The following is a 113,180-nucleotide window of genomic DNA, read 5'->3' on the forward strand; positions in this document are numbered from 1 at the left end:
GTGAATTTTTTAGGTGCTGTGATTTCTGGGAGTGTCCTTGATTGCAGTTAGATCTGAGTGTCTTTATGCCCCCCAAATATTCCAGTGTAGTTTATTAATAACATTTATTAACATCTTAATGATTGAGAAATATTTGAGGGGAACTCAGTTTAGAGCAATATCAAGGAATATGTTGCTTGTACAGGTGAGGGTGAGCTTACCTTAAGCTAATTAATAGAATGGGGGGGGTCAGTTGGTAAAGTTTACATCTTCACTGATGGCTGGTTAGAAAATCATCTGGGATTCATGAAGCTGAGAGGCTATAAAGTTGGTTTGAATTTGTTCTTTCTGTGATCAAGTCATCTGAAGGACAATTTTTGGGTGAACAATGTAATAGCTAACCAGTGACCTTGAGGAAAATCTAGACTTAACATTTTAAAGGCGTAAAACTAATAGCATCAACCTTAAAGGGTTGAATAATAAGGATTTACTAGAATCTGAAAAGTCCCAGGCATGCAGAATCATTCTAAACTTTTTTTTAAAAAGTACTTATTTGGCTGCGCTGGGTCTTCGTTGTGGCATGTGGGATCTAGTTCCCTGAGCAGGGATCAAACCCGGGTCCTCTGCATTGGGAGCACCTAGTCTTAGCCACTGGGCCACCAGGGAAGTCCCTCCAACTTTGGACTAACAGAGAAAGGTCTTGTGAAACAAGACACCAAACCTCATTAGCTCACCTGCAAAGATTAACCAAGCTGGGTAACAGGCTGAGAGAAAAAATGCTTCTAACAGAAACTCACAATACTCAGACTTGTTTTATTATAGTACATGGGCTGGGAATGATGGGAGGGGGTGGATGTTGTGGGCAACCACTGCCCTGATTAGCACCGGATGCCCATCCCAATGGCCATGAATGTGCCAAAGGTGCCGCCACTCTGCATCATGGTTTTCCCGATGCCGCCCATCAGCTCCCGACCCCGCATTCCGATCCTGAGAGGAGGAAACCAAGATGGGGCCAATTGGGAACAAAAATACAGGGAGGAACATTAACTGCCCTTTTCCAATTTGTGTTTATAATGGGCACTGCTGAAGTCTGGCAGGACGTTATCTCTTCCCATATGGGTTGTGTAATGCCAAGGAAAAGGGTCCATTAGGGTCTCTAGGTGGATTCTGATGAATGTATCAACTGACTTCTGTTTCTGGGAGGCAGCAGAAGCAGTATAAAGTACGTGGACAGGGAAACCATTTTTTTGTGCTGGTTTATGATCCAATAAGACATCTGCCTTTTAGACGGTTTCCTAGTGTTAAAACAACGATAGGGATGTCAAACCTGGGTTCAAGAACTAAGAATGCAATTTACAGGCTGTGTCAAGTGTAAAATGAGGAGCACAGCATTCACAGCACTGCTGTGGTAACAGGGCATTTAGCACCGTGACTGACAGTAAGTGCTCAGTAAATGATAATTTACAATCTGGAAAAATGGGAATAGTCTCTTTTACGTGTGAAAATGACAGGGTGTAGAGTTTATCTGCTTAATTTCTACATCCTGTTCCAGTAAATTTAATCAAGTTTGTTTCGCTACGCGCAATTGGAAATAAATATAACAGCAGGAAGACAGTAAGAATAGCCTTTTATTGAGCACTTAATATGTGCCAGATTGTGTGCTAAGTGTGGTCTGATTTGAGCCTTATAACTCTATGATGTAGAGGTTACTGACCTCATTTTACACTTGAAACCCAGGCTCCAACTTGCCTAAGGTTACAAAATGAGTAAGGGGCCAGAGAGTGGTTTGAGTCAGAGCTCATATTCTCAACCATTTAGGCTTCCAACCCGTCCTCCCAGACTGAAGGTTGTTAGGAAATCAGTCTCGCTCGTTAGAGGGCAGCGAGGGAATTGGAAAGAAGCGGCAGGCCGAGTGGTATGGGGCGGGAAAGTCCGGTAGTCCCGCCCAGAGATCACGGCCCATGCCCCTCACCTGAGACAGGAAAAGGTGCCGAAGAGCGCCCCGGCGGCCATGCCCACGGCGCAACCCATCACAAAGCCCATCTTCACGCGGTCGAAGCAGCTTGGTTGTGACTGTCCATAGGGGCCCACGGCCACCGGCATCTGCGGGGTTCGAAGGTTTGGGGAGTGCGGGCCTAGCCGCCAGCCCGAGTCGGGCAGGGGCGGTAGGAGGTGGGGTAGGGAGCGAGCCCGGGGGTTCGGGGAAATCCGGGAAGGAAAAGAAGGGTGTAGCCCGGCTCCATCACCTTCTAAGCGTTCGAGTCCCCGCGCCGCGGTGCCCCCACCTTACCTTGCTCGCGGCCTCGGTCGCTCAGCTCTACGTCTCACACGGAACGCGAGGCGGAGCGCACTCGCGGCCAGAGGAACCGCTTCCGGGGCGCGGCGTAGTATTTCCGGGAGCCTGTAGCTGGGGACAGCAGCCATTTCGGGCGGAGATGATGTTACTGAGAACCTCTTGGAGGCTGGTGGCTGCGGCCGCCCCCGCCGCTCCGTGGCCGAGGGCGAAGGCACCCACTCGGGGGCTGCGCCTGTGCGGTACGATCCGGGGCCCGCTCGCTGCCACCTTCCCGGAGGCGAGGATCTTTCCCCTGGGCGCGGGGACGCACCTGCGTATTCAGGAGCCTCCCTCTTCCGCCCGCTACCCAGACCCTCTGATCCTTCCTCTTGGCTTCCCCCCTCAAACTTTCTCATGCCGGCCCTCCGACCGGTTGACTTCGCCGCGCGTCCCCCTCCCGCACTTCAGATCCTTCCCTGCAGGCCCTCAGAGCCCTTGATGCTCGGCCTTCGGACCTCTCCTGGCCAAACTTTAGAGATGCCAGTCGTCCAGCCAGTAGCCTTTGAAGGAGATCTTACATACCGTCTCCACATTCCTTCTCAGTGGCTTTGCCCTTTCAGAGGTTTCCTCACTCCCAACGATGCAATTTGAATGTTGTCTTAGCACTCCCCTCCAAGAACCCTGTCTCTCTCCCTTACCTCTTTTTACAGTTGGCTCAAGTTTTCTGATGTTTTGTTACCTTTTCCACTGAGATTCGACCTCAGCATCCCTTAAATTTATCTCACCTCTATCCAGCTTTTACCTTCTGCTGTCTTGGATGCCCTGTGTGCAGAGTTGCATACTCTCACGTGGCCACTCGGTTCTATTTGTTGTCAGTTGTAGACCATGCTTCCCAGTCTGCTGTTCCCTCAGATGCAGCCACTGCTCCGGAGGCGGAATCAGTGCTGCGACCTCTGTATATGGATGTGCAAGCTACAACTCCTCTGGTAAGGATCGAGGGGCAGCTTTCCCCAAGCTGTTTTTAGGAATTATATTGTAGAAGTGGTAATGCACAGAAATGGCTGAATCCCTGTAGCAGTAAGAGCCATTGAGAACTGTGTGTTGGGAAAAGCAATGAGCCAGGAGTCAGGAGGCTTAAGTTGTAATCCTCTAAAAATGGCTTTACTACTTACTAGCTATTGATCTTGGACACATCACTCAGTGCAGGCACTCTGGTAGTAGTTAAAAGCATAGGCTCTGGAATTAGCTGGATTGCTACTTACTACGTGAATTTGGGCAAGAATTAAATAGGTTAAAAGACATAAAGTAGCCCTTAGAACAGCGCCTGGCGCATGATAAACACTTGAATATTAATGCACGTTTTCATCAACATGTGGGCTCTGTCATGTCCTGTGCTCTCGTAGATCACATTTCTTGGCAGGAGTGGAAACACCTGCAGACACGGCTATCAGGACAGGGCAATGTTTGTAGATTATCTGAGCAGATGGTAGAATAATCTGATTTAAGATGGGTTGGTAGGGGAGTATATTAGGCTAACATTTGGTTAGTACCTGAGGGGATGGAAGAATGTTTGAGGCCTAATCTAGGCAGGGTCTGAAGGGTTGGGAGTGTGCTGAGGCAGGTTGGGCAGGTCTCAGGGGATGGAGTGGGGCCCGAGTTAACTATGGGCTCAAGGAGACTGATCTGTTCTGTTATACTCAGGACCCTCGGGTGCTTGATGCCATGCTCCCTTACCTAGTCAACTACTATGGGAACCCACATTCCCGGACACATGCTTATGGCTGGGAGAGTGAGGCAGCCATGGAACGTGCTCGCCAGGTTAGTACAGAGGACTCTAGGAGGTTCGGATGTCAGAGGGTCAGTGGCCTGTGGGAGGCATTTCTTTTTTTGTAGCTGTGGGTGGAGGTGAAAATGGCTTGGGGCTCTCTCAGGAAGAGATTCAAAGAACAGGCCTTTGGAGTCCGTCTGAAGGCATTTGATTAGTTCCCACATTTCCTAGCTAAATGACCTTTGGCCAGTTATCTGATTTCTCGAAGCCTCAGTTTCCTCACACTGAAAATGGAGATTGGGAAGGGCCTGGGTTCGATCCCTGGTTGGGGAACTAAGATTCTGCAATCCGCCCAACATGGCCAAAAAAAGAAAGAAAGAAAGAAAAAGAAAATAGAGATTGTAGTAGTTCCTACTTCTTAGGGTTATTGGGTGGATTAAATCAGACAATTCTGGTGATGTGTTTATATATATATATATATATATATATATATATTTATTTATTTATTTATTTTTGGCTGTGTTAGGTCTTCGTTTCTGTGCGAAGGCTTTCTCTAGTTGCGGCGAGCGGGGTCCACTCTTCATCGCAGTGCGCAGGCCTCTCACTGTTGCGGCCTCTCTTGTTGCGGAGCACAGGCTCCAGACGCGCAGGCTCAGTAGTTGTGGCTCACGGGCCTAGTTGCTCCGCAGCATGCGGGATCTTCCCAGACCAGGGCTTGAACCTGTGTCCCCTGCATTGGCAGGCAGATTCTCAACCACTGCACCACCAGAGAAGCCCTGGTGATGTGTTTATTAACCTGATGCGTATACATACTAAGAGCTCAATAAGTGCTTTTTCAAAAACACCGAAGTTATTATTTTGTATTGGGCTGGAAAAGAGCCTGGGATCTGGGATGTAGCTGAATATATCCCCTTGTCTGATTCTAGTGGGTACAGAGCTGCTTCTTGAGCAGTTGATAGAATGCAGTGGAACTCTTCTTGCTCCAGACCTTTGTCTTAGTTGTCTCTGCAGCTGCAGTCCTGCCTAGGGAACTGATGCTACTTATTTTTGTTTCTTGGCTTGCAGCAAGTAGCATCTCTGATTGGGGCTGATCCTCGTGAGATTATCTTCACTAGTGGCGCTACTGAATCCAACAACATAGCAATTAAGGTAAGAGAAGGGAACCAAAGGGCATATCTGGGCTTTCCTGACCTGGGAGGTGGTGTCCTGCCATCATCTAGGCTCATATATATTTCCTAGCCACCCACTTTCACTCTATTGTGAAGAAAATACAGACACATACTCTTTCTGATTTGTTGCTTCCTTCAGCCCTTTGCAGTCTACTCTATCTTAAGTCTTTGCTCCTGTTGAACTGAGTTCAGTGAGGTAGTTGGATAGGAAAGGAGGTGGCTCTTGGACCATCAACCATGTGGTGTTTTGGACGGCAGCTACTTCAAAGAGTAAATAATGGTGACTCAACCCTTTTCCCCATCCTTTTGATCTAGTCACAGTGAAGTCCAGAATACACTTGTAATTGGATATATTTCTCTACTTCTTGTTACCAGCTTCACACTTATATCTGTGATTTCAGGGCTGCCTTCCTCTCAGCCTTCCCTTTCTTTCTGATGAGATCTGTTTGCAGCATGTTCCTCCTGTTTTCTTTAGATGTCCCTGTTTTGTACTGGTTGCTGTGGTGCCTTCTGCAGACATTCACTTGATCACCCATTCTGAGATTAGTCACTCTATCCTTAGGACCTACAGATCTTCGGTGCTAACAGAAGTAAAATTCCAGTCTCAGTAGTCATGTCGGTGTTTCACAGAACATAAACACGTCTGACTGGGTCTGGTTGCCAGGGTCACTTGTGTAAATACCAAGGCTCTGTTAAATTGTGGGCTGCTGTAGGTTCAACTCTGGCTCCACCCCCTCTCACCACTGTCTCTCACCTGTGTTGCCAGTATGGCTTTTTATGACCTTGGACTGAGTAAAGGAGGCCTAGACCTGGGCCAGGTTCCAGAGTCATCAGTACTCTGCCTGATCCCTTTAGAAGGAAGGTATCCTTCCTTGGGACTGCAGAGGCCACAGAGCCAGGGGTGTGGTCTCTCCAAAGATGAGGATGGTTTCTGGAATGGGGAGCATTTTCAGAACTTTGAAAATGTTTGCTTTGAAGGTTTCCGCAGATTCCCAAACCTAGAGGCCAAGGATTGCTAGAGTAGTTGCGACAGCTTTCCCCTAGTCTCCTAGACGGGTAGAATAAATATCTGTCTGCTATTAGAGGATTCAGCACTTTGGGTAAGTGAGATAGGAGGTGGGGAGGGAACTTCTAATGTTTTCATTTTTATGTTCCTTGTCCTCAAGAACATACAGGTTTTTTTGTTTTTTGTTTTCGTACAGTTTTTATGAAGTTATAATTTTGGCCTAATTAGTTTCATATTCTGCTTTTAAAGTAGTATTCTTATAAGCTCTGAGAGGGACTGGGTTGCACATTTTATTTATTTTATTTTTTTTAAAGGAATTCATGCATATGTGGTGAGATTTTTTTTTTTAACCCTATGGAAAGGTTTAAAATAAAGTGTAGGTCTTCCACTTCTTCCTCCCCTATTCTGACCTCAAGTCTGTTTAGTATTGTTCTAGAAAACAAATTATACATACATATGAATTTGCTTTTAATATTTTCACATATTGTAGCATGCCACATTTATTCTTCTGTAACCATTAATAACATATCCTATGTTTTTCCATTTCAAACTCCGTAGTTTTTAATCTAACTATATTCTTTTTCATGGAGTTGTGTTATTGCAGTTTACTGTTCATTTCTCTGTTGTTGGATGTGTTTAATCTTTCTATGTTTTTAAGGATTGTAAATATAACTAAAGCATATTTTGTCTCTAAAGCTTCATCTATCCTTTGAAATATTTCCCTAAGGCAGGGGTCCCCAACCCCCGGGCCATGGACCGCTACCGGTCTATGAACCAGGTCGCACAGCAGGAGGTGAGCAGCAGACAGGCGAGCGAGTGAAGCTTCATCTGCCGCTCCCCATAGCTCGCATTACTGCCTGAACCCCGCCCCCCCCATCCATGGAAGAACTGTCTTCCATGAAACTGGTCCCTGGTGCCAAGAAGGTTGGGGGGCCTCCCTGGTGGCGCAAGTGGTTGAGAGTCCGCCTGCCGATGCAGGGGATACGGGTTCGTGCCCCGGTCTGGGAGGATCCCATATGCCGCGGAGCGGCTGGGCCCGTGAGCCATGGCCGCTGAGCCTGCACGTCCGGAGCCTGCGCGTCCGGAGCCTGTGCTCCGCAACGGGGGAGGCCACAACAGTGAGAGGCCCGCATACCGCAAAAAAAAAAAAAAAAAAAAAAAAAAAAAAAAAAAAAAAAAAAAAAAAAAAAAAAAAAGAAGGTTGGGGACCACTGCCCTAAGGTAAATTCCCAAAAGAGGAATCACAGTAAAGAGTGTGAATTCAGCTTTTAATTAATTCATCTTTATAAATGATTTCTGAAGAGATTATAGTGTAAATAATGCCAACAGCAAGGAATGTGTCTATGAGTTTCACTTCTGCACTGCCAGCTTTGGGTATCACCATATTTGCATGTTTTGTATTTAAATAGAAATAAAAGAGAAAGACTTTTCCTGGGATGCAAGGATAGCAATGTTCCCCACTTTCCACCTATGGTACAATAAAAAATATATTTGTTCTTTGTCCTGTGTTCCTGGCACAGGGCTTCTAAAACCTTGCAGTTTCCTGAATGCTAGGAATGTGTTTTGTTATTCATAACAAGCCCCTTTGTACCATACCTGAGTTTCTGGTGATGAAGTGATTCATGGTGGGCCCTTAGATAGTTTCAAGGGACATGCTGGCCACTCCAGAAGGACCAAGAATGTGATTAGAGAGTTGTAACTTTCATCTGGGGAAGAGAGGGGGGCTGGAGATGGAGTCCAGTCATATGGCCAATGATTTAATCAGTTGTGCCTGTGTTATGAAACCCCCATAAAAACTCTGGAAAACAAAACTCAGAGGAGCTTCCAGGTTGGCAAACTCATGGTTGTACTGGAAGGTGGCATTCTTAGATTTACAGGGAGAGGGCATGGAAACTCTGTGCCCCTCCCTGCCCCAGAACTTACCCTGTGCATCTCTTCCATTTGGCTGTTCCTGGGTTGTATCCTTTGTGACAAAGCTATGATAGTAATATAGTGTTTTCATTGAGTTCTGTGAATCATAGAGAATTACTGAACCTTAGGGGACTGTGGGAAGCCCTGTATTTGTAGCCAGCTGGGGAAGTATGGGTGGGTGACTTGTGACACCTAGGCCTTACGGCTTGCATCTGAAGTGGAGGCGGTCTTGTGGGACTGAGGCCCTTAATCTGTGGGATTTGCGCTAACTTGGGATAGTTAGTGTCAGAATTAAATTGACTTATAGGACATGCAGTTGGTGTCAGAGAATTGATGTTGGAGCATATACTGCCTTTGTCCACGTACTCCCTACCACTAGGATGGAAGTCACTGCTGTCTCTCTGAGTATATTCTTCTTCCTTTCACCACTACCAATTTCTAGGGGGTGGCCAGGTTCTACAGATCACGGAAAAAGCACTTGATCACCACACAGACAGAACACAAGTGTGTCTTGGACTCCTGCCGTTCACTGGAAGCTGAGGGCTTTCAGGTCACCTACCTCCCAGTGAAGAAGAGTGGGATCATCGACCTGAAGGTAAGAGGGACAAAATAGGAGGAGCCTGGCTTCATCCTATAAATCTATCTCTTCAGCCTCAGCTGGAGCTTGAAGGACTAGATCTAATGGTGAGGGAGGGGTTTAGAGAAATAGGCCTTGCAGTGTGACTCAGAGTATGTTCCCCTTGAGTGTGTACCATCTTCCTTTTCTGTGGAAGATTTGTTTCTCAGCTTTGTTGGTGCTTCCTGGTCTGTGTGAGAGCCAGCATGGGAAAGGTCTGGCCTCCTTCTCCCTGCACTGATGTTTCTCATCCTTCAAAAGAGTAGGGGTCATTTTTGTGAATAATATTTCCCTTTTTGGCCCATATCTTTATATGTCAACTTTGGGTCCTATCTTCTCCACCAAATTTTGGATATCAGCATCCCTAGACAAATCCTAATATATAATTTGTGGACAGATCCCTGTGATGTGCAAATAGAGATAATTTTACTATTTTCTTTGCAACGTGGAGGGCTTTTATTTCTTTTTCTTGCCCAGTTGCCCAGGCAAGAACTTCTAGTACAAAGTTGAATAAAAGTGGTGAGAGCAGATACCCTTGTTTTCTTCCTGATCTTAGATGAAAGCTTTCACCATTAAGTAGGATGTTAGTCCCTGCCTTCAAGGAGCTTATATTCTAGTGAAGGGGACAGTTAACATGTAAACAAACACATAAATGAAATAATTATGAATTGGGATATATGCAATAAAGGAAGTAAACAAGAAGCTGAGAGAAACATAACTTTGAGAACCTACATCAGACCAGTGTCAGGGAAAGCATAATAGATGTTGGGAGGTTGATTACTAGTTTCTGTAAGATAAATATTTTAGTTAGGGCTTCCCTGGTGGCACAGTGGTTGAGAGTCCGCCTGCCGATGCAGGGGACGCGGGTTCATGCCCTGGTCCGGGAAGATCCCACATGCGGCAGAGCAGCTGGGCCCGTGAGCCATGGCCGCTGAGCCTGCGCGTCTGGAGCCTGTGCTCCGCAATGGGAGAGGCCACAGCAGTGAGAGGCCCGCGTACCGCCAAAAAAAAAAAAAAAAAAAAAAATTTAGTTAAATGTGGTCCCTACCTCAGTGTTGAAAATAGTAGCCTTTTTTTTTTTACTACTTACTTTGTTCTTTGCTGCTTTTTACCCTGACAACCTTATGTAGGAAAGGCTCCCCCTCTTTTTTTATTAAACTTTTAATTTTTAAATAATTATAGATTCTCATGCAGTTGTCAGAAGTAATACAGAGAGATCTCATGTACCCTCTGTCAGTTTCCCTTAATGATAACATCTTACAGAAGTATAGTATAATATTACAACCAGGATATTGATGTTGATAGAATCTATCCATCTTGCTCTGATTTCCCCAGTTTTACTTGTACTCACTTGTGTGTATGTTTAGCTCTATGCAGTTTCATCACATGTGTAGTTTCATGTAACTATCACCACAATGATGCTTCATGGTCTTCTTTTTTTTTTTTAAGATTAATTAATTAATTAATTAATTAATTTTATTTTTGGCTGCGTCGGGCCTTAGTTGTGGTACGCAGGATCTTTGTTGAGGCATGCAGGATCTTTCGTTGCGGCGCGCAGGCTGTTCATTGTGGTGCGTGGGCTTCTCTCTAGTTGCGGCCTGCGGGTTTTCTCTTCTGTAGTTGTGGCATGCAGGCTCCAGGGCGCGCGAGCTCAGTAGTTGTGGTGCATGGGTTTAGTTGCCCCACGGCATGTGGGATCTTAGTTCCCTGACCACGATCAAACCCAGATCAGATCCGCCTGCATTGTAAGGTGGATTCTTTACCACTGGACCACCAGGGAAGTCCCATGGTCTTCTTTTAAAACCACTAATTTGATCTCCATTTCTTTAATTTTGTCTTTTCAATAACGTTATGTAAATGGAATAATATAGTACGTAACCTTTTAGGATTGGCCCTTTTAATTTAGCATAAGTCTTTGGCGAGTCATTTAAGTTGTTGCATGTCTCAGTAGTCTGTACCTTTTTATTGCTGAATAGTATTCCATGTAATGGAAGTACACAGTTTCTTTAACCATTTACCTGTTGAAGGACATCTGGGTTGTTTTTAGGTTTTGGCTATTATGAATAAAGCTACCATGAACATTTATGTATCGGTTTTCTGGTGTGAATTTAAGTTTACATTTCCCTGAGGTAATGCCCAAGAGTGCAATTACTGGGTCATATGGTAATTTCATGTTTAGTTTTATAAGAAACAAAAATTACCAAACTGTTTTTCAGTGTGGTTGTACCATTTTAGGTTCCCACCAGTAGTATATGAGTGATCCAGTTTCTTTGCATCCTTGCCAGCATTTTGTGTTGTCACTATTTTAATTTTACCCACTCCGGTAGGTGTGTAGTGAAAGGCCCCTTTTCAAGACTAAGCTTGCATACATTCTGAGTTAGGGAGGACTTTGTTGGTACTATATAGTTTCCTTACTCCTGATATTCTTAGGAACTAGAGGCTGCCATCCAGCCGGATACCAGTCTGGTCTCAGTCATGACAGTGAACAATGAGATTGGAGTGAAGCAGCCCATTGCAGAAATAGGTGAGTATCATGGGTGGACCCTGACGCTTGCCCACCACTGGGATCCATCTGAGGAGAAGGACTGGACTAGGAGCTGTAACACTTTATAGAATGAGGTAAGGAAACTAAGAGAGAGAGAGCTTCAGTTCCTTGTTCAAGGACATATTGTAAATAGCATAGCTAGTATTTGAATCCAGGTGTAGTACCCTTTATGTTGTTTTCATTTTATTGCACTTGGTGCAGAAAACAAAACAAAAAACCTCCACCTTTTTTCTCTTCCTCTTTTACCTTTTTTGTTTTAGAACATCTCTTTACTATGCTCATAGAGCCAGAGGCACTCGCCCTGTAACCTCTTAGGTACATTAGCAAATAGATCTGTTAATCTTTGCTTCTTTTAAATCAAAAGGATCTAAAAGTTAATCCGATACAATGAAAGGCCAGTGTTAATGAGGTAGGAAGAGTCTTATCTTTTTTTTTATTATTATTTTTTTATTTTTTAGGAAGAGTCTTAAGAATCAGAATATCGGGGGTGTTTTGATTGGGTGTTTTGCACTTGCTCTTGTTTATTCTAGTCAAGGACACTAGAGCTGAGAATGAGAGAGAGACAGAGACAGAAAGAGAGAGAAGTGATTTACTATGTGGCTAGTGGCCAATGCCATGTATAATTTTGCCTTAGAACTCATGGTACATTGTGGGACCACTGCCAGGTTACTTCCTAACATTGTGCTCTGGTTCTTCCCCTTTGTTGTTTTCTCAGGGCACATTTGCAGTTCCAGAAAGGTGTATTTCCATACTGATGCAGCCCAGGCTGTTGGAAAAATCCCACTCGACGTCAACGACATGAAAATTGATCTCATGAGCATCAGTGGTCACAAAATCTATGGTCCGAAAGGTACTAGCCCCTCCTAGAGTTCCTGCTCTCTGGACCTCCCGGCAAACTCTTTGACAGGTGTTCCTGGGACTCATTTGGGACTATCACTGCTCTCAGAGGAAATTGTATATTCAGAGTGCCCTGCAGAATGCAAGTGTCATTTAGCAATAGCTAGGAACATGTGCTTATTGGTAGATTCTAGCAGTTACTATATAGCAGGCCATTCTTCACTGGTCTCTTTAGAAAATACTTTCATGTAGATGTTAATTTGGTTGAGGAACAAAGGTTTTGTCATATAAAATTAGCTGGATAAGTCCAGTTATCTTGTCTACCCCATTGTGATTTGCAGATCAATATTCTTTGAGTTCTTCATTCCCTCGTGTCTTGCTTTAGCCTTAGGGGAAGATTGTATGGGCTTTTATGTTTCTTGGTGTTTGTTCCTAGTTTTAGTAGTCTTTGCTCCTATCAATCTCTCAAGGATACTTGTCTGTTTCCTATGGTCCTATTGGCCTAGGAATGTTTTCTAGCTGGAATTCTCCCTCTGCACCCCAATCTTTGGGAAGAGACTATTGTCCTCTATTTTATGGAGGTAGCCATCCAAAATGAACAACTCCTCCTCTGTCTGTTGGGTGAGGGCCTGTGGTAGTTGGTTCTGCCAGTACGCTTGCTGTGTCTGCGGGGTGTGTCATCTGGATGTACGCCTTGTGGAAAAAGGTGTGATAACTCCTGGAAGTATATAAGAGGGGCTTCTTCTGAAGGCTCCCAGAGGTTGTAAAGAGTGTTTTTGTAAGCCCAACAGGTGTTCTATCTTTAACCAAAATTGGCTTATTGGCTTTTTTTGTAGATAAATCTGTTTTGATAAAATTAACTCATAATGAGCAGAAGCTCTGATCAGCACTTAAATGTGTACAGGTATCCCTCACTATCCAAACTCTTGCTTTTTTTTTTTTTTTTTTCTTTTTTTCTTTTTGCGGTATGTGGGCCTCTCACTGTTGTGGCCTCTCCCGTTGCGGAGCACAGGCTCCGGATGCGCAGGCCCAGTGGCCATGGCTCACGGGCCCAGCCGCTCCGCGGCATATGGGATCCTCCCAGACCGGGGCACGAACCCGTATCCCCTGCATCGGCAGGCGGACTCTCAACCACTGCGCCACCAGGGAGGCCCCAAACTCTTGCTTTTTGAACTCAGGATCTAAATAGATTTAGATAATATGGTATCCTTCACTATCCAGATGTAGTATCTGAGCACTGACTCTCTGAACCTGGGAACTGCAGAGATTCAGAAAGTGTAGGATACTTGAATTTGATTTTATTTTAATGGGGAAATGAAATATTTCTTAATAAATGCAGTTTGGCACATAAATTATTTTAAAACTAGGGTGCTTCATAATAAATTTGGGAACCATTGCCTTACTTGCTATGGTACTTGTAGTCTCTGCCTCAATAGTCAGTAGTTGTTCTGTGAGGGAGAAGGTGACCTTTAGCAAGTGCTCACTCTATTCAAAACCCTTGGCTACTTAGTGAATATCTTTGTACATTCATGCTCATATTTTGGTATGAAATTCCCATAAACAGATTTGCTGAGTCACAAGTTGTATACATTTTTAAGTTTTGATAGATCCTAGGAGATTATGCTAATTTTTACTTCCATTCTGACTTCTCCCCTTCTTTTCCCTCAAGGTTTTAATTTTTTTAAAAATTAAAAATTTTTATTCTATTTAGACAAGGTAATATGGTTCAAAATTCAAAAGCTGCAAAAAAGTACACTGTGGCAAGTCTCTCACCTCTGTCTCTAAGCCATGCAGTTCCCCCTAGGGAGACAGTTTCTTGAGTATTTTTCTAGAACTATTTTATGCATTTATAATCACATATATGGGACTTCCCCGGTGGCACAGTGTTTAGGAATCTGCCTGCCAGTGCAGGGGACACGGGTTTGAGCCCTGGTCTGGGAAGATCCCACATGCTGCGGAGCAACTAAGCCCATGCACTGCAACTACTGAGCCTGCGCTCTAGAGCCCACGAGCCACAGCTGCTGAGCCCGCGTGCCACAACTACTGAAGCCCGCGCCGCCTAGAGCCCGTGCTCCGCAACAAGAGAAAGCCCATGCACGGCAACCAAGACCCAACATGGCCAAAAACAAACAAACAAACAAACAAACAAATTTATAATCACATATATACTTCACCCCCTTCCCCCTTTTCTTTTTTTGGCGGTACGTGGGCCTCTCACTGTTGTGGCCTCTCCCGTTGCGGAGCGCAGGCTCCGGACGCGCAGGCTCAGCGGCCATGGCTCACGGGCCCAGCCGCTCCGCGGCATGTGGGATCTTCCTGGACCCGGGCACGAACCCATGTCCTCTGCATCGGCAGGCGGACTCTCAACCACTGCGCCACCAGGGAAGCCCCCCTTCCCCTTTTTTACTCAAACAGTAGCATACTATACTCATTGCATCTTCCCCTAACAATGCATCTTTAATTTTTTTAAACTGAAGTACAGACATTATTCACATTTCACCAGTGTTCTAACAACGTACCTTGGAGATTTTATAGTGGTAGTACAGAAGGAGCTTCCTAATTCTTTTATACACCTCCTTTGAATTTCAGGCATGGATGTACCATAATTTATTTGCCCATTTTCCTGATTATGGACATCTAAATTGTTTCCAATTATTTGCTATTATGAATAATGCTGCGTTGCATGATGTCATTTTATACATGCATAGGGAGCTACTTTAAACCATTTTGGCTATCACTCCTTCTGGTATAAAATAATTTGGATAAATACTATGCTTTTGCTGCTGTTTCTTCTTTTCCCCCAATTTTTTTTTTGAAAAATGTCAAGCTTACAGAAAAGTTGAAAGAATATTTTGACCCCTTTGAAAAGTGATATTTTGTTTCATCTGCATTTTCCTTTTTCTCTTTTTTTGTAATAAACTTTGTTTCCCAGGGGTTGGTGCCATCTACATTCGCCGCCGGCCCCGTGTGCGTGTGGAGGCCCTGCAGAGTGGAGGGGGGCAGGAGCGGGGCATGCGGTCTGGGACAGTACCCACACCCTTGGTGGTGGGGCTGGGGGCTGCGTGTGAGGTGGCACAGCAAGAGATGGAGGTATGCGGAGAGCAGTTCCCTCCCACAGATTCTTCCCCTGTGCTGGGTCTCCCGTGTTGAGGCTTCTGGGCATGACTGGGTCAGATCTTTGCCAGAAGAGGAGGTTTAAGAAAACCATCTTTGTCCCAGTGCTGCTGGCATCTTATTGAGGGAGGTGTTATGGGCTCCAAAATCCAGGCGCTTCAGTAGTTATCAGCTCATTTATTCTGGGTTATTGAAACCATCTGTCCAGTTATTGAGCATCTCTGTGCTCAGTCTTGGGGATACAGTGGTCTCCTTGAGCAACACAGGGCAAGAGGTGGGTCAGATGCACAGTCACTTCTGGGCACTGGGCAGGGCTCCTCGTCCTGTGTGTTTCTGAGCTGTTAATGGTCACTTATGCTTAGTCCTCCCTTGCCTGCTCCTCAGTATGACCACAAGCGGATCTCGAAGTTAGCAGAACGACTGACACGGAAGATAATGAAGAGCCTTCCAGACGTGGTGATGAATGGGGACCCTGAGCACCATTACCCAGGTACAGACGTGCCCATTCTCTCCCCATCTGGAAGAGCTGGAGACTCTGAGCCTTCTCTCATAGTAATTCACTCTTCCAGGCTGTATCAACCTCTCCTTTGCGTATGTGGAAGGGGAGAGTCTGCTGATGGCACTCAAGGATGTTGCCTTATCCTCGGGGAGGTGAGTTGGACTGGATAGACAGGGACTGTGGCAGGACCAGTTAGTCTGGCTTTAAGTGTTAGGTTAATAAGCTTCCCATTGTGGAGACGACAGGCACAAGAGCTCTTAGTTGAGAGTAAAAGTCATTTTGTAAGCACCTATTTTTAGCTGGCTGGGCACAGGCTAAAGTTTGCCACCCTAGGAGGGCCTCCTGTGGTAGAGTTTTGTGCCTTTTGTGGTCCCAGGAGATGTATGTATCTGTTCTAGTGTTATTCTGGTAGTTCTGTTACTGGCCTCCAGAATTCAAGGATGCTTCAGAGGCCACCAAGGGCTTCGCTGCTGTCCAGGCCTAGACAGATAATGCATCCGGTTGTAGGGGAGTGAGCACCTGGTGCCTGCTGCCTCTTGGTGTGACACCTAGCTCACGTGGTATCATGCTCTGTCATGCTTTGGCAGTGTCCTCCTCAAGGAGGTTATCCTCCACAGGGGCCAGGGCAGCTAGCAGCATCTGGCCCTTTCGCTGTGTCAGATTAGAATGTCTCTTTTGTCTCCATGGTATGACTTCAGGGGTCTGAGGGTGGGAGCAAGACTGGAGGTTTGTGGCCAAAAGCAGATTTATTGCTGAACTGAGCAAGGCTCTGTGTCCTTCTCCTCAGTGCCTGCACCTCTGCATCCCTGGAGCCCTCTTACGTCCTTCGAGCAATTGGCGCTGATGAGGATTTAGCTCACTCTTCTATCAGGTCGGTCATGTGAGCTGCAGCATTTATGAAAGGCATCCTCTTTTGTATTCTTCTTCTCCTGTTAGAGTCTTCCTCAATTTAGTTAAACTTATCCCTTCTTCATTCTTCATGAAAGTTTCTCTAGCAGTGGTTCGCAGACCTCATCGACTGTCACCTGGGAAGTTTGTGAAAGATGAAGAGGTCTGAGTGCCACACTAGAGATTCTGATTCATTAGGTTTGGAGGAGCAGTAGGAAACTTCTAGAGTGATTCTGAGGTGGCGCACAGACCATGTTCGGAGAAACTCTGCCCCCTAGGGGAGGGACCATGTTCTCTCCATGTCTTTTGTGGAGTAGATCCTCATTGAGCATTTGCTGAATGAATTTACCCTGGTGCCACAGGTCTGATGCAGAGCTCCTCTCTGTGTCTTTTTCAGGTTTGGCATCGGCCGTTTCACTACAGAGGAGGAAGTAGACTACACAGTGGAGAAGTGCCTTTACCATGTGAAGCGTCTTCGAGAAATGAGGTATGCACTCTTGTACCAGAGACCCTTTGGAAGAAACTGCTGTGCTGGCTCCTCTCTTATCCTTAGGCTGTGTATTCACACTGCCAGAAACCAAAGTTTGAGAATCCTTGAATTTTAGGATTTAGAAGATACCACAAAGCAGGAAAGTGGATCCTCTTGGCTACTTGTTTTTAGAGTATGAAAAGGTGTCTTTAAAAACTAAAGAACTGGGGCTTCCCTGGTGGCGCAGTGGTTGAGAGTCCGCCTGCCGATGCAGGGGACATGGGTTCGTGCCCCGGTCCGGGAGGATCCCACATGCCGCAGAGCGGCTGGGCCCGTGAGCCATGGCCACTGGGCCTGCACGTCCGGAGCCTGTGCTCCGCAATGGGAGAGGCCACAACGTGAGAGGCCCGCGTACCGCAAAAAAAAAAAAAAAAAACTAAAGAACTGGACTTCCCTGGTGGCGCAGCGGTTAAGAATCCGCCTGCCAATGCAGGGGACGTGGGTTCGAGCCCTGGTCCGGGAAGATCCCACATGCCACAGGGCAACTAAGCCTGTGTGCCACAACTACTGAGCCTGCGCTCTAGAGCCCATGAGCAACAACGACTGAAGCCCGCATGCCACAACTACTGAAGCCCATGCACCTAGAGCCTGTGCTCCGCAACAAGAGAAGCCCCTGCTCGCTGCTGCTAGAGAAAGCCCACACGCAGCAAAGAAGACCCCACATGGCCAAAAAACAAAAAAAAACCCTAAAGAACTGAATAAATTCAGATGTTTTTCATTATTTAATTAAATTTTATTTATTTGGCTGCATGGCTTTTAGGATCTTAGTTCCCTGACCAGGGATTGAACCCGTGCCCCCTGCAGTGGAAGTGCGGAGTCTTTTTTTCTTTTTTTTTTTAAACAGAGAACAGGAGTATTTATTTATTTATTTCAAAATTTATTTATTTATTTTTGGCTGTGTTGGGTCTTCGTTTCTGTGCGAGGCTTTCTCTAGTTGTGGCAAGCGGGGGCCACTCTTCATTGCGGTACACGGGCCTCTCACTATCGCGGCCTCTCTTGTTGCGGAGCACAGGCTTCAGATGCGCAAGCTCAGTAGTTGTGGCTCGCGGGCCTAGTTGCTCCACGGCATGTGGGATCTTCCCCGACCAGGGCTCGAACCCGTGCCCCCTGCATTAGCAGGCAGATTCTCAACCGCTGCGCCACCAGGGAAGTCCCGAAGTGCAGAGTCTTAACCACTGGACCGCCAGGGAATTCCCCGTTATTTTATTTTATTTATTTATTTAAAATTTTTAAAATTTATTTTTGTTTTTGGCTGTGTTGGGTCTTCGTTGCTGTGTGCGGGCTTTCTCTAGTTGTGGAGAGTGGGGCTCTGTTGTGGTGCGCGGGCTTCTCCCTGCGGTGTCTTCTTTTGTTGCAGAGCACAGGCTCTAGGCGCTTAGGCTTCAGTAGTTGTGGCTCGCGGGCTCTAGAGCGCAGGCTCAGTAGTTGTGGTGCACGGGCTTGGTTGCTCTGCGGCATGTGGGATCTTCCTGGACCAGGGCCCGAACCCGTGTCCCCTGCATTGGCAGGCGGATTCTTAACCACTGCGCCACCAGGGAAGCCCCCCCATTATTTTATCGATAGTATTAATAGTTGTCATTGCAGCAATATCAATACAAAATTCGTGATTTGTTGACTAAGTTTAGGAAAACTCTCTTTAAGATAGGGATTTTTGGGCTCCCCTGGTGGCGCAGTGGTTGGGGGTCCGCCTGCCGATGAGGGGGACACGGGTTCGTGTCCCGGTCCAGGAGGATCCCACATGCCGCGGAGCGGCTGGGTCCGTGAGCCATGGCCGCTGAGCCTGCGCGTCCGGAGCCTGTGCTCCGCAACGGGTGAGGCCACAGCAGTGGGAGGCCCACATACAGCAAAAAAAAAAAAAAAAAAAAAAATAGGGATTTTTAAGATAGGGAACTTAATTTGGGTTCTTTGGCTGGACTTCAGGAGGTACATGATAGCCCTGAAATTGTATGCTAAGTGTTTTACAGTTGTGCATTTTCTTTGGAAGACAGTCCATAGTTTTCATAAGATACTCAAAAGGTTAAGAACCATTATTCAGGACTTCCCTGGTGGCACAGTGGTTAAGGATCCGCCTGCCAGTGCAGGAGACACGGGTTCGAGCCCTGGTCCAGGAAGATTGCACATGCCGCAGAGCAACTAAGCCCGTGCGCCACAACTTCTGAGCCTGCGCTCTAGAGCCTGTGCTCCACAACAAGAGAAGCCACCGCAATGAGAAGCCCATGCACCGCAACAAAGAGAAGCCCCCACTTGGTGCAACTAGAGAAAAAGCCCGCACACAGCAACAGACCCAATGCAGCCAAAAAAATTAAAAATAAATAAATAAATTTATTTAAAAAAAAAAAAAAGAACCATTACTCAGAGTTTTCTTTGTAAAGATGCTTATAAAGGTCAAGAGATGCTTTACCAGCCAGCTGCTACCAGGGGTTCCCCTAGTAGCCATAGAGCTCTGCTTCCTTATGGGAACATCAGGGCCTCTGGACTTTTTCAGATTTCTGTTTTGGCTCAATTTGACTTTGAAGATTCTCTTGGTCTAGTTGGTGAGAATGAGAAAGTTCTGTGACTGTGCATCTGACCCACCTATTGCCCTGTGTTGCTCATGGAGATGCTTCCCTTTGTGAGCTCTCCCAGGCCTTTCTGGGCTCTGGATTTTCCTTTGCAGGGTCTAATTGTATTGCTTAAATATCTGTAGCTTGCTTAGATTCTTCCTTGGCTTGGCTTTCTGGTACTCTCTGGCACACTCAGAGCACATTTCTACTGACTGTGCTGCCAGGAAAGACTTATTCTTCCTATCTGTATGGTTTCAGCATTTTCACCCTATTCCTTCTGATCCTTTAGAAACTGAATTCAACCTGGTCTCATTACCCTCAGCCAGAGTTTTATTTTGTGAGCCTATGATATTAAGTGACCTTCCCTAAAAAGAAGGGACAGGAAGGAGATGGCTAACTTTAAGGAGACTTGGAAAATGTCAAATAGAAAGGTGTGCTGGGGGACTTCCCTGACGGTCCAGTGGTTAAGACTCTGTGCTTCCACTGCAGGGGGAACGGGTTCGATCCCTAGTCGGGGAACTAAGATCCCTGCATGCCATGGGGCATGGCCAAAAATAAATTAAAAGAAAGAAAGAAAGGCATTCTGGGAATGCATAGTGTAGTGGAGAGAGATAAACCAAGAATAGAATGAAATTGGGTAGAAGAAAGTTAACTGGAGAAATCCAAACCAAAATCCCATGGTCATAACACATTGAAGTAATATCTGGTCTGGGAACATTATCTAAGGCATTCAAGCTGAAGGGGATCAGAGCTTAGCAGAGATATCCAGCAGCAGTTCCCGTATGAGATGGGATGCCCAGGTCTAAGATCCAAAAGATCCTTTTGAATGGAGCCAGGAATGTTGGAAGCATAGTGAACTCTGGGGAGATGAATCTGGTGAGAACTGGATAAGGGTGCTACATATTCAGGTGATTTAGGGCTAAGTTCTGTCTCTGAGAACTAGAGCAAAACCAAGAAACAAGGGGACTTGCCTGGTGGTCCAGTGGTTGAGACTCCGCTCTCCCAATGCAGGGGGCCCCGGTTTGATCCCTGGTCAGGGAACTAGGGTCCCGCATGCCACAACTAAAGATCCTGCACGCAGCAACGAAGATCCCACATGGAGCAGATGGAGGCAAGTCAAGGCTTACAGCCCAGGAGCCAGTGCTGGCTGCTTCCTAAGCCTTCACTCATTCAAATACCTCTTCTCTTTGGCAGCCCTCTCTGGGAGATGGTGCAGGATGGCATTGACCTCAAGAGCATCAAGTGGACCCAACACTAGAAGAGTGGGCCTCTGACTTTGTGCTGGCCTGGCTTCTCCTGCCTCATCAACCCATGCACAGCCAGGTACCTTGTTACCCGCAGTGGCTGTTCCATGTTCACACCAGAATTGGTATAGCGCAGTTGACTTCAGCATTGGCCTGCTTCCAAGACAGAAACATGAGAAAACAATCTTTCTCCAGCCTCAGCTCCTTTGGTGGGGAACACTACCCATTTCTCTCCAGGAGTCCTTCTGTGGTCTTATAGTGAGTGGATGTTCTCATCCTGAAACAGGAGGGACATTTGCTATGAATGATACTGCTACTGCTTGGGGAGCCTATACCCTTGGTGGGGGGAGCCCAAGGAACCAGAAGAAGGCTCTTTGTTCAGGGACCCTGATGCTCTGCTTGGACATTTGAGTTGTTGCTTACTGCTGCTCAGAGAGATTGACTCCTTTAGAATCAAGCATAATCATCTATGATTTCATCTTTTTTGTGGCTCCAAAGGCTACCTTTTCATATTGACTATAGACTGAACAGCAAGTTTCTTAGAAGGCTTGTCTCCTTTGTGTTCTTGTCCTTCTTTTCTTTTGACCTAATGGAGCCAGAAATATGTGTATGACTCTACCTATTATTGTACTAATTTATGTTTCTTTTTAAAAAATTGTTAATTTGCAAATTAGAGAAATAAAATCACCTTCCTCTATTTATTCTGTGACTTTATGAGAGGCTCAGGGAGAATTCCAAGCTGTACTTGGGAATCGTGGAGTAAGACTACCACTCCACTTGATTTCCATAGCGAGTCTGCTTGCCTATCTCTTCAGTCAACAATTAGTTGCATGCCTCTCAGGTGCCTGACATTATTCTGGATAAACTGGTTAACAGGACCAAAAAGGACCCTCATTGAGCTTTCATTCTAGTAGACAGAAAGTAAGAATTAGGGCTTCCCTGGTGGTGCAGTGGTTGAGAGTCCGCCTGCCGATGCAGGGGACACGGGTTTGTGCCCTGGTCTGGGAAGATCCCACATGCCGCGGAGCAGCTGGGCCCGTGAGCCATGGCCGCTGAGCCTGTGCATCCGGAGCCTGCGCTCCGCAACGGGAGAGGCCACAACAGTGAGAGGCCCACGTACCGCAAAAAAAAAAAAAAAAAAATTCAGAAGAAAGTAAGAATTAAACAAAAAGGCTATTATAGATTGTGATGAGTGCTATGGCAGAAACAGAGTGGAAAGGGGAAGTAATGGAGAAAACCTACCATGCTGGGTGTACTAGGAAAGTTTTGTTGAGCAGGTGTTAATTAAGCAAAAACATGATTTCTAGCCATCGAAAGAGCTAGGGATGAGTGAGGAATAAGAAGGAACAGCAAGAGCAAAGGGCCTGAGGCATAAAAAAACATGGTGTGTTTTGAGAAACTGAGAGAAGGCCAAAATAGCCAGAGTAGAGTTTTTCCATTTGTGGGTCTGAAACCACAGGTGGGATGTTACCAGCACTAAAAAGGGTGAGAGAAAATGTGGCCAATGGAGAAAAGGGCACTATTCAAGTTCACGTCCCCTTGCCTATGTCTGACTTGTCACAAATCAAAACTAAATTGGGATCTTTTGGTCGGGACCCCACCAATTTTATTCGGGAATTCAGAGGAACTCAGGGTGGCTTTCGATCTGACCTGACCGGACATCTATGTCGTCTTGACCACCTGTTGTACCCTAGAGGAAAAGTCCCATATTTGGTCCCTAGGGTGGGCTTGGGCAGATGAAGCACATGCCTGCACCCCTGACAATGCCCATCCACCTGGGGCTGTCCCTGACACAAAAGGCATCCCTAGAGGGAAACAGGCCTCTGCCCTGTCCGCGAGGGACCTGAGGTTGCGCTCTAGACTGAGGCATCCCCCGAATAGAGGACCTCTTGAGGCGCCCTCTGTCTGACAGAGGCCTCCTGAGGCCCGGCCCATCACCCCAAGACCAGGAAGGGAAGCGGGTCTCGGGCCAACCCAGAGGGGGAAACTCACTGGTTTTGTGGCGACTCGTTTGAAGTACCTGGAGATGTTGGTGGATCAGGATGGACGGTCGTCAAGGGAGGATGGAAAGGGAAAGGGGATCTCACAGCGTGCCTGGATTCGCCCCAACGAGCTGCTGCTGCCGACTGCACCAGCCGTTGGAAGTGAGGAGTCCCAAGGCTAGGGCCAAAGGACACTGCCACCCCATCGGGCAGGAATGGTCGCTCAGTATGGGACCGGGTTTTAGGTCTTCGGAAGAGTCGCCTCGGCCAGGACGCTTTAATCCCCGGTCTCCAGGGACCTCAGACCATAGGCAGTGTTGAAGAGGCGAAAAGACCGTTTCCAGAACGTACCCCTTAGGTCGACAGCGAGTCGGAGTCCCGTCCCGCAAGCCTTCACCTCCCGCCGAGGAGTAGCCAGGCCGGGGAACTTCAATTGCCTGGAGTCAGTAGGCTGATCGCTACGTGGTGGAAGACGGATCGGAAAGGGCAGAGAGAGCACCCTACCCGCCACCAAAATGCCGAGGAGTGTGGCGATGAGGATGGCAACGCGGGTGGTAAAAGAATTTACTGAGCCAGGGACTTCCCTGGCAGTCCAGTGGTTAGGACTCCGCGCTTCCACTGCAGGGGGCAGGTGTTCGATCCCCGGTGGGGGAACTAAGACCCTGCATGGCGTGGTGCGGCATAAAAAAAAGAAAGAAAAAAAAGGAATTTACTGAGCCAGAAGTGAGGGTGCAAGTAGTTGTGGCACACAGGCTTAGCTGCTCCTCAGCATGTGGGATCTTCCCGGACCAGGGATCGAACCCGTGTCCCCTGCATTGGCGGGCGGATTCTTAACCAATGCCCCACCAGGGAAGTCCTGGATTGAAATTTTTAAATGGGAAAAAAAGAATCAGATTTTGGTTCTTCTGTCAGGGCATCATCAGTAGAACTAGGCACCATTTTGTGGTCCATTTAATCCTCAATACAATTCTGCGAGGTAGGCAGTATTTCCCTCCTTTCGCAGAGGCTCGAAGAAGTGAAGCAATTGCACGAAGCCCAACGCCAGATACTGTTCGGATTCCAACAAGCAGCTTCACTCCCTTAAGGCGGAGCCACCAAGCAAAAGTCGCCGAGCTCCTCTACCACAAACACGGGCAACTTCCGGGAGCTACCCGAGAACCTCCGCGCGCTTGCGCCGCCCCACCCCGCCCCGTGACGTCAACCATTCCATCCCGCCCTTTCTGGAACGCGGAGCTGCTGAGCGGGCCGGCGGCCATCTTGTGAAGCGGCGATAGAGGTGGTGGCTGCTCTGGGCTCCGGGAAGCCGTTCGGGCTGGGGCTTCCGACCGCGGGGCGGAGGCACTCGGCGGGGGGTAACTCGGGTCTGGGTTCGGGTGCCGCGCAGCTCTCCCCGGTAAGACTCCTGCAGCCCCGGAACGGACGGGGCTGTGCGGGGCTCGAGCCGCCCCTTGGTGGCCCGGGGCGGGGCCTTCGGAGGCCTCGGAGCCCGCCGCAGCGAGCGCCCTACGCTGAAGGGTCGGGGCATGGCTGCGGGGGGCCTGGGGCGCCGCTTGTGCCTCTCGGTCCTGAGAGGTTGCAAGTAGGACACGAGAGGAGGAGCCTGCCTACCGAAGAGGGGACGAGGCCGTAGCGAGGACGCCCCCATGGTCTGAGAGGGAGGAGGCCAGAACTGGGTGGCCCAGCGGCCTGAGAACGAACGGGAACTGCAGTGAAAATACACTACATCCCGAATGAGCAAGATTCTCTGTGCCCCCACGTGGGGCAGAGGTTGTAACTGTGTCCCGAAGTGAGGATGATAATCGTAGTGAGGACACTCCCTCCACCGGAAGTGGAAAGGAGGCCCTGGTGGCCTACCAGAAAAAGGGGACTACAGTCTGGACACACCTGAGGGGAGGGAGCTGTAGTCGGTGCTCTCCCGTGAGTGCAGGAAGGAAGTCGGAATTGGCCGCCTTCTTGGGCTGAAGGTGGAGGCGGTTGCAGTGAAACCCTTCCAATGCCCAGCGTTGGGGCGGGGCTTACCCTCCGGGGTGTCGTTAATTTGAGAAGCCGGCCCCGGTAGCGTGGGGTGAGTCCGCCTCCCGGGCCTCTTGGTCCCCGAGTAGGGAGGGGGCTGCTAAGAGCATCACCTTTACGCGCCCCTTGGGAGAGAGCCTCCAGCATCGAAGAAGGAGGAGGTCCAGTGGGATGTGGAGGCTGGGTGATTTTGATGGAGAGTGAACTGAGTTTCTTTTGAAGGCTGGAGGTGGTAGTTTGCGGCCACGTGAAGTGGGTGCGAGGGGCTTTGAGAATCTGCAGGTTAATGACGGGGATGGTCACTAATGCAGGAGGCTTAGCTGCTAGATTGTAAGTGCATGGACTGTATGTGTGCTTCCAATGTGTGATTTATAGTGAAAAATTTGAGCTCCGATGAGGGTTACTCTCGGTTATTCAGCCCTGAACCTGCCGAGAGTTGTATACTGAAAATAGCAGGCTCCGTAAGAGAGGTTTCTGGACCCTAAAACCCTCCTTGACTCCGGATTTCCAGAGATGACCTAATGTAAATTGGGATAGTTGGCAGGAACCATTTTATATTATTTAAGACTAGGGTGATGCCAGTCAATATAAACTACTAACAAAAAAATGTGATTGCAGCTGAAGGTTTTGTTGAAGGAGAGACTTGTGACGAGTATTTCTTTTAGAGCTTCTTGCTTGATTGGTTGTAAATGGTATAATTTTCGTAAAATGCAGTACTAGCAACATGAATTGCCTTGGACTTTGTTGTCTAGTTTACATTGTTAATGCATTTCAGAGCCTTTGCAGTTGAAAAAAAAAATCCTAGAAGTCTGGACGTATAGACCGTTCCTGTTGGATTTTGTTTTTTAATTATAGAAATATAATACAAGACTGGTTGTATTTGTTTTTGAAATTTGGTAGTTTTGATAGCGTGGAGGATTCTGGATTTAGTGGAAGGAAATTGTGCTCAGGGATTTTCCAAGAGTATTAAAACAATTGGAAAGAACTGTTACAGGTGGTTGAAAAAATTTATGGTAATTAATATTTGAAGAAAATGTTTGGCGTGTTTATATAAAAGTTAAGGATGTGCTTAGTATTATTACTGGAAAAAAATGACTTAGGGAATGCATTTTTATCATTTATATGCTTGATTATATATTGATTATTTTGTTTATGGATTGTGATGCATAATTTCAATTTTTCTTATGTTCATATCTGTTAGGTGAAAAATGTGAAGCTTTAGAAACCATTGTGGTAGTTACTTGGAACATACTGTTATGTGCTAATACCAGAAAACTTTAGGCTTCTTTCACTTTCTTTGACATACCAAATGACTTGATTTTTGCATGAGTTTGGGGGTTGTTGGTACAATTTGTAGATGTGAAACTTGATTTTGTGGGCCAGTGTGTTCCAGGTGCTGAAATCCACTGACAACGTTCATGCTGTTTTTATTCCATTTTGTAGATAGTCACTCCATCATTTCAGTTGAATATTTTCTTCTGTAGATGAGGTAGGAAGAACTTCTGTCAGTAACCGTTGCACAAAAGATGTTTTTAGATATCCCTCCCTAAAATGCAGGGACTGTCATCCATTTCTGTAATCTTCTGCCTGGCCCATAAGTGCTTGATGAATATTTGTGAATAAGTGAATATTGTTAAGTGTTTTAGGTCAACTAAGAAAAATCACTCAATCTTTAGTTTTATCAGATTTTACTACCACCACACATATACATTTTGGTTTGCATAGAGTTTAGTTCATTAAGTTTAAAGCCTTAAAACCAGTAGTGAGGGTGAATGTGGTTGGCTAGGTTCGAAAAAATATTGTTTCTTTGAAGTTTAAAGCAAGTAAGATAACGAACATTTCTGTTGGCATTTGGGGGGATTGAAAAATAACTTAATATTGTAGTGTTTTTGGCAAGAGAATAAATATCTTATTTAGAAATGTCTTTTGATTTGCTGCCTTTGAGTACTGACTGGAGGTTAATGGGAAAGTTGAGTAACATGCTATCAAAGGTTTATATCTCCCTCAGTGTCAGAAGAATTGTTTTATTAAGAATGGTCCCAGAACCTGAAATGTGTTCCATTTGGGGATGGGGACAAAAGTTGATGAAGCTGTGTTTTTTTCCATAATGCATACCATAATGTGATTATGCTGCTTGTAGCATTGTGCCCGTTATGATTGGTTCTCTGTTGCTCATCTCTGTGGTGAACATTTGAAGGGTGATTTTTGTTTCTTTTGAATCTGAAGAACTTAGGTCTGCTGTACCCTGGTTCTTGTTGATCAAAGACTTACTATTGAACAAAGTTAAAATTCACTTTTGGATGTTTATTACCAAATGAAGAGTGGAAATGGTCAAGTTCTGATTTTCGCCTTGGCTTCCTGGTAAAGAGGATTGTTGTCAGACATTTTATCCTGCAATTCCAAGTTTTTGGAATGGCTAGTATTTAAGAAAATCTGTCTTGTCATAATAATATGCTAAACTTTTGTAGTAGCCATTTGTAATTTTGCATATATCTAGAATTTGTAAGAAAGCCACTATGTGGCTTAATTCTCAAGATAAAGTGCAAAATATACTAAAGCTTCTTGTCTTAGATCTTCTGAAATACATCAGTGGATTTAATGGCAAATCAAGCCCATTTTCTCTTTCCGTTATGCTCTCTGAATAGGTAAAACATGTATTTTAGGTGTTTTGTTGCTTAGAATTATTTCAGTCTTATCTTTCTAAAACTCACCAAAGTTTAAAGGTGACTGGCGTGAATTTTTAAAGGTCACTGGAGTGACTGGTATCCTACATTCAGTTGCTAGCTGACATTTAGAACGCAGGAATAAGTAGGTTCCTGGAAAATAGTGATATTTCTGTTAAATTATTGTGCCCCTTTCAAAGTGAGGTGTTGAAAACAAGTATTTGAGTTCTCAATTTCTATTTGAAGGAAGAGCCATAACACCAAGAGTTGTGAAGTTCTGGCTGCTAGCCTGAGCTTTCTGTGTACTTTCCTTTGGCATGGGGTGAGATGTAGCTTCCCTTGTGCTGAAATAGAAAAGATTAACAAATTTATGACTAGATTGATTTTGTACTTTATTTTATTATTTTTTTTGCGGTACGCGGGCCTCTCACTGCTGTGGCCGCTCCCGCCGCGGAGCGCAGGCTCCGGACGCGCAGGCCCAGCGGGCATGGCCCATGGGCCCAGCCGCTCCGCGGCCTGCGGGATCCTCCCGGACCGGGGCACGAACCCGTGTCCCCCGCATTGGCAGGCAGACCCTCAACCTCTGCGCCACCAGGGAAGCCCTGATTTTGTACTTTAAATTGAATGAGTTGAACTAGGGATTTGCTGAATTCAGCTGGGCCTTTCAGCTTTTCTCCTTGTTTAGTAATTTCTGGCAACCCTGTAAACATTTTAGGGAGTAGACCTAGAATGTTCTCTTTGGGCTTAACTGGCTGACCCCGAACTTGTTCCTCTCCAGTGGACATATGGTACCTTCTTGGATCTGGAAGGAAAGGGGCTGAGGAACCTGTTTCCCTTACCTTCAGGCCATGCGTCCTGGCCCCACACCAGACCTTTTGAATTGGAATCTTCAGTAGGAGTCATCACAAGTGTTTAACTAAAAAATTACCCTGATTCTGAGGCTCATAGAGCTAAACTTGTACATTTAGAAAAAAATATTGCAATAATTCATGCTCTTCCTTGTTGAGTGTAAACTTTATGTAAAATAAGCTTTTTTCTGTTTTACATTTCCCTTTGTGACCCGTTAGATAAACTACTAGATGTGGCTTCTTTTTAAATGAAGACTTAAAATTCTAGATTTAATTAGGATTGATTGTACAACATTTAAAAGATTAACACAATGCTCTGGGCTTCTGAAGGTGTTGTTTATGACATACAGCATAGCTTTTTGTGGCAAAACAATCTCACTGTTCTTTAGTAATTTGAGTGGTTGTCTAGGTGATGTTTAGCTTGTTCTTTAGAAGAAGTTTGGAGTAACGCTAAAACGTTTGAATATGTCTTTCTGGTGATGAATATTAAGCTCAATGGTGGTATCTTGATCTTGAAAGATAGTTAAAAATAAGCATCATCATTCTAAGTAGGTGTCTATGAGTAATCTTATACCTAACAGTGACAATTTTCTTTTACTCTTTTGAATATAGTTGTCTAATCATTTGGTCATATAAATTGCTTGTGAATTGTTCATAACTTCACTAGTTTGGGAGAAATTCCAGTGAAAGACGAGTGACCTGTTTTTACTTTGGAAAGACTCTTAATATGCCGGACTTTTTTTTTTTTTTTTTTTTTTTTTTTAACAAGTTTCTTGGAACCATTTTGGTGTTAGAAGAAAAAGCACTCTTCCTTAATATATTGAACTCTAGTGGTTTTAACCAGGAGTTAGTCCTTATAGGCCAGACCTTTCACTTCACTTATGTTTTTTTTTTGTTGTTCGATTGCTATTTTGGTGCAAAGGAAAATATGTTGAAAGAGTAATTGCAGTAATTTCCATGAATATCCTTGAATTGATGACTTAATTTGTCCAGGAACTGTTACTATGTGAACTTGTGCTTTTTCATCAAAAATTTGGTGGGAACCTGAGGAAATAGGTCGCCGTTGGACTTGTGTTATGGAATTTTCTGGACTGGTTTAATCATCAAGTGATTAAAGCAATTACCAGCTGTGAAGCTGATCTTTATGACTGTTTTAGTTTTCGATTGATTCTTTCTTGGGCTAATTTATGACACATTCTTGATGTATGTAAATATATAATGCTTTGAGAGAAAGCAATTTGAAAGCAATACCAAATAATAAACGTGTGGGATTTTGGTACATGTCTTTTTTTTTTTTTTTTTTCCTAATACATTGTAATGATGTACTCCGGTGGTTTCAGACTCGCCCTTTAATATACAGTTCAGTGTGGCCTGTGCGTGTTTTGTGTTTCCTGCATTGATTTTTGCCTCCATTTATTCTCTATTGCAGTCTAAAAGTTGGTTTTAATTGGTTGCCCACAGGATTGACTTGGCCTCTACTTCTTGTTAAGAAAATACATCTCTTGTTTTATCAGGTAAGAGATTTTGAATAGAGGGTTTATTTTTATACAAAATAAATTGAGATAGCTTATTAAATAACATGAAAATATGTGTAATAACTAAATTGTGGTTTTTTGTTTGTAATAAGCTTATTTGAGGGATGGGAGAGGGGTGGACTGGGTGTCTTGAACAGTTGTTGCTTCCTTTGGGAGTCAGTTTTCTATGGATGCATTTCTCCTGCTGAATTCCTGATTATTAGGCAGTAAGTAGCTGTCTTTTTCCCTCAGTAGCATTCTAGACTACAAATATGGGTGCTTGTTATTGGTACGGTTTTTTAATATTCCTTTGCGGAATAGGTATAGAAAGTGGGTCATGTTTTAGAGTACAAATTGACTTACGGTGGAACCTTAGTGATTGGAATCTAACTTCTTGTTAAATAACTAAGGTAGGCTCAAGCAAGATAGGTTGAAATGACTCATCTGTCAAACAGGTACTTTGTAGCAGAATAGCATATCTTACTTCATGTTTTTCAGAACCTAAAAACTTTTCCTGTTTAGATGACTTTATGAATAAATCTTGTGCACTGCTTTGGTTTACTCGGCCCTTTTCTAGATGGTAATCTGGACAGACTTTCAATATAATGTTTTCACATGTACTTTGTACAGACTTTCACTAAATCTCTTACCTCAGCTGCAGATGGTTTGAAGACTTAATTGTGTATGTCACTTTAGCCCTGTGCTTAATTTTTGGGACCATATCAAATTTCCATTTTATTGTCCTAATGCAAACTAACATCTCTCTCTCTCTTTCTCAAGTTTTGGGGATCTAGATTACCCATGATGTTTCCCCCAGTTAGTGATTAAGTGATTTTTGAAGTTGAACGGAATGCTATCTCATCTTTGCGTACAGCCAATATTCTAGAGTTAGTAAGGAGTGAGATTTTGATTTAATGAATTGGAACCTTCTTGATGAACTTCTTAAAGACTGCTAAATAGTAAATAAGGGCAAAAGAATCTGTTGGTGTGACGTTTTTAGTATTAATTTTTCTTGTTGACGCTTGCAGACCAAAAATGGAAAGCTTCCCCCTGCCCCTTCCCAAATTTCTAATGTTTTATATGGTCTTGTTTTCTGTTTGCCAGTCCATCTTTCTGGATTAAGTTTGAAGGTGGCTTTTATTTTTGTGTATGTGTGTGTGAGAAAAGTATAAAAGCCAAACAATATATTTCTCTTTTGTGTGCAGCAATTGTAATATTGAGATACAGTTGCAGATGTTGTTGCCTTAAATTAGTATTCATGTAATATTTGACATTGAAAAACTGTTTTCATGGAGTTACAGAATTCTTAGTGCTTGGAGCAGGAATCTTTGCTCTTCTAATGTTCTCATTTGAGAAGTGATGAAACCAAAGCTCAAATAATTTATAATTTTCCTAAGATCACAGAGCCAGTTTAATATAGGTTTATATTTAAAAGTTGATTTTAAAAATGGCTTGGACAACACACTTTGTTGTTGACCATATAAATTTCAAATTAATATTTTTTTCAGTCTCAAGAGTTTGTTTTGGATTACTTTATACATGGCTGCCCTTCCATTTACTCTTAGAAACCATATGAATTGAAATACTGAAATTTTATTTAAGTCTGGGAGAAACTTTTCTTTTTTGATTATATCAAAATGGACATTATCTACAGAGATTAATGAGTACCCAGAAATTCCACAGGAGTTATGTTGGGTCACAACCACTGAATAAAGTGCGTACACTAGTTCAAAAATAAAAAATCCCTCTTTTTCATTATCAGCCCTCCCCTGTGGGATAAACAAGACTTTTTATTAAATGGAGGGCTTGAGAATGAATCTTTGGACCTGGGTTTTAATTAAAATAGCCATGGTGAATGGCACTGTAACCAGGTTCTACTTTTTGGATTGATGACTACAGGTAACTAATATTTTGGCTGTTTTACTCAGCATTTCTTCTGGATACTTAGTATGTATTAACCTTATATGTAATACGTAATTCCATATGTCATTTTCTTTAATAAATAAAGCTCTTCCTTTAATAAATAAAGTGGTTTCATCCTAGGATGAAATATGAAATCAGTTCTCATTTGAGACTTGAATCTGCTTTAGTGTTAAGTATTATTTGAAATTCATTATTATTCCCGCTTTGTTTCTGTTGTTTTGAGATTAAGCCATATAAAATGATACCAGTAATTCTACAAAGTTGTCAAAAGTTTATAAGGAAGATGCTGAGCCAGTTTTAAATATTAACTTTGATACGTCCTTTGTATCTTTTCCCCTGTAGATTGTTAAACTTTGTTTCCTGATTTGACTTACACATTTCTTTTAAATCTTATTGAATAATTAGTGGTCTGAATGATGATGTAATTGGTGATTTTCTTGTCCTGTGGTTGTTTTTTTCCTGAAATTTTTGAGTCTTGGGGCTGAACTTCTAAGTGTTTTCAGAATTAATGCCTTTTGGATGTTGAAATTGGGTTTTACATTGTAAATGGCATATAATATTCAGTTTTTAGAATATCCAAATTTAAAAAACGACATTGCTTGTGATAGTTTGAGGGAATACTTGAGGGCCTAATACGGTAGATGGTCATTCTTGTAGCTGAAAACTTGGTGTGATAAACAGGAGTCTGACCTGGCCGTTGCCTTTTCTCATCTGCAGGTGTGTGTGGTTTCAGCGCAGCATGGCTGTGGTCATCCGTTTGCAAGGTCTCCCAATTGTGGCGGGGACCATGGACATTCGCCACTTCTTCTCTGGATTGACCATCCCTGATGGGGGCGTGCATATTGTAGGGGGTGAACTGGGTGAGGCTTTCATCGTTTTTGCCACTGATGAAGATGCAAGGCTTGGTATGATGCGCACAGGTGGTACAATTAAAGGGTCAAAAGTAACACTATTGTTGAGTAGTAAAACGGAAATGCAGAATATGATTGAACTGAGTCGTAGGCGTTTTGAAACTGCCAACTTAGATCTACCACCAGCAACTGCTAGTAGATCAGGACCTCCACCTAGTTCAGGAATGAGTGGCAGGGTAAACTTGCCTACAACAGTACCCAACTTTAATAATCCCTCACCCAGTGTAGTTACAGCCGCCACTTCTGTTCATGAAAGCAACAAAAACGTACAGACATTTTCCACAGCCAGCATAGGAACGGCTCCTCCAAATATGGGGGCCTCCTTTGGGAGCCCAACGTTTAGCTCAACCATTCCGAGCACAGCCTCTCCAATGAACACAGTCCCACCTCCACCAATTCCTCCAATCCCAGCGATGCCATCTTTGCCGCCAATGCCGTCCATTCCTCCAATACCAGTTCCTCCCCCAGTACCTACATTGCCTCCTGTGCCTCCTGTGCCCCCAATACCCCCAGTCCCTTCTGTGCCACCCATGACCCCACTGCCACCCATGTCAGGCATGCCACCCTTGAATCCGCCACCTGTTGCACCTCTACCTGCTGGAATGAATGGCTCTGGAGCACCTATGAATCTGAACAATAACCTGAACCCTGTGTTTCTGGGTCCATTGAATCCTGTTAACCCTATCCAGATGAACTCTCAAAGCAGTGTGAAACCACTTCCCATCAACCCTGATGATCTGTATGTCAGTGTGCATGGAATGCCCTTTTCTGCAATGGAAAATGATGTCAGAGATTTTTTCCGTGGGCTCCGTGTTGATGCCGTGCATTTGTTGAAAGATCATGTAGGTCGAAATAATGGGAATGGATTGGTTAAGTTTCTCTCCCCTCAAGATACATTTGAAGCTTTGAAGCGAAACAGAATGCTGATGATTCAACGCTATGTGGAAGTTAGTCCTGCCACAGAGAGACAGTGGGTAGCTGCTGGAGGCCATATCACTTTTAAGCAAAGTATAGGACCTTCTGGACAAGCCCATCCCCCTCCTCAGGCACTTCCCAGGTCAAAATCGCCCAGTGGGCAGAAAAGGTCAAGGTCAAGATCACCACACGAGGCTGGTTTTTGTGTTTACTTGAAAGGGCTACCCTTTGAAGCAGAAAACAAACATGTCATTGATTTTTTTAAAAAGTTGGATATTGTGGAAGATAGTATTTATATTGCTTATGGACCCAATGGGAAAGCAACGGGTGAAGGCTTCGTAGAGTTCAGGAATGAGGCTGACTATAAGGCTGCTCTGTGTCGTCATAAACAATACATGGGCAATCGCTTTATTCAAGTTCATCCAATTACCAAGAAAGGTATGCTAGAAAAGATAGATACGATTCGAAAAAGATTGCAGAACTTCAGCTATGACCAGAGGGAAATGATGTTAAATCCGGAGGGGGATGTCACCTCTGCCAAAGTCTGTGCTCATATAACAAATATTCCCTTCAGCATTACCAAGATGGATGTTCTCCAATTCCTAGAAGGAATCCCAGTGGATGAAAATGCTGTACATGTTCTTGTTGATAACAATGGGCAAGGTCTAGGACAGGCATTGGTTCAGTTTAAAAATGAAGATGATGCACGTAAGTCTGAACGCTTACACCGTAAAAAACTTAATGGGAGAGAAGCTTTTGTTCATGTAGTTACTCTAGAAGATATGAGAGAGATTGAGAAAAATCCTCCTGCCCAAGGAAAAAAGGGGTTAAAGATGCCTGTGCCAGGTAATCCCGCAGTTCCAGGAATTCCCAGTGTGGGAATGCCCAGTGCGGGAATGCCCAATGCGGGAATGCCCAGTGCGGGAATGCCCAATGCGGGAATGCCCAATGCAGGAATGCCCGGTGCCGGAATGCCCGGTGTGGGAATGCCCGGTGCGGGAATGCCTAGTGCAGGAGGTGAAGAGCATGGCTTTTTGACTGTAGGATCTAAGGAGGCCAACAATGGGCCTCCATTTAACTTTCCTGGTAATTTTGGTGGGTCAAATGCCTTTGGACCACCACTCCCTCCTCCAGGATTAGGAGGGGCCTTTGGTGATGCTAGGCCTGGAATGCCTTCAGTTGGAAATAGTGGTTTGCCTGGTCTAGGACTGGATGTTCCAGGTTTTGGAGGTGGACCAAATAATTTAAGTGGACCAGGATTTGGAGGGGGCCCTCAGAATTTTGGAAATGGCCCTGGTAGCTTAGGTGGCCCCCCTGGCTTTGGAAGCGGCCCTCCTGGCCTTGGAAGTGCCCCTGGGCATTTGAGTGGGCCTCCAGCCTTTGGCCCTGGCCCTGGCCCAGGCCCAGGCCCAGTCCATGTTGGTGGTCCTCCTGGCTTTGGATCTAGTTCTGGAAAACCAGGACCAACAGTAATCAAAGTACAGAACATGCCCTTCACTGTGTCTATTGATGAGATTTTAGATTTCTTTTATGGCTATCAAGTGATCCCAGGCTCAGTGTGTTTAAAATACAATGAAAAAGGTATGCCCACAGGTGAAGCTATGGTGGCTTTCGAATCTCGGGATGAAGCCACAGCTGCTGTCATTGACTTAAATGACAGGCCTATTGGCTCTAGGAAAGTAAAACTCGTATTAGGGTAGCTGTTCACATCAGTTCTTCATAGGGTAGATATAGTCTTCATAGTGCTGTGATTAATGCATTCAGATTGTTTTTCTAGTGTTTCCAGGTTAGAGCCTGTGGATTGTTTCAATTGCATATAGATTGGTTTCCATAACATAGAGCATTGGTTGACTGTTTACAGAAGACTCACTACCAGGATAAACATTGCTGTATGTTACAGTAAAGCTGTCCGGAGAGAACACAAAAATGATTTTGGCATACTATTAGAGAAACCATTTGTAAAACTCAAATGACCACATAAAGCTTATCCAGGAGTCTAGATTGGTTTTGTTTTATACCATATGGGATGAAGAAAATAGAAATGTCAATAGAGCTCATTGAGGGTGCTCTTGCCAGCTGCTGAAAAATAGAAGCTGACTACTCTTGGAATTTGGTTTAAAGCTGGACAGATTTGCTTTGTTATAGGGTCAAAGCTTTGTCTAAAGTCCTCATTTTCTTTTAAAATTGAATAAAATCTCTGTATACAGATTCACTGTATGTACCTTTATTGCTTCTTGAGGGTTCTTGCTGTATAGACAGTCCTTCTGAAGTTGCTGCTTTATTTGCCTGATTGACTCATTTGTAAATGAGCAGAATTGTTTTGTTGATGTTTTTCTAATATAAAACTCCACACTTGGTTTGTGCTATAACCTTGAACTTTGATTTCTAATGTCAGTCACTCTTAAAACTGTGTGGAATAAGACGTTTGCCACAAAAATAAAATATGGAGTCCTCTACCTACCAGAGCCTTTTTGGTTTGACCGCCAAGTTTTAGTTTAGTCAGTTTAAAAATTGTTCATGTTGTTTGGATGGCATCGAAAACCAGAAATCACTTTTAATGGTCATTGTTTAAGATGCCTCATTTGAAGTCTTGCCCAAGATGGACTAATGTTTTGGCAATTTCCTTCTGTCCCAAATTTATGTGAAATTTTGGCCTGTAACTAAACCAAAAGGGTCCATTCATAAGAAAGCATTATTATATATAGGTCTTTAAAATTGTAGTTGAAATTGTTAGCTTCGTTAGCAGTAGTGTTAACAGAATAAAAGATCCATAAGCTGGTCCATAGATCAATATATATTTAATCCTGTTAATTGGAGGCTTTTTGGTCTAGTTGTTTGATCAGGAGCCTGGTTACAAAAATTCCTTATACAGAGTACAAGTGCAGCTTCCAGAGGGGAGAGAATTGAGGCTCCTTGCCCTTTCATACTCTGGCATTCAGGACTAAGGCAGGAGGACCACGTGGGTTCTGGTTGGTGAGTGTCCTTGTCACGAAAACATTTGCCTTACAACGTCCTGCTCACTGCCACAAAAGGCTCTACTTATGGTTACTTTTCTTCTTAGTTAAAACGCTCTAAAGACGTGTCACATTATATTATAAACATGGAATGGGAGATTGGTGAGATATCATGAAAAACAAATTTTGTCTTTTACATGGGCCTCTGTCTTGGTTTGAAACATCCCCAACATTTCCTACAAATCAATTTACTTACAAAGGGGTCAGCCTTTTAAAAGAAATATTTTCTATTTAAGAAAAATAGTGCCTTTTGGGTGTTGCAATTCAGTGGAACACTGAAATACAGCGTCGTGTAATTTAGAGTTAAGAGTGGCAACAGTTTCATTTGTGTGCTAAGATTTGGAAAGCTTTTTCATCACTACAATCTTAGAGGATTGACAGTACAGGATATTTTGTTTAGGGAAAGGATTATTTAGACTTTCAAAGAAGAAATGGCTGTGTTGTGGGTCTTTTGCTAATTCACGAATACAAATTTGCTTTGACAGATAACTAGATATTGCCTCCTCAACTAAAAAAGCAATATGATGTTTGTATATGCTGTTCAATTTAAGTTTTCTGTTAAGTAATCATTTCTCATTCCAAAGACAGAGTGCAAAAAACTTCAGCGCTGCTTGGGAGTCTTATTTCAACTGCAGATTATTTTCCCCATTGGAAAGCTGACTATTTTCATTTTAGAAAAATGGGTTGTTTGAAGATGAAAGTCTTTTTATCTTTTTTCACAGTCTATTTTGGTTATGTGTTCGTACGTTCTTATTAAATATTTCATATACTTTATTGCAACTTCTTTGTTATTTCTACGTTTTAGATTAATGCTGAAAAGGAAAACTTGATTTCATTGTTCATCAAATTAAATAAATTAAGAAAATAGTGGTTTGTGTAGAAACTGGAGAGAATTGTGTTTCATATTTGGTTGAATCACAACAGTGCTTCTCTTGTTGTGAAATGTAATTAAATGCTTTGCCCTCTGGTACTTGATTTTTGTGTATCTGAGACTTATTAACATAGTGCTAACTGCTAAGCATACTGTTCATCTTGTTCTGGGCATTGGAGTTTGACTTTTTAAAAAATTCTTGAAAATATGTTCTGTGCAACTATTCATACCTCTCTTACCTGCAAATTTTCTCGTAAGAACTAGGTTTGGGGTGAAAATTTACATTATTTTCTCATTTGCTTTGTATGGTATGAAGGATTTGTAAAGCTTCGCTCAAAGTGGTGTGTATTTGTAAACACTATCATGATATTTTTAATCTTATGTGTAAATTTTATTGCCTGTTTTTGGTGACTCTGACATTAATAGAAGAGAAACTTTTCCATTAGGTTTAAACCTTCCCCCCCACCCCCATTTTTTTGTTTGCTTTTTTTTTTTTAGCTTAAAGGGTTAGAGAAATCTACAAAATGTATTTTATAAATAAGCAAACTTGTAAACTTTTCCTGAACTTTAGTGAAACAGTTGGTAAGCAAAATTTGGAGGTGTGTTCTGTGTTTCCACTGTAGTTTGGATGTATAATTATTAGTGGCTTTTTTTTTTTTTAATGCAACACTGTTAAGTGAAATGTAGTTTCTAGCTTTGTGCTCCAAGTTGTCAAAGCATTGTTAGTGGAAATTCCATTAGGAAACTTTATTCAGAATTTCAGAGAGGTAACAGTGTAATTAGGTCAGTCTTAACCCACTGGATGAAAATCTAGGGCTGTGTATGGAAGTAAGCAAACCTACATTTTGGGTGGAAATACCTTAGATAAAAATAAGGATGCACGAAAGCCTTAATCAAACTCAAAGTCCCTTTTATTGGATTCCGTCACTGTGTACAGGTGTGGGTCAAGGTTTAAAAATAAATCCACTCAGTTGAAGAACACTTTAAAAATTGTAAAGAAAATGTAAAATTGCTGCTAGTCAAGTCTTCTGGAAAGAATTTCTGGCAGTGATCACTTTTAAAAATTATTTCCCACTCTTGCAAACATTTAAATTGTTTTACTGGCAGTTCTGTAGTAGTCCAAACTTTAGAAACCAAACACAGTAAAATAACTCATTGCCAATATGGCCACAACAGTGCCAGCAAATACTGCCTTGGCTTCATTCAGCAGAGATTTTTGTTTATATAGATGAAGTCTTGAATACTGTTCAATAAACTTGTCACGAAATAAAACAGGCTGATGCTTTTAATGCTTTAACTGTACACAAGTACTCTACTGAGCTATACCATCAGGTATTTGGGTTTTTTTAAAAAAACTCCTGAAAATATTTTGTGCTTTTGGAAAGGTGGCTTTGGTGATCTTGGAGGTAACAATTGTTGCTTATCCTTGTCTGCTAATGCTGAAGTGTGGAAAGAAGAGGATACCTGGAACTGCAGGGAGGAATCTTGACTCTAGGTTAAATCTGTGGTATCCACCTTTTCAGACTTACATGAGTTTTGCTAGCAAGTCACTTTGTTATGTGGACTCAGAACTGAAAACCAGATGCTCCTTTTCACAAAAGGAGTTTTAAAGGGGGCTGTGAATTGTTTTTTAAGAACTGATTAGGAAATGGGAAAACAAATTTTCAGAATACATTGTTAGTTGCACATACCTCTAAAGCTTTGTTTTTCTTTTTTGTTTACTTGTTTTTGCATTAGTATGTGAGGTATTTGAGGTGGGGAAGAGGGGAGAGGAATCAAAAATATTGCTGCTGTCTGACATTGATGCTCTGGTTTTGTCCTTTCCACATTGGTTCAACTTCTACTGAAAAAAATAGCAAATAAAAAGTTTCCGTAAACTCCGCAGTCTCTTTAAAAAAAAAAAATCTGGATTGGACTTGCAGAGAAATTAGTGGGCTGTTCCTTTTAACCAAAACTCTTGAAAAATGTTTGTAACTTTTATCTTTATCATGAAAGTTTTAGCCTGTATTTGAGTTTGAATACCCAACTTGTTTTAGAGAGGTTTAGACTAGACATAATTAATTCCAGGTAGTTGCTGATCTGTTTTTAAAATTACGACAGTTTGTCTAAGCATTTGAAAAATCACAGAGTGAAATCGGCTGCCTAAGGATATCCAGAATGGCGTTTCCCATCTTAAAGGGGTGGACTATGTGCTAATATGTCTCCGTTTCTCGCTCAGGAGCGATCACTCAACTTCTGTAATTCATTGTTGTCTGCTTTCCATTGTTCTACAGCAAGTAATAGTCTATCAATTTTGTGCATCGCCACCGTTCTCCTTACCCCCCAAAAGTAGAGCTTTTACGGGATATGGTAGAATCCAAACTTATGGCTATCCTTTTTAATTAAAAAAAATTGCTTGCTATCAGTTTTGTCTTTTTAGCATAAAATCTTTAGATCACACTGACTTACTGTAAAATGTTCTGGAAAGAGTACTCTTGTGGTGGCACAGTTCTCTGATGCTGTAGTGACTTTTTTGGGAAAACTGTTCAACAAATAAGCAAGCTCATCTCTTATTGGTGCCTGCTCATGTAAATCTTAATTCTTTACTGTGCTATTCCTTGGTGCCTTGAGCTATTTTGTGCCAGAGGATCTCACAATCATCCTAGAATATGGGTCCTTTTCTGGATCAACATAACTAGCAACAAGCAACTAAGGTGGCAACTGCTTTTCTACATATTACTCTACTACTGAAGGGGCAAAAAGCCACCTGATGCAAACATTCCAGCCCCAGGGACAGAGGGCAGCACTCTGAAACTCTGAGGACAGGGAAGTAGTGTAGTGCTCATTAACCATATTCCTTGAATTCTGTCAAGAGTCCCAGGAACCTCTCCCCAGCAAAAATGTTGACCATTAGGTCATAGAGACTAAGCAAACACCAGCTGTAGAGAAGTGGTTAAATAGCACAACAGAGCATTGGAGTTGGCACCCTAGCTGTTCCAGACATCTGGACTCTGATTTCAGTGACTTAATAGTTTCATGTCATTTTTCCTAGTCAGCTGATGGCCTGCCATTTCATGTTGAGAGGAGGAGGAGGTGACTATTTGGGGTAAATAGAGCTATGACTGGCAAGAGAACATAATTAAATATGGACAGAGTTAAAGATGTCGAATAAGCATAACACATCCCAGTATTACAATATAGCAAGCTATGCTATGTTCAAACAGACTGCCCCTTGGTGTTTGATTCCCTCTCTTTTGATGCTCTCAGTTTTTCCCTTTTACCTGCTTGTATAGTAAGCCTGCTGGTAACCAGCACTATGAGTTTTACTTAGACTGAAGCCCCCTCACTGGTGTCTCTGTAGCCCTAACCTCCTAATAGGGGTGGGGGGTGGGTGTGAGTTCACTCACAGCTCTTGATTAGTGAAATAAGATTTGTCACTTACGCATTTGTGCTACACATCAAATGTAACAACCACATTGTACTGCAAATCACTTGTTAGTCCTCGAAGAGTGGGAAAGTCTTAAGAAGGGTAAAGAAATTCAGCTACTTAAGGGGTCTTAAATCGTACTAACAGGTGCTGTTGTTAATTTCCTCATTTTTCTTTTGTTCCACACTTCCCCACATGTTGGGTTGCAGTACAGAAAGCGTCATGTCCTTTATATATAACTCCTTTCTGTAGTGTGGGCCCAGTAGGATCCCTTGGCTATAAATCTGGCTTAAGTGGTAGAAAGACAAATGCACCTCTTACTGAAGTAGATAATGCTAATTACCTTTGCATCTGTGACCACTGAATTGACAGGCTGGAATTGGAAACATCTGTTACCTCCAAACTTTTAAGACAATTTCACATGGATATACAGCTTAGCCATAGCTGTAACCCATGCTAATTAAATGTTTTGAGTGGTTTTGTGCACCTAGCACTTAACACATTGTGTTGGAAAAGGAAGTAAAAAAAAAAAAGCCTGTTTTTCAAGACTTTAAAGTCCTAAATGATACAAGTAAGTGCTCAGTTGTACTTATACATGTTCAGGGTATACTCATGACCCACAGGAGCTAGATAAAGGGTTTCCTGGCCAGCTGCTGAATGGTCAGACAGAAATAAGTGTAATGGAATCCTCCTTAGGTGTAAGCTGAGGGAAGGTGCCATCTCTAACCTGGGTTCTTGGGGATACAATACTGTTAGTTTAGTAAAGTGAAATGATTGTGTGAGGGAGCACAGTAGCAGTATCAAAAATTGTGCCTGTCCTGAAAGCTCTTATGCTGTCCCATAACAGCATAGCTTGAGGTTCTGGCAGCCTAACTGATATGACTGAGCTGAATGGTCTACAGAGCAGGTAGGCAGGCAAGGCAAAGGTTGGTTCTAGGGATGTCCTGGCCTAGGAGAGGGGTAGAACCTTTTATCTTTTTAATAATCTTTTGACTAGCTGCCAGATAACAAATGCTCTAATACGTTCATAAACAACTCAGAATTAAGTGAATTTCCCCCATCAATTTAACCACGTATATGCATAGTTGTCTACCTGAAATTCATTCCTTTGTGGTTTTAGATCAATTTGATACAGAGTTTTAGCTTTTCTGTATGAAATGTCCACCTTTTGGTTCTTGTTCTTCTAGGCCAACACTGTCCAATAGAATTTTCTCCAATGGAGATGTTCTCATGTGCACTAATATGGTAATTAAATTTGAATAGCTATTGTGGCTAGTGGCTACTGTGTTGAACAGCACAACTTTAGATTCACAGTGCAGCAGCAGATTTTCTCTCCCAGGTCTGATCTTTGGAGATCTTGTTAGGCAGCACTATCCAAAAGAAATAAGAATCACTTGACGTCATTTAAAATTTTCTAGTAGCCACATTTATAAAAGGTTAAAAGGAACAAATGAAATTTAAGAATACACTTAATACAACATTGTAAAGCAACTACACTCCAATAAAAATTAAAATATATATATTTAACCCAGTAGATCTTAAATGTTACAGTTTCAGCTTATACTCAATATAAGATTATTGAGCTATTTTACATTTTTTTTTGTACTAAGTTTTCAAAATTCAGTGTATATTTTACAGCACATTGTGATTCGAACTAAGCATTATTTCAAGTGCTCAATAGGCTGCATGTGGTTAGGGGCTATCCTTTTGGACAGCACAGATTTAGAATATTAAACAAGTTATTCCCTGCCATTCCTCTCCTAGTTCTGCTGCCTCTTTCAGCTGTTTCTTCACTTTTGGGTATTCACATTTTGTTGCATTCCTCCCAACCTTTACCCCTCCTGTTGTGTTTGCAGGTTAGTTTTGTTTTGTTTTTGAGAACTTGCCTCAGTTACCTTTTTTATGGGCAACACTGGAGGTTAACTAGGTGACAGTTTTATATTGTAAAATTACTAATCCTGCACTAGAAGCAGCCACAGGACTAGAATCTCTCCCCTCCACTCTGTACCCCATCCACAATGGCAAGTGGGCAAATCATTGTGTGTCTGTAACGTAGCATCTTTATTTTTGAAATCCTCTCTCTTTAATTTCTCAACTTCCCTAACATAATGAATTCTGAAGATCAACCCATCTTAAGATCTCCCATGTATCCCAAGTAAATTTATTCCAGTGAGGGGGCTTGCATTATCAGCAGTAGGTTGGTTTCTTTTCCAGGGGCTCTGGTCTGCTGCTTTTGTTCATTAACTCAACACCTTTTGTGCCATTGGTCACACTGCACACTGGAGATGCACAAGTTCTTGTTGATGCCCTTGCCCTGGAGATGGTAAGGAAGGTGGTCCAGTACTGTTGTCTTAGACACTCTGCAGGCAATAGAGAGGCAGGTGTCTCATTTAAAGAACACAGATTAAATATATAGATTCCACCAGGGCAGGATGAGGGCAAAGGTGGCTGCCAAGTAGGTGTTCTTTGAAAATTTTGGTATAAGTCACATTTTCTACTTTATTTGCTGTATTCGTGCTTATTATTTGAAGTTTATTCCTTTGATTCCTTTGCCTTGGCAGACAAATAGGGAGAATGTGTGGTGGGTGCAGAATTATTTTTGATCTGTGTGCAAGATTAGTGTAGATCATGGGAAGAGGCCACATGAGCCTCACTGCTCTTTTAGTGGCCAAGTGGACTTCAGATTGAACTGGATTACAAGGTGTGAGCTGTTGGTAAAATGGATGGAAATCACATCCTTAGGGAAGCGAGTTGTTCATCCAAGTTACTGTGTGTCCCAGGGCTGGTTATTTCCTTTCTCTGTCTTCAGTAGTAGTAATGGGATTAATTAACAAAATGGGGTTAAATTAGATACTCATTATATTCAGTTTTAAATTTCTGTGATTCTGTGAACCCAGCTATTTCATTTCTTTCTGGAACTCTAGTTAATTTGAACCTTAAACAAAAGAGAGGCCAATGGAACTGAAAGTTTTGGTCTGGCTACTGCTTGTGATAGCGGTTCCACACTTAAAGCTTGAGAATTTCATCAGGAGAGAAAAGAGGGAAGGGTCTTCATTTCCTTTTTTGGAGGCTGTTCCTTTCCTGCCATTTAGGTCCTCTGGAGCAGGTAGACCGAGGCATTCCTCCTGGGTGTCTCATCAGCCAACAAGTAGATGATGATACCATACAGTAAAAGGATCCGTTTATGAGCACTGAAGAGAGGAGCAGTTAACACATGTAGGGCACTTATACTGGGTCAGGCAGGGGGCACTTTCCATGGCTAGCCCCATTTAATTCTCAAAATAACCCTCTAAAGTTGGCATTATTATTATCCCCACTTTACAGATGGAGAAATCCAGGCAAAGAGAAGCAAAATAACTTGCCCAAAGTCTCATTGATAAGGGGTGGACAGAGATTATTCAATCATCATCTGTCTGCATGACTCCAGAGGCAGAGCCCCTCCTTTCCTCAGTTGTTTCCTTCTTCTCCCTGACTTTTGGGGGAGAGATATGGGAGGCCAGTGGCAGCACTCTTTTGTCATGGGTCCTGAGCTGGCTGGGGAAGGGGCTCCAGCCTTGTGCCAATGCTCCAAATGCTTATTTTGAAGTAAGAAGGTGGCGGCTTTGTTTAATCACATTCAAAGTCACGAGGGGAAAAATGTCCACTCAGATACAGTTCTATCTTGGTGGAAGGCCATGTGTTCCTTCTTGGTTTGCTTCCTTTCCCATATCTAATTCTCTCCTCAAGCTAGCTTCCCTTTGGAGAGTTGCACACAGGTTGGATTTGTCCATTTTTGGATAAGTCTTTTGGGGACGTTGGAGTTGGATCAGTGGCTTCCAAACTTTTTTGACCATTGTAGAATACAGCGGGATGGGAAACCCTGTGACCATTTACTGTTATTTTCCCACTTTTCACTTTTTGTGTGAACATGCACATTTTAAGCTTTCTAATATTTCCAAATGCTGCATGGCAGCCAGACTTCGTAGTATTATATGGATCTAAGTCAAATTATTGCTTAAGATTTTCGCTTATAAACACAATGTTAGTATCTCTTAGTCAGATGTATGAATAAAGAATGTAATTTTGTAGGAAGGATTTGCATATTTGATTCAGTTCGTGACCTAAGAGGACTGTCTTTGAGGCTGTTGATTTAAATGTGGGGAATTCCTGAGTTATAGAGGGAGAGGCAGGGGTAGAAATACTTGGTCTACCTTCATCATGTCCCTTGAGGCAGAGAGGGAAAAGAAGAGTGGTGGTGATGGGCGTAGTTTGTCTTTTTCAATCTTAGAAGAAGAGAGTACTCCATTGGGTGGTGTTCTGCTATTGGGAGCTTATGGAGAATTTCCTGATGGGTGTTCAAGATTTGATCCAGCATCTCGGCTGCTCCAGTGTGCCAGGGTAGGCAGCAGGAGTGAGAGCGTGGCTTTGGTTCGTGAGTGAGTGATCCTGCCGTGCAGATGGGTGCTCTGTTCCTCCTCACAGCCTGGAAGTGGGGTGAAGTCTGGTGCCTTGCCTTGTTAGGCTTTTGGGAATGGAGGAAGGCAGTGTAACTCCTGAGCGTGAAGGACTGAAGAGTTTCAGCTCAGTTGGCACTGAATTGGATCCAACTAGATCGGGAGGAAAGATCTGTTCTTGGATTTATGAAGGGCCAAGATAGAATCTCCCGAGGCAGGAAAGGGGAAGCCAAAGAAAATGAAGGGTGAGTTACTGCCTGTTGGCAGTGAGATTCCCTATCAACAGTGGTGTGCTAGTAAACTGGCTAGCTGGGCGAAGGGAAGCCCTGATTTTTAGCATTTGCCCAATTTCTGTGGTTTAAAACTTAACAAGGCTACCTGCTTACAAAATTCCTTAACTGTTCTCTCTTGCAAACTGTACAAGCCTGCTCCGGCACTCTGCTTCAAGCCTCCCTCAGGTGTTTTGAATTCCCATTATGTGCTCAGGTCTGTGCTGTGTGACATAGGAGATACGGAAGCAGCGTCTTTTCTAAAGAAGCTTGTTATTTCATTGACAGGAGCTGGAAACATTGACAGGGTACAGTTGTGGTGTGGCTTGAGTATAGCAGTCCAGAATGAGAAGTTGTTGAGTGCTGGAAAGATCATGAAAAGGGGAGCATATGAGAGCTAGGCTTGAAGGATAATAATAGCTAACACTTACTGGTGATAATAGTATCAGACTCTGTACTAAGCATCTTGCATACATTATTTATGTCAATCTTTAGAAATAGATAATATCCCCTACTTAACACCTGAGTAAAAATTTTGCCCAAATTACAGAGATAGGACATCATTCTGGTGGGTGTGTAATAGTATCTCATTGTGGCTAGAAAGGAGTAAAGCCAGTACTTGGAGCCTGGTTACTTCACTGCAGAACTCATACTCTTGCCCACTATATCAGATTGCTATTAAATATAAGAAGGGAGGTTCTTTCAGTAGAGAAGGGTGTTAACTACAGTCCAAAGTCTTAAGACTAGGTGGGAGTCAGAATAAGAGTTCTGGTCCTCATTTTACTTAACGATGTATGTTTCCTTAGCCAAATCACTTCTTCCCTCTCTGCCTTGAATTGAGGAACTTGGATAAGATGATCACTCAGTTCCTTTTAATTTCTGACATTTTGTGAATTTTAAGTTATAAAAATGAGAGTGTGTATCGCTTCTTTAAGGAATACTGGAGAAAGTGCCCTGCCAGGGTACGAGGCTTGGGAAGCACTAAGGTTGGCTGGCAATGGGGGTAAGCAGAGGAAAGCGGTCTACAAGGGCGAGTGAAGGGAATGAGACTCCAAGTGCTAGAAAGCAAAAGAAGGAAAGGTTGGTTCTTAATACTCAGTTGTTTCCATTTGCAGTTTCCCAGATGGAAAGGTGTGGATTGTGGGTGCAAACAGAGATAACAAGCTAGTCTTTTGTGTTGAATGTTCCTGGAAAGCTCACTTCTCCCTTGATGGCTTCTGCAGCAGGCCAGGGCTAGATTTGGGTTATTTCTGAGAATCCTTGGATTATCACTCCTTTCTTTTAGCATTAATTCAGCAGTTATTTATAAAGCACCTGCTATGTATGAGTCACTAGAATGAAATAAGACAGATCTGGTGCGTCCCCTATTGAATTTATATAATCTGGTAGGGGAAATAGATAATAAGCAAGTAAGTTACACATTTTGATAGGTTTATGAGAAGCTGGGTTTTGTTGGTTTGGAGTCAGAGAAGATCTCTGACTTCAACATAGAAAAGAGATCGGAAGGGACTGAGTGGAAATGGGGAGACCAGAAGGAGACTATTACAGACATCCAGGCAAGATGCGCTGACTCAGAAGAGAGTGCACAAAGACCTGGCGAGTATTAGCCAGATCTCTCTTACAAAAATAAATGAAAAAAATTTCTGAGACTCCTTTTATTAAGTCACTTAAATGTAATATTTAATAAACTTTTGTAAAGCTCCAGTCCTATAAAGGATGCTGAAAATCCCATGAGATTAATGACACTAGATGAAAGGTAAATGAGGCTGGTGTAAAGTATGTAGCTGTTAAAGGGATAGGGGACAGAAGAGTGACATGAACTAGTTTTAATTACAGAAGATTTCCAAACAGGTAGGTTTGGAGGTAAATTTTAAAGGAGATAAATAGGATTTAGGAGATGCTAATAATCCCATGCATTAGATGATTTAAAGGGAATATGACTCAAATGATAGAAAACTGCACATTATAAAGATTTGCTTGTACGAGTCACTAATTCCAATGAGAAAGTAAAAGTCAGATTTGTGAAAAAACAAAACTGTAGTTATCCAGGAAGCTCTGACCTCTCAGAATGAAATCTAGCCCCATGTGCTCCTGAGGCATATGTGGGCCAACAGCATTCTTGTTGGGGTTTTAGTCTGGGCAGAGAAGAAACTGAAAAGAGAATAGGACCAGCTGTGGAGAAAGTGGTAGAAATGGTAACAGACTAGAAAAGAATAGTCTATCAGAAATAGAGGCCTAGCACATGAGGAAGCTCCTGACCCTCTGCATGTATTTGGCCCCCACCAAAAGCATCTCTTCCTGGGATCTTTCAGAAGCTATGGAGTGAGGGGAAGGGCAGCAGCTCCAGTTGTTGCCTGTCATCTTACCACCACAGTTCATTACTGCTAATGCTCTCATAGTTCACAACTGTTTAATTTTTTTGGCCATGCTGCGCGGTATGTGGGATCAGGGGTCAAACCCGTGACCCCTGCAGTGGAAGCTTGGAGTCTTAACCAATGGACCACCAGGGAATGCCCACAACAAAGTCTTTATCAGGGATAAACCTGTAGTCCTCCATTTAAATTTTTCCCTGACATTTTATTATGAAAACTTTCAACATACAGAAAAGTTGAAAAAATGATACAGTGAATTCCCATATATCCACCATTCAGATTCTACAGTTTATATTTTCCTATATTTGTTTTACCACATCTACCCATTCAGCAAACCATTTTAATTTTCAGTGCATTTCAAAGAAGTTGCAAGCATCAGCACACTTCACCCATAAGTATTTCAGTATGCCTTATCCTGAGCTGAATATTTGTTTATGGGTTTAGGGTAGGGGTTGATAAAATTTACATGCAGTAGGATGTATATACCTTAAGTGTACCATTGGATGAAAATGACAGATTCACCTGTGACTCACATTCCTACCTAGGTAAAGTACTTTCACATGCTCCCTAGAGTTCTCTTCTGCCTCTTCGCAGTTAATACCTCCCCCTCCCCTGGGGGAGAGGGGAAGAACAACCACTGTTGTGAATTTTTCACCATAGATTAGTTTTGCCTGTCATAAAACTTTATAAAGTGTAACTATGCATTTTATGCTTCAGGTTCATCCATGTTGCAGATATTAATAGTTTGTTTCTTCTTTTGCTGAGTAGTTTTCTATTACATATACAAACATATTATGGTTTGTTTATCCATTCTCATATTGATGGACAACTGGGCTGTTTCAGATTTTTGGCTATTACGAATAAAGCTGCCATGAACATTCATGTACAAATCTTTTTGTGAACATAATGTTTTTATTTATTTTGGATAAAAATCTGGAGTGTAATTGCTCTCAGGCTAGATATACGTTTGGTTTTCTAATAAGCTGCCAGACCGTCAAAATGGTACATTTAGTGCCTTCACTAACAACGTATGAGAATTCCACATCCTTGCTAACATTTGGTGTTGTCAGTTTTTTACTTTTAGCCATTGTGATGGGTATGTAGTAGTACCTCATTGTGGTTTTAATTTGTATTTCATTGATAACTAGTGCTATTGATCACTTCCTTTGATTATTTCCAATTCATATGTTTTCCTTTATGAAGTATCAGATCAATTTTTTTGCCCATTTTTTAATTGACTATCATTTAGCATTGAATTCTAGGAGTCCTGCATTTAAATTTTAAAGCTTAGTTGTAGAAGAGTACAACTTCTGCATTACTGCCAGGCATTAGTTCAAATGGAAAAGGCATGAAGGTTTGAGTCGAGCAGAAGCACATTTACCATTTATTCAGTAAATGGTTATGAGTACCAACTAAGCACTAGTATACAGAAATAATACCTAGCCCTAGTTCCAAGGAGCCAAGATTATGAGGGTAGACAGACAAAAGTAAAAATTCTGTTGTAGTGGTTTCACCGTTAAGTCACTAAATATTTACTGAGTACCTACTATAGGATAGGTACTGTTGTAGGTATTGTACATATAGAGATAGGCGAACCAGACATAGTTCCTACTCTAATACAGCTTATTTGTTTTCTGGAGTGTATGTGGGGGAAGACAGTGCAGAGCCCCTGAGATGGGGAATGAGATTGATGTTGAGTGTATGTGGATCAGAAATGAAACCTGGCTGGAACGTACTTGCATGACTAGATGATTAGTTAGGTGATGGTCAGGTCTTGCAGGGCTTTGTAGACCATGGTAAGAACTTTGGATTTTATTTTGAGTGTTTTGGGAAGCCATTCCAGAGTTTTAAGCAGAGAAGCGACATGAGCTGGTTTCTGTTTGGCTAATAAATGCGCTGTGTGTGTGTGTGTGTGTGTGTGTCCGCGCACATGCACGTGCTTGTGCACACACACACATACAGAAAAACTGGTGAAGAAACCACTGCAGTCATCCAGTGGAGAGATAAATGCAACCTGGGGAAGGTGGGCAAGACTTCATATAAGAATAATGTCACAGCATAACCATGGATGACAAGGCATTTGCTAGGCAGAAAAGTCAGGTATCAGTGTGTGTTGTGTGTGTTTGAGAAACGAGAAATAGCTTTGGATGACTAGTTGGGTGGATGGTGGAACGGCAGGAGGTAGAACAGTCTAAGAAGGGCTTTGAAAGTTGAATTACAGATGCAGAGTCATCGTATTAGACAATTATTTAGTTCGGTATAGATGGGCCCTCTGGAGTTGTGCCACAAGGTGGCCATGCTAGGGAGTTAGGCTTTGAAACTAAGGGCCATGAGCAGCTATACAGGGCTTCTACTTAGACTAGAGATTTTCTGGAAGCTGGGTCAGGGATGACTAGGTAAGGCACTGGTAAGGATGAAAAACCAGGGAGGAGGCAAGAAACAGTGGGGCCTGAAGTTAGGTAGAAGTTGTTGAAGTGAAGGTATAGAGACTTTGGGGTTAGAATGAATTGTCATGAGGACATGAGGTGTGGATTAGGGCAAAAAGCTAATGAGTCCCTTTAAAAAATACAAAACAAACAGTATAAAATATTGAAACAATACAGAAGTGTATAAGAGTGTGTAAAATTCTCACCTTTATTCCATTCCTCTGAGGTGTACCTAAAAGTTGCATTTATATGGTGTGTCTTCCATTTTTTGTGTGTATTTATTTTGTATATGTATTTAAATCTATTGTATATACACATACAATTGAAGTTTAAAATGGGGTTATACTCTTCTTACCGTTTGTTTGCAACTTTATTTTTTCATATGATAACAGTATTCTTCTGCCTTAATTGTTTATTTACCCACTACTTGGCATTCCATTGACTAAGTACCGTAATTTACTTAGTCACCACCTAATTGATAGACCTTTAAGTGGTTTCAGGTTTTTGACTGTTCTGAGCAGTGGTGAAATGATCATTCTTCTTTATTTGTCTCTGTACTGTGCAAACACTTGAGAGAATGTGTGAGGTGAGAAGCATGGAGTCAGATTATGACGGGGGAAGTTGTGGTTCTGTTCCCTCAGGAGTATGTATTGTGCTCTGGATCTGTCCTTGGGGAACCTCCAAAGCAGTGATCAGGCTGGTCAGAAGTCTAAAAGCCACATTCTAGTGGCAATATTCGAAAGAACTGGGGCTATTTCTCCAGATTTTACCTTGCAGTTCACTGCTTCCAGGTATCAGATGCTTCTCAGAGGGAGATGGAATAAGGCTTGCTTGTGGAATTTTAGACGGGAAGAAATAGGAATAATGTGTAGAAGTGAGAATTCAACAGACTTCGGTTAGTTTGGGTAGGACTTTATGGAGCAGGACTTTCTGATGATTGGATTATAAGAGTGGTGGGTTTTCCATCATTGGGTGCATTCAAGCAGAGACTGAGGTGCTATGGAGGGGACAGTATGTGAAGCAAGTTGAACTCTAAGAATCATTCCAATTTTGGTTGATAACAGCATTCAAGACAGAGACCATGAGGCACTAAGGTGGGAATAGCACTAACTGGGCCAGGTTGGGAGAGGGATTGACTGACTGAGGGTCAGTTTAGGGGAGGTTGAGGCTGGAGGCATCCTGGGGTATAGTGCTGGGAAACCTGGAGTGCTGAATGAAGCTGGGTGAGAGATCTGACCTCGTCTGCACTCTTGGTACAGATGGTCTGCAGGCGTATCGGTCAGGGGGGACATAGGGTTAGTGAGGAGTCTGAGGATAACTGTTATGGTGACTTAGGAGGCGGGGTTTATATGGGAGTCATGGTGATCCACGCAAGAAGATAGTGCTTCTAGCAAAAGGAATGGATGAATTGGAGAACCTTGGTGCTGTTTGATTGCCAGTCAGTTTGGAGATGGGTAAGCTGGGTGCAGAGGCTGGAGATGGCCTTTTGGATTTCATGAAGCAAATATTTATTAGGTGCTTGAGACAGAACAGTGAATAGAACAGACAGATATCCCTTCCCTCATGGAGGTTACATTCTAGTGGGGAAGACAAATTACATAAATATATATAGTATATTAGACAGTGATAAACGCTAAAGAGAAAAAACAGGAAATGGGTATGTGATGTATCAGTGGTAGTAGGGTTGAAATTTTAGAGTGGCCAGAAAAGGAGAACCTTTTCCTTCAAACTGGAGAAGATGATTTTTTTTTAAATTTACTTATTTATTTTGGGCTGCGTTGGGTCTTCGTTGCTGTGCGCGGGCTTTCTCTCTAGTTGCGACGAGCGGGGGCTGCTCTTTGTTGCGGTGCGTGGGCTTCTCACTGCAGTGGCTTCTCTTGTTTCAGGGCACAGGCTCTAGACGCACAGGCTTCAGTAGTTGTGGCTCACGGGCTCTGGAGTGCAGGCCCAGTAGTTGTGGCGCACGGGCTTAGTTGCTCCGCGGTATGTGGGATATTCCCAGATCAGGGCTCGAACCCGTGTCCCCTGCATTGGCAGGCAGATTCTTAACCACTGTGCCCCCAGGGAAGCCCAAGATGATGATTTTGAATAGAGACCTAGAGAGAATGTGAGAGAACAGCAAGCCGTGTGGGTTATATGAGGGAAGAAAATTCTAGGCATTGAGGTAGAAACAAGCATATTTGAGGAATGACAAGCAGACCTGTGTTGCCAGAATGGAGTGAGCAAGAAGGTGTTAGGAGATCAAATTAGAGAGATCTAGATCTTTCAAAACCTTGTAGGCCAATGCAGAGTTTGGATTTTTTCTAAGCAGTGGGAAATCATTATTGGGTTTGGGTAGAGGTATGACATGACCTGTGTTTTAACAGGATCACCCTGGTTGCTGTATTGAGAGTAGCCTGTTGGGGTGAGGATGAGGGAGTAGAGGTGAGGATGGCGTAGGATAAGGGAGACCTGTTAAAAGGGGGTAATGCAATAAGCCTGGTGAGAGATGATGATGGCTTGGGCTAGGTAGTGCAAATAGTGAGGAGTTGGGGCTTCCCTGGTGGCGCAGTGGTTGAGAGTCCGCCTGCCGATGCAGGGGACACGGGTTCATGCCCTGGTCCGGGAAGATCCCACGTGCCACGGAGTGGCTGGGCCCGTGAGCCATGGCCGCTGAGCCTGCGCTCCGCAACAGGAGAGGCCACAACAGTGAGAGGCCCGCGTACCACAGGAAAAAAAAAAGTGAGGAGTTGGACCTGAACAGCTGATTATAGGCTAGGAGAATCAGTGCGGGGATCATAACTCTGCCTCAAGATGTAGGGCCCCAGGGTTAGTGGGAAATCATTGGAGGAAGAGACTTTGGGGAGCAGAATCTGGATCATGGCTGTATTTGGGGCAATATTGGGCTTGGAACTCGGATTAGGGTCTGGTCTGGGGCCAGTAAAGGCATCAGAGTGAGATTCATTGGTCTGTGAGAAGATCAGGGTTGGAGTCTGGGTCTGGGCAACATTATTAGGATTGGGACCAATTTTGGGCGGAGGACTAGTTTGGGGTCAAAGTTGTTGGTGGAGGCCAGTACACTTTTTCTGCATCTTCCCATCATATTCTTGGACCAGGGTTGGTTGTAACCACCATCTCCCATCCCATTGAGCTTACCCAGGGGGATTGGAGGAGTATGGAAGCTATAGGGCCTTCTCTTCCTTGGGTGTCATGGCGGTAGACACAGGCTCAGCCCTGCCTGGTTGAAGCCAGCTGACTTTACTACAAGTTGGGACCTACAGTCAGGGAAGGGTGAGGAAGGTGCTTGATTCAGGTCTTTTTCCCCCCAGATGGCCCACTGCGTGACCTTGGTTCAGCTGTCCATTTCATGTGACCACCTCATTGACAAGGACATCAGCTCCAAGTCTGACCCACTCTGCGTCCTTTTACAGGATGTGGGAGGGGGCAAATGGGCTGAGGTGAGAAGGACTATGGGGAATAAAGTTGTGGAGGGAGGCTAGGACTATTTTGGGTTGGAAGGTGCATGACTGTGATGCTTATTGGCTTCTGCCCACAGCTTGGCCGGACTGAGCGAGTACGGAACTGCTCGAGCCCTGAGTTCTCCAAGACTCTGCAGCTTGAGTACCACTTTGAAACAGTCCAAAAGCTCCGATTTGGCATCTATGACATAGACAACAAGACACCTGAGCTGGGGGATGATGACTTCCTAGGAGGGGCTGAGTGTTCCCTAGGACAGGTATGCAGAGCCAGGGATTAGAATCCTTCAGACACAGGTTAAGTAAGAGCGCTGTCAGATAAACCAGACTGCTTGGAACTTGGAGGTTGGGGTCAAACAGGACCTAGCCTTGTCTGAGACCTTGGTACCCCACCCACCCCTGCTCTGCCCCAGATTGTGTCCAGTCGGATACTAACTCTACCCTTGATGCTGAAGCCTGGAAAACCTGCTGGGCGAGGGACCATCACGGTAAGGAGGAACTCTGCTGGGGTTTGTGAGTGGTTGTGTACTTAGATCCACGAGGAATTCATGAGATGATACAGTCTCCTGCTTCTTCCCCTACCTAGGTCTCAGCTCAGGAGCTGAAGGATAGTCGTGTAGTGACCATGGAGGTGGAGGCCAGAAACCTAGATAAGAAGGTGTGTGTGGAAGGAGGCCCTGGGAGTTCAAGAATTAAGCGGACAGGGATGGTGTGTTGGAAGGGGAAGGGTGGGAAGGTCTTTCATAGTGGTTGTCAGGTGCCTGAGTCTTAACTGCGGTCTCTGTGATATTGACAGGACTTCCTGGGAAAATCGGATCCATTCTTGGAGTTTTTCCATCAGGGTGATGGGAAATGGCACCTGGCGTACAGATCTGAGGTGTGAGACCCCTGGGATTGGGTATGATGGGTAGGAGAGAATCTCCTGGGGCTTGTGATTACCAGGGTTTGGAGCACAGGGCTAAAGAGTCTGCATACGGGTAGGAAGAATGGCAGCTCCCCACATGCCAACACAGAGCTCACTAGAGGCCTTGCCCTCCACCTTCAGGTCATCAAGAACAACCTGAACCCTACTTGGAAGCGCTTCTCTGTTCCCCTTCAACACTTCTGTGGGGGAGACCCCAGCACACCCATCCAGGTGAGGAGCTTGCCTCCTGAGCGGACTGAGCAGGGGCAGAGAGCCTGGGGAGGGATTTATTCTCACCTGCCACCTGCCTCCTGGTCTTTATATACACACACCCCCCTTCCCTCCTAGGTGCGATGCTCAGATTATGACAGTGATGGTTCACATGACCTCATTGGTACCTTCCACACCAGCTTGGCCCAGCTGCAAGCAGTCCCAGTGAGTGCTGGCTCAGGGGTTGAGGTGGGCCTAGGGGCTGCAGCTCCAGGGAGAGAGGGAGGGCAGGGCAGCTCCAGTCCTGTCTAATGCTCTAGAAGTTTCCTACTCTAATTTTTCTTTCCTTATCAGGCTGAGTTTGAATGCATCCACCTTGAGAAACAGCAGAAAAAGAAAAGCTACAAGAACTCTGGAACTATCTGTGTCAAGATTTGTCAGGTGAGACAGTAGCCCATGTGACCCAGTCTCTGACTTCTAAGCTCCATGACCCCAACCCCTTCACTCCAGCTATGACCCTGGTTTCATCTACAGGTAGAAACAGAATATTCATTCTTGGACTATGTGATGGGAGGCTGTCAAATCAACTTCACTGTAAGTTGCTTCATCAGGGGCAAGAGAACAGATCTGGGGTGCAAGGTGGCCTTCAGCTCCCCTCCTCCCCTCCTCCCTTCCTCCCAGGTGGGCGTGGACTTCACGGGCTCCAATGGAGACCCTTCCTCACCTGATTCCCTGCACTACCTGAGTCCAACAGGAGTCAATGAGTACCTGACAGCACTGTGGAGTGTGGGCAGTGTGGTTCAGGACTATGATTCGTAAGTAACTTTGTCTCTTGCCCATCCCCACTCCCTGCAGATGCTTTAGCCTCGGGCTCATGGTCCTCTCACTGCTTCTTCCCCCATTCACTGTCTTCCCACAGGGACAAGCTGTTCCCAGCATTTGGATTTGGGGCCCAGGTACCCCCTGACTGGCAGGTGAGTGTTTTCTTCCCCTCCCCTACTCCTGTTTTTAGTTTCAGGGTCCTGATTTTGGGGGATGTGGTAAACTTGCTGCTTGGCACCCAGCTTTATGAGGAGTTGCAGGGATGTATCCTTACAGGCATGTATATAACAAATGCTCAGGACTAAATACCTCCTGTATGTTGCTTGGTACATACCATAATGCCCTTTTTCTTAGCACAAAAGTGGTCATGGGGAAAGAACCTCATTTTTTTTCTTGCCCTCAGGTCTCCCATGAATTTGCCTTGAACTTCAACCCTAATAACCCCTACTGTGCAGGTAAGTCCCCAATCCTCCAGCGTAAGGTATATCTGTCCATATCTAGAGAGGCAAGGGAGAATGGGGGTGGGGAGATAGACACCTGACTCCATTGGCCAGAGGAGTGGATTTTAGAGCTAGGCCTCTGGAGTCAAATCTTCATCCTGCCACTTGCTAATCATATGACTTGGGGCCAGTTGCTTAGCTTCTGTGTGCTTTGGCTTCATAATAAGACTAAATATTATAGGATATTGAATATTTAAGAAGATGCATATAAAGTTTGAAGCAGTAAGCCTGGCACATACTAAGTGTTCTCTAAACTATGATAGCTGTTATATTATTATTATCTTTGCCTAGAAGCTCACAGGGCATCAGTGGAAACCTTGGTGCCTCCCTGCAGCTCTATTCAGGGTACTTTTTGCCCCACACTCTTTTGTCTAGAGAGGGCCAAACCCAGTGTTTCCCTAGCACCCACACAAGAGCAACAAGCTGAAGTGGAAAACTTGACCTGATCTGACCTGGGTTTTTATTTTTGACTTGGGTTCAGACTTAGAGAAAAGTTGCAAGAATAGTTACAGGGATTCAGGTCACTGGGGATCAGGGGTCAGGGCCTGGGTCACAGGGGCTGTTGTTTACCTTCATCCAGATTCCTCAGACATGGACAGTTTACCCCATTTGCTGTGTCATTCTCTCTCTCACTCAGATTTTCTCTCTTCCTCCTCTTTCTCTCTCTATATATACACTTTTTTCCCAGAAATGTTTGAGAACTGTGGTGAATAATCCCTGCCCCAAGTTTGCCTCCATGGCCCCAACAACTTTGCACTCATCATCATCCGCATGGCCCTTTATCCCTGAATACTTCAGTGTTCCCTAAAATCAAAGACATTCTCTTACATAACCACAGTGCAATTCTCAAAATCAGGAAATTAACATCAATACAATACTATTACCCAATCTATAAAATTTATTCAAAATTTTCCAGTTGTCCTCTCTTTTATAGCAAAAGAAAATCTTGGATCACACGTTTCATTCATCTGTCTTCCAGAGTTCTTCATGTCTTTCATGATATTGACATTTTTTAAGATTAAAGGCCAGATCATTTGTAGAATGTCCTTCAGTTTGGGTTTACCTGATATCTCCTCATAATTAGATTCAAATTATGCATTTTTGGCGGGAATACCACAGAAGCCATGCTGTGTGTTCAGGAGGCACATGATATTGATTTATCCTCTTACCAGTCATATTAACTTCGATCACTTGGTTAAGGTAGAGTCTACCAGGTTTCTCTACTATACAAGTACTGTTTTTTTCTTTATATGTAATTTTTAAAAATTCTTTTTATGAAGTATAGTTGATTTACAATGTTGTGTTAGTTTCCGGTGTACAGCAAAGTGATTCAGTTTATATATACATATAAATACAGTTTATATACACACACACACATATATCTTTCTCATATTCTTTTCCATTATGGTTTATTACAGGATATTGAATATAGTTCCCTGTGTTACACAGTAGGACCTTGTTGTTTATCTATTTTATGTATAGTAATTTGTATCTGCTAATCCCAAACTCCTAATTGATCCCTCCCGTATCCCCTTTCCCCTTTGTTAACCATAAATTTGTTTTCTATGTCTGAGTCTGTTTCTGTTTTGTACACAAGTTCATTTGTATCATATTTTAAAATATTTCACTTTTTATTTATTTATATGGTTGCGCTGGGTCTTAGTTGTGGCAGGTGGGCTCCTTAGTTGCAGCTCATGGGCTCCTTAATTGAGGCCACCAGGCTCCTTAGTTGTGGCATGCGAACTCTTAGTTGCAGCATGCATGTGGGATCTAGTTCCCTGACCAGGGATTGAACCCCGGGCCCCCTGCATTGGGAGCTCAGAGTCTTAACCACTGTGCCACCAGGGAAGTCCCTGTATCATATTTTAGATTCCACATGAGTGGTATTATATGGTATTTGTCTTTCTCTTTCTGACTGACTTAGTGTGATAATCTCTAGGTCCATCCATGTTGATGCAAATGGCAATATTTCACTCCTTTTTATGGCTGAGTAGTATTCCACTGTGTGTGCATGTGTGTGTGTGTATCACGTCTTTTTTTAAATTCTAATTTTTAATCATTTTTAATTTATTTATTTATTTTTATTTTTTGGCGGTGCTGCATGGCATGCAGGATCTTAGTTCCCCGACCAAGGATCAAACCCATGCCCCCTGCAGTGGAAGCACAGAGTCCTAACCACTGGACCACCAGGGAATTTTGTGCATTTCTCTAATAATTAGCAACGTTGAGCATCTTTTCATGTGCCTATTGGCCATGTGTATGTCTTCTTTTTTTTTAATAAATGTATCTATTTTTATTTTTGGCTGCATTGGGTCTCCATTGCTGCATGTGGGCTTTCTCTAGTTGTGGCAAGCAGGGGCTACTCTTCGTTGTGATGCATGGGCTTCTCATTGCGGTGGCTTCTCTTGTTGTGGAGCACGGGCTCTAGGCGTGCAGGCTTCAGTAGTTGTGGCTCGCGGGCTCTAGAGCACAGGCTCAGTAGTTGTGGTGCATGGGCTTAGTTGCTTCACGGCATGTGGGATCTTCCCGGACCAGGGCTTGAACCCGTGTACCCTGCATTGGTAGGTGGATTCTCCTTTTTTTTTTCGTTTTTTTGCGGTACGCAGGCCTCTCACTGTTGTGGCCTCTCCTGCTGCGGAGCACAGGCTCTGGACGCGCAGGCTCAGTGGCCATGACTCACGGGCCCAGCCGCTCCGCGGCATGTGGGATCCTCCCGGACCGGGGCACGAACCCGTGTCCCCTGCATCAGCAGGCGGACTCTCGACCACTGCGCCACCAGGGAAGCCCGGTAGGTGGATTCTTAACCACTGTGCCACCAGGGAAGTCCTTGTATGTCTTCTTTAAAGAAGTGTCTGTTTAGGTCTTTTGCCCATTTTTCGATTGGGTTGTTTTTTTTTTTTTTTTGCTGTACGCAGGCCTCTCACTGCTGTGGCCTCTCCCGTTGCGGAGCACAGGCTCCGGACACACAGGCTCCGCGGCCATGGCTCGCGGGCCCAGCCGCTCCGCGGCATGTGGGATCTTCCGGGATCGGGGCACGAACCCGTGTCCCCTGCATCGGCAGGCGGACTCTCAACCACTGCGCCACCAGGGAAGCCCTGGGTTGTTTTTTTTTTGTTATTGAGTTGTATGAGCTGTTTGTATATTTTAAAGATTAATCCCTTGTTGGTCGCATCATTTCCAAATATTTTCTCGCAGTCTGTAGGTTGTCTTTTCGTTTTGTTTATGGTTTCCTTTGCTGTACAGAAGCTTGTAAGTTTGATTAGGCCCCATTTGTTTATTTTTGCTTTTATTTCTATTTCCTTGGGAGACTGGCCTAAGAAAACACTGGTACAATTTATGTCAGAGAATGTTTTGCCTATGTTCTCTTTTAGGAGTTTTATGGTGTCATGTCTTATATTTAAGTCTTTAAGCCATTTTGAGTTTATTTTTGTGTATGGTGTGAGGGAGTGTTCTAACTTCATTGGTTTGCACGTGACCGTCCAGCTTTCCCAACAGCACTTACTTTTCTCCATTGTATATTCTTGCCTCCTTTATCAAAGGTAACTGACCATAGGTGTGTGGGTCTGTTTTTTTTCCTTTTAATTAATAAGTATCCTTTGGGAGGATACTTTGAGGCTGTATAAATATCCAGTCACTCATCAATTTTTACCCTCTAGTTTTAGAATCCATTGATGATCCTTGCCTGAATCAATTATCTCTGATTGTCAAATGATTCTATAATTTCTCCTTCTACATTTATTAAGGAAGAACTTTTCCTTCTCTCCCATTATTTAATATCTCTGTGGATTCTTATGTTATTAAATGGGTTATAATTCATTATTTTATTAAGTGGGTTATAATCTGATGCTCTCAGCACTCCTAGATTTGTTCAGGGGATTCCCCCTTATCTGGGTTTTAATTCAAACTGTGATTTAGGGCATGTGCCTTTCCTCTCTTTGGCCTTAATTTTCTCATCTGTAGGAGAGGGTTAAGAACTGTGGGTTACAGGGGTGACTGAATGAAATGCACCCAGGTTCCTAAATCTCCTTGGCCAGTATAGAGTGATGTCAGGACTGGCTGAATGCTGAGAGGCCCAGTATTTTATGGTATTCTTTGCCTTTCTTCTCTAGGCATCCAGGGCATTGTGGATGCTTACCGCCAGGCCCTGCCCCAAGTTCGGCTCTATGGCCCCACCAACTTTGCACCCATCATCAACCATGTGGCTAGGTTTGCAGCCCAGGCTGCACATCAGAGGACGGCCTCGGTGAGGGTCATGGGAGGTAGTGGGTGGGGAGGGGGGACTTGGTCAGGGGCTCCCTTGAGGGCTGTGTAACAGGTGACTTCTTGTCAGTGTGGGATTATGTGGCTGGGATGTTTAGAGGGTCTGCCTCAGTATATGAATGGACTTGCCCTTAGCAATACTTCGTGCTGTTGCTGCTGACTGATGGTGCTGTGACAGATGTGGAGGCCACACGTGAGGCTGTGGTTCGTGCCTCCTACCTGCCCATGTCAGTGATCATCGTGGGTGTGGGTGGTGCTGACTTCGAGGCCATGGAGCAGCTGGATGCTGATGGTGGACCCCTGCGTACACGCTCCGGGGAGGCAGCTGCTCGTGACATAGTGCAGTTTGTGCCCTACCGCCGCTTCCAGAATGTGAGTAGGGACAAGCTCGGGGACAGAATAGATCTGGGAGTTTAGCCTTCCACCTCTCCCTGATGTGAGTGGGGATACTTACCCTTTCATCGGGGGCTCAGGGTTGGGTGTTGGATTTTGTATCCTTTCTGGGGTATGAAATGTAGACCTGGGGAAGGGGTCATGGGTCATCACTGAACTTGCCCCTCTTCTCCTTGGCAGGCCCCTCGAGAGGCACTGGCGCAGACTGTACTTGCAGAAGTACCCACGCAACTCGTCTCCTACTTCAAGGCCCAAGGTTGGGCCCCATTCAAACCACTTCCACCTGCAGCCAAGGGCCCTGCACAGGTCCCTCAGGCCTAGATTCCTTTGGAGGGGTAGACTGTGGCCAGTCCTCAGCCCTGTGTTCTTAAGGTCCCCTAACCCTGAACACACATTCCCTAGTGCTAGCATTTTATGTTTTATACTTTTATGCTTACTTTTATTTATACTTGCTATAGCCACTCTTGATCTCACCTGCTTGTCCCTGGAGCCTCTCATTCAATAAAGATCAGTGAAGACCACACTTTGCTACCACTCTGTGTTTCTGGGTGGAAATCTGCTATTAGCCATGTTTACTTCTCCTCTCTGAGCTTATTTGTTGACCTTAGGGATTGTTGAGTGAAGGATTCATCTGATATAATAGCCCCACTCAAAGAAATTGGGTAATCCTGGCCACATATCTAGAGACACTGACTCTGTTTTTGAAAATGCAAAGGCTGAATGTAAGCCAAACACCTAGCCTGCCCTGCCTCAGAGCAGAGCTGAGCTGTGAACACAGACAAGGTGGAAAGTGCTAGGGGAGGGGTGACTTTTAAGATGGAGCAGGGGGGCTATGCTAGACTTCCTGGAGGGATGGAGCAGTGGTGGTTCTAGTCCTAAAAATAGGCTATAAGCCTGAATTTTTTAATAACTAATTTTTTTTCTTACTAGAAAATAAATATGTATATTCATTATAGGAAAAAATAAATATCACCCAAACTCCCATGTCCCAATAAAATATTTGGTGCATATTTTTTAATACTTTATGCATATTTTTAGTGATACATGTTTTTTGTTTTACAAAATTGGGATCATACCATACATACTATTTTAGTATGCTTTAAATGTTTTTAGAATGTGTGCTAGTTAGTACAAAATTATTTCAAATATAAATACTGTATAAAATAGATTATGGAGCAGGGTGTATTTTCTAGGTCTGACAGATTTTTCCCTAAATAGATATTATACTGTTTGCACTTTGTTCTTATTATATTTTGGGTATTTTATCTGTTAGAACTTACTGCTGACCTCATTTTTTCTAATGCTTATGTATTACTCTGTGTATGAGTGTACTATAGCTTATTTAGCCAATCCCTAATTTATCAAGATTGGGTCCCTTCTAGTTTTCTTCTGTTATAACAAACAGTGCTGTAAGGAATATCCTTCTACATTTTTCTGTGCATTTACAGGAATGTTTCTGAAGGATTTATTCCTACAAGTGAAAATGCTCAATCAAAAGATAGGAATATTTAACATTTTAATAGATATTGTAAATTGCCTTTCATAACAATTTTTTACCCATTTTGTTAATCTGACAGGCAAAAAAACTCATTTTTAGTTTGAATTTATTTATGAAGGCTAGGTATCATTTTATATGTTTATTTGTCGATTGTATTTCTTCTGAACAGCCTTTTTATAGGTTGTCCTTATAGCCCTTATTCTGTTACAGTTATTCAGTTATTAATACATGTTGAAAATATTTCCTCCAAGGCTATTGTCTTTTCAGTTATAGTATTTTTTGGTCTATGTAACTCTTCTGATATGGAAATTAAAAATTCTTATGTATACCAACCTAGCTTGCTTTTTAAGAAATTATCCATATATCATTATTTACTTTTCATGACATTAAACATTCCCTTATATTACCATTTCTATTGTCTCCATATTATTTTTGTAGTGTACTTTATCTTCTTAGATACTATTTTCAGTTTTTTCCTTCATAAACAACAGTATGGTGGACATCCTTAAAGTATTAACTTAGATTATATCTAGGTATCCTTTGGATCCATGCTTAGAAGTGGAATTGCAGTGATTAAAAAGTATAGGGCTTCCCTGGTGGCGCAGTGGTTGAGGGTCCGCCTGCCGATGCAGGGGGACACGGGTTCGTGCCCCGGTCCGGGAAGATCCCACATGCCCTGGAGCGGCTGGGCCCGTGAGTCATGGCCGCTGAGCCTGCGCGTCCGGAGCCTGTGCTCTGCAACGGGAGAGGCCACAACAGTGAGAGGCCCGCATACCGCAAAAAAAAAAAAAAAAAAAAAGTATAAAAAAATGTAAGGCTTGGGGCTTCCCTGGTGGCACAGTGGTTGAGAGTCCGCCTGCCGATGCAGGGGAAGCGGGTTCATGCCCTGCAGGGTCTGGGAAGATCCCACATGCCACGGAGCAGCTAGGCCCGTGAGCCATGGCCGCTGAGCCTGCGCATCCGGAGCCTGTGCTCCGCAACGGGAGAGGCCACAACAGTGAGAAGCCCGCGTACCGCCACAAAAATAAATAAATAAATAAATAAAATTTAAGGTTTTTGGTACTTACTATGAAGTTGCCCTCTAGAAAAGCTGTATTAGTTCATTAGTTAGAAAACCTCAGGCTTTAAGAGTAATAACCCCAAAATTTAAACAGATGGATGCATGTTCCACTCCCCCCACATACTCATGCATTCCACTTTCCAGAGGTGTAACCACTGTTAATAGTCTATATATTCTTCCAAAACATGAACACACTACAAAGGATCCTAACAGTCAAGATGTTGCATGTTTCTTTGTTCACACTTGTTCCCCTTTTCTCCTCTTGGCCTGGGTAGAACTCATTAACCCTTTAATGTCTGTCTCCTCTTTTTCCCTCCAATTCTACTTTTGACCCTTAGAGTGAAGAGTTCTTGGATCAAGTCAATGAATTCTCCCATTTTGTGGAGCATCGTCTCTCCCCTATCAGGCTCCTTGAGGGCAGGGACTGGTAAATACTAGACTACCTGTACTGTGCCTAGCATAGTCGTGCACTCAGGTCCCAGTAAAGACAACCTGGGTAAAGGCGACCAGGCCTGCATCAACTCTGACTCAGATGCTTCCTAGAGGTTCTCAAGTCTCCCTAGTTTTTACCTGAAGGGGTAGTTCCTCCTCCACCTGCACCTAGCAAGAGTTGGGGTGAGAATTGAGGTGCACAAGCATGGCTTCATGCTGACTGGCGCTCTGCAAGAGGGTGGTAGGCTTGGGGTCCTGCTGTGTTTCAGCTCTTCGTTAGCTGTGTGACCTTGAGCAACTTGCCTGACCTGAGTGGCTTCCGCCTCTGGTTGTGAAGATTAGTTAGGGTAAGGCATATAACGTCCAGAGTACTGTCTTGTGCACATGGTGAACACTCCATAAACATCATCTACTGCTGCTACTATATTGATCTGGACTTCTCAAAGAGGGCGTTTTTGTAGACCCCCCAACCATGTTTATATACCAAAGGCAACTAGAGCGCCGCACACCCCCCTTCCCACAAGAGACCTCCCAGCACTGATCCAGCTTCTTTCAGCATAGACCTCCACTCCAACAATCAGCATGTTTAATGGGCCCTCCCTGTGGCACTGTCCCCTGCCTCCCCTGAGGTTTGAATGCCATGGGCTCGGACTCGATACAAGCATGTGAAATGGGGGTGGCCCCAGTTGCTTAGAATCTGGATCTTCACCTTGGGAAAGGCAGCTGGGGGGTCATTCTGGGGAGACAAATGGATCATGCCAAGGCCCGGTCTCCCAAGGACTGCCCTCCTCCCCAGTCTTCCTTCACTGTGAGACAAACATACCTCTAGGTGGAAAGTCTGAATCTCAGATTTCTCCACATCGAAGGTGAATTTCCCTAAGAAAACTTCAGTCTCATCATCAACCTGGAGGCCCTAGTAAGTGAAGAATGAGTGGAGGAACAGTGAGGCCCAGGTGGAGGAGGGAGAGAGTGACTCTGTTTAGCACCTACTGTGTTCAGCATCTGTATGCATACTCTCATTTATTTTTTGGTGTTAGTATAGTGTGGAATGTGGGCTCAAAGAAATCAAGTTGCAAATTTTAGTTCGGCCACTTGCACTTCATAGGTTGTTGTGTGGATGCAAGGATATATAATCCATGTAAAGTACTCCACACAGAGTAAGCACTCAATAAACCGTAACTAATATTTGAATATGGTTATAATTATTTATAACCTACAGCAGCCTTGAGAGGCAAGTGGTAGTATCTCCATTTTATGGATGAGCGAGCCAAGACTCAGTAGTCTCAGTTTTCATGACTGCCTTGTGCTCTCTAGGCAAAAATCCCCCACCTCCTTGGCCTCAGCCCCACTTACATAGACTGCGAAGTCACGCGGGGCGCTCTTGGCTCCCCGGGTGTGTGCCACGCTGGGCGGTGGATGCTGCAGAGTGATGTCGCTCAGCTGCACACGACCCGGCAACTGGATCACCACCTGGCCCTGGTCGCCCTCAAAAGCCCAGCAATTCCCAGGGAACACATCTGGCTGCAGGCGGGCGGACAGACACACAGCCCATCAGAACCACAGGACAGGTTGACCCCATCATGGGCCCCGCCCAGTCCTCCAACCAGTACCTAGCAGGGCCAGATCTCTCCAGTATCACGTTGTCCTCGTTGTCCTCGGCCTCACCCAGAGCCTCACCCCAGACAAGCCAGGCCCCGCCTCCAGGACTTCTGCCCAGCAGGGCCCACCTGGCGCCACGCCCTCAGTTCTGTCAGGTCCCACCCCAGGGGAGCTGCGGGGGTCCTTTTCCCAGAGTCCCGCCCCAGATCCCGTTCCGGGATCTAGGTTCCAGGCCCACCTCCAGGATAACCGTGGGCGGTCGCACATAGTTCCAGAAGCTGAAGCCATTCCAGAAGTAGGCAGTGTTCGCATCCTCGTAGTCGGGGGACGTCTTCTCTAAGTCGATGGAGGCTCCTGGAGCAGGGAGAAGCAACCACTCAGGGGCTCCTAGGCCTGACTGACAGCTGGGGCAGGGTCTGTCTGAGGTCGGTCTCCTGGAGCCGGTCATGTGCATAGTTCTGTCTGTGTCTCTGAGTCTCAGTCTCTCAGTGTCTCTGTGTCTTACCCACAGAGCTCAGCGCATAGTCGGGTTTCCGCACAAAGTCCTCACTCAGCCTCTGGAATACGAGTTTGGCCACTCTCTGAAAAGAGAGAGGGCGGGGCCTGGAGGGGTGGGGCTTGCAGGCAGCTTTTATAGTGGGGCAGAGTTCTCTGGGGATAGACTTTGTGGACCCCGGGAAAAATTCCGAAGGCGGGGTTTTGGGCTGGGCCTTAAGGCTCAGGACCCAGGGAGTGGAGCTGCAGGGTGGGCCGGGACTGTGCAATGGGCGGAGCCACGGGGCCAGGCTCCTGGGGCCCGAGCTCCTGGACCCGGTTCTGAGAACAGGATGAGTCTGCGGGGCTCACCTCGCTGTTGGCTGCGCGAACGCTGGCCACCTCCTTGTGGAGTTTAACCAGCTCAGCCCGGAGCTGCTGCAGCTGCTGCTCCTGGGAGCGCATGCGCTCGCGGTATTCGCTGCAGGCAGAAGGTTGGCACGGTGCAGTTAGTTGGCTCCCCGTCCCCCTGGACACTTCAGCACCTTTGAGGCCCCCAACTCCCCACCCCAGGTGCCCTCTCTCACCTTAGAGTCAGCATCTCCTTAGGTTCCTGTTGGAGGGAGGAGGGAGGGACAAAATACAGCGCTGCTGAGCTCCCACCCACCTCTGTTCCCACCTCAGTGTGGGAGGCCAGACTCAAAAAGCCTTGCTTCTGAGGACTGCCAACCCCTGTCCCCCTGGCCTGTCCTTCCAGGACCTCTCAGAGACACACCCTCAAGCACCTTTGGGCACAATCCCTCAGAAATCTTCTGTTTATATCCAGCCATTCCTTAGGGTTATAGCTTCCAGCACTGCCCCGCTCCCAGCGGCCCAGGGGACTCCACACAACCTCCAGGTTCACAGCCTGCCAACCACCCACCCCCGGACAGACTCCCCGACTCACATTCTCCAAAGGAGGGGCCAGGTACAGGATCCCCCACCAGAGTGCTGGAGAAAGAGGGGGCTGGTCTCAGGGGAAGGAAAGGGAGAGGGTTTCCCTGGCATAAAGGGGACAGTGGGGAGACAAGAGGCTTGAAGGGGCTGAGTCTGAGGGGGGACTAGAAGGCTCTGAAGGGGACTGTGAGGAGCTGTGAGCCTCTGAAGAGACTGAGTGGGCTGAAGGGTACAGGAGAGAATGTACCAGGTTTGCCTCCAAAGCAGCCAGGGCTGGGGCCCTAGGGAATTCGCCGCCCTCTCACCTGCCAGAAAGAGGCTCAGCAGTGACACAGCCGTGAGCAGGAAGCGGATGGAACAGACCTCCCTGAAGAACCGGAGGCAGGCTGAGGCCCCGATACCCTAGCGAACCCCACGGACCCCACCCCAGTGTCCTAGACCCAGCTCCTGTGAGCACCGGTGTGAATCGGCTCAAGCCTCAGCCGGGTCTGGCCCTGCTCCCCACCCCCTCAAGGAGCAGCCCCTGGGGCTCCCCTTTCCCTTCCTCTGACCTGTACACACTGACCAGCACACCTCCTACCAGGGATAACAACATGCTCAGCACCTGGAAGAGTGGGCCTGAGGAGAAGAGAGGGGGCTCAGAGAAGGGACTAGGCTTAGGGAGGGGGAGAGGTGAGGGGCTCACAGAGCGTGGTGTTCGAGGTTCAAGAAGGGGCTCAGGGACAGGGGCTCAGGAACAGCGGTGTGGGCTAGGAGAATTAGATGCGGGCAAGGAGAATGAGTTGGATTCTCATTCTTAGGGAAGATGGATCGGGCTCAGAGAAAGGGCTGGAGAATCAGACACGGGCCGGGGGCTCAGAACTGAAAACAGGGCCCCAGAGGTGAGAAATGGAATTCGGAGAGGGGGGCCAGAGGGTCAGAGGGGATCTGGGCTGGGCTGGCCTGGCCCGTACTCAGGAAGCTCCTGGACACTCGCGGGGGAGGTATCTCCTGCCTCAGATCCAGAGTCGAGAGGTCGAGCTGCTCCTCAGGGACACCGGGAGAGCCAGCCGATTCTGCGGGAGCCCAAGGGGCTCCATTGGGGCCTTGCGCACCGCAGGCCCGCTGTTTCCCCGGCACCTGGCCGCAGGTTCCCCAGCCCAGAAGCAGAGCAGCCTCAGAGGCTTTAGTCCCACTGGAGCCCCATCCCGGGTCTCTCGCAGCACTCTGAGGCCCTGCTCCCAGAAAGCTCAGTCTAGCCGTGGTCCCACCTCCCAAACGGTGGCCCCGCCCCCAGCCTTAGGTCTTGATACGGCCCCATTTCCCTGGTAGCCAACTCATGCTAACACCGAGGCCGCTCCTCCTCAGTGGTGCCCAATCACAGGACTTGCCCCGCCCCTCCCCAGGACCGTCCACCACACCGGGGCCCTCCCCTTGGGGCGTCTTATCTAGTGCCTCCTCTTTTCACCCTACAGGTCCCGCCCCTTAGGAGGCACCCAGATAGTTTTATTCCGCTTCCGCGCCAAGCCCCACCCCTTAGGCCCCACCCACTCCCTCCTCTCACCCGGGTTCGACCCTGCCCGCACCCGAGGCCCCGCCCCTCACTGTTGCCGAGCCACAGGCGGCCGGCCCGTTGTGGCTCCGAGGCCGGCTTCAGCCGAGAGCTTTCAGCCCTTGTGGTTCTTCCGGGCACTCCAGCGCTCAAGGCGGGCTCACCGCAGCTAGAGCCCCGGGCTCTTCTGACCTCGGGCTCTCCGGGCTCCGGCTCAGCTGACCGGTGCCTGCAGCTGTCCCCCGAGATGACGCTCACAGAGCTGTTGCTGTTGTTGCTGTAGAAGTTGGGCGTGTGCTTGTGCGGGAACGCGGCAGAGCCCGGGCGGCGGCTTCGCCGCATCCTGACCCTGGGCTGCCCCCCTCACGGACGCCAAAGTCACCGCCTGAGCCGCCAAGGCCCTCGGCCCTCCCTCAGCAGGTGCGTGCCGCCGGGACCCCAAGGACTCTGCGTGCAGCCGTGGTGCCCCGCGGCCTGACCCAACCAACCCTCTCCCCTCTATCTGGGCCTGGCTGCTGACTTCATAGAGGAGACCAGGGTCTCCGCCGAACGCTCTGGTGTGGCGTCACAGAGCTAGTCGTGACGTCACTGGGGAGCCCTGGCAGTCTGTCTTATTCTTTCCCAGGTTAAAGCAAGCAATGACATCACAGCACTTCCCAGAACACCCCGTCCAAAGCTACACTCTGTGTAAAAGAATTTCTATCCCCCTTCCTGCTTTGTTTTTCTCCTTAGCACTTATTACTGACATGCTATGTGTTTTCTTTTTCTTTCTTTTTCTTTTTTCTTTCTTTCTTTCTTTCTTTTCTTTCTTTCTTCTTTCTCTCTTTCTTTCTTTCTTCATAACCTGTTACTCCCAGTACAGCAGTAAACTTTATGAAGGCAGGGATTTTTGTTTTGTTCACTACTGTATCCTCCAGCGCCTAGATAGGCCTAGCATGTGGTAGGTGCTCAAATATCTGTGAACGAATAAATGTTAAGGAGCAAGCGATCACCCACAGCACTTCTCAATAAAGTCTTTTTAGTTTCTTAGTCTCTTTTGCTCTACAACCCTTCAGGCCCCTCCTCTCATCCTAGTCATTAGGCCAGAGAACTCTGACCTCAGGGATCTGTGGGCTCCTCTCCCAGACCCATATTCATCAGGGGTCTGTGGGGTGAGAATTCAGTACCCACCAATCTCCATACCCACACTCAGACCATCTGAGTCACCTAGAAGGGAATGAGGAATCACACATGATCACAGCCAAGAGACCAGATGTTCCCAAACTCCTGCTTTGCAATAGGATAGTACCAGTGCAGCTTATAGAAATTCAGGTTCCCAGGCACACCTTGAGATATTACTTTAGCATTTCTAGAGTGGGCGCAGGAGTGTTCATATATATTTTTTTAAGATTTATTTATTATTTATATACTTTATTTATTTTTGGATGTGTCAGGTCTCAGTTGTGGCACGCAGGCTCTTCCTTGCGTTGCACGGGCTCCCCTCTAGTTGTGGCATGAGGGTTTTCTCTTCTCTAGTTGAGGCGCTCGAGCTCAGTAGTTGTGGCACGCGGGCTTAATTGCCCGGAGGCATGTGGGATCTTAGTTCCCTGACCAGGCATCGAATCCACATCCCCTGCATTGTAAGGTGGATCCTTTACCACTGGATCACCAGGGAAGTCCCAGAATGTGCATTTTTAAAAAAATTAATTAATAATTAATTAATTAATTTTTGGCTGCGTTGGGTCTTCGTTGCTGCACGCGAGTTTTCTTTTTTCTAGTTGCAGCGAGCAGGGGCTACTCTTCGATGCGGTGCGCAGGCCTCTCATTGCAGTGGCTTCTCTCGTTGCGGAGCACGGGCTCTAGGTGTGCGGGCTTCATTAGTTGTGGCACGTGAGCTCAGTAGTTGTGGTGCACGGGCTTCGTTGCTCTGCAGCATGTGGGATCTTCCCAGACCAGGGCTCAAACCCATGTCCCCTGCATTGGCAGGCGGATTCTTAACCACTGCACCACCAGGGAAGCCCAAAATGTGCATTTTTAACCACCACATGTGTGATCCTGATTAGGGACCATACTTTGAAAAGCAGTGCAGTTCATCCTGTGCATATTACACAGCTAGGCAAATAGGTCCAGTAAGGAGAAAGGATTTTCCTGACACCGAAGATTAGAATTCCAAAATCCTGCCCTGGAGTTCAGTACTCACCAGTAAACCCCAAGTGAAGGACCTCTAGCTTTTGGTTAAGAAGTGTTTTGAACACCTGCTATGTACAAGCTAGGAACACACATTCAGTCACTCATTAATTCAATAAATGTGTTGAGTGCCTCCATGCTAATGCTGGGAGCTAGGGGATTCATTTATTAATACATCCATTCGGGCAGTGTTTTGAGGGTTTGCAATGTGCCAGACCCTGAGCTGGGCATTGAGGATAGTGAGGTGACAAGGAACAACATGAGGCCCACGTCCTTGAGTCCTCACAGGCTAGCAGAGACCAGCCTGGAGTCTGGCCCTCTCCCCTTGCCTCCATCCCCACACTGTCGCAGCTCCCACCCTACAAGGAGGCAGGAAGGAGGCTGAAGCCGGTGCAGGCAGGGAGGACTGAGCTGACCACAGGGACCTTACCCCTATCTCTCTGTCTTCCCACTTCCTCCCTACCTGTGACCCCCAGGCCTGCTGATTTTGTATTTGACTGAAGGGCAGGGATTGCTGAACCTGCTGGGTGAGTCCCTTGAGTCAGAGGCGATTCAGGTGGGTGGGCAGGTGGGCAGGAGGGCAAGCAGGCAGAGGCAGAGCCAGTGGCCCTGGGACAATGGCTCTGACTGTGTGTGTGTGGTGACTGACAGGGCTGCCGGGCACCCATGACCTACAAGTGAGGCTCAGCTTTCGAGGTGAGGTTTGCTCACCCCATCCCTAGGCATCTCTACAGCCTGTCCCCTTTCTCCCCAAGCCCCATGTCTCCAACTCTCTGCTTCCCTCCCTCCCTGTTTTCTTTTTTCTTTTTTTTTTTTTTTGCAGTACTCGGGCCTCTCATTGTTGTGGCCTCTCCTGTTGCGGAGCACAGGCTCCAGACGCGCAGGCTCAGCGGCCATGGCTTACAGGCCCAGCCGCTCCGTGGCATGTGAGATCTTCCCAGACCAGGCCATGAACCCGTGTCCCCTGCATCGGCAGGCAGACTCTCAACCATTGCGCCACCAGGGAAACCCTATCCCTCCCTATCTTCTATGTCTCTTTAAGGGTGAGTCCAGGGGGATTAGACCCTGGGCCAAGGGTGAATGGAGGGATGATTTTTTTGTGTGCGTGGGGAGGAGCTGATAAATGACTAGGTTCAATTCTGAGCAGATTTTATCCAGGAAACAAGGAGAATTCACTGTGGTCAAGAAGCAAATATCGGTGAGGTCAGTGGGGTTGGATTCTGGATGGGGAGAAGCTGATCTGTGCCCCATCTGAGTCCATCCTTGGTTTGGGAGGTTTATTCCTGGCTTTGGGAGGTATAGTCTCAGGAGGTGGGGCTGATTTCTGGATAGAGAGGTTAGACTCAGTTTGGGCAAGTCAGAATCAAGACTGGGGGGGATTAGTTCTTGATTGGTAGTTAGCCCCAGATCAGCCCTAGTTTGGGAGGGTTGGTTCCAGGTTTAGGAGATGAGTCCTAGAGTTAGCTCTCAGTTTTTAGGGTTGGCTCCTATTTCAGGCTTGGGAATAGGCTCTGGATTAGGGGTCAGTGTCAGCCCAGCATTGGGTGTCACAGGGCTCCTCCTATTCCCAGCTGTTCCGTTGGCCACACTATGGGGCTCCACTGGCTGGGGAGTGACTGTCTGTACAGGTGGTCAACTGCAGCCGTGTGTTCAGCCGCAGGTGAGCAGGCCTGGGGAGCCAAGGATGCAAGTAGGGGTAGAGGGTGGCTTGCGACCATTCTCCTGGGTCATTCTTCTGCTTCATGCCACACCCCCAGGTCTCTGGGGATGCTGGTGATATCCCTGCAGCAGCTACAGACTGCAGGGCATTTGGTGCTTCAGGAGGCCCTAGTGGATGAGAATCTGTGCTTGTCCCCGGTGAGTTCCGTCAGCCCCCAGCCTGCCACCCCCAAGCCTGAGAGTCCCTCTAGATAGAGGGCTCCGTTTCTCCGAGGGGAAAACCCAGACCCAGACAGGAGTGGTAACAAGGCCCCTGAGCCAGGCGCCTTTCATTACAGCCCCCAGGCCAAGATTCAGGTTCAGCTCTGAGGGCCAGGGTTGTGTGGCAAGAGGAGAAGCTAAGGAGCTCCGTGCTGCTCCCTGACCCTGTACCAGGCGCAGCTCCTGTGGGAGACGAAGATGAACCTGGCTGGATCTTCCTGGTGTTTCATGGAAGGGCAGTACAGCCTGGTAGAAATGAACCTGGGTTCAAATCTTGAGTCCACCACTTCCCAGCTGAGAACTTGGACAAATTATTCAGCTTCTCTAGGCTGTTTCCTCACTTACCTTATGTGAAGTTGTACAAAATGTCCCGCTTTTCATTCAGTCTGTTGTCATTCGCTGAGCTCTGATTATAAGCCAAGTACAGTGCTGAGCAATGACGATTGAGTGGTGAGCAAAACCAGATAAGGACTTGCCCTCTTAGAGCTCCATATCTGAAGAGAGAGGCAAACATTAAACAAATATTCACACAAATAAATACATGGGATTGGATAGGATCACCTAGGGAACAAAAAAAAAAAAAAAAGGAAAAATCTGGACTTCCTTCCTTGGTGGTCCAATGGTTAAGATTCTGCACTTCCAAGGCAGGGGGCCTGGATTCGATCCCTGGTCCACATGCTGCTCGGTGAGGCCAAAAAAACCCCAAACAAACAAATCTAAGGACCTGGCAAGCTCCAGCATTTAGAGAGAGGGTCAAGGAGGAGGCCTCAGCCAAGGACTTGGTTGTTGGTCACTTTTCTGTCCTCATCTTACTCAACCTTTCAGTATCAGTGGACACAGTTGACCCCACCCTCCTTCTTAAAAGCCTCTGGTGTTGATTTCCATACCCTTGGTTTTCCTTCGGCTTCCCTGGCCATTCCTTCTCATCTCGTTTGCTCGCTCTCTATCTTCTTTACCTCTGAATGTTCCAAATGTTCATATGGGTATGTCTTAGGGCTTCATTGTAAGGCTCTCTTCTCTGTCTACATTCTCTATGTCTCCAAAAGAGCAACCAACTTTAATCCAGTTTAATTCCTTGCTTGATTTTCTATAAGGTGCAATTAAACTCTTTCCATTTTCACTTTACTGAAATTATTTTACTACTAAAATTATTCTTTGGCAGGGAACTTTCAATGAAAGATTTGTTCAAATCATATTTCATTTTTTAAAAAAAACAGCATTATTATTTATTTATTAATTTTTTTTTTTTTCTCTTTTGGCTGCATGGCACGCAGGATCTTAGTTCCCCAACCAGGGATTGAACCCATGCCCCCTCCAGTGGAAGCACAGAGTCTTAACCACTGGACCGCCAGGGAAGTCCCTGTATTTCACTTGTCAAGAAGATTTTTTTTTCTTCTGTCAATTTTTAATCAATAGCAAATGTTAATAAGTGCAGTTTTTATTTATTATTTGTTTATTTATATATCTGGCTGAGCTGGGTCTTAGTTGTGGCATGCAGGATCTTCGTTGCTGCGTGTGAGATCTTCATTGTGGCATGCAGGATTTTTTTCTTTTTTTTTAGTTGTGGCATGTGGGATCTTTAGTTGCGGCATGAGAGATCTAGTTCCCTGACCAGGGATCGAACCCAGGCCCTCTGTATTGGCAGCACGGAATCTTAACCACTGGACTACCAGGGAAGTCCCAATAAGTGCAGTTTTGTTTTTTTTAAATTGAGGTATAATTGACATTTAAATAGGTGCAGTTTTGACTCTTGTCAGTTTTATTTTGTGTTATTTTATTTCAGATTATTTCTGCCCATAGAAGTCTTGGAGCAAAGAGCATTAGTAAGTTAAAAAGATAAACTCTGGGAGCAGTATTAGGTGAAAAATCCTTGGAGTCACTTATTTTGTATATTTTTGAAAATTTCCATAATAAAAAGCTAAGACATCATTAGGGGTCAAAAAGGGACCAAAATATCATGTTTCAAAAATCATTTTACTTTACCTGACAAATATTTTTTGAGCATCTATTAGGTGCCAGGCCCTGAGGTTACAGTGGTAATCAAAATGAAGTCCCCGCCATGCCTTACTTTCTTTTTTTTTAACGTATTTTAAAAAATAAATTTATTTATTTTTATTTTTGGCTGCATTGGGTCTTCGTTGCTGTGCGCAGGCTTTCTCTAGTTGTGGTGAGCAGGGGCTACTCTTTGTTGCGGTGTGCGGACTTATTGTGGAGCACGGGCTCTAGGCTCGTGGGCTTAGTGGTTGTGGATCACGGGCTCTAGAGTGCATGCTCAGTAGTTGTAGCACATGGACTTAGTTGCTCTGCGGCATGTGGAATCTCCCCGGACAAGGGCTCAAACCCGTGTATCCTGCATTGGCAGGCGGATTCTTTTTTTTTTTTTTTTTTGGCGGTATGCGGGCCTCTCACTGCTGTGGCCTCCCCCATTGCGGAGCACAGGCTCCGGACGCGCAGGCTCCGGACGCGCAGGCTCAGCGGCCATGGCCCACGGGCCCAGCCGCTCCGCGGCACATGGGATCCTCCCAGACCGGGGCACGAACCCGCATCCCCTGCATCGGCAGGCGGACTCTCAACCACTTGCGCCACCAGGGAGGCCCGGCAGGCGGATTCTTAACCATTGCGCCACCAGGGAAGCCCTTCATGTTCATTTCTGATTTTAGGTATTTATATATTGTCTTTTTTATTCTTTGTCAGTCTAGCTAAAGACTCATCAATTTTGTTGATTTTTCCAAAGAACCAACTTCTGGTTTCATTGATTCTTTTGTTTTTCTATTCTCCAGTTTATTTTTCTCCACTCTAATCTTTATTTACTTCATTCTGCTAGCTTTGGGTTTAGTTTTCTCTTCTTTTTCTAATTCCTCAGGGTATATAGTTTGGTTATTGACTTGAGATCTTCTTCTTTTTTTTTTATAAATTTATTTATTTATTTGTTTTTATTTTTGGCTGTGTTGGGTCTTCGTTGCTGCACATAGGCTTTCTCTAGTTGAGGCCAGCGGGGGCTACCCTTTGTTGCAGTAGGTGGGCTTCTCTTTGTCGTGGCTTCCCTTGTTGCAGAGCACGGGCTCTAGAGTGCAGGCTCAGTAGTTGTGGCGCATGGGCTTAGTTGCTCTGTGACATGTGGGATTTTCCTGGGCTAGGGATCGAAACCGTGTCCCCTGTATTGGCAGGCAGATTCTTAACCACTGTGCTACCAGGGAAGACCCTCCTTCTTCTTTTTTTTTTTTTTTTTGCTATACGCGGGCCTCTCACTGCTGTGGCCTCTCCCGTTGCGGAGCCCAGGCTCTGGACGCGCAGGCCCAGTGGCCATGGCTCACGGGCCCAGCCGCTCCGCGGCATGTGGGATCCTCCCGGACCGGGGCACGAACCTGTGTCCCCTGCATCGGCAGGCGGACTCTCAACCACTGCGCCACCAGGGAAGCCCCTCCTTCTTCTTTTTATGTAGGCATTTATAGCTACAAATTTTCCTCTGAGCCCTCTTTGCTGCATATCATAAGTTTTGCTATGTTACATTTTCATTTTCATTCACCTATAAGTATTTTCTAATTTCCTTTGTGATTTCTTCTTTGATGCAGTGTTTAAGAGTGTGTTGTTTAATTTCCACACATTTGTGAACTTTCTAGTTTTCTTTCTATAATTGACCTGTAGTTTCATTCCACTTTGGTCAAAAAAAGATACTTTGTATGATTTCAGTCTTTTAAAATGCATTATACTTGTTCTGTCACCTATATGGTCTATCCTGGAGAATGTTCTATGTGCATTTGAGAAGAATGTGTATTCTGCTGTTGTTGGATGCAGTGTTTATATATCTCTGTTAGGTCTAGTTGGTTTATAATGTTGTTCAAGTCCTCTGGTTCCTTAATGATCTTCTGTATAGGTGTTCTATCCACTATTGAAAGTGGTATATTGTAGCCTCCAATCACATTTTTTTTTTTTTCGGTACACAGGCCTCTCACTGTTGTGGCCTCTCCCGTTGCGGAGCACAGGCTCCGGATGCGCAGGCTCAGCGGCCATGGCTCACGGGCCCAGCCGATCCACGGCATGTGGGATCTTCCCGGACCGGGGCACAAACCCGTGTCCCCTGCATCAGCAGGCAGACTCTCAACCACTGCGCCACCAGGGAAGCCCCACATTTTTTTTTTTTTTTTGCGGTACGCGGGCCTCTCACTGTTGCGGCCTCTCCTGTTGCGGAGCACAGGCTCCGGACGCGCAGGCCCAGCAGCCATGGCACACGGGCCCAGCCGCTCCGCGGCATGTGGGATCCTCCGGGATCGGGGCACGAACCCGTGTCCCCTGCATCGGCAGGCGGACTCTCAACCACTGCGCCACCAGCGAAGCCCTAAAATTATTATTTTTTAAAGTGTACCAAACTCTTTTTAATTATCCAAAGTGCCAAAAGGAGATTGTGCCTTTACCCAGGTGAACTTTGATGTGAGATAAACCCCAAATACTGTCATCTCTGCTCCTGAACTGGCCCTTTTGCTGACTAGGCTCTGACAGATGAGCAGGGTTATGAAAATGGGAGTGTGACTAATTAGTTCCTTATAAGTGCAGCTGATTTGGAGGCAAAAGATTTGTAAATGAGGTGTCCCTGGGAGAGACACCAGCAGGGGTCCCTAGTGGTGAGAAGCTGTGACCACAGGGGTAAGGGACAGGGAATCTAAATGTGTTGGGGATGAGGGGAAAGATGGCTGAGGGTGGGGTAGGGGAGAGCAAGCTCAGAGCATAGTTTTGGGGTCTGGGGTCTGGGCTATAGGACGTGGCAGTGTCGGGGCAGGAGGGATAGGGAATGAGAGGGAGTTTAAGGGTGATGGGTCATTGGCTGGAGGGCATGAAGAGGGTGGGGTACAAGGAGTACTCTTTGGATTAGGGATCTGGTGATGCAGAGAGTAGGGGCCTGCCTTGGAGGAGCAAGATGGTTGGCCTAGCTGGGGTAATAAGAGGTGGTCCCTAACATGCTTCCTCCCCGCAGCAGGCACCTGGGGCAGCCGCTGGCAAGGTCCGTGCCAAGCTGGAGCTCTTCCTGGGGCTGGAGCTGGGCAAGCAAGCCAAGGCCTGCACCTCAGAGCTCCCCCTGGACCTGCTGCCTGAGCCCTTGGCTGGGCTGCCCCTCAGCCTGGACTGGGACCGTGAGTGCGGGGCGTGGGGCAGGCGGGCCCAGTTCTCCATTTGCCCGAGGTGTGGGGCTAGATGCTCAGCTGGGGGTTCGGATCGGAGGGGTCTGGGGTCAGGGACTCCAGGGGTCCATGAGCTAACATGACCCCTTCCTTCTCTCCACCCCAGACTTCAGCTACTTCCAGCTCCGGGCTCACTTGTACCAGGCCCGAGGTGTGCTGGCAGCAGATGACAGTGGACTCTCAGACCCCTTTGCTCGAGTCCTCATCTCTACCCAGTGCCAGACTGCACGGGTGAGGGCTGGGCTGGGATGTTGGTGGAGGGGCCCTGGGAGACAAGGCGGGGTGGAGGCTGAGCTTTTTCCAAGACCCTAAGTCTCTCTTCCTGCCTTGGATTTTCAGGACAGGATATTGGATCAGACTGCCCTGATTTGGGGGGTGGCGTAGAACCAGAGGGTCTTAGGGGCGAGGAGTTCTTCTGACGACCGCTGTTGCCTCCTTCCCTGCATCCCCTCAAGGTCCTGGAGCAGACGCTGAGCCCTCTGTAGGATGAACTCGTGGTGTTTGATCAGTTAATCGTGGACGGGAAGAGGGAGCACCTGCAGGAGGAGCCCCCACTAGTGATCGTCAATGTCTGTGACCACAATAAGTTTGTGAGTGTGGCCTGGGCTCCACCTGGGTTCCCACCCCCAAGGATCCCCTCTTCTTGTCTTGATGTGCCCTCCCCGGGTTGCTGAGCCTCTTCTACTTTTGTCTTCACTGCCCTGCTCCCCGAAGGGCCCCTCTGTGTTCCTGGGCAGGACACTGGCCGCCCCGAGGGTAAAGCTGTTGGAGGACCCTTACCAGCGTCCTGAGTTACAGTTCTTCCCCCTGAGGAAGGGGGCCCCGGGCAGCCCGGGAGCTCATCGCCACCTTTTGAACTCGTTTAACTGGACTACAGTAGCCGACTTGAGGTCAGAGTGCTGTGGTCTAGCTGGCACACACCGTGGATCGCTTCTGCTATTTGTTTAGGTCATCCAGTTCCAGGGATGTGGGCATGTCCCAGGGTTACCTCTCCAACTCCCTTACCCCCAGAGAATGCAGGCTGCAGGTCTGTCCTGGGACCGCCTGACTCCAGGTAACACTTGAAGTAGACCTACCCTAGGTTCACCTTGCCAGGCCTCCAACCCCAGAGAACCCAAGCCCGGGTTGATCCTCATGCCTCAGACACCCATCCTCCTTCCTGTACATGGCTGTTTCCTGAGACACCCCCCTCCCATCAATCCAGCCTTGCCAGGTTCCTCTGGTTTTATATTTCACCAGCAGTCCTCCATTTCTTTTCCCCGAGCCTAGGCTTTCCCTCCTTTGGCCTGATTCCTCTTTGACCTCTGATCTCTTGTTCCCTTCAGCCCTCAGTACCTAGTGATGTGGAGCCCCAGGACCTGACCACCCTGGTTGAGCCCCTCTCCGGACACCTACCCCTGCCACCGTACGTGCGCCCGGTGCTTAGGGAGTTCCATGTTGAGGTAGCACCAGGCACTCACATCCCCCTCCCTTCCCTACACCTGGGTGTCCTTCAGTCAGGTACAGGCCCCTGAATCTCCCCCTTCCCAACCCCAGGTACTGTTCTGGGGTCTGAGGGGCCTTGGCCGTGTGCATCTGTTTGAGGTGGAGCAGCCCCAGGTTGTGCTGGAGGTGGCCGATCGGCGAGTGGAGTCCGAGGTCCTGACCAGTTACCGTGAGAACCCCAATTTCACTGAGCTCGTCAGGCATCTGACAGTGGTGAGGACATGGGCTGGGGGCCAGAAGTGCTGGGCTGAGAAATGAAAGAGGACAGTGGGATGGTGAATTCGTGGCTGGTTATATTACATTAACCCAGGGGTCACCAAACTTTCTATAAAGGGCCAAATATTAAATACTTTAGGCTTTGTGGGCCATACAGTCTCAGTTGCAATTACTCAACTCTGCCATCATAGCATGTAAACATCCATAGACGACAAGGAAATGAATGAGTATGGCAGTTCCAATAAAACTTTATTTACAAAAACTGGCAGCAGGCCAGATTTGGTTTACAGGCAATAATTGGCTGATCCCTGGATTAATTCATGAACTGGTTGTGCTCTATTGGCTCTGTTGATTAAGTGGATTAGCCAAAAGTCATGAATTGTGAGTCCAAAGGAATCTGAGACACCAGGGGCTATGAAGACAAATACATTCTTTGTTTAATTTGTAATTACTGTACTCTAGTATGGGCTTTGGAGTCAACTTCTGGCAGTGTCACTCAGGAGCTTGTCAAATCACTTGTCTGATCTGAGCTTTAGTTTTTCTCTTTGTTTGTTTGTTTAAAAAAGGGACGAAAGGGTGCTATAAAGAGCCAATGAGAAAAAGGATCTTGGTGACAGGGCTTTGTAAACTGAAGAGTGCTGTGCCGGGGCAAGGCGGGGACTGGGACAAAGCACAGTGGTTCCCGACTGCAAGGGGGAGCACAGCAACAGCAACAACAAAAACCCCACACTATTTCATGACTCTGTTTCACATGCAGCAGTTTTCAGTTTGAAAACTTCATTGTGCTATAAGATGATGAAACCGAAAGCACTTTGCTCACTGAACTTCTAGGGGGTGTTCGTCTCATTTCCCATTTCATAGTGCAAGTTGAGGAAAACACCCCTCTCTCCACTGTGCACCTGAAAAGAATGTGAATGCTTCTGTTGTTGGGTGGAGGGTTCTATAGCAGATACCAGTCAGGTCAAGTTGGGTTGATAGTATTATTCAAGCCTTCCTAAAAAAAGCCTCCTTGGGAATTTTATGTCTAGTTGTTCTATCCATTATTGAGAATATGGTATTGAAGTTTCCAACTTTTGTTGAATTGTTTGTTTCTCCCTTTATTTTTTTGTCTTTTTTTACTTGTATTTTCAGTTTTTGTTGTTAGGTGCATATATATTTCTAATTGTTATAGCTTCCTATGAATCGATCTGTTTATCATTATAAAATGTCCTTGTTTGTCTCTAGTTCGTCTCTCTTTTTTGTCTTAAAGACTATTTGTCTGATAATATAGCTACTCCAGTTCTCTATGGTTAGTATTTGCATGGCATATGTTTCCCCATCCTTTTACTTTCAACCTATATGTATCTCACAAAAGAGCATCTCTTAAACAGCATGTAGTTGCATCTTTTTTTTTTAATCCAGTTGACAATCTCTGTCTTTGAACTGTTTAATACAGTCACATTTGATGTTATTATTGATATGGTTGGATTTACATTTGCCACTTTGCTATTTGTTTTCTATAAGTCTCATATTTTTCGTTCTTCCTTTACTGCCTTCTTTTGTATTACATAGATATTTGTTAGTATACTGCTTTAATTCCTTAGTTGATATTTACTTAGTAGTTGCTCTAGGGATTACAGTATGCATACTGATTTTTCACAATCTATTTCAGATTAATACTAATTTAGTTCCAGTAAAATAGAAATACTTTTCTCCATTATAGCTCCATTAATTTCTTCCCCCTTTTGTGCTGTAACTGTCACATATATGTAAAATAAAGCCAACAATACAGTATTATAACTGTTGTCCCCGCCCCCTGCTTAGGATCCATTGATAGATATAGAATTTCTGGATTAAAGGGCATACATAGTTTTATGGGTCTAAATCTATATTAGCAAACTGAGCATTGGTCCTTTACATAATGATAATAACAACAACAACCTCATGTTTCTGATGGCGCTTTGTAGGTTCCAAAGTACTTTTGTACTGTTATGTCATTTGATACAATAGCCTTTCCAGTCCAGGATTGTGTCCCCTTTTTAGCTGGGAAATGGGTTCAGAAAGCAATGACTCACCAGAGATGACTCAGTGAGGCTGTGAGCTTTGAATGCATATTTAGCTACACTGTTTTCTCATCTATCTCTGCTGCTGCCTTTTCTCCCCCCGCAGTCTGCAGAGACACAGGTCCTCTCTCCCTACCCCCAGGACTTGCCAGAGCAGCCTTATTTGCAGCGCCCCTCAGCATCCTGGTGATTGAGCGCTGGGCCTTTGGCTGCACAGTGCTCGTGGGTTCCCACATTGTCCCCCATATGCTGAGATTCACACTCCAGGGTCAGGAGGATCCCCCTGAGGAGGAAGGAGAGGAGGAGACAGGGGACCTGGTGCCCAAGGTACCTCAAGGTAAGGGGCTTTCCCCTTAGGGGCCACCAGACAGAAGTCCATCTTGTTCCTGGCTGAGATGGCTCCAGGGGACCCTCCAGTGGAGCACTGAGTCTGACTTCTACTTACCTGACCTTCTCCTGGTGTCTTTTATCCCCTCTCAGAACAGAGGTCCAGGGATCCCTTCTTGGCTGAAGTGGGGATACCCAGGCAGCTCCTAAAGGTGATGGAGTATGGGGGATGGGTGGAGAAGGGACTGGCGGGGCTTGGGGTGGTGCTAGGTTAGAGGCACTGAGTTCTTGCTCCCTCAGGCTCCTCTGAAGAAGCTCCCTCTGGGAGGCCTCCTGAATCAAGGCCCAGAGCTGGAGGAGGACATCCCAGATCCTGAAGAGCTCGACTGGTGGTCCAAGTACTATGCATCTCTACAGGAGCTCCAGGAGCAGGTGGGAGCAGAACAGGGTTCTGGGGGTTGAGGGGCTGGAGACAGAGGAGGGTAAATGGTAAGAAGAAGGATCTCATCAAACATGGAGCTCTACAGGTTTTCAGAACTCTTTGTTACAGCCATCTTTTCTCATCTTCACAACAATTTGAGAAGCTGGGGATTATTAACTCCATTATCTAGAGCTGTGTTGTCCAACAGAAATATCGTGTGAGCCACATAATGTAATTTTAACTTTTGTAGTAGCCACATCAAAAAAAAGTAAAAGGAAACAGATGAAAATGATTTTAATAATATATTTTATTTAACCTAGTATATCTACAGTATCATTTCAAGAAGTAACCATCATAAACAATTAATAGTGAGATTTTTTTAATTAATAGATTTTATTTATTTATTTATTTATTTATTTGTGGCTGTGTTGGGTCTTTGTTGCTGCGCGTGGGCTTTCTCTAGTTGCGGTGAGCAGGGGCTATTCTTTGTTGCGGTATGAGGGCTTCTTATTGTGGTGGCTTCTCTTGCTGTGCAGCATGGGCTCTAGGCACATGGGCTTCAGTAGTTGTGGTGCACGGGCTTCACTAGTTGTGGCTCGCGGGCTCTAGAGCATGGGCTCAGTAGTTGTGGTGCACAGGCTTAGTTGCTCCGTGGCATGTGGGGTCTTCCCGGACCAGGAATCGAACCCGTGTCCCCTGCATTGGCAGGTGGATTCTTTAACCACTGTGCCACCAGGGAAATTCAATAATGAGATATTTTATAGTCTTATTTTATACTAGTCTGTAAAATCTGGTGTGTAGTTTATACTTCCAGTACATCTCAGTTTGGACCAGATGCATTTCAAGTGCTCAATAGCCACATGTACCTGGTGGTTACATATCAGGACTATATGATAAACTAAGGCTTTGAAAATGCAAGTGGCTTACCCAGCTGGAACTTGAGCTAAAGTTTTCCAACTCCCTATCCTGGAAAAGGGGTAGATTAAGGAGGTAAAGGGTAGGGAAGAATCTTTGACCTGCGCTTTGATTTCAGACCAACTTTGATGAGAACGAAATGGATGATGCTGGGGATTCAGGTAAGAGACTGGCTTTCTTGTTTTTCCTCTTTCTGTCTCCCTCCCTACCCCCACACCAGTATTTCTAACGGGTCATTTCTGCTGTTCCCAGATGGGGGCAATCTCCTTTCTGTGGATGGGGAAGCCCAAGACCAGGGTAAGGCTGAAGTCAAGGCTCTGTGTCCCAGAAAAAAGCAATCGCCACTCTGAAGGTAACTGGGTGTTGGAAGAGGGGATTCTGCTCGGATTCTGGACATCAAGCTGTCACCGAGGCCCTCACCTTTCAGACTTACAACAGCTCCCTGGAAGAAGAGTTTAACCACTTTGAAGATTGGCTGAATGTGTTTCCCCTGTATCGAGGGCAAGGGGGTCAGGATGGAGATGGAGAAGAAGGGTCTGGAAACCTTGTGGGCAAGTTCAAGGTATGTTTGGGGAAGGAATGGGGGACCAGGGAGCACAAGTGGGGATGCAGGAAGACTGTCTTACCAGTGTTTTTTCTGCTCCATACCCCCCCCCCATCCCACCCAGGGCTCCTACCTCATTTACCCTGAATCAGAGGCAGTGTCCTTCTCTGATCCCCAGATCTCCAGGGGGATCCCACAGAATCGGCCCATCAAGCTTCTAGTCAGAGTATATGTTGTAAAGGTGAGCATCCATTGGCCTGGCATGCCTCTAACTCCGGCAAAGGTAATGTACACAAAACCTACAGACTGAAGGGATCAGAGTCCAGCTTTTTCATTTTTCAGATGGGAAATCTTAGGCACAAACGTAAGAGACTTCACAGGGTTACACATCTTGCTCACAGCAGAACCTGAATTTAGAGCTTGGATCCCCTAATTCCTTATTTGTAGTTCTAGTCTCATAGAATGGGGAGTATAATTCCAGGAAGAGCACAACTCTGTAAAGCTTTGTGATGGCCTGTCATCAGATACCTTTGTACAGGTCCTCCCATTGCTGCAGTCTTCATACAGTGCTCAACAGGGCCCTGAAGTTGCCTTAAAGGCATCTCAGGGAGTGAGGGGAATGAGTGGGTTGCTACCCCTTCACTCCCGGCAGAGAGCAGATGCTGTACTTTCATCTCGTTTAAATATAGGCATTCTGACTAAGATGTAATTTAAAGAAACATTCTGTGGCATGCTTCTACCATAATGTAAGCATCCTAGTGCATACATTAGATAGTAGACATCATCTGGACCTTCTACTTCTAGCAACATTGCAGACCAGATGGTCTGAAATAAATTCTTGATATAATAGATCTAGAAATGCTAGATAAACAATCTTTTAAACAAATGCTAAGCTCATAAGAAAGGGAATTCCCAATGGGCCAAAATGAGGAAACAGCAGGAATCCCTGAACAAGCCCTGAAGTCAGATTCTCTTGAGAGGATTTGTCCATACCTGGACCCCAAGCCTTAGGTTCTAATATCTAATAGCCTATACAAGGTGGGAGACACAACCAAGACCCTTGCATGAAGCAGCACCCAGGAAGGGCTCTACTCTCAGTGAAAGGTGGGCAAAAGGAAGCCCACCCACTGGGAAAGAAGCCTGTAAGGTAAATGGTCTATCTCAGCCTCTGTTCCAATTGGGGGAAATAGAAAAAATGTCTTCCCTGAGGATTTACTATTAGAGTTTTGCCCTCACATTGATTTAAGACTTGAATTTTTATTATCTGCTTAGTCCACAAAACTCAAAGTTGAGAGATTGGCTTAAAGTAGTCCCAAATCAGGCTTCACAGACTTCCCTAGATTTAGATAACCAGATTTGGGTTCACAATCCCAAATTATAAAATATATAAGAAAACAGTCTCAGGTGTGCAGGCTTCTCATTGCGGAGAGGAGTTACAAACCTGGATCCCAGGTCCTCAAGGGCACCCATCCCTGCCCGTGCCCAAGTACGTTCATATGCTGGATCCAACTGAGGCACATTCCTTTTCTGCCGCAGGGATGGCTATAGTGCCTGGTGTGACGCATTTCGGCCTTCGCAGATCCTGGCGGTGCTGTGCCTACCCTGTGGCCTCCCCCCACCTGAATACCGAGCCGGGGCTGTCAAGGTGGGCAGCAAACTCTTTCTGACACCGCCAGAGACCCTGCCCCCAGGTACCAGCCCCTCTCCACAGCCCAGAGGGAGCAAGATGGAAGAACAAAGTACAGGGGGACCCTGGTGCCCAGCCTAGTGTGCCCCACAAAGAGCCCGCCTCCCTCTGCAAGCAGAGGAGGTGAGTTTTGGCTGAGTAAGGATGATAGTGGAGAGAAAATGGTCTTTGTTGTTGAGTGTGAGATCTCCAGGGAGCCCTAGTGAACCCCTCAGAGCCATAGCTAACTGGGGACACAGGGGTCCCATACAACATAAAATATGGATGCAGAATTTAGCTCATGCTTCATATATGGCCAGTGGTCTGTTCTCTAAACTAGGTCTGCGCAAAGGCCACAAAGCCTCCAATCCCACTGCCCCCCTGACTGCTGGCTTTTCACTGGCAGAAGTTGTTAAAGCTTTCTGTGCATTGTGGACTTGCCCTCCCAGCCCACGGGTTTGTCCAGTGCAGCAGCCGCCTCAGCCTAGAGTGTCTATTGAGGGCGGGGGGAGGAAGGGAGGAGAGCTGGGAACTGTGCGGAACCCAAGCTCATACACCTCTTGTTGCAGGTAGTGGGGACTCCAAGGTGGCAAGTGAGGTCCCCGAGGAGGCTCAGGCATTTCTGGTGCTGGGGCGCTGGCAGGAGACGCCTGGGCTTGGGATCCAGCTGGTACCTGAGCATGAAGAAACACGGCCCCTCTACCATCGCCACAGCCCAGGGCTGCTGCAGTTGAAGGAGGGCTCAGCACCCAACCCCGGAACCCCAGGACTCCCACCTGGTCCTGGACCTGGGCCCCCAGGATGCCCTTTCTCCAAGACCTCCACCTGGGCACTGCCACTTCTGGCTTTGGCTCCTGATCCTGGTCCCCAGCATCCCCACTCCAGTCTTGGACTTCCATCCTGGACCCCACACCCACACCCTGGACTCTGGTTCTGAAGGATCCCCACCCCTGGGCCACCAAGGCTCAGACCTGGCACTCCCAACCTGACCTCTACCCCAGATTCCCAGGATCTGGACCTGGGAACACTGGATCTTATTTTTGATCTCAACCTTCCACTTCTGGGGCCTCATCTCTGAACCCTCAGGCTAACCTCAACCCTGGAATTCCCAGTTCAGACTCCACCTTCATCCTCATACCCCAGGATCTGCCCTCTTGACCCCAGCTCTTCTCTCCACCTGGGGCAAGGCACAGCCTCTGGCCACAGGGCCGTTAGCGGGGGTGGGACCCAGCAAGACCCTTTAGCCTCTTCCTGTGCCCCCAGGGATCCTTTCATGTGTGGATTGACATCTTCCCCCAGATGTGCCCGCCCCACCTCCAGTTGACATCAAGCCTCGGCAGCCAATCAGGTAAGAGAGAGTCCTGGTCCGTCCTCCCATGGGGTGGGCACATCTTGGACAGCCCACATCTTGGACAAGGGCGCTCTGAAAACCTGTGCAAGGGCCCCCATGAAGCAGGCAGAGCTGATCCAGGCTTCAGGTAGGTGAGCCATTAAATTCCCTTTTTTTTTTTCAAAAGCCACTGTGAGTTGGGTGTCTGTCACTTGCAACTGAAACAGTCTAAATACCAGTTAACCCCCTTTTGACCTGAGCTACTCTGAGTGGAGGGTGTGTACACTTCAGATGTCAGCAATCTGTCACTTTCTACCTCTGGGCTCTGCTTTCCTTGGTGTCACTCTCATGGAGACTTACACAGTCTGGGGTGAGAGTGGCTTTTAACAGTGGTTTACTAACCAGACTACTTGAGCAGGTAGAAAAAACACATCTTTCCCAGTTAGAGCAAAAGTCTCGAGCTGACTCTCATTGGACCAGCTTGGGTCAAATGCTGATTCCTGAACCAATCTTTGTGATCAGGGAGCTGTAATGCATTGACTGGCCAGTCCTGGGTGATGTCGTAGGTGATATACCCACCTCTGGAGCCAGAGAGGGGTTGGTCCGCCCCACCAGGATCACACAGACTGACAGTAGTGGGGGTGGAGTGGGAGTCACCAACAGAAAATCAGAGTGCTGTCAACAAGTGAGGGGAAATTGATACGGGGCAAAAGAAAACAATAGATATCCGGGAAACCTCATGACAGACAAGGACAGGGCTATTTGGGGTAGCATCAAGAATGTCACAGCCCTTCCTTCTGTCCCCCAGGGGCTGCGTGCTGTCATCCCCACTTGGTGTCTCTCTGCAGACTGTCTCTCTGCTTGCACAGCACTTTGGCTTGTGGTGGCTCCAGCTCTGCATCTGATGCTTTTTGAGTCAACCTTTCAGGGTCTTGATTCCAAATTTATGGGCGGGAGAAGCCCATTGGCCCAGCTTGGGTCAGCAGACCATTCCTGGTGCCATCTGGCGGGGGGGTGGTCAGTGATACCGGGGCTGTCCCTTCAAGGGACCACAGACATCCTGATCACCCAGCTGGGCACACATCAGGTGCTCAATGCATGTCAGTGGCTCTGGCCCAGGTCCTTCCTGCAGCCCCTCCCAGGACCCCTCTCGAGAGTCTGAAAACCCTCCCCCAATACATCCCTCAGCTATGAGCTCAGAGTCATCATCTGGAACACAGAGGATGTAGTTCTGGATGATGCAAACCCACTCACTGGAGAGATGTCGAGTGACATCTATGTGAAAAGGTAGGCCTACAGGCCGAGCGGACACATGGCTGTGCCCTGAGGTGAGAGTTCGAACAGGGGCTTGGGCCCTGGGCTGAGCCAGAGCCCTGTCCCCTAAGCCCTCAATGGCACCTGGAGCTGGGTGGAGGGACCAGACTGGTGGTGAGTGGAGGGGCGGGCTAGGTGAGGAGCCGGTTTCTGGGCTTCATCCAGCACGGATGCCCATCCCCTCCGCCTGCATCTTTCCCCTGGCTCCAGCCGGGCGAAGGGGCTGGAGCGAGACAAGCAGGAGACAGACGTTCACTTGAACTCTCTGACAGGGGAGGAGAACTTCAACGGGCGCTTCGTGTTCCACTTTGACTACCTGACCGCCGAGCGAGAGGTGAGCGTCCGTTGCCGTTGCCGGCCTGGACCCTTCGCCCTGGAGGAAGCCGAGTTCCGGCAGCCGTCTGTGCTGGTCCTGCAGGTCTGGGACCATGACTGCATCTCCGCCAACGAACGACTTCCTTGCTCCTGCTTAGCTGCCCTCCTCCCTCAACCCCTGGCCCCGATTTCTGCCCTCATTGCCCGGTCCCCTCTCCCCTGGGTTCCCTACTCTACCCCAATCCTCAAGCCTGGATTTCAGACTCTAGGTCTGCTTTCTGGCCTAATTACTGAACGTATTCAGCTCTGAGCACCATAACCTCCATTTCCACCCAAATCTCCCACTCAATTAATTTGACCTGAGCTCGGGTTACACTGGACTCTGACTCCATGGCCTTTAGGCCCTGCTTTTGGCGGTCTGGTCCCATCCTTGGGCCTTGTATCATCAGGGTCTGACAACCTGCTGACATTTGGGCTGTGGTGTGTGGTCCATAGCTGTGGCCTGACCGCCACATTCTAACACTGGATGCCCCGATTTACAATCCCGCTGTGCTGCCCCTCCCCCAAGATGCTCTCAGCCATCTTGTCACTTTCTACCTCTGGGCTCCGCTTTCCTTGGTGTCACTCTCAGGGAGGGGAGGTTGGTTCAGATAGACCTTGAGCTCCTGCCTAACCCAGAGAGCTCTGGACCTGCAGGATCCCTGGAGCTGCAGCTACCGGACATGGGGCGAGGGGCCTGGGGCCCCGAGCTGTGCTCCGTGTGGCTGGTCCGGGATGGGGCCAGGCCAAGGTGTCATCTGTCTCGCTGCTGCTGCTTGCGGGACTGGTGGTCTGCAGTGAAGCTGCGGGCGCCGGAGGCTCAGGCTGGCAAGAAGAAGAGGAAGAAGAGGAGGAAGGGCCGCCAGAAGACTTAAGAGTTCGCGGACTCAGGAGGCAACGTCTACATCCTCACGGTGGGTGTGGCCAGGCCAGGAACCGGGCCAGGCGGGGGCCAGGCCTGAGCCGGCCTAAGAACTTGGCTTCCTTCGCCCCTTTTCCAGGGGAAGGTGGAGGCAGAGTTTGAGCTGCTGACTGTGGAGGAGGCTTTTCCAGTGGGAAAGAGGCGCAAGGAGCCGGAACCCTCGGAGAAGCCCAAGGGTGCGGGCGGTGCAGTGCAGGAGGCAGGGCCAGAGCCTGGGGGAGGGGGGAGGGGGCAGCCGGGCGGCTTCCTCATCATTCCGACACCACCTGCTTCCCGCAGCCACCCCAAAACCTCCTCCAACTGGTTTGTGAACCCGCTGAAGACCTCCGTCTTCTTCGTCTGGCGCCGGTGCTGGCGCATCCTGCTGCTGCTGGCGGCGCTGATCACTGTCTTCCTCCTGCTCGTCTTCTACACCAGGCCTGGCCTCATCAGCCAGGCCACCGTCCGCCCCCTCCACCACCCCTGACCTTGGACACTCATCCCGTCACGCCAGCTCTTCAACTCCTGCCCCTGGTGTCCTTCCCACCAATGGGAACCCTCCTGGCGTTCCCTGCTTTCTCTGTGTAAACCTTACGGGGTATCCACCCTGTCCCCTGAACACATGCTGCAGATAATAAATGACACTGGGGCAGAGAACAGATGTGTTCTTGGGTGGCCTCGGGTGCATGAATGCACAGGATGGGAGGCTGCCCACGTGGCCCTGCTGCTGGGAAGAACAGGGCCCCGTGGGGGGTCACAGCCGAGGAGCCCTGGCCACCGAGGTGTCAGGCCCTCGAGCAGCCTGCCTGCTGCACCTGCTCCAGCCGGCGGCTGGGTCCCTCTCACCCCAGCTGCTGTGGCTTCTGCTGCTCCATGGCAGCTAAACCCTTTATGTGCTCCGTGAACCTGTGCCAACCCTGAGAGGAGGCAGATCACTTAGGACACTTGACTGCAAGTGACAGAAATCCCAACCCAAGCTGGCTTAAGCAAAAAGGGAATTTATTGGCTTACACAGCTGTAATTCCCAGGAGTTGGTTGGCTTCAGGTGCTGTTTGTCTCAGGGTTCAAACAGTGTCACCAGGACTGGTCCTCTGCCTGAGCTTGGCGCTGCAGTCCTCAGGGGAAGCTCATTTGCAGACAGGTGTCTCCTCGGAAGTGCGGGATGGCTGCAGCAACCCCACGTCTCCCCATACTCACGTCCGGAATGAGAGAAAGCTTTTCTAGGCCTGACGGATCCTAGCTTGCTCTGGGTCACGGGGGTGGGGGTGTGGGATGGGATATGCTGATTGGGGCCCTCCCCTGGGGCTTAGGGTGGGAGATCAGCCCTCTTCCCAAATCACACAAGCTGACAGTGGGCAGAGAGGTTCCCAGAGGAAACCCAGGATACCGTTAACAAGGGGGAATGGTTCCCAGGTGACCAAAAACACAAGGCTCACTACAGCTGAGAATATCACCCGCAATTCATAAATGAGACAAGGGCCCACCAATAACATGTCCAAGGTCACAGCTCGTAAGTGGCCACATCAGAGATGGGTCTCGTGTCCGGCTGCCTCCAGAAGTTTTGCTGTCATTGCCCTACTCTGCTTTCTGTCCTCCGCTTCTCCCCCCACTACTGTCTTACATTGAAACTCCCTGAGAAATGACTGGCTAAACTGACCAACTACTAATGTCCCTGGTTCCCTGGGCTGTGCAGTGGTGAGGTCTCAGGGCCGGTTCCCCACACATCTTAAGGGCTGTAATGGGAAGGCCTGACTAGGTCCAGAGCCAGAGTCTGATGCTAGCCCTGCTCCAGAATGGCCACCACTACCTTCCCTCCCCATTTTTCAGTTGTGTCCACCCAGGAAATTGCAAAGGACCTGGCTGTACCCCTCTGGGCACCAGGAGCCAGTAGGCGCTTGGCACGTCGCAGGGTCAGTGAGCAGGAGGGGACCAGGTGACTGAGCCCAGGGTGGCAGGGTGGGGCCCCAGCTTTAGCCACCACGGAGGTGGCAATCCCCAGCCTGCAGCCAGGGCCTATTACCAGTGGGGTCGCAAACTCACAAGGCTGGGGGCCAGGATGACTCCAGGAAGCTCATCCTGGACAGGTCCATCTAAGCCCTGGGGCTGAACCCAAAAGGCCTGAAGGCCACGGTGGGAGGGACTGATGATGGGGCTGTGGAGTGAACATCAGTCTGGCTTGAATCAAGTCCTGTTAAGCAGGGGACGTCCATGTGGGGCTCCCAGAGGCTCCTGGCTCTGATCAGTCAGTCCTGACTGCCTTCAATAAGTGGCTGTGATGAGGGTTGTTCCCACGCTCCAGCCAGACCCAAGAACCACACAGAGACCAGCAAGTACTATCACAATCGACAGATTTACCAACCTGGGGCTGCGACTTGACTCTTTGCAGACGGGGTATGCAGGGTGGGTGGGGTAAGAGGCTGGGAAAATGACCACAAGGCCAAAGAAAAATAGGGACTTCTTGTGGGGGAAGGGACGGACAACTATGTTGTCTTCCCTAGATCAATTTTCTTCTGGATGGCTCGAGCCGAGTGGTAGATGAGAGAGTCGATGAGTCCGGCCACTGGGGAGAGAGACGAGGGCTGGCACTGGCCCAGGCGGGCTCTTGGCTTGACCTCCGGGCCTTGTCACCTGACTGGCCAGGCCAGCATCGCCCCCCTTGGCCCTTGAAGTGCCCCTCCTCCCTCAACCAAAACCTAGTCGGGGGAGTCAAGCTTTACACTCCCCACCACGCCCTGAACCCCAGACAGACACCCTCGAGCTTCTAACCTGTGAACATGCCCCCGATGATGGCGCACACGCCTGTCAGGAAGTGTGTGAAGGACCTGGCAGAGGGGCGGGGGAGGGTCAGCAGGCACCCCGCTCCCTGCTGGCCCAGGCCCCTCCCTTTCCCCCGCCCTCACCTGTGCTTCTCCGTCAGCTTCACCATCATGGGTGAGAGCTCGTACAGCACGAAGACTCCAGGAAGCCCCTGATCGCCCATCAGCCCATTGGCGACCTTCTCATGTCTGGTCACAGAGAACTGATTTGTCCTCAGCACCTGGGACGGGAGGGGAGCCTGGGCCAGGGCCGGGTCTATGACCTGGCTCCCAACCCTGCCGCCCCACCCCTGCTCCTACCCCTGGTGTTGCAGTGCCTTGACTGTGTGGGGGAGAAAACGAGGCCCCACGTTGCAAACAAACACTGCAAGGCCTGGGGACCACCTAGATGCCCTCTCCCAGCCTGACCATCCCAGCTTCCCCTCCAGTCACCAGCTCTTTACAGTTTCTCAATCCCAGCTACGTTTGGTGGACCCTCTCAATGGGGGTCCAGGGGTGAGAAGCAACTCTCCAAGGCTGTACCACAAGCTTCTGGAGAGGCTGGGCCTGACTTCCTCTCTGCTCAGTCCCTTGCATTCTACCAGTCTGCGGAGATGCTGCTCCACAGGCCACAGCAGAGACGGGAGGAAGGGGCATGGGAGGGTTGACCTTGCTAGCTCCCGGCTCAGGGCAGATAACGGGGGACAGTGAGGCAGGCAGAGAGTGGACACGGGAGGAGTGGATGGAGGCACTTTGGGCAAGTAGGAAAAGCACTTTTAAATCTGACAGCCTGGGGCCTGAGCTCTGGCTGTGAGGGCAAATCACCTACCCTCTCTGAGCCTCAGCTTGTCACCCATCATATGGGGATAAGAGCAGGACTCCGCTTCCCAGCTTGAAGGAACTCAAGTGCCTGGCGCCAAGAGGGTGCCCGGATGTCTGAGCTCCCTCAGACTCACCTCCCCATCTACCTTCATGTACACCGTGGGCACCACCTTCACAAAGTACTGGAACATCATGGAGGCTGCAGGGAGAAGAGGGCACTGGGCGTGGGTGCAGGCAGGGCTTGGGTAGCTGGGGGCTACCTCCCGGGCTGGTACCTTGGGGTGCAGTGACGTTGGTATGGTCCAGGGGGTTCACAATGCCCGGGTAGTCCTCCCCGAATGACAGGTGCTGGATGTAGTGGGTCATGTTGATCTGCAAGCAACACCAGCTCCTGGGTCTCGGAGCACTCGAGGCCCCGACAGGCCCCTCCCTCTCAAAGGCTCTTCAGACAGGAGCAGACAGGGGCACCTGGGTCTGGGGAGTGGGTGTGTGGAGATGGGCCAAGGGCTGGGCCCTGCCTAGGAGAACCTACTTGAGACAGGCACCCCCACCCCACCTAGGAGCTCCTTCCTCAGGGTCTGGGGGCTCCTGGGGCTCCAGAGTTTGAGGCTCTGGCTGCACCCACCCATTAGCAAAGCACAGACTGGACATGGGCCCTGTGTGGCAGGTGCTGGCTTTGTCTGGAGGCACCCCAGATCTCCCAGCTCTGGCTGCTGTCCTGCTCCCGTCTAGATCAAACTTAGCCACTAGAGGGATCTTTTAAAAAAGTGCAAATCTGATTATGTCATAACCTTGCTTAAGGTAAGCCAACAGCCTCCCAACTGCTTGGGAGAAAGTCCAGACCCCCTGGCCGGCCTGCCAACCCTCCAGCCTCATCCTCACCCAACCACATGGCCCTGTTGTTCCTTAGAAGTACCCCAACCCTCCTGACCTCACCCCAAGGCTCCCTCTTCCCGGATGCTCTTGATCAAGCCCTTCCCGTCTCCAGCCCACGCGGATCTCAGTTCAAAAGTCACCGCCAGTACCCTCGGACTGCACCCCCTGTCAGAACATGGTTTATTTTTCTATATCTGCTTCCCACCCCAGGATGTCTCTACAGAGAATGAAGGCAGCAGCATGCTTCCACCCCCACCCGCCCTCCACGGTTTCTACCTGGTACGTACATTGTCGAGGCCGAAGCTCTGCAGGTCATGGACTAGGAGAGAAGGGAGAAGATGTCAGCAGGCGGAGCAGGCTCCCCACACCCTCGCCTGGGCCTCCTCACTCCTCCCTCTGGACTGTGACCCGCCTGGCTCGTCCTCTACCCCTCATTCACTCACCAGCCTGGCCCTGCTTGAGGGCAGCCAGAGGGCCTGCCGCAGGCCTGCGTGAGAGTCCATGCCCTCCACAGGCCCCACTTCCTCCCTCACATACACAGGGAGCCCTTCACGGGCATCACTCCAGGCCTTTGCTCCCACCAAGGCCCTGCCTGCATCTCAGGAAAGAAAACCCACTGACTCAGGTTTAACGAGAGCCGATGGCCAATCACTGAACCCCAGAGTGAGGTGGGACCTGAGAATGTGGTCCAAGCTCTTTCCCTGCCTCCTCTGCCCTCACCCTCAACCCACCAAAGGAAATCCCACAGGCAACCTGCACCCTCTGTTCCAGAACAAGCTCTTCCTGCCCTCTAACCCTGATCCCTCCCTGCTACAAGGAACCCCACCTAAAAGATACATCCCACTGCTTTTTATAGTCACCGGGCAGCCATCCCGCCCATCCACACCTCCGCCCATCCTGGGAGGGCAGGCTGACCCAGAAATGGGGGCTTGGCCTCCCTGGGAGGGCAGGGCCACTTACTCTCCACAGCATGTACTGCAGCATGGGGGAGGGAGGAAGAGAGAAGGGAGGAAGAGAAAAAAGATTCAGAGCTTCACAACAAGAACTACGAGAATTACGGACCAAGATATGTGGTAGAAGGGAAGACTGGATATTCCTGCCTCAGCAGCAGGGTCTGGACTCAGTTAACAAGCCTCCTCCTGGTCCCCTCCCCAAAGGAGCCCTTCCCTGGCCAGAGAAGAGGGCAAGGGGGCTTGGGGGCAGAAGTATGGTGGCCTAGGAAGAACAAAAGACCCAGAGCCCAGAGTCACTTTCCTAGCTGTGTGACCTTGGGCAAATCACTTGTCCTCTCTGAGCCTTGGTGTTCCCCTCTGCACAGGGCTGTCCTGAGGACCAGGCAGGATCTAAGATGGGAAAATACTTGGTAAACTTTACAATCTTCCCCTTTTCTCCCCCAATCAACAGAATGTCAGAAACCAGCTCCCAGGCCTTCAATTCAGCCTCTGGCCTCGGGCAACTGTGGTTCTGTGTTTCGAACATCCTTCTAGGATATGGAGTGCCTTTTGCCCTGGGCTCCCTGACTATGACAACAGCCCAGACAGAGAAGCAGAGACGCACCACCTGCAGGCCCTGCGCCCACAGCTCCACGCTGATCGTCTTCCTAATCCCAGTGAGACCACCCTTCCCCGGCCCCCTCCAGATCCACCTGCCTCTCCAACACTCAGAGCCTCTCCAACACTCAGAGCCTCTCCAACACTCAGAGCCTCTCCAACACTCAGAGCCTCTCCAACACTCAGAGCCCCTCCAACACTCAGAGCCTCTCCAACACTCAGATCCTCTCCAACACTCAGATCCTCTCCAACACTCAGAGCCTCTCCAACACTCAGAGCCTCTCCAACACTCAGAGCCCCTCCAACACTCAGAGCCCCTCCAACACTCAGATCCCCTCCAACACTCAGAGCCTCTCCAACACTCAGAGCCTCTCCAACACTCAGAGCCTCTCCAACACTCAGAGCCTCTCCAACACTCAGAGCCTCTCCAACACTCAGAGCCTCTCCAACACTCAGCCTCATCCCCGACTGCCTTAAAGACCAGCAGGGCCATCTCCATCAGGCCTGTTACTCCTGCTGTCCTTCGTCACCGGGCAGCTCACACTGCCAGGTCATCTCTCATCCCCTGGTATGGGTACTTCCTCCTGTTGCCAAGTTGGGGCTTTCTACCCCTCTAAGGCACTACATTGTGTTCCTTTTCCTTCTCAAGGACTTCACTCCGGTAAATGTCTCTCTCATCTCCGGAGCATCGCTTCTGCTCTCTTCGTAGGTAACTTCCGACAGTATATTAACACACTGCTACATCACACACCTTACAAAAGCCCCCTTGACTCCACACTCCCCTCCAGCCACAGCCCACTCTCTCCCTTCCCTTTAGAACAAACCCCACAAGCTCTGCCTCTGCTCACTGGCTCCAACTCCTCTCCCACTCCCTCCTGAACCACTCCGTGGTGCTCCCTGGCACTCCACCCGAACGGCTCTGTTAAGGTCACAATGACCACTGCCACGTTATACACCCAATGGTCGTTGTACTTGAGGTCCAGAAGCATCTGATATGGTTTTGGAAACACTTTCACCCCTTAGCTTTCAGGATGCCTGGTTCACACTCTCATTTCCTCAGTGTTTCTTAGCAGTCTCCTCTGCTGCTTCCTCCCGATGCCCTGTCCTCTAATGCTGGGGCCCGGCGCTTAGGCTCCTGAGCTCTCCTGTTCTCCATCTACCCTCACCTCCACCCAGAAGGTGATTCATTCAGTCCCATGGTTTTAATACACTGAGGACTCCAACATTTGTATCTCTAGGCCAGACCTGTCCCCTAAACTCCAGACTTGAATGGCCAACTTCTTTCTTGACATCTGAGGTGTCTAAAAGGACACCCACATCCCATTGGTCCGAACATGTTGAAAGTAGCTTTATGCCCCCCACTCCAACCATCTAAGCCTGTTCCTCTGAGTCATCCCCCGTCACTAAATGGTAACTTCATCCTTCTTGCTCCTCTAGTAGAAAACTTCGGAGTCATCTTGACTCCTCTTTCCCTCACCTTCGCATCCATCAGCAGCTCCACCTTCAAAATACCCGCAGTCACTTCTCACCACATCTACCACCACTCTGGCCCCGTCCCCATCACCTGGTGCCTGAACCCATCGCCATAACAGCCTCCTGATCGGCCTCTCTGCCTCTGTCCTCCTCCGCCACACCCCCCATCCGGGCCCCCCATCTTCTCCACAGAGCAGAGGGCTGCCTGTCTTTTCAAAGTTAAGTCAGATCACGTGCCTCTTCTTCAGAGCCCCACGACAGCCTTCCATCTCATGCAAAGCAGCAGCCCGAGTCCCTGCAGTGCCCTCCTGGGCCCCGTTACCTCCCGTGTCTTACTGCTAACCACGCAGCTCGGCTATCTGTGCTCCGGCCACCCTCATTTCCTCACTGTGCCCTGAGTTCACCAAGCACATTCCTGCCTTAGGGATTTGCATTTGCTATTCTCTCTGCTTGAAACACCTCACCCCCGTTATCCACATGGCCGGTCCCTTCACTTTCTTCAGGTCTTCACTCAAATGTCATCCATCAGAGTCTTCCCCTGACCACCCGATATGGAATGGTACTCACACACCGTCTCACCCAACCTCTTGGCCCCATCATCCTTATCTTGCCTTTTTTGGGTTTGAGTTACTTAATAGCATCTGATATACCATATATTTTACATACTTGTTTATTGTCTGTTTCTTTACTAGAATGTTCTGAGGGCAGGGACTTTGTTTTTTTTTCATTAAAAAAATTTTTTTTTGGCTACGTTGGGTCTTCGTTGCTGCGTGTGGGCTTTCTCTAGTTGTGGTGAGCGGGGGCTACTCTTCATTGCAATGCACAGGCTTCTCATTGCAGTGGCTTCTCCTGTTGCGCAGCACAGGCTCTAGGTGCAGGGGCTTCAGTAGTTGTGGCTCCCGGGCTCTAGAGCGCAGGCTCAGTATTTGTGGCGCGTGGGCTTAGTTGCTCCGTGGCATGTGGGACCTTCCTGGACCAGGGGTCGAACCCGTGTCGCCTGCATTGGCAGGTGGATTCTTAAGCACTGTGCCACCAGGGAAGTCCCAGGGACTTTGTTTTGATCACTGCTGTATCCTTAGCACCTAGACTAGCACATGGCGCACAACAGGTGATTACTAAATATCTATTGAATGTACGAATGAATAAATGAATGCGAATAAATCTCATTTATTCATCCTTGTGAACAACCCTGTAAGGTAGGCACTATTTCAGGCCCATTTTATAGAAGAAGAAATTGACTAGGGCTCAATACATCCTAAATACGACACAGCGTGGGAGAGGCAGAACCTGGGTTCCAAACCAGCTCTGCTGCCCCCAAAGCCTCACACACAGGTCATCTGATACTGGGGGCTACCATTTAAATAAGTACCTACCACAAGCCAGGCTCTGTGCTATCATCTTTAACCCGCCCAAACAGCATAGGAGATGAGTACCATCATCCCCACTTTAAAAAGGAGGAAACTGAAGCTCAAAAAGTTAAGACAGCCTGTAAGGTCTAAAACTGAAACCTGAAGCCAGGCAGTCTGGCTCCTCGGCCTGTGCTCTTAACTGTTTACCAAACTGCTGCCCTGGGTTCAGGGTCTACTCTGGGCCAAAGACAAAAGAGCAGCAGGCAGCCGAAGGGGCACTCAAACTCGCCAGGTGTCCAGAGGCTAAAGCTCCCAGCTGACGTCGGGTCACTTACCGTGCACGTGGGACTGCTGGAAGCTCTTCCCGGGGGCAAAGTGGAAGTTTCCCGCCACCTGTAGGGGAGACACCCTCTCATTCTCCAGCCGTCTCCTCCCTTCCCTTTGTCCCCCGGATTCACAGTGGAGTGGGGCCCACCACAGCCCAGCTGGCCCTGTGCCACCTCGGCTCCTCCTGTACCTTGTTGACTTCCAAGAAGCCGTACACCTGGCAGCCTTCATTCTTCTGCTCCTGCATCTTCTGGCTGAAGCCCTCTCGCCGGCACTGCTCAATAGTGTCTGGGTTCTTGAAGGCCCAGCCTCGACGGCGATATGCCTCCCGCACATCCTCACAGGAGTTACAGCACCTGTAGGAGGGGAGGTGCAGGGGGAGAATGTCAAAGAGGCAGAGAAACAGTGCCGGCACCTTGGGAAATAAAGCAGTTCTGCCCACTAATGAAGCCTCTGCCAGCCTCATCCCTGACCATCCAGTGTTCTCAAAGTATGTTTCCTCAGCGGCAGCAGGACTGTTAAAAATACATATTCCCATTTTCTTTGGGGTGATGAAAAGTTTTAGACCAGATTGTGGTGACGGCTGCACAGTGCTATGAATGTAGTTAATGCCACTGGATTGCACATATGAAAATGGTTAAAATGGTAAATTTTATGTCATATATATTTTACCTAAAAATTTTTTTAAAAAAATACATATTCTCAGGCCCTGCCCTAGACCTGGTGAATCAGCCTCTCACGGGTCAGGGCCTGAGAAACAAACCAGCAGTTACCATATATGGAAGGAAGCCTTAATTAATAACCTGGGCTGGGCCCTCCATCCCGCTGCTTTACATACATATTCCTTATGTGACTCTTATGAGAAAGGTGCCATTATGGTCCCCCTTCACAAGAGAGGGTTACGTAGCTTGGCCCAAGGAGGACCCATGGGTAGAACCCAGGCAGCTGGACTCCAGAGACTGCCTGTGAACCAGAGCAAGGACCACTTCAACCTCGTCCCCAGCTCTGCAGCCCCCAGGTAGGGCCTGGCCACAGAGCCTCAGTCACCTGCACCAGGATCAGGGACCAAGGCATGCAGCCTGTCCCGTCCTGTCTAAATTCTTGGTCTAACCCACAGAGTCCAACAAAGGCTGAGGATGACTGACAAAAAGCACCTGATGGGGGCCCTGCTCCCCACCCCCCACCCCGACCCTGGCTCACTTGATGTCTTCCGTCTCGGCACCATAGCAGCTCTCACAGCGATTAGGGTCCAGGGAATCAGGGTCAAACACCTTCATCTCAACTTTCCCGAGCTCTAAGGGGAGGGCAGAGGCAGGGGCATCAGCTGGGGGCAGGCACAGTGAACTCTATACCCCTAACCCTTGCATGGGCCCTTTGGGTTAATAAACATTATAACAGCTAATATTTACATCATGTATACTATGTGTCAGGCACTAAGCATTTCTACACATATATTACTTCTTTTAATAACGGTAATAGTAGTAAAACAATAACAGTGAATACTAAATATTAGCTGAGTACAGGTCGCTGTACTTTACATATATTGTCTCTTTTCAACCCCACGATGACGGTGAAGGTGGAGGTTATTATCCCCATAGTACTTGAGAAGATGCTGAGACTCAGAGATGAAAAGTGATTTCGCCCAATGCAACACAGTAAGTGGCAGATTTCAGCTCTGAATCCAAAGTGTAAGCCCTTAACCATGGTGCTTGTCCTCAGACTGCTCTCTCTGCACCTGGCTCCCTGCCTTTAACTACCTCAACATAACGGGCGATTTCAACATTCAACACCCTGACCTCCTGTCCTCCAATAATCTTTCTATTTTTGTCATCCAACCTCAGCCACGCATTTCCATACTCAGTTATTACCAGTTACCACAAACCTTCCAAAATTCCATTTCAAGTATCCCAATCTTCAATCTTATCCTCATTTCCCCACATCACTCTCTCTGGTACCCAGAATCTACCAATTCTTTGAGACCACTGACACTATCACCCCTTCACAGCGTCACTTCCCTCCGTGTTTAAATTTTATGGTCCAAATGAGGAATGAACAGTCTCTTCAATAAATGGTGCCAGGAAAACCGGATATTCACATACAAAAGATTGAAATTATACCCCTGTTTTACACCACTCACAAAAATTAACTCAAAGTGGATTAAAGAGTTAACTGTAAGACTTGATACCATAAAACTCCTAGAAGAAAACATAGGGAAAGAACTCCTTGATATTGGTCTTGGCAATGGTTTTTTGGATATGACACCAAAAGCACAGGCAACAGAAGTAAAAATAAGTGCAACGACGTCAAAGTAAATAGCTTCTGCACAGCAAAGAAACAATTAACAAAATGAAAAGACAACCTATGGGATGGGAGAAATATTTGCAAATGATATATCTGATAAGGGGTTAATATCTAAAACATGTAAGGAACTCATATAACTCAATAGCAAAAAAATCAATTTATTCAATTAAAGATGGGCAAAGGACTTGAATAGACATTTTTCAAAAGAAGACATATAGGTGGTCAACAGGAACATGAAAAGGTGCTTAACAACACTAATCATCAGAGAAATGCAAATGAAAACCACAAGATATCACCTCACACCTGTTAGAATATCTATTATTAGAAAAAACAAAAACAAAAATGAAGTAAGTATTGATGAGAAAGTGGAGAAAAGGGAACCCTTGTGCACTGTTGGTGGGAGTGTAAATTGGTACAGCCATTATGGAAAACAATATGGAAGTTCCTCAAAAAATTAAAAATAGAACTACCATTTGTTCCAGCACTCCCATTTCTGGGTATATATACAAACAAAAAAAGAAAAGAAAAGAAAAGAAATCGGTATCTTGAAGAGATATCTGTAGTCCCATGTTTATTGCACCATTATTCACAACATCCAAGACATGAAAACAACCTAAGTGTCCCTCAGCAGATGAACGGATAAGGAAAATGTGGTTTGTTTGTGTGTGTGTGTGTGTTTATGTGTATATGGTGTGTATATATATAATGAATATTACATATATCATATATATTAGAATATTTTATATATATCATATACATATATTGGAATATTATTCAGCCATTAAAAAGAAGGAAATCCTACCATTTGCAACAACATGGATAACACTTGTGGCCATTATATTAAGGGAGATAAGTCAGATAGAGAAAGACAAATACTGTATGATCTCATTTATATGTAGAATCTAAAAAAAACAAATTCATAGAAACAGAGAGTAGACAGGTGGCTGGCAGGGGCTGGTGGGTAGGGGAAATGGGGAAATGTTGGTCAAAGGGTACAGACTTTCACTTATAAGATGAATAAGTTCTAGGGATCTAATGTACAGCATGGTGACTACAGTTAACAATATTGTACTGTATACTTGAAAGTTGCTGAGAGTACATCTTAAATGTTCTCACCACATACACAAAAAAGGTAACTGTGAGGTAATGGATGTGTTAGCGAACCCTATTGTGGTAATCACGTTACAAGAAATATGTATGTTAAATCATCATGTTGTATACCTTAAACTTACACGATGGTATATTTCAATTATATCTCTACAAGGCTGGAAAATAAATTCTCTGGTCCACTGCTGCAATTATTCTCTTGCACATAATCACAAGTCATTTGTTCCTCTCTCCCTTCGTCGTACAAGTCTAGCAAAACTCAAATCCTAGTTGAGTTCAACTCCCTGTGCCTACTTCTTGCCTGTGCCTCCCTTAAGACTGCCCGGCAATCCAACTTCCTTTCAATAATCAGTTCACTATCCCATTCCCCACGATGACTAATTTCTATCTTTTCCCTTTTCCTTGGGCTTCCAAAATCCCTTCCCCTTTCTCCACTCTTAGCTAATGACTTTGCTTTCAATTTCCACTAAAAAAAGAGAAGCAACAGGACCTCACTTAATCTCAACACCAAACCTACCAACCTGCACGCACTCTCTTCCAGCCTCCACCCCACTTCTCCACTCTGTCTCACAGCAAGACTCCTGGAAGGGTCATCTATACTTGATGTCTCCACTTCCTTTTCTACTCTTTGGTTAGATTTTCATCCCCAACAGTATCAAAACTAATCCTTTCAGTCTCCAGTGACCTCCGTGTTGCCAACTGCAATGGTCAGAACAGCCCAACCAAGTCACTCCTGAATTCCTGACCCATAGAAACTGAAAAAAAAAAAAAAGTTTGTTGTGTTAAGTCACTAACTTTTGGGGTTACTTGTTACACAGTACTGGATATATATTCCCCCACCTCTCCCACCTACCCACACAAATCCTCTTCCTCCTTTCTGATTGTCAAGTCATTCATTTCCTCAGACCAAAGCCTTGGAATCAACCTTGACCCCACACAAAATCCTACAGACAATTCTATTGGTTTTACTGGTGTTCAACATATATTTGTTGAACAAATAAATGATAAAGCTCACCAATAGAGGAATCCCTAAGGTGTGAAAAATCATAGATTTCAGGAAGGTTTTGTTATGGAGGGAAACTGACTTAATGGAGGCATTGGGAGGACACCCAGAGAGAAGAAAGGAAGCTAAAAGTGAACAGACACTCTGTACTAGGCATTGTACACATATTACTTCATTTGGTCCTACAATTCCACGTGGTGGGTACAACTGTTTATCACCACTTAATAGCTGAGGTCACAGACGGCAAGAGACGAAGCTACATCCGAACGCAGGCAATCTAACTCAAGAACAGACTCAACCTTAAGCCATCCTTCATTCCAAGAGGAAAGAGCATTCAGGGCTGAAGTCAGTCTATGGGACAGGGAAGCAACACCCAGAGAAGCGTGGGTCCACCTAGAGGAGTTCTGCCAAGGCAACAGCACATAAGACCCATCCTCAAACTTCTGTTACTCAGACCACAACAGGCAGGGATTGGGGACCTCTGAGAATGACAGCCCTGAAGAGTACTCTTCTCAATACTAGGCTAGAAAACTGGATTTCAGCCCACTCTGATTCTTAATGGCTGGGGGACCCTAGGCAAGCCACTTGACTTCTCTGGGTCCTAGATATTTCATTTGTCACTGGGCCGGTCACAGCCCACTTGCCAGAAGGTAGTGCTTGGGCTTGTCCAGCTCTGGGATTTGAGATCTGGTCTCTTCCCCCCAGTTACCATGACGTTCCGCCTCTGAGCTCACGGGAAAGCCATCCTTATCTAGCCGTTTTTTGAACAGGTTGTGTTCCACATCCAGCTGCTGCTCCCCAGCCACATCCATGGCATCAATGCTCAGATCTGGAAGCAGGAAATCAGGGTAAGGTACTGGGAACCTAAGGGCAAGGGAATCTGGGTTTTGGAGGGTAATGGGGATGCTGGGCTTGTCTTGGGGCAGCAGTGGATTAGGGGAAGGAGGTTGTCCTGGAGTCCAGAACATAAGGCTGGAGGTGTGAACCTGGAAGCCGACCTGAGAACCCTGGGACTTGCAACTCCCACCCATGGTGAGGTACTCACAGGCACACGGCATGTGTGGAAAAAGCACATTGATGTTGATCTTCAGTTTATCTCCCCGTGACTTGTCCACGTAGAGTTCAGGATGCACCTGGGGCAGGACGACCTCAGTAAGATTTGGCCCCAAGCCTCTTTTTCCCCATTCCCATCCCTCTAGAACGCCAAGCCCCACCCACGTACTAGGCCCCGCCCCTTACCTCAGTGGTGAGGTAATACTGCAGCTCGGACAGGAACAGTAGCAGCATGAGAAGGCCACTGACAATGGTCACTGCGGGCAGGGAGCGAGGGTCAGGAGGGCCTCTGTTCCTCTTCCTCAGCCCCTGGCAGGCCGGGCAGGTTCCAGGCGCCCCAGCCAACCTCTAGGACACCCCACTCCCCGCCACCCCGACCCCGCCACGGCCTACCCGTGGCGCCCCCGCAGGTCTTGACCCGGAAGTCCTCCAGAGTCTTGGGGTAGGCATCGAACTGCTTCAGCTTCCCCAGCGCCTCCATGGGCACCAGCCGGAAAGAGGACGCCAACCTGCCCTCCCGCCTGCCCGCCCCTGCAGCCTCCCGCTTCCGGCCGAGCTTGAGCCACGCCCCCTCTCTGCACGCAGGCGCAGCAATGCGTACGCTTGGCCCCACCCTTCGCCCGTGTTCTCTCTCAGGCCGCCCCGCCCACCCGTGCTGTTGGCACTACTGTCTAGCGGCTAAGGAGGGCTCCAGCGGTAAGGGAGCGAGGGAAGGCGGGGTGGGGGGTAGGTCTTCTGCGGAACAGGGTCCCCGGAGGAGGACTCCGCCGGGTAGACACAGTAATAGCAGCATTCGCTTGCCTTGCGTCAGGAACTGCGCCTCGAGTTTCACATGAGACTCTTGGAACAACTTGGAAGCTCCTAGAAAAGTGGTTTTCAGTCTCCCCGAGCAGCAGCCCCGTTATCACCTGGAATTGGTTAGAAATGCAAGTTATCGTACCCCGACACAAACCTGATGAATCAGAAACTCTAGGAATGGCTCCCAGGTGATTCCCTGCAGTTACAGCTTGAGAATCACCTCTGTAAAGTAGGTGTGACTTTTTTTTTTTTTTTTGCAGTACGCGTGCCTGTCACTGTTGTGGCCTCTCCCATTGCGGAGCACAGGCTCCGGACGCGCAGGCTCAGCAGCCAAGGCTCACGGGCCCAGCCGCTCCACGGCATGTGGGATCTTTCCGGACCGGGGCACGAACCCATGTCCCCTGCATCGGCAGGCGGACTCTCAACCACTGCGCCACCAGGGAAGCCCAGGTGTGACTTTTATATCCATTTTCTGAAGGAGAAACTGTGGCCTGGAGAAGCTAAGTAACTTGCCCTAGATCACAGGAATTAATGGCAGGGCCTGATTCCAACCCATTTCTTCTGGACCTCAAAGTACTCTGGGAGCCAGGGCCTCTGGGGTTGATTTTACCGAAACAGCCTGAGCACGGCTAGTGGAGGTGCGCGGCTCAAATCATTTCAGTGGCATTAGACCAGAACTTTGATAAGAGGTGGTACAGGGGACTGTGGACAGAGTCCACAGAAGAAAATGACTGACACGTTGGGTCAGGGAAGGCTTCCAGGAAAAGGAGAAGGGACACAAGCTGGGTGCATTCTGGCAATCCGACTCAGGAGAAGCTGAGTCCCTGCTTCTGCCCGCAGGCTGCAGTTTGCTAGGAAGGGGAGAAGGAAAGGACTAATACGTATTAACTGAAAACTGACAACATGCCAACTGCTGTCCATTCTACATCAGAACGACCCTGGGAAGTCGGTGCTATTTTAAATCCCATTTTATAGATGAGGAAGCCAAGAGCTGGATTGACTTTGCCCAAAGTTGCAGGGGTAGTTAATGGGGCAAAGGTGGGGTTCAAGGCCTGGTTTTTCTGCCTCCAGAGCCTGGGTCTTTTCCACGCATTAGCTACCACCACCAAGTGCAGGAGAAGTCTATTCTCAGTTGGATGCCCAGGGACAATGTTGACAGAAATTGTCCTCTCCTCTCTGCCGTATGTCTCTGTCGATTCTGTGCCTATTCATGTTTAACTTCCAAGCCCTCCTTCCTCAGTGGGGCGCCATGCTAAGTGACTCACTCCTTCAACACATGTTTATCAAGCTCTTCCTATTTCCCAGGTCTCCCCTGTGTTATGGAATACCATGGTGAATGAAACAGATGTGGTTTATATCTACTCTTGAGGATCTTTCAGTGGGGGTAGGGAGAGGTAAACAAAACAAACAAACAAAAAATATATATACCACTGAACTGTACACTTAAAAATGGTTAAAGTGGTAAATTTTATGTATATTTTACAATAAAAATATTTTGAAAAAAATTAAGTAATTAATTAATAAACTACCTAAAGGAGAATGTGCCTTGTACTGTGAAGGAAAAAGCAGAGAACTGTAATAGCGACAACAAGGGTGAGAGACTTTCTGCTTTAGGAATTGTAGAATTAGGTAGTCCTTCCCTTTATGGAGTCCTTTTAGTTGGCCCTGACACAGAAGTCACAGGAGACCAAGGTACTGACCAGTTGGAAACTTTGCTCCTCACAATGTCAGGCTTCCCCCTAATGCTTCAGCCCTCTCCCTCAAGGTGGGATCCTTTGGCCTTGGGAGCAGCTGGGGGCTGCACAGGAGTGCCTCACTCTGCACACAGGGCTGCAGGAAGAGGGGGGTCACTGGTCACCTGTAGCTGTAGCCTACAAGCCTGACCAGAGAAGGGGAAGGTTTCAGGCCCTTTCATTAGTTCATTCTGCCCAGTCACAGCCTTCTTTCACCTTATGTGGGACACTGATAAATGAACTTTTCCTGAATCATTAAAGAAATAGGTATATCTGTAGGTGTTACATGTTCTCCTTCTCTTGGGAGAAATAGAGATCTCAGTGTATCTGGGTTGAAAACAATAGTTGCAGTGTAGAAACCCCACTGCTTCCCCTGAGAAGGAAGAATCATGACGCAGCTCTGTTAGGGGGTCTCAGGGCCTAATTAGGAGAGCTTCTTAGGGACTTCAATAATACAGGGGTCAGGGAAGGAGCCCCCAAATGAACGATATTTAAAATAAGACTGGAAGAAAGGGAAGGAACCAAGGAGGTGAAGTGCTGAGGGTACGAACAGGAGGGAGTAGTGTGTTCCAGATAGAGAAACTGGTCCTGGGGCAAGATGGAACTTGGAAAGTTCTGGGAACAGGAAAAAGCCAGAATGGCTGGAAAATGTGTGAGATGAGTGAGGATTTTGGATTTTATTCTGATGCAGTGGGATGCCATTAAGGATTCAAGTAGGAAATTAATTTAAGATCTTTCCAGTTGACGGGTGAAGAATGGATGAGGGATGGATAGAGCAGAAGCAGAGATGCCAGTTAGGAAAGTATTGCAGGCTGTGGAAGGAAAACATTATAAGCCCCTCTTTAGAAAGCAGAAATATAATTCCTTCTATGAAAGGAACCAGTTTTTCTCTGTAACATACTTTGCTGGCTGGATATGTTTCTTTTTTAAAATTTATTTATTTATTTTTGGCTGCGTTGGGTCTTCATTGCTGCGCGAGGGCCTTCCTCTAGTTGCAGCAAGCGGGGGCTACTCTTCGTTGCAGTGCGTGGGCTTCTCATTGCGGTGGCTTCTCTTGTTGCGGAGCACAGGCTCTAGGCGCGTGGGCTTCAGTAGTTGTGGTGCACGGGCTTAGTTGCTCCGCGGCATGTGGGATCTTCCTGGACCAGGGCTCGACCCTGTGTCCCTGCATTGGCAGGTGGATTCTTAACCACTGTGCCACCAGGGAAGCCCTGGATATGTTAAGCTAAGGCAGTGGTTCTCAAAGTGCAGCCTCTGGACCAGCAGCATCACCTGGGAACTTGTGAGAAATGCCAAAAACTGAATCAGAAACTCTGGGGATGAGGCTCAGCATTCTGTTTTTAATTAAGGCTTCCAGATAATCATGCTCAAGTTTGAGAAGCACTGGATTAAGAAGAGTCTCAGGCAAATACCTTTTATTCACACTATGATACAATCCATTCAAGGAAGAACCTTCTCTCAATGTTTGTAGAATGTCATTTAAGTCATTACATATATCATAAAACAATGATCAGTGAGAAAATTAATTATAATGGTTCTAGTTCCAGCAATGTACAGACTTAATCGTGGGAGCCTTCCTGCTGTAAAACATCTTGAAATGCTGAGTAACAAGTATCCCTTTGAATGTATAGCTGAGTGGTGACAAAGGAAGAGAAATTCCCAGGGGTTAAAAGTGAAGGTGTTGAAAAAAAGCAGTAAATTTATGAGCTGGCTTTGTGGCTCTGGGGATGGGACAGAGAGGGGTGGCTAATGGAGCTAGTGTGTCAGTAATCTATAGGCTTGGCTTCCCTCCCCTCCCCTCCCCTCCCCTCCTCTCCCCTCCCCTCCCCTCCTCTTCCTTCCTTCCTCCCTCCCCCCCCTCTTTTCTTTCTTTCTTTCTTCTTTCTCTTTCTTTCTTTCTTTCTCTTTCTTTTTTTTTTAGCACGTAATAGTTATATTAACATAGATGTTTACAGTTTACAAAGCCCTTTCATGTAAATAATCTCGTTCCTTGGAGAGTAGTATGTGTTAGGACCTGTAATTTTTTTTTTTTTTTTTTTTGGCTGTACGTGGGCCTCTCACTGTTGTGGCCTCTCCCGTTGCGGAGCACAGGCTCCAGACGCGCAGGCTCAGCGGCCATGGCTCACGGGCCCAGCCGCTCCGCGGCATGTGGGATCTTCCCGGACTGGGGCACGAACCCATGTCCCCTGCATCGGCAGGCAGACTCCCAACCACTGCGCCACCAGGGAAGCCCTAGGAGCTATAATTTGGTAAGATGCTACATTCGTTTTAGGAAAGCTTTTGGAAGGAAGTGACTTTTTTTTGGAGTCAAGTAGATGGGAAAAAAAATGGTTTCACAAAGTATTTTTTAATCAATGTGGCCTGAACTGCCCCATGACCATATTGTACTTGCCTTATAATCATTGTCAAAATATTGGGTTGGCCAAAAAGTTTTTGGCCAACCCAATAGCTAAGGGTGGGGGTCTTCTTTGGGTATTGGATATTTTTTTTTTTTGCGGTATGCGGGCCTCTCACTGTTGTGGCCTCCCCCGTTGCAGAGCACAGGCTCCGGACGCGCAGGCTCCGGACACGCAGGCTCAGCGGCCATGGCTCACGGGCCCAGCCGCTCCGCGGCATATGGGATCCTCCCAGACCGGGGCACGAACCCGTATCCCCTGCATCGGCAGGCGGACTCTCAACCACTTGCGCCACCAGGGAGGCCCTGGGTATTGGATATTGATGCCTACATAGAGAGGAGATGACAGCCAGATGAGGCCTCAATAAAAAGATGGAGTCCTGACAGAGCTAGACCCATAGGAAAAGGTTAGTCTGGAAGAAAATTATCCACTCATATAGGAAGAAAAAGAGAATGCTTGAGATTGTCTCAACCTGTGTCCTGGATAGGAACACAAGAGCACAGAAAACTTAAACATTGCTGCGACATCATAATCACAGGCCTGTCCTCACATGTGAGGTTTGGATTTATATTCTCTGCTTAGTCTGAAAGCTCCAAAGTGGAGAAATTAGCATAAAATTAAGGGTACCTGGCAGATGCAAACATGAAACTGCTCTGAGGGAACACACACAATTTAAGCCACATAACATTCTCAAGGATAAAACCCTGCTAAAAATGAGCACCTGGGCTTCCCTGGTGGCACAGTGGTTGGGAGTCCGCCTACCAGTGCAGGGGACGCGGTTTCATGCCCCGGTCCGGGAGGATCCCGCGTGCCACGGAGCGGCTGGGCCCGTGAGCCATGGCCACTGGGCCTGCGCGTCCGGAGCCTGTGCTCTGCGGCGGGAGAGGCCGCAGCGGTGAGAGACCCGCGTACAGAAAAAAAAAAAAAAGAGCACTTGATCTAATGTTACAAACATATGAGGACACAATCCAGCATGATCAAGATTCACAGACAACATCATCAGCATGATTAGATGCTTATCAACTTGAGATCATAGAACTTTCAGATAAAAACTATAAAGCAATAAGATTAGAGTGATTAAAGATATTTAAGAAACAATAAAGGGCTTCCCTGGTGGCGCAGTGATTGAGAGTCCGCCTGCCGATGCAGGGGACACGGGTTCGTGCCCCGGTCTGGGAAGATCCCACATGCCGCGGAGCAGCTGGGCCTGTGAGCCATGGCTACTGAGCCTGCTCGTCCAGAGCCTGTGCTCTGCAACGGGAGAGGCCACAACAGTGAGAGGCCCGTGTACTGAAAAAAAAAAACAACAAAAAAACAAAAAAACAAGAAACAATAAAAATGTAAAGAAGAAGGAATACTTGAAAATAAATTTAAAATAAATTTAAATGTAAAATAATTTCTAGAAATGAAAAATATAGTAATTTAAGTTCAAAAATCAGTGAGTTAAGCCACCAATTAGACAGAATTAAAGAGAAAAATATGGAACTGAAAGAGTTGGAAAAATTACCCAGCATGTAGTATAGAAAAATAAGATCATAGATATAAAAGTTTCAGAATGAAGAAATCCAACATATGACTAGTAGGAGTTCTAGTAGGAGTGAGTAGTGAGAATGAGGGAGAGGCAATATTGGAAAGATATGACTGAGAATTAGCCAGAATTGATGAAAGGCATGAGTTTTCATATTCAACAAGCCTGAATCTATTCAAATGGAACAAATAAGCATATATTCACACCTAGACACCAGAACACCAAAAACAGAGAAAATGTTAAGATCTGAAAAAAAATGGATAGTGGCTACATGAATGTCATTATATTCATTATATAATGAATATGATGTCATTATATTCATAACTCTAGTGCTGTTAATTATATTGTTCACTACAGTGTCCTTGAAATATTTTATAATAATAGAAAAATTAACAATGGTTTGAGAGGCCCGTGTACCGCAAAAAAAAAAAAAAAAAAAAAAAAGCAACTGTCATGAATGAATCACAGTGAATATATAAAAATCCTTGGGTCCATGATGATACTCAAAGAGAAATAAAAACAATCGTTGGAGAAGACTATTACATCAAACGAGGGCAGGGGGCAAGCATTTATCTTGCCTTCTTGGTAGAAACAGTAGTTCAAGGTAAGCAAAGAGCCTTAGTTAATGAGGGTTTTCAGCTGCTGGGAATCCAAAACAAATCCACTACATTTTTACTTTGGCTGCCCAACAAACACACATAACCTAACAAAATGTAAATATCCCTAGTACAGCTGAGAGCGCATTTACCCGCCTCCTTAAGGGCACTGAGATGCTGGGTGTCTGGCTCAGAACCAGAGTTCAAGAATCCCCAAAGGTGTGGGCAGTGCAGCTACCTATCACCGTCTTGCTCCAGATGCTGGGCCCATATGGCATTATATAAACACTATTTAGAGGAACAAAGTTACCCTCTACGAAAATAGAGTTTAAAAAATTGGAAAGGGGTTAAAAAAAGAATGGGGTGGTGGGACTTATTTGGCTTTCTAGTGGTTAAGACTCCGTGCTTCCACTGCAGGGGGCGTGGGCTTGATCACTGGTTGGGGAACTAAGATCCCTCATGCTGCATGGCGTGGCCAAAAAAAAAGGAATGGGGTAGGAAACTGCTGCCTTCTATTCTTTTTTTGTGTGTGGTATGCGGGCCTCTCACCGTTGCGGCCTCTCCCGTTGCGGAGCACAGGCTCCGGACGTGCAGGCTCAGCGGCCATGGCTCACGGGCCCAGCCGCTCCACGGCATGTGGGATCCTCCCGGACCGGGGCACAAACCCATGTCCCCTGCATTGGCAGGTGGACTCTCAACCACTGTGCCACCAGGGAAGCCCTATTCTATTTAATTTTTAACCATGTGCATGCAATTGTTTCATTTTAAATAAATGGATATCTAGGGAGTTCCCTGGCAGTCTAGTGGTTTGGGACTCAGCACTTTCACTGAGAGCCCTGGGTTCGATCCTTGGTCAGGGAACTAAGATCCCTGCAAGCCATGTGGCCTAAAAACAAAGCAAAACAAAAAAAAACTACCCCCCCAACTTTGGTTGGATAAAAATTTGCTTTTAAGCACATCACAAAGTTTTCTCGTAGGCTTTTTTCTCAAGAGGGGCCAAAAGGCTCTTCCTTTCCCCTGTCTGCTTCATGCTTAACAAGCCTTCATGCGGAATAGCTGGCATCGCTCTCAGAGATGCACCACACTAGCCTTGGCATGTAGTCTTGCCCTTTTCATTCCTGTCCCCATCATACTTGGTTTCTAAGCCCTCCCTTGCCAGCTGGACCCTGGGCTGAATGCCAAGGTGAAGGTGATCTTACCTACAAAGCCTACATTCAGGAACTCACAACGTGACTTGTGCGGTGGGGTCCCTGATACAAATGGGCTGGCAGGAAGGACCCCACTGGCCTTCAACTCCTTCTCCTCCAGGGAGGCCACAGGACACACCAAAAGGCACTTCTCCCTTCCCTCCCCTCATCCTCCAGCACAGCACCCTGTAGGGCTTAGCAGGTGACTGGGGAGGTGAGAGGTGAAGTGCTATAGGAGGTGTGGTGAGGAGGGTTGAGGAAGTGATGGAGGCCACCAGGGCAGTGGGATGCTGGTGGAGGCTGCGACCACAGCTTCCTATTTTTTCCGGAGCCTGCTGTCCTAGTCAGCCTGCCACTTGCCCTGTGAGTTGTCCCACGGGACAGGAATGAAGGCTTAATGGTGGGTTTGAGGCTGGTGGGCTGCCTTGATGCTCACCTGTGGATGATGCTTCTGTTCTTTGGTCAGAGCGGTCTCACCTGACCGGGCTAGCTGGTACAACTCCAAGAGCTGCCATTGCTCCCGGGACCCGCACGTACAGCCCTTGACGCCATGCACCCAGTGTAACCAATTGGCTTGACAAGCACTTTGAAAGGGCCCTCAAGCCCTCTCTTCCTCCAAGATGTTCTGTGACACTTTCCCTCATTACAAGTGGCCAGTGAGTCTCTTCCCAGCACCCAGGTCATGCTGTGAGTGTTTCTCTACGTCCAGGGTCTGTCTCCCCTGGAGACGAGCTCCTCCTTTCAGTGTGTGTCGTGGAACTTTGTGACACATAGATTTGATGAGTATTTGCCAGATGAATGAAAAGCTGGATTAGGAGCAGGGGGCAGCAACCAGTCCATCTGATCTCACCCACAGGGTTTCTCTATTTGCGGTCAGGTGGACAAGCTGAAGAGACAACCCCTTAGGCAGGGAAGAGAGTTATAGCTAAAGGCTCTAGCAGGACTTGCCTAGCA

The 113,180-nt window shown here is 46.9% G+C and overlaps 6 protein-coding genes across 15 annotated transcripts; 3 read left to right on the forward strand and 3 right to left on the reverse strand.

The window, feature by feature from the left end:
- Positions 1–772: 772 nt before the first annotated feature.
- On the reverse strand, positions 773–2,353 carry ROMO1 (reactive oxygen species modulator 1). Its single transcript, XM_060078235.1, has 3 exons — positions 2,270–2,353; positions 1,952–2,082; positions 773–966 (listed from the first exon to the last, which is right to left on the reverse strand). Exons 2-3 carry the CDS (start codon positions 2,080–2,082, stop codon positions 858–860), a joined length of 240 nt encoding a protein of 79 aa, XP_059934218.1. The 5' UTR covers positions 2,270–2,353; the 3' UTR covers positions 773–857.
- Positions 2,354–2,357: 4 nt separating this feature from the next.
- Positions 2,358–21,620, forward strand: NFS1 (NFS1 cysteine desulfurase). The gene is made up of 13 exons (XM_060078234.1): positions 2,358–2,514; positions 3,131–3,240; positions 3,956–4,072; positions 5,088–5,171; positions 8,551–8,703; positions 11,155–11,248; positions 11,985–12,119; positions 15,039–15,196; positions 15,605–15,710; positions 15,790–15,871; positions 16,507–16,590; positions 17,005–17,094; positions 20,874–21,620. Exons 1-13 carry the CDS (start codon positions 2,415–2,417, stop codon positions 20,935–20,937), a joined length of 1,377 nt encoding a protein of 458 aa, XP_059934217.1. The 5' UTR covers positions 2,358–2,414; the 3' UTR covers positions 20,938–21,620.
- Positions 21,621–24,115: 2,495 nt separating this feature from the next.
- LOC132503758 (copine-1) lies at positions 24,116–61,548 on the forward strand. 10 transcript variants are annotated; one of them, XM_060120527.1, is made up of 17 exons: positions 24,127–24,298; positions 29,859–29,943; positions 53,792–53,920; positions 54,019–54,198; positions 54,352–54,426; positions 54,525–54,596; positions 54,735–54,815; positions 54,984–55,073; positions 55,191–55,277; positions 55,407–55,493; positions 55,587–55,646; positions 55,734–55,867; positions 55,972–56,026; positions 56,278–56,329; positions 60,484–60,617; positions 60,770–61,006; positions 61,208–61,548. In XM_060120527.1, exons 3-17 carry the CDS (start codon positions 53,792–53,794, stop codon positions 61,346–61,348), a joined length of 1,614 nt encoding a protein of 537 aa, XP_059976510.1. In that variant the 5' UTR covers positions 24,127–24,298; positions 29,859–29,943; the 3' UTR covers positions 61,349–61,548. The 10 variants fall into 10 exon arrangements, with proteins under 10 accessions (XP_059976514.1, XP_059976509.1, XP_059976510.1 ...); XM_060120529.1 differs by having other exon boundaries at positions 29,891–29,943; XM_060120530.1 differs by having other exon boundaries at positions 24,164–24,181; positions 29,891–29,943.
- Positions 61,549–64,587: 3,039 nt separating this feature from the next.
- SPAG4 (sperm associated antigen 4) lies at positions 64,588–68,949 on the reverse strand. The gene is given in 13 exon segments (XM_060120534.1): positions 64,588–64,753; positions 64,841–64,930; positions 65,371–65,538; positions 65,855–65,970; positions 66,122–66,197; positions 66,463–66,571; positions 66,678–66,703; positions 67,037–67,080; positions 67,332–67,393; positions 67,578–67,644; positions 67,980–68,081; positions 68,592–68,653; positions 68,655–68,949. Coding segments are annotated over 13 exon segments (1,317 nt in total). The 5' UTR covers positions 68,900–68,949; the 3' UTR covers positions 64,588–64,603.
- Positions 68,950–71,846: 2,897 nt separating this feature from the next.
- On the forward strand, positions 71,847–89,957 carry LOC132476910 (fer-1-like protein 4). The gene is given in 30 exon segments (XM_060079176.1): positions 71,847–71,921; positions 72,295–72,383; positions 72,481–72,580; positions 72,818–72,882; positions 74,427–74,466; positions 77,613–77,769; positions 77,924–78,048; positions 78,273–78,407; positions 78,532–78,633; positions 78,636–78,707; positions 79,143–79,259; positions 79,354–79,515; positions 81,667–81,727; positions 81,730–81,897; positions 82,041–82,099; positions 82,188–82,319; positions 83,342–83,384; positions 83,476–83,532; positions 83,535–83,785; positions 83,892–84,008; positions 84,420–84,472; positions 85,304–85,458; positions 86,003–86,162; positions 86,678–86,727; positions 86,730–86,781; positions 87,952–88,050; positions 88,288–88,533; positions 89,087–89,345; positions 89,433–89,524; positions 89,630–89,957. Coding segments are annotated over 30 exon segments (3,483 nt in total). The 3' UTR covers positions 89,820–89,957.
- A 1,706-nt stretch (positions 89,958–91,663) lies between these two features.
- On the reverse strand, positions 91,664–104,531 carry ERGIC3 (ERGIC and golgi 3). The gene is made up of 13 exons (XM_060078708.1): positions 104,382–104,531; positions 104,175–104,245; positions 103,981–104,068; positions 103,645–103,764; positions 99,725–99,818; positions 98,715–98,880; positions 98,533–98,590; positions 94,113–94,144; positions 93,225–93,321; positions 93,084–93,148; positions 92,233–92,369; positions 92,099–92,154; positions 91,664–91,892 (listed from the first exon to the last, which is right to left on the reverse strand). The coding sequence occupies exons 1-13, from the start codon at positions 104,467–104,469 to the stop codon at positions 91,813–91,815; spliced, it is 1,152 nt and encodes a 383-aa protein (XP_059934691.1). The 5' UTR covers positions 104,470–104,531; the 3' UTR covers positions 91,664–91,812.
- Positions 104,532–113,180: the final 8,649 nt, after the last annotated feature.

This window comes from Mesoplodon densirostris, chromosome 16, assembly GCF_025265405.1.
Source record: "Mesoplodon densirostris isolate mMesDen1 chromosome 16, mMesDen1 primary haplotype, whole genome shotgun sequence".
NCBI classification, from domain to species: domain Eukaryota; kingdom Metazoa; phylum Chordata; class Mammalia; order Artiodactyla; family Ziphiidae; genus Mesoplodon; species Mesoplodon densirostris.

Bases quoted from the DNA above. Each gene is read 5' to 3' on its own strand.
- ROMO1 (XM_060078235.1), bottom strand. From the start codon at position 2,082: ATGCCGGTGGCCGTGGGCCCCTATGGACAGTCACAACCAAGCTGCTTC. The intron at 967-1,951 runs GTGAGGGGCATG...TCCTCCTCTCAG, and splicing joins GGCACCTTTTCCTGTCTCAG to GATCGGAATGCGGGGTCGGG.
- NFS1 (XM_060078234.1), top strand. From the start codon at position 2,415: ATGATGTTACTGAGAACCTCTTGGAGGCTGGTGGCTGCGGCCGCCCCC. The intron at 3,241-3,955 runs GTAAGGATCGAG...TGTTATACTCAG, and splicing joins TGCAAGCTACAACTCCTCTG to GACCCTCGGGTGCTTGATGC. The intron at 16,591-17,004 runs GTCGGTCATGTG...TGTCTTTTTCAG, and splicing joins TTAGCTCACTCTTCTATCAG to GTTTGGCATCGGCCGTTTCA.
- LOC132503758 (XM_060120526.1), top strand. From the start codon at position 32,606: ATGGCTGTGGTCATCCGTTTGCAAGGTCTCCCAATTGTGGCGGGGACC.
- ERGIC3 (XM_060078708.1), bottom strand. From the start codon at position 104,469: ATGGAGGCGCTGGGGAAGCTGAAGCAGTTCGATGCCTACCCCAAGACT. The intron at 99,819-103,644 runs GTAACTGGGGGG...CCCTCCCCTTAG, and splicing joins CTCAGAGGCGGAACGTCATG to AGCTCGGGAAAGTTGAGATG. The intron at 93,149-93,224 runs GTACCAGCCCGG...TTCTCCCTGCAG, and splicing joins CAACGTCACTGCACCCCAAG to CCTCCATGATGTTCCAGTAC.